The 144,179-nt window shown below is 48.0% G+C and overlaps 1 protein-coding gene and 1 pseudogene across 1 annotated transcript; both read right to left on the bottom strand.

Annotated features, from left to right (window-relative positions):
• Positions 1-40,199: 40,199 nt before the first annotated feature.
• LOC120839177 lies at positions 40,200-79,427 on the bottom strand (annotated as a pseudogene).
• A 13,045-nt stretch (positions 79,428-92,472) lies between these two features.
• Positions 92,473-95,187, bottom strand: LOC121835094. The gene is made up of 2 exons (XM_042289033.1): positions 93,412-95,187; positions 92,473-92,985 (listed from the first exon to the last, which is right to left on the bottom strand). The coding sequence occupies exons 1-2, from the start codon at positions 95,185-95,187 to the stop codon at positions 92,842-92,844; spliced, it is 1,920 nt and encodes a 639-aa protein (XP_042144967.1). The 3' UTR covers positions 92,473-92,841.
• Between the last annotated feature and the right edge of the window lie 48,992 nt (positions 95,188-144,179).

Raw genomic sequence — 144,179 nt, 5'->3', positions numbered from 1 at the left:
GCCACACTCCTGGCCATATCCTCCGGTATTGCCGACGCCGCATGAAAGACACTAATCGCTCCCTTCCTCGGAATCAATACCAGGGTAACAACGGAGACAACAGTTACTCCTACAATACTTACCGCAGTGATAACCTCGCTTCCCGGCCTTTCGCAACACCCTACGGTCTCCCTTCCTCCAACATTAACGCCGGACGAGCCCCTTACGACCGCCGCTCTCCAAGCCCTGTCACGCCAGCTGAAGCCCGTCGTCGTCGTTCACCCTCGCCTTATCCTGCTCGTCGCCGTTCCATTTCGCCCTTCAATGACAACGCAGTGGCTTCCACCTCCCACCAGTCAAACTGAACACCGCAGCCTGCATCGACAATGGAGATCAGGCTGCACCTGCACAATTTGTTTCAAATCCTCCGTTTGTAGGACCGACTAACATAACTGTGGAAATTGGACGGCAAACATTTCATGCTCTTATAGACACTGGCGCAGCCAAATCGTGTATTCCTGAACGCCTCCGACGACACTTGCGCAAAGTACTCACGCCCCCCTCCAGTGGACACTTGTTACGTATGGGTAATGGTGAATTGGTCCAGCCGCTCGGATACTGTTCCGCGTCATTGAAGGTAGACCGCAGTCGATATGTTATCCTGTTCACTGTACTCACAAGTTGCATCGCGGACGTCATCCTTGGATGGGATTTCTTATCTTCAACAGCCGCTTTCATTGAATGTGCGAATCGTCAAATTCATCTCAGTCCTTCAGAAGACGGTAATGAACATTTTGAAGCACCACTAGCCGCTCTTCACATTGAACATGATTTAATCCTACCGCCCCAGTCGGCAGTCGTTGCAACTCTCGTCGTCGCCAACCCAGTCGCAAGTACTGTCGCTCTCATCGAACCTCTCCACACCTGTCTAGAGAAAAAAGTTATTGTGATTCCTTATTCTCTCGCCACCATTGCCGACGATAAGTGTTACATATGGATAACCAACACTTCAACCCATCCTCAAATCCTCCCCCGAAAAACGCGCATTGCCACCCTCCAAGTGCATATTGAACAAAGCTTGGCTGCACTTTCCACGACTGCCGCTCATACCAGACCGATTGCGGAAAATAACGTCACCGAAAAACTGGAGAGGATGATCGCCTCAACCGTCGTCCAAGCCGAACGTCTCAAATTGCGCACTCTTCTTGCATCTTATAGCAGTGTCTTTGATTTCACTGACCAGGTATTAACCCGTACCACACTTGTGGAGCATCATATCGACACCGGTGACTCCCCGCCCCTCAGAAGCAGACCATACCGAACATCCGCTGCAGAACGAAGATTGATACAAACTCACATCACTGACATGCTGGACAAAGGTGTGATCGAACCTTCCTCCAGTCCCTGGTCGTCGCCCGTCGTTCTAGTAAGAAAGAAGGATGGTACCTGGCGCTTTTGTGTCGACTATCGCCGCCTTAACAAAGTGACTCGAAAAGACGTATACCCACTTCCCCGGATAGATGATACGCTTGATACGCTACAAGGCTCGTCATACTTCTCATCCACGGACCTCCGAAGTGGCTATTGGCAAGTTCCAGTTATTTCGGCTGATAGACCTAAAACAGCATTTATAACACCTGAAGGCCTTTACCACTTCAACGTTATGCCTTTCGGACTCTGTAATGCGCCTGCGACATTCGAGCGCATGATGGACGTTCTCCTTCGTGGCCTCTCTTGGAACATCTGCCTTTGTTACCTGGACGATATTGTTGTCTTTTCTTCAAACTTCGACGACCACCTATCTCGTCTCCGCACGGTCCTTGACTGCATTCGTGCTGCTGGGTTACAATTGAACTAAAAAAAAATGTATTTTTGCCGCCAAGAAAATCAAAGTGCTCGGTCACCTGGTCAGCGCAGATGGAATACGCCCAGACCCAGACAAAACACGAGCTGTGTCCGACTTCCCGGTCCCACAAAATGTCAAGAACTTGAGAACATTTCTGGGCTTATGCACGTACTTCAGAAAATTTATTTCCGGATTTTCTCATATCGCTGAGCCGCTCAATCAACTGCTACGCAGAGACGCATCTTTTGAATGGGGCCCACACCAGGAAACATCATTTGAAACACTCAAGACAGCATTAACGTCGGCTCCAGTCTTGGGCCACTTCGTCGAAGGTGCCGACACCGAGATACGCACCGATGCCAGTGGCCACGGTATAGGCGCCGTTCTCGCTCAAAGCCACAATGGCCAGCAACGTGTCATTGGCTATGCTAGCCAAACACTTAACAAAAGCGAACGCAACTTTTCGACTACTGAAAAAGAATGCTTAGCCGTCACCTGGGCTGTCTCCAAGTTTCGTTCCTATTTGTATGGATCCCCATTTCTTATCGTGACTGATAACCACGCGCTTTGCTGGTTGGCTAGCCTCAAGGACCCCTCGGGACGTCTAGGTCGTTGGTCCTTAAAGCTTCAAGACGACCTTTTCACAGTCGTCTACAAATCAGGGAAACGACACCTCGACGCTGACGGATTATCTCGATGTCCTCTTGCTGACGATACAACCATTTCTCTCCAGACACAAACCTCACATGCTACAGCAACTCTCGATAACATCGACATGGCTTCAGCGCAACTGTCTGACGATTCCTTGAAACCGCTGATACATTACTTACAAGGCGTCGCAACATCCTGCACTCAACGCACTAAACGACGCGCCCGTCTCTTTATTATTCAGAATAATGTCCTTTATAGACGCAACTACGAGCCCCAAGGACGACAATGGCTTCTTGTGGTTCCGCGACAATTACAGACACAAATTATTCAAGCGAATCACGACGACCCTACAGCCGGTCACCTCGGCTTTGCTAAAACGTATTTCAGAATACGCTCTAGATTCTTCTGGACTGGCATGCACCGTACCATAAATAAGTACGTTCGCGCATGCCATTCATGCCAGACCAAGAAAAGACCCACAACAGCACCTCCTGGGCCTCTCCGACCCCTTTCTCCACCGAACCACCCATTCGAGCGCATTGGAATTGACTTTCTGGGGCCCTGCCCCCAGTCACAAGCCCAAAACCGATGGATCATCGTAGCTGTCGACTACTTAACACGCTACACCGAAACCAAAGCGCTCCCGACCGCGCCACGGCCCTTCATGCAGCCGATTTCTTTCTTCATTCCATCCTTCTTCGACACGGCGCCCCTCAGTCCATCATCACAGACCGGGGAACGCCTTTTGTTGCAAACCTCCTCCATGAGGTTTGCCGCCTTGCAAACACTATTCATCACATCACGACCGCCTACCATCCCCAAACGAATGGCTTGGCAGAGCGATTTAATCATACTCTAGCCGATATGATGTCCATGTACAGTCGGGGACAAAAGACTCCAGGACACGCGAGCTGCGACTGAAACGCATTGCTCTGCCATCTACCGGTGGGTCGCCTGGTTTCGAGATCACAGAAAAGCGCATGCGCGTCCTACTGTGCGTGCCAACATGTGCGCTTTCCCGCTCTTCTGCGGCGCGGCGCCTAACTCGGAATCGGGCGCGGAGTACCGCCTCGGAGATAGCGCTTACTGACATGGCACCTATAAAGCAAGAAGTCACGGCAACTCAACTGAGCGATAAACTCAACTGGTTATAAAGCAAGGTGCGCTGACACAGCGAAATGCGGCGCAATGCCCCAGGCGGTATCTCGTGTTTCGAAATGTGTAGCAGACGCTCGTAAGCCGCCAGCGCTATCTCCGAGGTGGTACCACGCGCCCGATTCCGAGTTAGGCGCTGTGCCCCAGAAAAGTGGGAAAACACACATGTTTGCAGACAGAGTAGGACGCGCATGCGCTTTTGTGTGATCTCGAAACCAGGCGACCCGCTGGCAGATGGCAGAGCAATGCGTTTCAGCCGCAGCTCGCGTGTCCTGGAGACTTTTGTCCCCGACAGTACATTAGTGACGATCAGGACAACTGGGATTTTATTTGGCCCTACGTTACATACGCGTATAACACCAGCCGTCAAGCCACTAGTGGTTACTCCCCTTATTATCTCCTATATGCTCGCGAGCCGTTATCTACCATTGACACATTGTTGCCATATATAGAAGATTCTTCTCTCGACAATTACGCCCAAGACGTTCTCTACCGTGCTGAAGAAGTCAGGCAGCTCTCACGTATTCGCACGCTTGCATCACAACAACAACAAATCATTCGTCACGCCGAGCACCACCCTCCAGTTTCATACAATATCGGTGCAGAGGTTCTTGTTTGGACGCCGTCTCGCCAGCCCGGAAAATGTGAAAAGCTCCAAAAACAATTCCGAGGCCTTTTTCGTATTTCTCGCCAGCTGTCACCTACGAACTACGAAGTAACTGCGGTACTTCCGCCACGAGACAACCGCACAAAATCTACTGATATCGTCCACACCGCCCGCCTCAAACCCTACCACCGCCAAGCTCCCTAACCACAAGGGCCGGTGGACCGGCCCTCTTTGCAAGGGGAGGCACCTGTTAGGACGAAAGAAGCTGCATCTCGACCGGTGCCCGCAGACCTCGTGCAGCGCTAGAAGCTCGTGCTGTGCTCGGCCATTGCTCGAACCGTTATATTGGTGACACCACTGTAATCGCTCCTCGCTCATTGTATAAACCCCATCTATTCATCAACAGTCTTCCAATATATATATATATACAAAAAGTTATTTTTCCATCCAGTTTCACACACATTAGGGCCCTGGTAATGCGAGAAACGTAATTAAATCTGGATCAAGCGAATCCCTGACAGAGCTGACCTTACCGTCCAGCGGCCGGTGGCCGGTTAGTCGAGGAACTTACTCGGTATACCCCCTACTACATTGTCTTCTTCTTTATAATTAGCATATTTGGGTGTGCTGAACGCAGTGTTGTACACGTTCCTAAAAAAAGGAACGGAAGCTCGTTCCTCGTTCCTTCTGATTTTTGGAACGCGTTCTTGTTACAAGTTCCATTTGTGAAAAAGGAACTCGTTCCCGTTACAGTTTAAAAAATGGAACGTATCGTTACATATACGTTACATTTGTATTTTTCGCTAATTACCATATTTAGTTAAATCGAGCAGTTTTTTTTATCTATCCCATTAATAGTCAACATACGAGTTTGTATGTCGTGATGGGAGGGCACCAGGAGTACAAAACACGCGGAAGTAGGGTTTCATTTGTTGATATATTTATGTTAAAAATCTCAGCTATTAACCATGTGCATGTTTGTAGTGGACAATTCAGACGAGCCAAATGTACTTTTACCCAAGATTGCACGAGCGTTTTACAACAACCTCACACGCTTCAATTTAGCAGAGTCCCGTGTTAGAACTTAACAACAGTTGTTTCTCGATGTTGCTGTCCGCAAGACGAACAAGTGAAGGAGAGGCTAGGGCTTTTGGAAAGTCATTCTTGAGAGCTTCAAATACTTCGTTGTGAAGGTTGGATTTGTTGTTCAGTTTGAAGGTAGGGGACAAGAGAAGGAATACAGTTATTTTTAATGTATCTCTTAAGTAAATAATGTTCGGAATGCAAGGATGAGTCCGATATCTGGCAATCTGTGATCTTGTTGTAACTGTAGGTCTCATTTTTGACGTTAAAAAAATGGCTGTAGTCGGAATAAGATTTCTGGGTGTATGAGGATTCGTGGAACCAAAGAAAGTAGCTGAGTTTGAAACGCTCTTCTTTCTCTGTCTTTTCCTACGACTAAAAGTTTTGCTTTTTGTACCGCGCAGTTTCGGGCAGTCAAAAAAATATCAATGCCCACCAGCTCTCCTTCACCCGAAACTGTTAGCAAGCGAGGACCACACAAAATAATCCATAATATTAGTAGCCAAAAAGTTAAAAAGATCCTGCACGTCGTAACGATATTGTTTCTGTACTTTCATACTTTCCCGGTGAGAAATAAAATAAAGATTACCCCACTGGACGAAAAAAGGAACGCCGTTACTTCTTCCGTTCCAGTAAAAATGTAACGCGTTCCCGTTCCAGTTCCAGCGATGTAAAATGGAACGGCGGCGTTCCTTCGTTCCTCCTAAAAGGAACGCGTTCCAGGAACGGCGTTCCTTGGAACGCCGTTCCGTACAACACTGGCTGAACGCGACACTGTTAAAACGGCCGTGCAGTTGTCACTTGTTTTATATATATTCTTTTTTTTTTTATGAAAAGCTGCCTTTAAAAATACCAGCGTGGCGAAAATCACTTTGAGGGGAATTATCCTAAGCCATCAAATGTGATGCTTACCAACACGCTTTCAAAGTAAATCTAAAAGAAAAAAAAACAAAAAAAAAACATAGCCATGTCTTTATTATTCAAACAAACCCAGATAATGCTTGCCGTGTCGAGCGTACTTATTTTTTTATTTTAAATTCAGAGAAGACAACGCCGTGTGTGGCAATTTCAGATAAAGCTTCAGACAATTAGCAACAATGATTTTAGGTACCAACATTCTAGCGGCACACCACACTGCTTTGTAATAGTTACAAGAAAAGCAGAGGGGAATGTCTTTAGTCTGAGGTATTACATAATTAGTGACTTCAGTTTGACGAGTCATCTTCTGCCAGCTGGCCACCATTTGCCAGGGACAATGTTCACGCAACTCACGGTTCGACGAGAGGTTCATGAAAAAAAAAGGCTCGCTGAGGTGTTCTTGCACTTCATTTTAGTATAATTTATTTTTATCGGTAACCTTTTTTTTGTATTTTCATTATCCCGTAACATCATATTTCCTTGCGTTGTGAATCTGCCAAAAGATCTGGAATTGATTTTAAATTGAACTTAACATACATGGTTGGATTAAATAACAGATTTGACTTTTTGCGTGTACCGATAGGTGGGGACAACACCCTGTCCATGGGTGGACAGTGCTAAACAAAGTAATGAAATGATGCCATTTGTCTGTGTTTTCAAACAAAAATATTAGGCCAGAAATATGGCTCTTAGCCAAATCAGTGAGATGTTAGCGCTTTTTCTAAACATCCTTCTTTGAGGTGCGCAAATTGAGGTAACGCGTAGTTGGATTGCCAAGGCTTTACAAGCTATGCGTAAACTATGCAATTGACAGCTCGAAATTGTCATTTTGAGGGTGTTAGTAGCGCATTAATTTTCTCCTCAAACCGTCTGACACCCAACAATCTGAAAAAAGTATCCAAGTTGCCTACTAGTTTGCCTGAAGCCATGAAAAAAGAAAATACTATTCTACTACTAGGGACTACCCGTGTCAGATTTGAAGACCCTGAATAGATTTACTCATTGTTTGCTTTTTCGTTTTCGATCATTTAACAAGCCGCTATTCGTATACTATTATTTAAGCGGCAAATACATTTTATTTCTATATTTCGAGTAATCTCACGTTCCAATCAAACGTTTCTGTAAGCTAAGTATTATCATGTATTTTAGATATTAACAAAAAATTATCCAGTTCCCGTAAACGCCAATATTGTATTTTCTACCTGTCTTTTTCTTTTTATTTATAGACGCTTTTCTGTTCTTTTGTTAAAATTGGCGCATGCAAGAGCATAAGCAGAAATATTTCCGGGCGCTTCCCGACGCTCTATATGCTTCGAATACTGATCTCATCGAGAACACATGTGTGCGTTCATTTCCTTAGCCTACGCATCTCCGCGACACCTACGCTAACGCACAAAATGCCAAAAGAAAGCCTCAGTTAAAAGATTAGTTGATAATTCCAGATTGTGGAATTATCAGCTCTGGTTGTGGCTATGACGATGCTAACGATGCTAAGACTACGTAAGCCTTAGCATCGTTCATCTTTCCATTCCGGTTTTTCGCATAGAGTGGTCCTGCAAAATTCCCTCCCCTTACCTCAAAAGGTCTTGTTTTGTTAATTATATCGGCTGGTAGTGGAGCGAATTGCACCTGACTTGGTTTAGTACTGAACCTACGACACTTACGACATGTAGAGATTATCTTCTTTGTTAACTGCCGTGCTTGAGGTATCCAGAATCGTTGTCTCAAAAAGGTCATCCTACTAGTCACATCTTCATGAAGCAGCTGTTTATGAGCATTCAGGACAATCAGTTCTGTAAAATGCTTGTCATTCGGCAGTAAGGTAGGATGTTTCACGGTACTCGGAGCATGCAGTTCATGTAGCCTTCCTGTTACACTGAGTACACGATGTTCGTCCAGAAAAGGGTGAAGTTCAGCCAGGAGTGAGCTTGTTTTCACTTGATGGTCTCTGGTCAGTAAGCTGACTTCGCTTTCGAAGGCTTCGTTTCGAACTTGCCTTATCTAATATTGTTCCGCCGCGGCATAATCAGCAGCTTTCAAGTGCCGGTCTTTTCTTTCCCGATTTTCGCTCCTGCAACTGATAACAAACCTGAGTTGACGAATCCGTTTGTTGATGGCGCGCACCTGAATCCCTTAGCTGGCGTGAACTTTTAGCACCATCTTTAATCGCGCGACATCTCTCTGTAGTGTTAGCGGCAGCTCGGTAGATGTTGACAACTCTCGCGCTCACGTCATCTCTTGCTAATTTCAGCTGTCTGCTGAACGGAGCAATGTGGGAAATGGACCAGAGCGTGGTCGTATCCATACGCGCTAAAAACGAGACAGATATGGTGTTTGATATTTTTTTGTTATCATTCGCTCTAAAAACACGCACACCTCTATATGTATATATATGCAAATATGGATTTTAAATTCGCTCTACGCGACAAAGAAACCACTGGAAACACTTTACACAAAAGTGTACGACAGAAACAATATCAAGACACATCCGGGGGAAAAAAAAAGTTGGGAAATAACAGAGCAACGCGCGCGATACAATCCAAAAATATTGACAAGGTCGGGGTGTGAGATAAGAAGAGATATCGGATCCGGCTTCCGTACACTAGCGGATTATACAAAAAATCTCAAAACACACCGGTGGGAAACGCGAGCAATTGCGCTACAGCCCAAAAACTATTTACAAGGTCAGGACTTGGATGAGGAGACAGATCGCTCGCTTACGAAACGCTCTTATGGCCAAATGGAAACATCGTAATCCCGTCGCTGCAAATGTATCGCTTGTTGTCGAACGGATTCAGAGCAACCTTTTCGACCGACATGCTTTCGTTCTCGTTAAGTTTTCGAGCAATCAAGTGCTGCGTCACTCTATGCAAATTTTTCATCTCTAGACCATGCTTGTACAGCTTGTAGGTCAACTTGCGAGACTCACATCTCTTTACTTCCTTAGCTCCTACGCAACACGTGTTGCTGCTTGTTTTGAAGTTGTATAACTTTGGTTTTAAGCAACAAAAAGCCACTAAGTAGGTAGTCGGATATTCTTATTTTAACACGCCGAGCTTCATTTTGATTTCGGTTGAAAAGAGCTTGTGACTCTCTGGATGTCCGGATGTATCCAAGCATGCGTCTCGGAGTTGGAGCAGTTTGTCCTCTTCGTCTGATCCATGAATGTGTAGGACGAAGTAATCCGTGTCGCAATAAAGAGCCCTTGCTGAGGGGATCGCACGACAAAGCTGATTATATAAAAAAAGTCGTACATTACTATTTTTGATATCTCAATAATTGAGAACCCTGCGTAGAGTGGTTGTTTGAGTTTGATCACTCTCGGAGCAAACTGGAAAATTACGACCTGCGAGCTAAGTGCTCGAAATTTTGCCAGGATCGGCTTCTGAAGCATTTTCAGTATGTCGTCTTCCTTAAGACATAGTTTAATGTGTCCATGTTTACCTGCATTCTTGATCGTTTTGCCATATATGCTGCTCATGACCAGTTTGGAAAGGTTCTTCTGGAAGGAGTTGGTTGCTTGCTTTCTCAGCTGGTGGTTAAAATCAGTAAACTCCCTAAAGAACGCTCGCTTCGAGAATTTGAGGACTCGGGGAATTTCGGTGACCTCTAGTCATAATTGGATGTACATGTTTCAACATCCGATAGTGCAAAACGTATTTCGTTTTATCGTGAAGTGTGAGCAACAGGTTCTTAGTGGGCATCTCTGGGCATTTCAATCTTGTCAGTCAGACTTTTTTGATAGTCGGATAACCACTCGCAAGGAACGCTTTGTTTGACCTGGGGCAAGGGAAAGTCAGAATGAGTATCGTGCAAATCATGAGGATATCTGAGGTCTACTTTCAGAATGTAGCCCTTCGGAGCGTCATCTGGAACGTCATCAATATTAATGCAGGCAATCTCCTCTTTCGTCATACACTCAAAGTCCGGCACTGGCAGTGCTTCTCTCATTGTCGCCGCGTACAGACCGTTTACGTCCAAGTCTAAAATCTCTGACCTTTCGTGCTGCGGGTTAAACGTATCCGTTCTCTGAACATTTGCGACAGCATGGCGGGTCATGCTTTGGCTACTCCCTTAGCGAATACCCTGTTCTATCATGAGATAAGTGTCAGGATCGTCAATTGGCTGCAGTCTTACTTTCGACTGTTTAAGCGCACACGACAAGCTTAAGGGACGGTGACGATACAAAATGTAGAGCCTCAGTTTCGTTATCTCCAGCGTTCACCATCTAAAGTTTTGGAAAACATCGGCCAATAGGAGGCAGTCCGTCTTTAGGGAAAGGTCGCAAAGGTACCGAAAACGACCTGTGCATGTTCGTAGTCCTCTTCACACACCCCGCTCCCAGTCAACTTGTTAAAAAAGGCCTCTCGTGGCGGGAGGCTTTGACCCTCATAACTCTTAAAGCTTGTAATAAAACTATAAAAAAAAAACACTCCATTGCGGGCAAGGAGGTCGACGTGCTCGGGAAAGGACTGCCGAAGGCAACAAAAATGCTCTGTGCCCTTAGAGTAAACCGGGCCACGTGACCTCACAGTCACGTGGGAGGATGATAAAGGATGGAACCGAGGCGCGTGCCGAGTGTCATCTCGGCCTCTGACGTCAACCTCACGTGACCCACCCTCTGCCAAATGATTGACAGGTCCCGGAATTTGCGGTTTGAGGACTGGGCCGTGGGTGGGGCCACCCGACCTCTGACGTCATCATCAAGTTACTCTGCCGAATGATTGACAGGTCCCGAAATTTGGGGTCCGAGGACCGGGCCGTGGGAGGGGGCCATGGGCGTGTGAACGGGGCGAGGGAACGTGACGTCATGGCCACGTGGAGGATGATACAGGATGGAACCAAGGCACGTGCCGAGTACGTGCGCTCAATTCGTTTGCGTCTGTGTACGTGACAACAATTTGTTTACCTCTGGTTCCATGGTGTATCATATAACACTACTGGTTCTTTAACTGTTTAGCTCCATTTTATTTTTATTTTGTTTTACTTTAGCGCGCTCAGAGTTTCTTCAAAATTTCTCTACGTTACTTTAACAATAGTGTTTTGTTGTCTTCTTCTTTACGTCGCGCCGTTTAACATTGCAGTGGTTTCTTCTAAGGAACTCACTATGAATTGCTTGGATGGCCTAAAATACATTCCAACGGTTGGTACGACCTTTATGTTGTTGGTAGGAGACGCAATGATAGCGGCGACTGAATTTGTTTTTCACTGAAAACGTTCTGAGAAAAATAATTACATTTTCTACACGGTCAACAGCTAATTAAACAAAAATATAAGGAAAACAAATAGTTTGCTTATGTTTTGTGGAGGCTTAAGAACAGACAACCGTTTCGCTGGTGTCCACACCCGTTGTAACCCGCACTCGTCCTGAGCGCGCGCTCGCTTGACGCGCCTCACGAGCCATTTTTATTCTCTTCCTTTTCAATCCCCACAGCATTCCCCCTCTCGCGGTGTCTGTGGGGGGGGGGGGGGGGGGTGGGGGGGGGGTGGGGGAGGGAGAGAGTTTCTTAATCAGGTGGTTTTCGTTGGATTCCTCCCAGAGCAGACGCCATGATGGTGGAGTTTTTGGCAGGGGGCATAGTGATGCCGTGAGCCAGCCAGTGCACAGCCTCCGTCGATGATAGTGGTGCGTTGGGAGCTGTGCCTCGGCAAATGATGCCGGGGTGGCCAGGATATCCACCTGGATCTGGTGGGCTGCTTGGGCCGACTCGTCCAAAGTCCGGAACACCCACCCACGCAGGTAGGGATGAAACTGCGGGTGGCTTTGCCGGATAGCCTGTGACACCTTGTCTGAGTCGGACGCGCTAGGGTCAGCCCTGTCCTACAGAGTTTGTAGCGCCCGAACAAACTCGATTAGGGTCTCGTCGCGGTGCTGAGTGCGCGCCCTAAGCTCATCGAGCATTCACGCACCGTAATCGGGAGGCAGAAATTCATTTTTGAACTGCTCCGAAAAATCTTGTAGCGTCGAGAAAGGTGGTTGTTTCCGACGCCATGTCGGGGCACTTCCCGTGAGGGCGATCGGTAGTATGGGTGATAGAAGTTCAACATCAGAAATTTCAGACACCGCCTGGTATTCACTCAATTTGTCAAGAAAATCGGCAACCGATTGTCTATCCACGTAGCCTGAATATTTCGGAATCTCGGCATGTAAACACAATGTCCCCGTCCGGGCTGTTGGAACTGGGAGTGATAGCGGACGGCGTTGTTCCTGCAGGAGCCGCGACATCTCCGCCAGGAACAATGCCATTTGTTCTGGCAATGGGCCCAACGCGGTGAGAGGTGCAAGCGGCACTGGTGGGGAAGGGTCCTCAGCGGGCAACGAAACCTCCAAGTCTGCCGTGGGTATATCAGAGCCCGGTCGCGAGTCCTCCGCTCTATCACCAATCGCGGTAGCCCGAGCTGTGTTCGCTGCATTGGAGCCGCTATGGGATCGCGTAAGCGGGGGCGAAGTTGACATTCTAACGGTCACAATAACAACCTCGGCGGTGAAATAATCCAATGTCCGTATAGGCTCAACGACTGCGAAGGCCAGCCAAACGTACCTGACTGTACTGGAACCTGGGTTCGGGCCCCACGCTGTGGCGCTATTGTGGAGACTCAAGAACAGACAACCGTTTCCCAGGTGTCTATACCCGCTCTAATCCGCTCTCGTCCTAAGCGCGCGCTCGCTTGACGCGCCTCACGAGCAATCTTTATTCTCTTCCTTTTCAATCCCCACAGTTTTTGACAATACGAGGTGGAATGCACAAAGGTGTGGACGTTTTATCTCTCAGCTATAGTGCACCGTGCAGTAGACAGATCCTATCGGCGTGTTGAATGAACATGCCACCATCTTTCAGATTCGTTCGAGCAGCAGCAGATTTCGCATTACGCCTGAACACTGCATGTATTATTGACATTTATATATAACGTTCCTACAACTCCTACCAAAAAATAAATAAGAATGAAGTGTTAAAAAGGAGTACAGTAAAGCCATTTACACATTCCTGCCGACTCGTCTAGTCCCCATATTTTGAATATAAAATGAATTCCCTGCAGTACCACTGATACGTGTAGCTGGTGTCGAGCATGGGGCATCATAAAGATATGTTTTTTGAACTTTTTATGTAATAATTACCACTGGAAAGATAATGAGAACTAAAAAAAAGCACGTCTCTGAGAACCTATTGGACAATAACATTTATATATTAAACACACACACAAAAAAACTGTTTTCAAAGTAATGTCTATGAAACAAAGCTCCCAACTATTCCACAGGTGAAGGTGGCTCCACGAGCACCAATAAAGAATAACGATTGCGACGGTGGCCTTTATTTGAAATATTACCCTGAGCTTTCCCATATCTGAGACAATAACAAAAAGAAACGTGAACATCGAACTTGATGCAATCGCATTAAAGCATCCGCCTTTCTGCAGGGAATGCACGTGTCTACGTGCACCGAAATTAAGATAGTGGGAGAGGTGGGCCACACATTCTACGGATCCCCTTCATATCCCCTGCAGCCACGGAGCGCCGAAAAGGACCGGTCGATGTGCTATTCGATGAACTGGCTTCGAGATCAATAGCTGCTGAAGATGCCGCTGACTGGCCGTCCTGCAACCCAGCCCCGTTCCTTTCATGAATCACCATCCAGGATGCTATTTGCGGTGCTCGGATGGGGAACAATGCCAGTAGACATCGACATTTAATTAAATTAAGCTGCACGTAATAAAAGGCCAAGTCACCCCCGTAAATATGAGGCAGAAAAGAACAACTCGAGGGTTACCGCCTTAAAAAAAAGCGCAACAATATAACGTCACTGGAAGTAGCGCGACATGCGCTAACGTTCAGTGCGCAAGTGCACTCCAAGACACACGAAACGGCGAAACGTGCTAAGAGAGCTAATGAAAAAATAAATGTGCACATAATTTATTCTTATCAATTGTTCCAGGATTAGCCCCAAATTGTGGGATTTCCCTCGCTGCTACCCGTCTCGGAGAATGACACAGCACACCGGTTCAACAACACGTAAACATTTAATGAGCTCTATCGCCTGCGCCGCGATCCCAACCGCCCTCGCGCATCCGCTGCGACGGCCTTTTATCAGCGGCGGAGCGCCGCTCGCCTGGCCAGTTTCCATTGGCCCCCTCGTGGTCAAGATGACCACCTATGATTGTCGGAGGGGCAGCCTGGGCGAACCGCTTGAAATCGCCAGGTTGCCCACAACAAAGAGGCGGGTTTTAAGCCTCGGTCACACTTTACTTTGCCTTGTTGTAACCGACGTGCCAAATGGTTTGAGTGCCAGTGCTTTTTTTAATTTTTTATTACTTACTAAATAAGTTTCATCCTCTTATTCACCAACGTCTCAACCGAGGCTCGACCTATTCATAGCCAAAGACATAAGAATATAGATGAATTCCGAACTTCGTTTGCTACCGCCTAGCAATATTTGTCGGTGTAAATAGATGCATATAAAAATCAATAAATCAATAAACCTCGAGCGTTGTGGGCACGGCACGCATCGTTACATGTCTTTAAACACGTTTTCTTTTGCCTGTTTGCGGTTGCTTCTCGCCGTCAACGGATAATGCTTCAACGCTTCAAGCAATGCTACGTTATTTACCCCGCTCGAGGATGACAACCTTATCTGCACCGCCTGGTCACGGGAAACATATGAAGTGATGCATACAACATCACCGTACATTGGCGCGAAGATTGGTTCCATTTTGGGAGCACCGTCAAATGCAGCGCCACAGGAACCGATGTATGAGTGGCACGGACTTCTCGGCGCCAGTGGTGGGCACGGCACGCCTTGTGACATGTCTCCAAACCCGTTTTCCTTTGAGTATCTGCAGTTGCTTCTCGCCGTCAACGGATACAGCTTCAACGCTTCAATCACTGCTGAGTCATTAACCCCGCTCCAGGATGACAACCTGGTCACGGGAAACATGTGAAGTGATTCATTCAACATCAACGTACATTGGCGCGAAGATTGGTTCCATTCCTGGAGCATCGTCGACAGCAGCGGCAAAGGAACCGATATATGAGTGGCACGGACTTCGCGGCGCCAGTGGTGGGCACGGCACGCATCGTAACATGTCTTCAAACCCGTTTTTTTTTTTGCCTGTCTGCAGTTGCTTCTCGCCGTCAACGGATACAGCTTCAACGCTTCAAGCACTGCTGCGTCATTAACCCCGTTCGAGGATGACAACCTGGTCACGGGAAACATGTGAAGTGATTCATTCAACATCAACGTACATTGGCGCGAAGATTGGTTCCATTCCTGCAGCACCGTCGACAGCAGCGCCACAGGAACCGATATATGAGTGGCATGGACTTCTCGGCGCCAGTGGTGGGCACGGCACGCATGGTGACATGTCTTCAAACCCGTTTTCTTTTGCCTGTCTGCAGGTATGCCATGAAACGGCTTCTTTCCTTAGTGACAAACGTTGTCTTTTTGCCATGTCGTGCCCCCACAAGTTGTTTTTGCTGATGAAGTATTGTTTTCGTGCAATTCATGAGTTCATGAGGTGGTTGTTAGTCTTAAGTGGTGACGCTACAAATGAATAGACCTTTCTGAAGAAGAGAAATGTCTATAGAGAAAGGTGCGTCCGCAATACTTCCTCACGCAGCGGCGAAATCTCGAATTACGATGGGCGTCCGGGTGGGGAGTTATGCTACCATTTTTACCTCCTCCGCGACTCGTCTGCAGCGTAGCTCCTCTTCGGGACGCCAAACGTAGTTCGAACTTTTGCCACTTGGTGTCGTCGTAATGTACAAATCTTAAATTTACTTTTTGAGGGAAAAATAGCAGTCAAGGAGGAACATTTTTTTTTCTTACTTGGCTGCGTGCAAAACAAGGCGAAGCGCACAAAATATATAACAAAATTTAAGAAAAAACAGAAAAAAAACGTGAAAATGAGATTCTGATGTACAAAGGGAGGCCCCATAAACTCCAATACCACAGGAGAAAAAATATAAATAGATCTCCAGATGACAAATCTCCGCGGGTTTTGCACTCTCGCCTTGCCGAAACAAACGCCCACTGAATGAAAGCTGCCTCCAGCGCGCAGCGAGGAAAATTTATAGCTCCGCCAATAAATCAAGTCTCCGCTTCACCTCGATTGCCCATGCCCCCAAAGAAAGCAAAGTGGCAGATAAGGAAAGTGGTCTTGAGGAGCCGATTGCCAGTCTCGCTTTCCGGGAAGACCGAATTGCTTTGACGGCTCTCTCATCGAAAAACGGAACCCACCATTTAGGCTTAGTTTCTTTTTTTGTTTTTTCCTGCTCCTTTTAAGGCCGTTCCGCGATGTACAGTACTGTTTACTCCTACGGACTCTCACCGCAACAATGCACGCGTAAATCACATAGGGGTGTTCACCTGCATACCTCATAGAAACACGACTCTTTTGTGTGTTTTCGCCGTAAACGTTTTTTGATGCTGAGGCCAGGCGGATTTTTTCGGTAGCGCACCATTCACCTAGCTGTGTTTGGAGATTTGTGTTCGTCCTTTGTCCCTCTTGTTACTTTTCTCCTGGGATTATTTTCGTCGTTCTTGTCCAGCTCGCTTGCACTTTTGCGTTTAGTTGCATTATAATTATGTATTTGCCGCTTGTAACCAAGGTTGATAGAGCAGTGAATGACATGTGGGGCCTTGAGCTCCAGGCAGGTGCCTTGTTCTGCCTTATCACGAGCTTCTAGACTGTAGTCACATGACCCTAAATGGAGACACGATTGGCCTAAAACATGCATAGCGTCTACCCTGCTGTCAATATTGAGTGAACAGGACAGCTTTATGAAGTCCAGCTTTTAAACTTCCAAAGAAGCTGTCCTGAACGAACGTGACCCAAAACGTTGCTAGTTTGAGGATACTATGGATTACGCCGTATAACCAACATTATAATTTTAAATGAAAAAATAAGCGCGACTATTTTTTTGCGCACGATGTCCACAAAAAAATTGAGATACATAAATATAAATAGTTTTACCAATAAATTTAAAATTATGTGTACACTGGTAGGTTATGCGTTTTTAAATTTAAAACTTTTTTACGAAAACGTTCCACATAAATGACACCATGGACAGCACATCCTCCGACTTTCAACACACGATGAATCGCCGACGCTCGCAAACGGAAGGTTGCGATGCTGCGCGAACGGATTTTGAGAGAAGTTGCGTAGAGTGCTCCGGGCGCAACGGCTTCGCAGCCTTTCGAAGGGCACAGGACTCGGGACGACGATGTAGCGTCTTGCCTCTTCAGTAAGTTAACGGTTCGTGTTTCCGCGCTAAATTTAGCGCGGAAACATAAACAACATTAGTTTCACAGTTAGATCTAGCGGGAAAATTGACGCCACGGGACATAAGTACCACTTCAATATCCCGGTAAATTTAGCGGGGCGGTTACACCGATAGCGAAGGCTGACACCGCTTAACGCGGAAACGGGCGCCTAAGAGCTGCGATCTAAAATCCATTAATTGATTAACTCGCTTTCCGATCTTATGCACTTCGTCATAATGTCACATGTCAAACATACAACCAACTTTCTCTTGTATTTCAATCTTTAAAATGCGCAGTTGATTAATTGGTCTAAATATCTGGAATAACTTCACTTTAAGGATGTTAACAATAGGGAACCAATTACATGAGGCTAATGAAATACAGATCAATCAACTACTGTCTTGAGGAGTGCATATGGCGTTATGCTTGCACGACCGAAACAGGCACATATTGTTGCAACTAACGTCGGATAAATCTCTTTTGGCGTTAGTTGAAAAGGGAGTAAGGCAGAAAAGAAAGAAGTCTGCTAAGATGCCTCGGCACGTGGGTACGGGGCAAAAACCGAGAAAGAAAAAGAACGACGACGATGAACGTGAAGGTTGAACTTTTTGGCCTTGCAAGGTTTCAAGTGTCGGTGTATTATTCTCAGTGGTGTAAATAGTAAAGTGTTGCTCGTTGTGGGAAATAGAATGATTACTGTGACGACCCGCAGCGACTGCAAGGAAAATGTGGTGTCGAAACCCGGGATTCACATTGCTGCGGATACTCCAAAGCTGGAACGTGAGTGACTCTTCACGTACAATGGAAGTTCTCAAGAAAAAGCGCAAGGCCATCCGGTCACAGGCGGCTCGGCTGGTGAACGACGCGGAAGGGTTGCTAAGGGCCCCAGGATCGAACATAGTTGAGCTAGAGATGCTCATCGAGCGTCTGAAACTAGCTCATGGCTAACTCAACAACGCCGACTCCGCCATCGAACCGCTTGTTTCGGAACAAGACGGAGATGTGGAATTTGCGCAAGGCGTTGAGTACGCAGACACGATCGTCATATACTTAACCAAGCTGAAAAGCCAGTTAAGGCGCTCCACGGGATCGGGGCATACCGCCAGTGACAGTCAGTTGAACGAGAACGTAGACAGACTGGCAGCATAAACATCAAGGAAGGTCAGACTTCCAAAGCTGGAAGTGATCAAGTTCAAGGGGTAGCTGAAAAACTGGCTGCTTTTCTGGAACAGTTTGATGCCGCAATCCACCGGAACCCTGACTTGACACCATGCGACAAGTTTAACCACTTAAAGGCAGAACCAACAGGGGATGGAGCGGCGGCCACCAACGGACTGCAGCCCACAGCAGAGTGCTACGCGGACGCCATCGATCTCCTACAGTGGCAGTTCGGGAATCAAGAAGCGATAACCCAGGATCACATGAAGAGCCTCATGGACACACAACGTGTTCCACCTCAGCGCAACGCCCGAATTCTGCGGCGATTGTATGATGGTCTTCAGGCTCACATCCGGGTTCTTAAGGCACTGGGCGAGAGCGAAGAATCCTACTGTTCAATGCTTTACCCAGTGCTCCCCCGTGCGCTCCCTAGAGAAATGACCATCGAATACCACCGAAAGACGCTGCAGTGGGAAGCCGAGAGTGCCACCGCCAGTAGATCTGTACCAGCGTCACACACAAGTTTGGAACCTACCACAAATCGTACACATCTAAAAGTAATTCGGACTTTCCTAGAGTTTTCGCACATTGAGGTGGAGAGCCAAGAAAAGGCATCTAAAGAACAGCCAGAGGACGTTGGTGGCACGTCTACACCCCATTTCACCAAGCGCGAGGCGCAGAAGAAGTCTACAAAGCCCGACAAAGCCACGAACCTCTACTGCTACGGCTCTGCACGGTGTAAAGGAAGGCCTCGAATGTTTCTTCTGCAAGTCAAAAGAGCATGGAACACCCGACTGGCACTCAAGAATAAAGCTAACTGAAAAGAAACGCATGCTACAGAACGCCCGGAGATGCTTTCGGTGCACGAAAGGGGGGCACATGGCAAGAATGTGTCGATGTAGACCCTGCTGCAACAAATGCCGGGGCAGACATATATCCAGCATGTGCGACCCAGATTATACTCTGAGACGATCTATCAACAGATCGAACGCAAACCAAAAGAAAGACGAAGCACCAGTTATCCTGCATGTGAACGAGGAAAACAAGCCGACAGTACTCTTACAAACGGTTACCGCGTGGGCGGAAGGCAAAAACAGAAAAAAAACGAGCTTGAAATCTTTTTGACAGTGGCAGCCAGTGCTCCTTCATCACGGAAGAGCTATCCAGGAGTATCCGTTGAAAACTGCTCGGGACTAAGATCCTGAGTCTCGGAGTCTTAGGAGGCAAGAATAGGGAACGAACGTACCGCACAGTTCAAGTGATTCTGCGCAATCAACACAGTGGCAAGAAATACAAGATCGACGCCCTTGAGACACATTCCATCTCCGAGAAAGAACTCCATAGGCCTGAGAAGGACGTTATTAGAAAAATGGAAGAACTTGGGCTTACTTCGGGTGACGACCTGAACGGACTGGACTGTGGCGGAGTAGCGATACTACTGGGATCTGAACATTACTGGGAATGCATAACAGGAAGGATCCATCGACTGAGCAACAGCCTCACCGCAGTGGAAACCGCCTTTGGCTGGGCAATACATAAATCCACACAGTTGACGTCGGATACTGTAAGCTGTTCCCAGGTGATAGGGCTCATATCTGCTGCAGACGGACAAGAGCCATCAATCTTGAGGAGATTCTGGGAGCTTGAAAGTTTGGGAGTACTCGAAGAGGCGGACCAAGATCAGTCAGATAATGATATCATGCGACGCTTTGAAGCAAGCATCACCAAGACGAAGGGAAGGTACGAGGTTGGACTTTCTGGGAAAACAGACGTGCACCTAAAATGCAACCGAGATGTGAGATGGAAGCGCCTCGAAAGTCTACGAAGGAAGCTATGCAAAAACCCAGACCTCATGGAAAGGTACGACCAGGCTATCCGGTTGTACACAGATAACGGAATGTCCGAGAAAGTTGAACACATAAACGGTTCCGAAGAACGTGTTTATTATATGCCACACCAAGCTGTTCTACAAGAGGGTAGCAACATGAAAAAGTGAGGATCGTTTTCGCCGCCCCTTCGTACGTGCCGAATTCCAGATCATTGAACGACCACCTTGAAGGCGGTCCGAACCTGAATTCAGACCTGGTGGCCCTACTCCTCAGGTTTAGGCAACATCGGTAGCACTAATTGCAGACGTCGAAAAGGCCTTCCTTCAGACTGGTATACACGAGGAGGACCGCGACGCTTTGCGGTTTCTTTGGTATAAAGAGCCGCCTCACCCAGACCAACGTACCCCAAACGTCGAGGTCGGGTGTATGACAAGGGTAACCTTCGGTACCACATGCAATGCTTTCCTATTGGGTGCAACCCTACAGCACCATTACAAAGTTATAGAAAGCAAGTTTTTACAAACAGCAGAAAAACTGAAAAAATCAGTATATGTGGACGACCTCCTGACCGGCACAGGAAGTGAGGAGGCGGCCCAGAAGTTTCACACCGAGGCGATCGAAGTATTCGGGGCAGCTGGGATGAAGCTTTATAAGCGGGGCTCCAACAGCGCGGTCCTAAAGAAAATGCTGGAGGACAACGGATCCGAAGAGCGAGCTTTTAGACAGCTGATGGGAGTGGTGAAAGTTCTGGGTATAACGTGGGAGTCGAACTAAGACAAACTGTCTTTTACAACAGAACAGGTGGTGGAGTTTACAAGCCAACGCAGAAACACCAAGCGATTCGTGCTCCAGACCACGGCGCGACTTTGCGACCCACTAGGTTTCCTCTCTCCTTTCATGGTCCGAGCCAAGATTTTGTTTCAAGAGATCTGGAAGCGGAACCTGCGTTGGGATGATGCACTGCTGCATGAACCGATGGGAGACTGTGAGGGCAGGTGTGACGAGCTCACCAAATTGGGTCAGGTCAGTGTGTCCAGGTACTACTAGAGCGGACTGAGCGACACAATTCTACACAGAGCGTTTTATGTGTTCTCGGACGCCAGCTATTCCCGCCTAGGGATCGATTATTTTTCTGTTCAACTGACGACAGCGGAACCTAAAAGGCGACAATATTACTCGCTAAGTGCCGCGTCACCCCCCTGAAGGAAATTTCCTTCGCGAGACTGGAGCTCATGGCAAGCTTGATCGGATCGAGACTGCGGAAGTATGTCAAGAAATGCCTCGAAATCCAGGTGGACAAAGTTCATTTTTAGACGCACTAGATGATCACTTTGCACTGGATAAGAGGAGAGGAATCCAGATAGAAAATGTTTCTGAAAAACCCAGTACCGGAGATACAATAAAAACGCAGGGGACGCAAAGGGGCACCACTGCCCGGGTAGAGAAAACCCCGCAGATTTGATGACCCGAGGGCTGAAAGCTTATCGACTGCTTTCTTCTTCGCTTTCCTGGACCGGACCAAGTTGGTTACAGCTTCCAGCAACCGAATGGCTCGAAGAAACTGTTGGGGTGCTTTCCCACGACAAGCTCGAGGAGAAAGCTTCGAAAACTGCATTTGCTTTAGTACCTGCAAACACGTCCGTGGGGTTCATCGACATCTCGAAATTCAGTTCGGCTGTGAGACTACACCGAAGAACAGCCTGGGTGCTTTGGTTCGTCCATAACCTTCGAACACCAATAAAAAATACTGAATCGCTGAGCGCGGAGGAGATCCAAGCAGCACAAACCGTTTGTATAAAGAAGGCACAAAACTCGGCGTTTGCCTCCGCGATTTGTTGTGCCGCTGGAAAAAAAGGATGCGCCGCCTGGTTCAGCCTTGCGATATTTCCAAACATTCGTTGACCAAGAGGGGGTGCCCCGGATAGAAAGCCGTATCCGATCAGCAAACCTGACTCGTGATGAACGAGAACCCATCGTGCTGCCCAACGAACATCGGTATTCCACCTTGCTGACAATCGAAGCTCACCGGCAGATGAAGCGCGGGGGGCCACGAGACACTCTCATGCAGCTTCGCGAGAGGTACTGGACCATCCACAGAAGAAAATTATTGAAGAAGGTAGTGCATGTTTGCGTTACCTGCCGGAGGTTCAGTGCCACTCCTGCCAGTGCTTCAACGGGACCCTTACCGGGTACGAGAGCCACACAGGCAGACCTTTTTGAGGTGTTGGGCATAGACTGCGGGGCTGATATACGTGCGAGAAAATGGACTCACGCATCAGGCATATATTGCCTTGTTTACCTGTGCCGTCACGCGCGCTGTGCACTTAGAGCTTGTGCCGGACGTCTCGACAAAAAGCTTCTTGCTTGCGTTCCGAAGGTTCGTGTCAGGAAGGGGTTTGTGTCGCATCGTGTACTCGGTCAATGCGCTGACCTCGAAGAGGGCGTCCAAAGACTCGGCCGAACTCTGGAAGACCCTCCGACACACAGAGGCAGAGGTCGGCATTTTAGGTCGCCCTCACTCACCCTCACCCTCGCAGCCACACTCACCTAAACCCCTCACTCACCCTCACCCTCACAGCTACACTCACCTTCAGCCCCTCTCTCACCCTCACCCTCACAGTCACACTCACCTTCAGCCCTTCACTCACCCTCACTGAACCTCGGGGCCCTCACACACTCACCGTCCTCACGGCCCTCACGCCCCTCACCACCCTCACGCCCCTCACGGCCCTCATGGCCCTCACGCCCCTCACTAACTCATTGCCCTCACGCCAACCACCGCCCTCACGCCACTCACCGCCCTCATGGCCCTCACCGCCCTCACCGCCCTCACGGCCCTCACCGCCCTCACCGCCCTCACGGCCCTCACCGCCCTCACTGCCCTCACGGCCCTCACCGCCCTCACCGCCCTCACGGCCCTCACGCATTCATAGCCCTCACGCCACTCACCGCCTTCACCACCCTCACGGCCCTCACCGCCCTCACGGCCCTCACCGCCTTCACGGCCCTCACCGCCCTCACGGCCCTCACGCCACTCACGCCACTCACCGCCCTCACGCCCCTCACGCACTGATGACCCTCACGCCACTCAGGCAGTCAGGCCAGCTTCAGATGGGGCAATTTCGCCCAGAAACTTTACGTCGCAACACCAGCAGCACGGGTCGCCCGTGATCACACGCAGCAACCAAATGCTGCAATTTGCCATCGTCATCATAAAATTTTATTTTTCTCACACTATTTAGACACAATTACGCATTATAAACGTGTTTTTACGCATTTAAATCTCGTTAAGAATACTAATGCACCTTTCTGAAACAGTTTATTTCCAGAAAACGATCGATTTCAAACCAGAACCAAGTCTTTCGGTGTCATGATCACCGGCAAGAGGTATCACGTGGAAATGTTGCGTCCCTGATTGGATGCATTCGCTTCAAACGTATTCGAATTGCTCCGAGTTGCTTGCTTATTTCGAGCCGGACCCGATCTCAGCAATTCGTGTCGATCTAGGGAAAGCTAGAGAACAACCCGCCATTAACACTAAAATTGCTGAGAAAGATGCTCGATCTGAAGGGGCCTCACGCACTCATGGCCCTCACACCACCTCATGCACTCACCGCCTTCACGGCCCTCACGGCCCTCACGCCTCTCATGCCACTCACTGCCCTCACGCACTCATGGCCCTCACACCCCTCACGCACTCACCGCCCTCACACCACTCACGCACTCATGGCCCCACGCCACTCACCGCTCTCACGCACTCATGGCCCTCACGGCCCTCATGGCCCTCACGGCCCTCACGGCCCTCACCGCCCTCACGGCCCTCACGGCCCTCACCGCCCTCACGGCCCTCACCGCCCTCACAGCCCTCACGGCCCTCACTCACCCTCACACTCATGAATTTTCCTGGTTCAGAAACTCACTCACCCTCACCTCACCTGTGAAGATGAGGGTGAGTGAGGGTGAGTGAGGGCCCTCATGAGGGAGGTTTGCCGAGGTATGCACAGAGGTGGTAGATCACTTCGCCAACACGAATTTTGATTTGCGCTATATTGTTGATCGGGCGCCATGGTGCGGAGGCTCCTACGAGCGACTCGTCCGATCGGTAAAAGTTGGGCTGAGGAAAGTGATCGGTATGAAAAGTTTGGACTTGGAAGAATTACACACAGTTCTGTGCGAGATTGAAGCCGTGGTAAATTCACGGCCTCTCACATTTGTTTACAATGAGATCGACGGGGGTGAGTCGCTCACTCCTGCAAGCTTCCTCAAGGGACAGAGGCTGACGGCGCTTCCGGTAGCGGAGAAAAAAACTTCGCTTCGTCATTTTAGGGGCTCCGCCAGCTTTGGAGACGCAGGAAGGAGCTTCTTAACATAGTTTGGGAGACGTGGCAATCGGAGTATCTGAGAGCTCCGATGCGCCTATGAAAGAAAGCAAAGGGAATCCATACCCCTTGAGGTTGGACAGCTTGTCCTCCTTAGGAAGCAGCTCCCGCGTTTGCTGTGGAAGATAGGCAGGATTGAAGAAGTGTTTTTGGGTCGGGGTGGAACGATTCGTTCATGAGTTGCGCGTTGAAACAGGGGATTGTTGATGAAAGGACCAATACCATTCCTTTATCCAATAGAAGTAACTGAAATTTACAATAGGTTCTAACCCATTCGGTGGTGAGTATGTTGCAAATAACGTCGGATATACCTCTGTTGGCGTTAGACGAAAAGAGAGTAAGTAAGTAAGTGAGTAAGTGATTTATTTGCACTTAAATTGGTGCGCACAGGGCGGCGTGTGAGGCAAAGCAGATAGGCAAAAACCCTTACGCGTGTGCGTCTGCCAGCCTGCCGCCGTGTGCGGTGGGAGGGAGTTAAAGTTCTACCCAGCTTTAGAAGCGTTAAAATTATGATGGAGGTGATGATGGAGGTGGTGGTGATGACGATGATGTTGCTGATGACGATGGCGATGGTGATGATTATGATTCAAGAGGAAGAGGGGGTGAGGAAGTGAAGATCATGATGGCAGCAGACGCGAAGGCATTCGTCTAGCAAATACCTTGCAAAGTTCCCGGGATTCATCGTGTGATGTGGGCAGAGGGCTACAAGAAGCTAATGGTATGGTCAAAAAGTGTCTAATGGCAGCAGGCAGCAGGGATTCACTGTGACGAACAGTCCTGCCTCGAAGAAGTTCGGGCTGACCTGATCTTCTACCGAGACGTACGGCTGCCGATAGGCGAGTCCCCGAAGGAGATCCGTCGAGCACTCGGCACAGCTCGCGAACTCGAGGAATCCGTCGTCTCTGATCGAGGGGCCGCCAGCCAAGGGTTTTGAGCGGTGTGTGGTGCGGCACGTCGGTAGTGCCAGGGGACCAGGCGCAGATTTTGCGGGTTGCGCGGCGCTGCACACTCTCCAGTCTCTCGATTAGGTGTTGTTGAGGGGAAACCTACAGAGCAGTATTCCAATGAAGGCAGGACTAAGGATGTATATAGTGCCTGCAGGACCGCCGGCCCACCTAGCCTTGCGACGCGGGTGGTGAAGCCAAGCGTCCTGCGGGACTTCGCGATAACGCCGGCAATGTGCGCGGAAAAATCCAAGTTTTGGGAAAACGTGACACCCAAGATGGACAGGTGGTCTGATGCGGGTAATGGAGTGCCTTCTACAGTATATACAGGGCTTGTCGGTTTCTTGCAGTTTGAGAAACGTATCACGGAACTCTTTGATGCAGTCAGGCTTAGGTGTTGTCTCGAGATCCATCTCTCTATATCTTCTAGATAGCTTTGCAAGTGACGTGCGTCAGACAGGGACGAAATTGTCGTCGCGATCGATGTATCGTCTGCATATTGCACTAGAATACACTTGTCGTTGCGTGGCATGTCGTTCACCTACGTGAGAAAGAGCGTCGGAGCGAGGCCGGAGCCCTGGGGCACTCCTGATGAGATAACCCTCTCTGTAGAGCGTGCCCCGCTGTACACAACTTGTTGACTGCGATTCCGCAGAAACCTTGATATCCAGGTGAATAGGAAACCGTGTTTGCCTGCGTGTGTGAGCTTTTCAAGCAGAAGATTGATGTCGAGCGTATCGAACGCATTGCTTAGGTCAAGTTGGATTAGATCTGTCATGGTTCGATTATCCATGTGATCACTGATAAAATGGTTAATAGTCGCCAGTGCTGATTCGCAGCTGCGACCTCTTCGAAAGCAGTAGAGTGGAAAGTGGGGCTAGTTGGTAGTTATTCATCTTGGTTTTAAAAGCGCACAAAAGAGAGTCAGCACGAAAGCCGTGCTGACTGTCGGAGAGATAGCCGAAATCTTCAAGGTGGTTGAGAAGCTGGCCGTTAACTATCCTTTCAAATGTTCGACAGACAGTCGAGGTGATTGACACAGGACGGTAATGTTTTGGTTCATTCGTCGGCTTCCCTTTTCCCTTGTGTAGCGCAGTGACCAAAGCTCGTTGGCACGTTCCTGGCACAGTACCGCTGTCGAACAGCCCTTGCAGAATCTGGCAGGTGGTCGGCAGCATTAACGGACAGAGCCTTTTGAACCACGTCGGCGCGATACCGTCTGGACCACAGCTGTGAGAGGGCTTGATTTTGGAGAGCGCCTCCTGTAATGACTCGATTGTGAAGGACACAGTGTCAAGTTTTGACTGGGCGAGGCTTCCCACCCTTGTTGTCGAGGGCCGCGCTGCGGGGATGTCGGGGGCATCAGCGTAATGTTCGTTGAGCAAAATCAGTCCAGGGTGATTCGGGGGTGGGCTATTGTTGTTTATAGAGGAAAAGTGGTCGGCGAAAAGATTAGCGATATCTTGTGGGGAGTAGCCTCTTGCCGTGGACGACGAAACATGGTCGCTGGGATGAATGGCGTAGGGATCTAGTGTAGTTTCAGAAGGCTTTCGGATCTTTCTTAGCCCTTTCAGCCATATCGCGAATGTAGTTTTGGTGGGAGATGTAGATCGTAGACTTAAGTGTCCGTTGGTGATCTTTTGCCAGTTGTAGAGTGGCAGGACACTGGGATCGGCGTGCCCGTCGAAACAATGATCGCTTGATTCGCGCGGCCTTGATGATGTCGGCTGTGATCCACGGCGAGTGTTTTCGCTTTGATGAGCGGACGGAGCAAGGAACACATTCCTTCTGAATGGCGACCATGAAGTCACACCACAGGTCATAGTTGGATAACCAGTCTGATCCTGCGGAGGTCATACACCACGGTGCAGGGTGGGCCAATTGTACCATGTGATCAAAGTCAAGTTGCCGGAACCCCTACAACATACGAGCGTAATGCCCTGTGCGTGGCAGGGAGACTGTGTAGCGAAGTTCCACGGCTATGTGGTCACTGCCGTGGAGGCCTTCCGATACGTCAAAAGCTTCGAGGCTCGTCTGGTTGGAAACGAGCACCAAGTCAAGAAAGCTTGGTGTACCTTCGTGGGTCGTATACGTTGGCTGTTGGCATGCTTGGGCCAGGCCAGCGGCGCTCATAGTCTCAAAGAGGACGTCGTCGGAACGGTCGCGAGGGACTGGGTCCCCGTAAGAAAGCCACTCAATGTGCGCGTTGAAGTCACCGAAAAGAAGTACGTTTGCATAAGGTTTAGATGTGGCAGATTCCAGGGGTGCTTCTAGTAGTCTATATGCTTCTTCTCGTGAAGCGGGCGGGCAGTAAATGCAACCCACAAGGATGGTTATACGAGGGGAAAAAAACTCAACGAAAAGCGCTTCGAGGTCACAGCGGCGATTAACATGGATGTTCGGTGGAATCGCTATTAGCACTCCTCCACCTCTGCCACCTCTGTCCTTGCGAAACACGCTGTATGAGTCGAGAGGGAGTAACTCGCTGTCGGCGACACTCGCGTCAAGCCACGTCTCGGTTATCAGGATGGTTGAATACCGTGGGAGGGAGGAAGCAAGTGAAGGTCTAAAATCTTGTTTTTTACACTGCGGCAGTTATTATACCAGAAAATGGAAGATCTGTTAATGCCCGTTGGCTTTGAGTGCACAGATGCATCGGGCACACCGGTTGTGGCACTCGTGTCGATGCTAGAGGGGCTTGTGCATTATGATAGCTCAAAAAACGAGCCGTGAAAAGGGGGCAGTTGGCGTGAACCACAAAACCAGGAATCTGTTGAGGTTGTCAGTCGTTGGTACACAGGAAGGGGCATGAGCTCGCATTTCCGGTGTGCCCATCGTCCACAGCCGTCACATTGAAGAGCCGCCACGTTGGCAGATACTATTCTTTCACATCGGCAGCAGGTGCGCCTGGGACCAGGGTTGGACGCGATATCACCAGAGAGGCCAAGACACCAGATGGCAAGATTCCGGGTACTGCGGCAGGAGAGTAATGAGATAGTTGGGAGACGGCGTTCATGATGTATCTGGGCATCTTAGCAGAAAAGAAAGAAGTCTGCTAAGATGCCCCGGCACGTGGGTACGGGGAAAACCCGACAAAGAAAAAGAAGGACGATGATGAACGTGAACGATTGAACGCTTTGGCCTTGCAAGCTTTCAAATGTCGATGTAATATTTCTCAGAGGTGTAAATAGTAGAGTGTTGCTCGTTATGTGAAATGGAACGATTACTGTGACGACCCGCAGCGACTGAAACACATATATCATTATCAGGGGATATATTTTATTTCTATATGTCGCATATGGCAGTATTTGAACTTTTATACAGCGATAAATGGCTGTATTTGCAGGCGTACATGGCGAGATATGGCCGTATTTACGCACTCGTATGTCATATATCGCAGCATTAGCCAAATCTATGGCGATATCTGGCCGTATTGCTCCCATATATAGTGGTATATGACCGTATTTGACTCCTTATCTTATCATATATGGCAATATATAAAATATATCACGGCATGTCTGACATTTTTGTACCGGTAGAGTGTAAACCACAAAAACACTCGCCCACAATTATTAATTTGAGAGCAATATACCCAATAAGCTTAACAAACATTACAAAAAAGGACATTTTCTTTTTTATAAAGCCGACAAATTTTAATAATAGTCAATTTATATATGTTACACTGAATCCAGCAGCCTTTATATGTAAAGAAGAAAAAAATGGGTGAGCTTTTCTTCGCATACACTCAATGGCCGGTGAGCTATTCTCCGGCGAGTTTTTTTTTTTTTTCCGGTGCGAGTTTCTTGTGGATTCATCACGAATGATCACCCTCAGTAGGTTTTTTTCCAGAATTTAGTCCGTTGCAACTTAAGAAGGTAGGGCTAGGGTAAGATGGGCCAGAGAGGAGGTAGCCGACGGAACGCTAAAAAGAGAAGGAGGTTTCCCCCTCTCTCCTCCAGCGTTTCGTCTGCTTCCTCTTTTCCGGCCCGTCTTACCCTCGCCATACCTTCTCGAGTTGCAACGGACTATACCTATCCTACCCGCAGTGGCGACTGTCGGCTAAAGGTCATTCCCAAAGGGGACCATGGCAACTCTCCGAAAGGTCTGTTTTGTTGTGCACAGGCGACTGCAATTAAGGCTGACACTCATCTCGTTGCTAGCTTTCTCCGTGACGGATCTATTCGCGTGCTTTCGGGAGCCCGGCACAAGCCAGGACGCCACGGATGCGAATAGAGCGAGATTTGTTTCGACCTGTTGACGTACTTTGGCGCGTCTCTTGCTTCCTGATTTTTTTTTTGTTTGCTTTTACAGCGGAAGTTGTTTGACCTTTTCCCACCACTAGAAATGACCTCTGTTCTGGATGTTGCAGTGGGGGTTTGTTGTAGTTGCTGTAGTTGGCAACGTAAGGCGACCGTCGCTAATGTTGCTAAATCTTGGAACAAATCACCCGCCGCCCGCTGGAACCAAACCCGCGTCCGCTGCATGTTAAGTGGACGCGTTACCGCGTCTTTTTTTCTAATATTTTTTTGTATTGCCGGTTCGGACTTGTAAAAAGAGTGGCGAGTGCGCAGGCGAGCTGGTGGTAACGAATCATGTCTTTTACCACCTGAAACTGTGGTGAAGAAAATGAAAAAGTTCAGTCGAAGGAACAGACACAAAAAGAAACGCCACAAACTCAACTAGCTGATTGATTTCTCAAGCAACCTTTATTTACCCAAAAAGAGACTCTCACTAACCAAGCAGAGATCTCCTTTGGTAACAGCATTTTCAAATACAAAGACAATACACAATCACAAGAAACCACGCGGTAAAATCAGCAATAAAAAAATTATTACCCACCTTCTACGGAGAGATAATAAAAAGAACCACACGGTCAAACCCACAATAGAATTATCTTATCATCAAGGACGACGGGAGAGGGTTCCGGGTCCTGCATCTGGGGGATTTTCGAAGGAGGGCGACTGCTGCGCTTTGTTTCCTAAACCGGAAAAAGTTTCCCAAATACTAATACCGCGTCAAATATCTTTCTGTCTCTCTCTCTCTGGTTTTCGCTCTCTCTTTAGAAAAAAACTATTTATAATTCGCGGAACTTTTTGCCGCTGCTTCCAAGCTGCATCGAGGCTTGGCTTAGGCAGTTTCCGAGTTACCTTATACTTATTGTTTCTTTCGTGACTCTCTCGGACCTCTTGGTCTTTCGTGACCGTGTAGTGTATTTTTACTTGAAAAATGCTCTCATTAATGCGATTTCTGCATAAAAGTTAGGTGAGAGTGGTTATGTGAGTATCGATATATAGGTTGCTTGAGAAATAAACCAGTTTGCTGAGTTTCAGACGTTCCTTTCTTTGTCTGTTCCTACCACTCAAAGTTCTCCGCTTTCTTCACCACAGTTTCAGGTTTTAGATGAAACGATTTAATTTGTACAAAACAAAAGTATCGCACTATTAAGCTGACTTTGCCGAAATCCCCCAATGCGCGTTCTGGGACTCTAACATTGTTTCAAGGTCTCACGTACGCTCAGAGTTGACACCCAATCAGGCGCACATACTAAAATGGCGTATACACATTTTAGTCTGTAGACAGATTTTAAGAAATACGTTGGTAGGGATCGGGTATCCAAATCAGCATGCCTCAGAGCCATTATACGTTTCCATATGGTATACAGACCCAGGAGCATGAATAGATCGACAGGGAATTCTACATCTCTCTCCACATGAAGAAATGTAATGCCACATGAGGTTGAAAGCAAGCAGTTTTTAAGAGTTTGCTGGAGGACGTCCCAGCAGTTAAGAGAAAAATGCTCAAAAGTTTCAGGCTTTTTGCACAAAAGCAACCAAGACCTCACGTTACGTAATTTTCCACCTCATAGCCAAGTTTTAACATATTTTTGTAACAAAAAAAAAGTGTTTAATGGAACGGGCAATAATCACCTTTTTAACTATAGATCACGCATTACACTCCGGGTCTGCATGGAATATGGAACAATACCACAGTACAGGAGAAATATTGGTAGCAACCTTTACCTTCAAAGTCCTATGACGCAGTGAATGCCTATACGGAATCGCTTTGTCACGTGACATAGAGTTACCCGCTAAATATTACCCAGAAACTGAATAATTCTACAGGTCACGTGACGTCGATTTCTTTTCGCTAAATATAGCGGGGGGAATTGAATTGGCGTCCAGGTCACGAGACGTGAATTTTCCCTATAAATTTAGTGGGTAACACAATTGATGTAAAGGTCAGGTCCCCTAAAATTGGCGAGGAAACTGAATTAATGTTTTAGCCACAAGACGTAAATTTCCTCGCTACACTCTGCGACGAAACTAAGTTGACGTGTATGTGACGTCACGCCACGTGACGCCACGTGACACCACATTTCTGCCAAATTTAGCGGGGACACTGAATCGGTGTACAGCTCACGCGAGATCACGTCACGTGACATTAATTTCCCCTCTAAATTTAGCAAAGAAACTGCTTTCACGTAACGCCGAATTCTCCGATAATTTAGCGGGGAAATAAAATTATTCTTTTTGCCACAACATGTGACCTTTCCCGCTAAAAGTAGCGCCGCAACAGAGTTGACTACAGCTGACAGTTACGTGCACTTTGAGAAATGCCCATGGAGTTTGCTTTCCTGCAGAGCACAAGAGGAGCTGACCACCGTTGGCGAGGCGCAACTCGAAGGGCGTCAAAGAGAATATCGCACTACAGAACCCAGGAATCTTGGACCCAGTTACCATGCCTGTCCGTTTTCATATGGATGAGTATCGCATCAACGTGTTGTTATTTTATCTCTAGTTGTACGTGATGTGTACTATGCGGCACCGTTAGTGCGGACGCGACTTTGGTGTTTTTTTTTACATTTTTCGAAAGAATATTGGTGGACGTTAAAATTAATCACTTAGATTAGTACCCCAATTGAGCACTTTCAACCACTATCATAGTTCTAAAGATAGTCCTTCAATACACAGAAATAAAGAAATGGTGATGGAATGTTCGTTTTATCAATGTGTCAGAGTGCACGTTAAATACTCGAGGCTTGCAGTCCTTCTGCACCTGCTACATTCCTCATGTAGAGACAGACGCTCTTAAGGGCAGAATAATCTTCTGTTTTATAAACATACACGTAACGCAGAACGGAGTTGCTATTAACAAATAATGTTTGTTATCAAATGATTTTTATGGCGTATGTAACGTTTTGATATTACGTTTGCCTGAAACGGCCAAGTGTAACACAAAACCGACACATGAGAGCGTTACGCTCATAGGGAACCACATGAAAAAACTTGAGTCCTCAGCAAGATTAGAACTCACCACCCTGAGTTTGTGTGACACAAAGCCGACTCAGCTTTTTATGGGTTTCAATTGAAAACGAGCGTGTTGGCTAATAGATACAAAACTTGAAAGTATAAAACAGCGAGGACGAGGACATGAGCAGGACATCTTTCTTTTGGGGCTATGCTCGGAACGCGCAAACGGTAAGTTTCTGGTGGGGAGGGTCGCACGTTCGCACTTTTAGTTTTAGAACGTTTTATTTACATTTAAATGAAATGAGCCACCATCTCGCTTGACCCTCACAGTGTGTAGCAGAAATGTGAGGGAATTTTTGGTAGGTGGTGCCGTTTCCACGCCCTTCTCTTCTTCCCATGGAGGCTTATCAAGCATTCTGTGCTTGAGTTCAGTTTAAGGAACATTTATTGATGCCATCAGCCGGGAAAGAGGTGTAAGAATGCATCGGTGGCTAATAGTCAAGGCCTGGATGCGGCATACTATTTAAAACATATGTACACTAAATAAAAAAATTCAGCTTTGCCTCAAGGAGAAATTCCAGGAGATTCGCAGGATCTTTCGTTGTTGGTTCTCATTTCCAGGTGGATGAGTCCAGCCTTCAAAAGTGGCGATGTTGTGTGATCAGAATTTTGCCCTTTCGGCGTGATACTTGGGGCACACGCACACTTGATGGTATGTATCCGCCTTAGCGTTCATGGCGCACTGGGAACAAAGGCCAGATCCTTTGCTTTTTTTTACGATGCGAGCCTCGCGGGTGATAGGGCTGCTTCTGTGCGCATTCGGGTGAGCAGAACCTGCCCTCGTCGTCCAAATCCCCGTGAAGGAAGCAGGGGATGTGCCGGCTCAGGCAGGAGCTCTACAAGCTTCAACTGCTATTCATTTTTTATCCCAGCCCTTTCTTCGGCGGGGTCATATTCTTGTGACTGCCAATCGACGATGGATGCTCAATCTCGAGCGGTCACGCCATGTAGGTGATCTTGAAGTGGAAGCGTTTCATCCCCGGGCCCGCGGAAGGAAGGGGTAGCAAGGGCGTCGTGGGCCAGTTGATGGGCTTTTTCGTTGCCTGTGATCCCTGCATGACCAGGAACCGACTCGATTCTTATAATGACTCCCCGCGACCAAAGTCTCGTGGCGAGCTTCTTGAGGTCGGTGGCTTGAGCGCCGACCGTCTTTAATGCAAGGCGGCTGGCTGCCAGTTCTCCTCCCTTTGTCGACACCGTAGGGGCAATGCTTCAATTTCCTCAAGTCGAAGTGCTGGGTAAACCACGGCAGCCGACTTGAGGGTGACGGCGCCTTCAAGCGATGCAGTGTCTGTATAAGCAGCAACTACGGTCTTGCTTTGCTTCCAGCTCTCCACCATTTTGTTGTGTGCTTTTACCCTGCGGGCCAGTTGTTTGGTGTCCCCTTTCCTGCATGCCCCTAAAGGCTTGGTGCTTGTGATGGCCGTGAGGTCGTCCCACGGAGGGAGTTGTTTCTGCAGCTCTGGGAGGCCATCTACCGATTTCTTTAGGAGCCCCATGATGCCTCTTCCTTGCGGTGTCGTCTTAAGGCGTTCGTCGTGCGCGTTCCTTCTTGCTTCCACGACTTCGTGCAATTCGTTCAACTGCGCGTACTGCCTCAGTTTGACGAGGGGAGTGAAACGGGGCAGTCCAGTGAAAACTCTCATAGCGTGGTTGTTCAAAATTTCGAGACATTCCCATTGCCTTGCTGTGAGCCAATAGTGGCGTGCTCCGTAGCAGACCCGGGATACTACGCGAGCCTTGACCATCTTTTTGGCAATATCTTGTGAGGCTCCTTCGCGTGCATTGCAGATCCGTCGGATCGTGCTGAGCACCGAGTTCCACTGCGTGAGTGTGTCGCGGAGCCAAGCGTCTCCTTTGCCGTTCTCCTCGATGGTGATCCCCAGGATCTTAAACGAAGGGGATGGTTGATTTCGTTTACCCGCCAGAACCAGGTTGAGCTTCGCTGCATTGTCATCCTTTACGCGAATTCTCAGGCTGCGTACGACCGTGTAGTTCGTCTTGTCTGGTGCCGTCTGCATCCCTACACGGGCCAGGTAAGCCTCGATTTTATCTAGGCCAGATTGTGGCATATCTCCCTGCTTTTTGGGATCTTCCCCATAAGCCCAGATCGAAACATGGTACGCGTATACGGTGAATTCTGGGCCAGAGATCTTACTGAGTTCGTGTGGTAGCGCCATTATCGCCAGATTAAATAGCGTGGGCGAGAGGACCGAGCCTTGTGGGACACCCACGTAGTTCGCTCTTGGCGCGCTATCGTGCCTGCCGCAGCGTACCGAGAATGTACTGCCTTCCAGGAAATTCTTGATGAAGTTGAGGGTTCTGCCAGTGATGTTAAGCCGGCTGGCTTCCGTGATAATTGCCGAGTAGGAGACCAAATCGAACGATTTTTTCACGTCGGTGGCCAGGACGATCCGGATTTTAGATTTGTGCACGTTGCCAAAGACGCTGGACGATATCAGGGCCAGATTTGTTGGGTGCCCAGGCCAGGCCTGAACCCGGTCTAAGCTGAATGAAAGGCCCCCGCAGTCTCGAGATGCCAGTCAATTCGTGCCAATACCATCCGCTCCATGACGTTGCACGTGAATAATCTGAGACATCTTGGCCGATAATTGCTTAGTGATTCAGTGATTCCTTGTCCTTGCCGGGTTTCGGAATGGGGATGACCAAAGAGCGTTTCCAGTGCTCGGTCAGCTTGCCGGTGATCCAAATGAGGTTAATCCAATTTAGCAGTTGGAGCTTGGTGTTTTCGGGAAGGTTCTTGAGCGTAGTCATTGTGACTTTGTCTGAGACGGGACCTGAGCAGGATTTCCTTTTCTGGAGCACCCACTTGAGCTCACCCAGAGCGAAAGGCCGGTATACGCCTTCGTCCGGTGCTAGGACCTCTATGTTGTACGGATTTACGAGCCCCTGATCATCCATACATGGAGGTTGAGGAAAGAAAGGATCTCCGGTCATTTCAGCGAGCGGCTCCCCGGTCTTATTCATCTTTAGTGCCAGCATGCTGGTGCCCTTCTTGCTCTTTTCATTCCCGAGCATGGCTCCACTTACCGCCCAAAGCCGCTTCACCGAAGCCTTCTCGGTTAGCGAGGAACTGAAGTCTATCCACCTATTGGTGCCGAGCTGCTTAGCGTACTGCTCTGCTCTACCGTGGCTCCCGTGATTGCTCGCCGGGCTTGCGGGGTCTTGCGTCCATTGCAGTACCGCTGCATCGCTTGGAGTCGCTTGGCCCATATTCGCAGGAGGTGCAGGTCGGGAATTGGCGCATCTTTTTAAACTTTTGTATCGATGGTCGCTTCTTTCAAGGTGCTGTTGAGCAGACTCTCAAAGCTGGACCCGGCAAAGTTGTCCGCTTCTAGCGCTTGTCGAAAGAGGTCCCAGTGAACGGTTTTCACGACCCTTTTCTTGCTGCTGCCTTTAATCTTCCGAGTCCGTGAGAACTCAAAGTAGATTGGCCAATGGTCGCTGCCCCAGAGGTACCTGGCTCGCTTTCACTTTTGATGTTGAGTGTTAGTGTTCAAAGTCCACGTGAGGTCAGGGGTGATGCCTTTCTGCCTGACGTCCCCCATTCGCGTTTCGACTCCTGACATTTCATTAGTTGGATCCGGTGCGCCTGCATCTCACCCAGCAGCTGCTCCGCTCCCTTTGTGTTTGCGTCGTAACCCCATAGATGCTGCTGTAGATTAAAGTCACCACCATAAAGCTTTTGCTCCTTTGGGTAGAGGTTGTGTAAATGCGTTATCCACCCGTGATCGTAGCTGTGTTTTTTGCCTCTTATAGGTCGGTAGTAGCCTGTTGTGAAGATTACGTTCAATTTCCGCTGGACCGTGGTGCGAACTGCTTTTATTTCCTGGTTGCCATCGCAGTACTTTGTCAGGTTAACCCGGTGCTGTTCCCAGTCCTATTTGATATAGACCAAGGCTTTCCCCGGAGTGTCGGCGCTCTGTACCGGACCGTTATTGTAGATCCATGGGCTTGAGCAGTCGATGAAACCTTGTAGGTTGGCTTCCTGTACAATGAGGACGTCGGGCTTCTCATCGGGTTTGTTTTGGAATCTTGCCCTGAACTCCGCCACTCGACTGCGAAGCCCTCAGCGATTCCACTGAAACACCTTGATTATGCTTCTATGCCGCATATGTTGCTGGCGAGTGTCTTCCATTGGTTGAAGGAAGCTTTGCATTGTCTGTTTTCTTCTTGCAGCGTTTGGACCGTGGCTTTCAGCCTATCCAATTCTGATTTCAGGGAGGCGTAGGTGTTCTGCTCTGCTGGGGGTGCTGCCGGGTCGAGTGCCTTTCGGAGCCTGTTAGCCCAAAGTTGTGAGGCGCTCGGCAGGACCGGGATCCTGATTTTCCTGGAAGCAACCTCCCTATTTTGCTGCAGCTTGTGCTGTTCCTTATAGCTCTTGACTTGTTCTCTCATCCGCCTGTGGGTTTCTTGCCATGTGGGGCAGGCACGGTTTGTGCCTATGTCCCCAGCCTCCTGATGCCCTTGGCAGAACAGGGCGTTTAAAGTTGGGCATCCCACCTGGTTTTCGCTATGAATGCTGCTGCACGTTTCCCAGACCCTAGCAGTTGGGCAAATGTCCGGCGTATGCCCCAAGCGCTGGAAGTTAGCGCAGGTCACTGTTTTGGCACGTACGGGAACACTCGCATGTACCGCCTTCCGTAAAGGACAGATGGCGGTGGCTTGTCTCCGTCGAAGGTTGCTCTTGCCCAGACGTCGGGCGGCCACCACGCGCACCTTCTTCGATTCCAGTTCAAGTTTGAGTACCTCGTCTTGGGGATCTTCTTGCAGGGTGTGAATGTCGTAAATTACCCCCTTGCAATAGGTTGCGCCGTCAGTGCGAAAGACTTGAACGGGTATTTTATTGCCTTCGATGGTCGACCTCGGTGATCGTCTGTAGGACGGCCGCCAATGCCTCCAAGTTAGTCCTGACCGAGATGGTATTGGCATTTTCTATTAGGTACATGGTGTATGTCGTTGGTGCTTGTGTGATGTTTAGAGCACTTTGAGTCTTGGAATGAGCGGCTTGTTCGAAGTACGGGATCTTGTCAGGCGGATCTTATACTCGATTTGCCGACGCTTTTGGGGCTTGGCGACACCACCTGTTGTTGCTTGCACAATTGGGTTCTCCCGTGCCCGTTTGCCTTTTTTATTGTGTGTTAAGGTTATCCAAGGAGCTCTGTTGTCTTGCAGTAGGGCGCTCTTGCTACCACAGCTGCAGCTCTTGGCTGTGACGTCCTTTCCCCCGTCGTGTCGTGGGGCTGACTTGGCGGAGGAATATCTGATGTAGCGCCTCCAGGCGTGTGTGTAGGGACAGTCGACGCCTTCTGTTTGGCCTTTTTGGCTTTCGATTTCTTCTTCTGCTGTTTCTCGGCAACAGGAACGATGTTATGAGTCTCTCCTAAAATGTTTTTGAAAATGTCTACGAGGCTTCTCTTCGAAATGCCTGAAAGTAAATTTCGTAGAGCCTGCTCAACAGTCGGTGCTGAGTTATCTAATGAAGAAGTGGCTTGCTCACCGAAATGGAATACAGCGGGCAGCTCGATTACCCGTTTGTTTACTAGCAAAGGTTTCGCTCGGGTCGAACTTGCCGGTCCCGTCGTGACAGCGGCGGGTCCGGCGTTTGACCCGGCGAGGTTTCTCGTGTCCATGTCAATGGCTTCTCATTACTGGTCTTGAGGGCTCGAAGTCTTGGCCGCTTCTTCCTGGTTGTCCAGAGGACAATCCTCACAGCGTGTGGCAGAAATGCGAACAAATTTTCGGTAGCCGGTACCGTTCCCACGCCCTTCTCTTCTTCCCTTGGAGGCTTATTCTGTGCTCGGCAGTCTTGGCCAGCATGATCAAGCTTGCATAATCTTTTTTTAGAAATATGGGAGACAATTTGGGCTTCACGCTAATTAGAACGTTTTTCTTTCTTTTTTTTTTAACAAAACGTTAGCAGAATTTAATTAACAGGGAAATAGCCTCCGGTTCCCCTACCATCAAAATATGCGGAAATAAATGGCTTTTACTCGGGCGGTGCATCCGAAAAAATGAAATAATTTTGTTTGAGGCACCGGGCGCTTTGATAAGAAACAGTTGTTTATATTGTAGTTGGCCGGAAAAGGGTGGTTTTGTTTCTGTTTTCTAGCTTGCGTGGCCGTGCAGAGTAGCAGCGCGGTTGACTTCTGTTAAAAGCGACTGGCGTCCAAAAAAGCAAAACTGTGTCGTGTTTGGGGCGACACGATTGTACACAGCCATGATCGGCTTGTTGGTTGGAAAATGTCGTCATTATAATTACAAAAATGTGATTTACGCTCGCCGATCTTGATTCAAGTCACCTTCTTTGAGCGAATGATTTTATGTTAATTTTTTTTAGATGAATTGTGTGAGTTTGGCCTCTTTCACGTATGTGACGAGGCAATCGAGGGTGGCCTTGCAATGCTCAGGGGAACTAGTGAGCAGGACCCATTCTTCAAGGCTATTCTGTCGCATTTGGTGTAGTAATGCCTCAAGGGCTTTTCGTCTCGTCTCTTTAGTGCGGGGACAGTCCCAGAGGACGTGGGTCTCCAAGGCGGTATCCTCGCAGTATTCGCAGAGTCTCTCGTTGCTGGGTTGGGTCGAGGGTGCTGCTTGTGAGTCTTGAAGTCCTGTCTCGTACTTTATTGTTGCTAATCTGCTTTTCCTGAAAATGGCTGTGCGTTTGGGAACCATTGTTGTATGTGTGCGTAATTTTCTAAAGCGTGCTTTCTCCCAACAGATGTAGTTATCCGCTGGGAGGGGATGCGGGTGTTCTCCGAGAAGGCTCCCGAGCCGCTCGCGGCGTGCCTGGCGTTCGACAGCCTTGAGCGCCAAGGGGTAGACTTCTTCTTCTCCTTCCGGTTGAATTGGAGATCCAGTGTTCATTTTTTGCACGTCGTCGAAGTCAATGCCAAGGCCGGGTAATTGATGAGGAGGGAGGGAGACCCGTGCGGGCAGCGTCCGCGGCGTCGTTCCTGGGCATTTCCTGGTGTCCCGTGATACCTTTTAGTTACTCATCGTCCTTCGCTTCAGTATATGCGTGCAATTGCTTTAACGGTTTGCACCGTCCTACTTCTGCTTCAGGGATTACGATACTCCTTGAAAGCCTTCTTGGCGTCTGTGTAGATGTAGATTGTCTTGCGTGGGCTGAAAGCTGCGGTTTCGATGGCCAGCTGGATGGCCATTAATTCCCCTTGTTTTGCTCCCGCTCTTGGTTTCAGTGTTCTTGGGACCGTGAATTGGTCCCTGAATCTGTGTGCTGCGATGGCAACTTGAGACTCTACTTTTGATGCATCGGTGTAGTATATATCTGCCTCGGGGTCTTCAAGTAATTTTCGGAGGTCATAGTTTTGTTTCTTAGCTGTTGTTTTTCTTCTCTTCATAAGCTCTTTGCTTAGGTTTTGTGGTAAAGGCTTCGTGTCCACGACTGTCTCATCCTCGCACGGTGGCGGGGGGATCAAGATAGGTGTGTCCGGGCACTCAATGTCTAATTTCATCAGGATGTTCCTGCCAGCTGTAGTCGTCTGCAGCCTAAGTGCTTGGCTTTTTTAACTTCTTAAGCAATATCTCTAAGACACTTCATTCCGGCGATTGTTTCCAGTTCTTCTATCTTGGGGTGTTTCGGTGACCCGGTGGCGACTCTCATCGCCATACCAGCCGAGTGCAGCTGTAGCCTCCACCGTGGCAAGGAAAAACTAGCGCCACGACTCGCAAGTGGCAGAAAGTAGGGCGTGAGACTGAAAAAAGTAAATCAGTCAGTCAGTCAGATGGGCCAAAACTTTTTTTAAAACAGGGCGGGCATTTGTAGGAGGAGTGCCTCTGGTATCGTGAATAAAATAAAATCAAATCAAATATTGGGAGACCGCCAGATGGCGCTACCAATGTCGTTGGCGTGCGCAGGCGCGGCAGGCGCGGCAGGCGCCTTCCGGCCCTCCTCCTCCCCCTCTCTCTGCTATCTCTCTCTCCCTCCCGCTCCTTTTTTTATTATTATTATTTTATTTTTTTTCGGTTTGTTTTCTTCGTTTGCTCGATCGGTGTCGCGCTGGCCGCACTGGCCGCTGCGAGCGGCCAGCGCGGCACCGGTCGAGCAGACGAGCCGCGCGCGCTACACTTCGCAACAAATGCGCTTCGCGAGATATTAATTACCAGTGCAATAAAACAAAAACAGCACGTTCATTGAAATGTATATTTTATTGAACACCATTCAAATTAGTAGCAGTATTCCAAGCACGTATTTACAAACTCCGTCGGCAGTCCACCGCCCCTTGAGCGGAACCAAGAACTGTAGTAGGCAGTAAACGTTATCAAATATGTAAAAACCAAATTAACCACTTTAATGTACAAACTAACACAACAGCACTTATAATCGAATTATCTAAATCCGTCTATAAACAACTCCTACAAACAAAAATGCTGAATACCCGAACAAACTAATCAACTCCGATATAAAGCAGGCTTGCATTTTAATTTAATTAACGCAAGGTTGCAGGCGAGCTTCATGAGAATAAACGATAAATAAACCATAAACAAACTCGCTAATTGGCAACGCAAAGAAGAAAAAAAAAATCTTCTGGAGTGACTGATTGTGGGCACTTTTAGGTACTCTATCCTAGAAGCTGTCAAATTAACTAAAGACTCTGACAGCAACTCACTTGGAGGAACCAGTCCTTGCAGCAACGGATTCGTAACAAGAACGGTGAGGCACGTGTTTTTCCGCAAACGAATCTTCCTACATTTTGCAAACGCGGTTGCACCGGCGTGCTTGCTGCACAGACGACACGGACGCAGCTTGCTCACCGGCAGGCTTCCAAAGTCTTGGCGCTTTGCATACGCAATCCATTTCGATGCTGTAATGGAAAGATTGAGAGATCATATATTTCATTGCTTCCAGTTTCGAACGTTGACAAAAAAGTTTGATATAAAGGCTCACCCGCCGTTTGTTGGAAACTGGAAGAATATGCACTCCGAGTTCTTTTGAAGAACTGTTACTCCACTTGGCCGCGCAGTGACTCCGTAATACGCCGTCATGAGGCACGCAACCCACTCGGCAGAATCTCTGTCAAACTAGAGACGTCTCTAATCCCTCTAATCATTTTCTGAGCGCAGACGCGCAGCTCCGTACTCGGTGAAATCGACACTTTCGATTTCAACACTCGCGGAACGGTTTGAAAGCTTGGAGTGACGAGCTCAAGCAAAACGAGAAGACAAAAACGGTCGTTTGCCCTCACACTGAAGGTTGGTGATTGGTCGGAAGAGCCCAGAGTGCTTCGGTTTTGGTAGCGAAGATCCTAGTCACGACGCCAGCGCTCAAAAGTACAGCGGCGAAACAGTCTGGCGTGAGACTGTTGGCTAGACCAACGAATCTGCTCTTTGGGTGGACGTACAAGAGAGAAGCCAGCGACGCGGCGCCCCAATCGGCCCAACCGGAAACTCCGTTAGCTGCATTCGGCTGGCCATACAGTTAAGTACCTCTAGGCCCTTCCGTTGCTCACTGTTGAGGCGAAGGTAATAAATTCCGTGGTGGTTATTGATACTAACAGGACTCTGACTAGTTTTTTTAGTGTTTGTTCTTGCGCTCCCCACGACTTGCTCGTAACAAACTTGATTTTCCCCAGTGTAGCTTTCTAATGGTTCTTAATTCCACTATTTTTTTCACTTCAGCAGGCCGAAATTTTCATTAGTATTTCTCTCCGTTACTTTAACACCAGTGTTTTGTTGTCTTTTTCTTGACGTCGCGCTGCTTAACACTGTAGTGCTTTCTTCTAAGGGACTCGGTATAAATTGCTTGGATGGTTTGAAAGACATTTCAACGGTTCGTACGACCCATACGTCGTAGGTAGGGTACGCGGTGATGGCGGCGACTGAGTTTGTTTTTCACTGAAAACTTTCAAAGACGAAGAATAGCATTTTTCATAGAGTCAACAGCTTGTAAAACAAAAAAAATATTATAAAAACAAATATTTTGCCTATGCTTGTGTCAATCAGAGGTGGAATACATAAAGATGTGGACGTTTTATTTCTCAGCTATAGTGCCCCATGCAGTAGCCATATCCCATCGGCATGCTCAATGAACATGCCACCACCTTTCCGATTCATTCGAGCCGCAGCAAATTTCGTCTTACGCCCGAACACTTCATGTTTCTTTGACATTTCACATATTACGCACCTACAAATCCAACCGAAAAACAAAAATAAAGGAAAGTACCAAAATACAAAATGCAAAGTTAAAAATGAGTACATTAACGCCATTTACACAGTCCTGCAGACTCTTTCGGTCTACATATTTTGAACATAAAATTAATTCCCTGCATTACCACTCATGTGTTTAGCTGGTGTCGAACATGGAGCATCAAAAAGATATATTTTTTAAACATTTTTGTCAAAACTACCGCTGGAAAAATAAGAACTGAAAAAAGTACGTACCTCAAAACTATTGAACGATAATATTTATAGAAAAAAAAAAGGAAAAAACTGTTCTCGAAGTAATGCGTATTAAACAGACCTCCCAACTATTCCACAGGGGAAGGTGGCTCCACGAGCACCGAAAAAGAAAAACGATTGCGACGGTGGTCTCTATTTGAAATATAAACCTCAGCTTTCCCCTGTCTCAGACTCTAACAAAAAGAAACGTGAACATCGAACTTGACTCAAGCGCATTCAAGCATCCACACTTCTGCACGGAATGCACGTCTCTACGTGCACCGAATTGAAGAGAGTGGGAGAGGTGGGGCCACATATTCGACGGATACTTTTCATATCCCCTGCGGCCATGGAGCGACAAGGAGGACCGGTCGACGTGCTATTCGAAGAATTGGCTTCGAGGTCAATGGCTGCTGAAGATGCCGCTGACTTGCCGTCCAGCAGCCTCGCCCGGCTCCTTTCATACATTCTCAGCTAGGATACTATTCGTGGTGCTCGGATGGGGAGCAATGCCAGTGGGCGTCGACATTTAATTAAATTAAGCTACACGTAATAAAATGCTCAGTAACCCCCCGTAAATATAAGACAAAAAAGAAAGCTCGAGGGGTACCGCCTTAAAAGAAGCGCAACAATAATATTTCGCTGGGAGTGGTGAGACACGCGCTAACGTTCGATTCGTAGTTGCACTCGAAAACACACCAAATGGCCGATCGTGCTGCGAAAGCTTGGCATGAAAGAATAAATATGCACATAGTTGATTTTTATTAATTTTGGCAGGATTAGCCCGACATACAAGGTAGTCTTAAGCCTCAGTCACACTTTACATTGCCTTGTTTTAAGCGACTTGAAATTGTTCGTGTACCAGTGTTTTTTTTTTGTTTTACTAACTATTGAATAATTTTTATCCACTTATTCCCAAACGTCTCAGCCGAGGCTCGACCTACTCATAGCCAAAGAGAGAACAATATAGGTTTATTTCTAACTTCGTTTGCTGCCGCCTGGCAATAGTTGCCGGTGTAGATAGATGCATATATAAATCAGTTCATACTTTATTTTCGGCTACTTGTATGACGACTCTGACAGTTTCGCAATTTCGACAGTATCAGGCACTAGTTGGGACGACGAAGTTGCTCTCTTTTTAAGGTTAAGGGCACTTCCATCGCTTCGCTGGTGAAGCGCAATGCGATACATCAAGCAGTGGTGAAGAACAGTACGGCACTTCCAGCAGTCGACATCGTTAAGAAGAAATCAAGCAAGATATCTGACGAGACTTCGGAGGACCAGCTCTTGCTCAGAAATACTCAAGGTCAATATTAGGGACTGGTGGCAAAAATAAAGGCGTAAACAACCGTGTTCCCTTTGTCCCTTACTTTAGGACAGTAATGTTGGAATTAATCGCAGGAAGGTGACAGGTTACTTTTTCCTGTAACGGTCACTTACTTTATAGAGGGGTAACTTCAATTTTAATTATTGAACAATTTAGCCTCGAGCAATTGTAAATGTAATTTCTTACTTTTTTAGTAAAATGTACAAGTCTGTGCATGCTTGGAAGATAGATGTATGCAGAGAGTTGTATAATCAATGTGATAGCACCGTCATAAATGGAAGATAAGATAACTCGGACCGTGTCTGCTGATTGTCGTTTGCTTGAATTGATAGCAATTGCTCATTTGAGACAACAACCTAAGCGCTAAATTTTGATGGCCACCAATTACCATTCTGAAGAAAAAAAAAAGTATAATGTGCCGATATCGTCTTTGCGCTATCACTGTCGTCCGGTGTACGCAAGGCGTTCAAAATGCGGGCAGAGGAATGACGCAGGCAAGATGGTTGGCAAACAAAAAATTTTTGTTCGAGCCAATTCATCCGCGCTGCATTCTTTTTTTCCCCGTCTTGAGTCTGAAAGTACGGTACTATAATTCGCTTCAACTTCAGTCCAGACGCAGTTGACGCTACGAGCTGAAGACACCATCCAGACAGTGTGAAGGGTTCGAAATCATGGTGATTTTTTATGTTTCTCTAGAGGTTCTATCATCGTTGAACCAATTATAAACATAAAATCTCTAGTGGCTTGCGTTTTTGACGCCGCTTAAACGCTCCCAAAACGTCGTAGCTTTGGCTGCGTTTGAACTTATGCTGAAACAAAGTATGTACGAGCAACGCCGCCACTGGTAATTAGTGATATTATTCGGTTACGAATTAAAATTGCCCTAAAAGATTCTTTTGTATTTTTTTCCCTCTCTTTGCTCCGGCTCTAACTTGCAGTCAAACATACCCCTGTTTTAGCTGGCAGGTGTAAACATTAAAATGCGCGGCTATTTTTCGTTTCACGGTCATTTCTATCCCATACACCAAGACAGTGTTTCTAAAACAAGCCCGTTTTGCTCGGACCAGGTCTGGGCACAGCGCATGCGCAGAAACAAAATTCTGGAGGAGTGAAGCGTTTCCGCCTGCACTCTACCGACAGCAGCGCCACCGCAGTGGCATGACGTCAGTGAGTTGAGTTGGTCTATGAGATGCTACGATCCGCTAGAGCCTGCAAAATAGCTCCAAAAATGCACCGTTACGGCACTGGACGCCATTGCGCGTTTTCTCCTACCGGTTAAGCCTTGGCGGAGCGCAAATTCGTCTGCTCCTTTTGCAGGGGTAGTGTTGACGTCAGAACGCCGAACTATGATCGTCTGTAATTGAAGGAAAGTGAGTAGACGTCAAAGCAAACTGTCTTGAGGTCCACCCACTAGCATTTCCTCAAAGCAAATCAGAGATCGTCATTCTGACGTCAGGACAACCCATGCAAAAGAACTAGACGAGCTTGAGCTCCGTATAAGGCAGAAAGAAAAACAAACAACGCCAGATCATGGGGAATTTACGGTTCGTGGTTGGTTCTGCCGGGAATAGAACACGGCCAAGAACGACCAGCGCCATGAAGGTGCACTTCTGAAGCTATTCGAGTGACTCGATAGGGTCGTTGCGTCGACAACGGTCGGACCTCGAGCGAAACAGAGTATAGACGTTTTCCGTTTTGTTTCGTTCTTAGTCACGTGCTTTCCACATCTGGTATGCGGGACGAAAAAATAATAAGACATTTCAACCTGGAATATGCAAGAAAATATAGGTGAGACAAAACAAGAATGTGTGACAATCACACTTTTTTTTTTGTGAACACCTTCCAGCTACGAGGAGAGATCGAAACGATGTTTTAACGCGTACCAGAAGTCAGAGATGGGCAGTATTTCAAATACAAGTATTTGAAATGCGTATTTCAAATACTTTGTGCATTTTGCATTTGTATTTGATTACAAATTGGGTCATGGATTTGACGTGCGTATTTAAATACTGAAACGTGGGTATTTCAAATACAATTGTAATTAAATACAATTTTGTGGGCTAAAATACATCCTTCAAATTTATTTTCACTGTCCAGAGCAGGAAGAAAACTGCGCTCTGCACCGAATGGAGTGTCTCTCAATCAAGCACAAGCGTTTAGCGAGTTCGTGATTACGGTGCTAGTCCAGGGCAAGAATAGTGACTAATTCGGCGTTCACAGGCAGACTGGCTAAATAAGTGCCTGTGACAACTTGTGATGCTTCCAGTCTGATTCCCGTCCATATTTTTCCCTGGAACATTCTAAATGCGCGGGTCGACCAGATTTTCGTAACTGGTGCGAGTTGCAACAATAAAAAAATTCTAGCTAGTGCTGTGACTCTTGGTCGTCTCGGTTCTTTGTTGGTCTATACCAAAATGTAATCGACAAAAAAGCTGCTTGAAGCTTTGTACTTTTTTCACCTATTACGTACAAGCTTATTACATTTTTTGTGATTATATTTCTATTACGTTACTAGAGCCTCGCGCACTAACTCCCGAGTGTGATATGCAAAATTAAAATGAGATACCCAGAAACCCGTTGCAGGTGCCCCGAAGTCGCAGACGCAAATTTTGAGGAATGTATTCGGAAAAGTATTTGGAGGAGACCAAATACATTTCGTTGTATTTGTATCTTGTACTTAAATGCTTTTTTGGAAATGTAATTAGATTTGAAATTAATTTCATTTTTGACGAAGTATGTTGTATTTGTATTTCGATACATATTTGCATGTATTTTGCCCATCCCTGCCAGAAGTGACGGCATTCAAGATGGTTGCGCCCTTGTGGAAAAGGTGTAAATATCGAAAGTTAACAATAGCCCCGCGGGAGGAATAATCGGCACTCTTTGTGGCTCTGCCATAATGTTTACTACATTAAACCGAAGTTACTTGTTCAATACGACAGAGCAATGTGCAGCCGACCGCACGGTGGGGATAGGCTCAGGGCGTTTTCGAAATTAATCAATAGCGGGGATCTCGAGTTATGTCGTAACGAACGAACCCGGTCACGCACACACCAAAGTCGGCATTTTGTTTTTAATTGTTTTAGTTGTCGTTTGCCTTTTGCCTTTACCGCATGTGTCCCAACGTAGTGGTGTTTTCGAGACACGCTTGAAGAGTCCAAGATAATTTCGGTCTGTTCACCCCGAAGAGAAGTTCAAAAACGAATCAACTAGCCCTCTGTTCGAATTCACGTTCCTCTTTTTTAGGGGGGGAAGGAGGGGCAAAAAAAAAACGAGAAAAAATTGTCACGTCTTTTGCTTGTTTTTTCGCTCGTTTGCTTGTGCTTAATGGTTTACATTTGGAAATACTAAATAATTAGATTTCGAAATTTACCAGAGGCACATAGCGAAAAAAAAAACAAGAAAAATATACTCTACTGCAGCTTTTGACGACGCGCATGAAATTGTGATCGAAAACACCATCGGCCACACACGTATGTTGCTTTGTGCCGGCATTACGAGCATTCGCTTTTTGTTTACTCACTGCTGCGTGGTGTAATGTTTTGCCTCTGCGCAGTTTATCGCAGGCAAATTTGGCAACCGCATTCGCAATCGTACACGCCACATATCAATCAACCAAAATTCTCTTTAACCATCCATTGTTTTTGCAGTGCGCTAAAAAGAAAAATAATAAAAGCGAAATCGACAAAAAGAAAAGCTTACTGAAAATAAATAATTTTTGAACCCGGAAACCACTCTCATAGATTTTTTTTTTTATACGTTCTGCGTTTTTATGCTTTCGAAAGCCAGAAAGAGCTCTCCGTGGGATGATGGCGTGCGCTGCTATTTTGAGCTACTCGGGCGACGTATCGGCGACGGTTGTCTTTCACTGATATTTTTGAACGAATATTGTACCTTGGATTTTTGTGCTTGTGAATGCCTGCGTGCATGTCTGAATGTGAACAGGCCTGTGTATGCGTGTCCAGGCGTACGGTGTATAAGGGCGCACGTGCCTGTAGATGTATACCTGGTGTTCTGTTCTTTTTGGGCTTTGCAGATTGTTTAAAAAGAAGGCCGTCAACAGTTAAAAAAATGCGGTTTATGCCAGTAAGGTTTAAGGCCAGGGGGATATATCATAGCAGGATAAGCGCAACAGTAAGTCAACTAATAACTAACTAGTATTCAATATTTTTAATGAGTGAAGGAACCGTAGGTTCTAATCGCAACTTGCTTCGCGTCATCGAAAACAAAGAAATCAATCAATTTAAAAAAAAAAAAAAAAAACTTAGAGCGCGGGGGGAGCGCGGTGTTGCGTTAGGACGCGCCCTCGAGGTTTTTTGAACTCTCGGAATTCGTGTTTTCGCACCACCAACTTTGCGCCTGCTGCACGAGTAACTTTAGGGCAATGGCGCGCTTCTCACGATCTCCAGCTCTTTCTAAAATCGACTCATCTTTTACTTTTCTATGGCGCGTATTAAGTCTCTCATTAGGCACCTATGTTTATTATCACTAATTAAAATTAAAGTAAAGGCTACATTACACTACGTTCACGGACACGCGTGTGTGAACGTATGTACTCACGCCCATGTGCGTGAAACAGGGATGTGCGTGTAGGTACATTTTTGTGCACGCGTGCTGCTATGTATATGTGTGCAGGCATACTTAGGCACCCATACGAATGTTTTGTGATGTTGTGGCCAGTGTCCAGGCACGCTTTTACGTGTGCGTGTGTGTGAGTATACAGGCACGCGCTCATACGTATGCAAGTGTGCGAGCAATGTGTGTGCGTATATTCTTGAATTAGTTTTGTCAAATAAGATAGGAAGGAAACCTTACGGTGAGCCGTCCTATGCGGATCACGTAGCCTAGCTTGTTCCAAACTTTTGTTTGTAGTGGCCTATGATCGCATGACGTTTAGGTTTTGTCCCACCGAATAATGTTGTCCAATAAATAGTTAAAGTATAATAAAAACGTAAAACAAATTAAGTTTTTTTTTTGTAGTATCTGACGTCGGAAGCGGGCGTTCACGTTTCTAACTGAAAGGCTGAAATCACTAATGCCAGGCTGCACGACGTTTACTCGGAAGTAGTTCGGTTCTGCCCAGTTTGAATCACAAAAACAGCGATGATGATGTCGACTTTTAAATTCTGCTGATGCCCATGTGGTGGAAACAAAACATGCTGATTAGTTCTCACTTAGTCTTGGTGAAACACCCTGTAAAAGCTTCCGCGCGAACTCATGCGGTGATGCGAATGCATATAATCGCTAAGACACGAAATTATTTCAAGAATAACGAACCAAACAAATAGGCAGGTGTCTACCTTAATAAAGCACACTGCTCGAACCGAAAGCGCACTCAATCATGGAATCGGCTAGACCTTTCAAATTCATACATTCAACAACGTCAATTTCCTCGATACATTTTTCTCCGAAAATGGGAAGTGACAAGCCTGCATACAAAGCAGAGCTGTGAACAGTCGATTTTATTTTTTCTCGAATGCACGGTCACACTCACTCCAAGGTCAAACCAAATGGACAGAAAGAAACGATAGATGGAAAGGCCCTCGCGGGTCACGGGGCCTTAGTTTTCTAGTAGCGAAACTGTTTTTTTTTTTATTCGTTTGCTTATTTATTGTGTCAGAATAAATGGGGCAGTGGGAATAAATAGCGCGTGCCCTTGTAGCGATTGATGGTTTCATGCTAATTCCGGTCGACTGATAGGCGCCATGAGTAATGTATGCAGTCACCAAACGTTTCCTTTTGTAAACAGTGGAAGGACCCGACCCAAAGAGCGTAACAGAATAAAAAATGAACATACGCTTCTGCAACAATAATTCATGTGTAGTCACTTGTATGTGGTTCGCAGTTTTTCTAGTAGAGCTGCATGCTGACAAAGGCTATCCGAGTAAATAATTATATTTTAGTGGTAGTGCTAGTAGCAGTACTAGTAGTAGGGGTGGCGGTAGTAGTAGTAGCAGTAGTACCAATACTACTAGTTGTAGTCATAATACTAGTATTAGTATTAGTACTAGTACTACTAGCACTATTACTAGCAGTATCACTAGCAGTAGCTGTAGTACTAGTAATAGTAGTAGTAGTAGTCGCAGTAGTTTCACTAGTAGTGATACAGGTGGTGATGCTGGCAGCAGTAGAGGTGGTCGTTGTAGTAATGCTGACTGACACCAGGAAGTGCTATTATTTGTAACAGACCAGAATTATGTCACGTCATTTTTACATGTTAAAAATTAAATTGTTTGCCGAAATGTTGCGAGTACAGAAGGTCAAAAATGGGAGGTGTAAAACGGGTTCAGGGAACCAACTGGTTCGAGTTGAGATCACACTGACTGCGCTGAAACAACTGGAAGGACGTCGGACGAGCGGATGACAAGCAAGCATGTTAACCTGAGACCAAGGAAGAACAAATGAAAAATAATATTTACTAAAAAAGGCAAAAAAAACGTGGCTCCCCTATTGAAAAATCCACCAGCCCGGGTCTGGTGTGTTTCTGACCTTTACATCAGAGCGGAAATTCAGACACGGGTCTTGGCGTTTTCCGGTGTCCTGGCGTGTTCTATTGTCTTACGTGTTCTATTGTCTTGACGTGTTCTAGTGTCTTGACGTGTTCTAGTGTCTTGGCGTGTTCTGATGTGACCCGGCCGACCTAGTGTCTTCTGGGGTGACCTGGTCATGCATGCACAGTATAATTTAGATGCAGAAAGGACTGCTGATGACAACAGCTAGCAAATTGTTCGAAAAGATCGCTAATTTTTTTAAGGTTTAGGTGTTCATTCTGCTATGAAACAAAACTACAAAGACAAAGAGAATGGAACTTACACCTTTATTTTTTTCCCAACACGCACCATTCGCAGACATTCTCATGCAGACCTGGGCTGTCCATGGCTCTTTTCTTCCATGCCACTTTTGCCACCACATCTGGATGGCTAAGATGATGGCTTCGACAAGTTGGTATTGCATGATAAAACCTGCATTGCATAAAAAAAATACACGAGCAGTTATTCATAAAAACCCTTAAAATACTAAAATCACAACTACAACAGTAAACAAGGAGGTTATGTCGTGCCGAGCCTGATAATCAGTCAATTTATCACTCGGCCCGCCCTCCCACGTTCAATCTGATTTTGCCTACCTGTGGGCAACATAATACAGTCAAACCTGACTATATCAAACTCTCGAAAAACCGTCTACCACTTTGATATAGCGGGCAATTCACTATAGAAGTTTTAATGAATTTGACAACGAACAAGCACGCCACATTTAGAAAAGTTGTTGTTCACGCTCGAACGGGCATCTGTACATCATGAGGGACGCCGACTGCAGTTATTTAGAGGCCGCTTCTTCGTTTACCGGCTCACCCTCTCCCCCGAAAGAGATTTTTTTTTTTTTCCGGGGTGGTCGACGCGGCTGTTTAAAAGAAAAAAAACCAGCTTTCTCTACAAGCTGGCTCTCCCCTAAGGATATTCCCATCCTGGGGGAAAGCCAGCTTGCAGAGCTAAACAGCGCTCTTGGCAGATCGGTTCATGGGGAGACGCTGCAGTTTTCATTCGATGTAATTGCAGTTTTCGCTATGCATTTTTATTGCAGCTACCAGTCCATTTACAAATAGTTTAAATTAACCAGGCTCGATAATATCAGGTTTGACTGTAAATCGAACATCGTGGCCTCGCTCCCAGTGTGCAAAGAAAGCGCTGCACCCGAAGTGCATTTCTCCTGCTCTGTCCACATTCACCTTGTCTGACCTCTTAGTGCCTCTCACTATACATGTGTGCTACACAAGGCAAAATCAGCAATAGGTTCATAAAAATCTCAAATCATAGTAAATCATAGCTCACACTATACAAACATTATGTTCAGAGCTAAGCATAGCAGCCACAACAGATGCTGTGCCCTTTCAGGTTGATCAGAAACACCCACCTGGTGTGGTAGGGGCTGTTTTCCCACCACACCCTGCAGTCTTGCCCTGACACACCCTTGTCGAAGAGCTCCGCAGGCTCCTATAGTGATCGGCTGACCATTCTGAGAAAGCGGCCAGGAGTGGCAGCCTTTTCCACGGTGTGTGTAAATGCTGCCTCTCGCATTTTGATGCCAGGTCCAAGATGAATCTGCTGTGAGTAACATTGTCAAGCGATGCACAAAAAGTGGAGAAATACAGGCAACACAAATGGACTCTCCACTTTCGTCTGCAATCATGTTCCTGCTTTGTGTCACTGAAATGCTGAACTGTAGATCTATATAAAAATGAAATAAATGAAAGGGGCACTCTCTAGTATTCCAGGATGGCCTATTTATGTTCCTAACTCAACCTATGTGCTCTAAGCATCCCACAAGTCCAAAACGTACAATCATGTGTGGCTTACTTCACTATTAAAAAATGTGATCAAAAATAGCGAATGTGGTTGAGCCGAATCAAGGCGAATAGGGTGAAACGGCGAAAGACACTTCTCAGTCAATTGCAAGCGAGGGCCTCTTGTGCAGACGAGCAGGACTGGTCGGCTACTTGTCCGGACGTGAAGCTATCGCTTGTGATTGTCTAATGAGCCCCGTTCGTTCCTCACCTACATTCGGCCGGGTTCAGTGGCGCCATTTGTATGTCTGAGATTCACTATCTTTTATCACATTTTTATTAGTAAACTAAGCTGCACATGATTTAAACTTAAATGTTTGGGATGCTTAGAGCACATAGAATGTGTTACGGCCATAAATAGGCCGTCTTAGAAAGCTCCCGAGCGCCCCTTTAAGAGAAGTAATTTCAGCTTTCGAATAGGCATTGAGAAAGGAGGTTCATTATTGCTGTACACATCAAATACTAATAATGATATGAAAAAATTGTTTCATGAAAGCTTGGCTTTTCACATACGTGATATTTTAGGTACACTTAAATGAACCATTTGACAATTTTTAAATTCGACATCGCAAAGTATGAAGGAAGTATACTGCTGTGCACTTCTATGTTTTGTACAAATATTTGCAGTCTCGGGCAGCCGAGCAATGTGAAAAAAAAAAACCTTTGGCTTCACTTCATGACAAAGCATGAAAAAGAAATCACGAATGAATGTGCTATTATCATAGCTCACTACCTTCCCTTTCTGTGTTCAGAAATAGGCATCTATTGTCTCACCAGTCAGCTCCTCGTCAGCTGACAAAGAGGACGTGTCTTCCAGGGCACCTGCGAAGCTAAGCAATATTTGGTGTATTTAGTTTAGTTGCGAGTGTGTTTATAGGGTAGTAGAAAGCACTTCTTAAAGTAGCGATAGGATAGGCTTGCTTTTTGGATCTGCTTCATTGGTGGTGTTGCACGCTAAAGGCAAGGGGCACACCCATTGGGGTTGATCCTCCAGGTTTAGCACCCTGCTGTAAAGCATTTTTGCTCTAAATCTGGTGGTTTTATGAGGCAGCAGAAAGCATTTTTAAAGTAGCGATAGGATAGTTGGGTTACAGCAGGCTTTTTAGGTAGGGTCACGAGACCGAACCACCTGCACGTTTGAAAAGTTTGGCGGGCTAGTTGGTTATATGGGCAGAGACGTACCCAGGCTTTCTTGGTTTTGGTGGGACATTTGTCGTGGGGTCGCGCTGTGTGTCGGTAGGCAATGATGAATATGCGACGGAAGAAGGATGCGCAGCCTAAAGTAAAGGAGGACCCGATGTAGAATGTGACCGTTGGTGCTGCATGATAAAGACGGAGTTCAAAACTGTAGCAGAAGCCGAGGAGAGCAACTTTACCTGCCGGAGTTGCGAGAAGCTAGAACTTGGTTTTAGGAGAATAGGAAGGGAATGGGCGGATACACTTCAGGATTTGAAGCGGGAGGTACGGGTAGAGCGGGAGAAGCGGGTTCAGCTCGAGGCGCAGGTCGGAGATTTGATTATGAGGGCCGAAGCGGATGTGGAGGAGCTGACCAGGGAATGGGAAAGTAAGGTAGAGAGCGTGGCTGGATATCTGAGACGAGAACGGGAACAGAGAGCCAAGCTTGAGCGACAGGTATAGGAGCTTAGACAGGGGGAAGAGTGGAAGGCGGAGTTGGAGGAGCATAAAAAGAAGTGTGAGGAGATGGTGCAGCAACTGACCTTATTAGTTAATAAGAAAAAGGGTGATGTGGCAGAGAAGACGGCGGTGGGGGTGGCAGACAAAGGGGGCCAGGTAAAAAGTGACGAGGTGGATGACTGCGTAGGAAAGAAACCTGCAGAGCTGTATAGTACTGCAGTACAACAGGGCTTGAGAAAGGCAGCAGAAGTTGAGGCAGAGAAAGCACAGAAAGCTGGAAGGGGTGAAGACAGGCAGTCGGAGGTTAAGAGAGTGCTGGTGGTACGAGACTCAAACGTAACAAGGCTGCTCCACCTCACCAGGTGGAGCAGCCACTGCAGCACCTAGGAGAGCAAATTAAAGGTTAGAGAAACGAGTAACATCAAGGTCTTGATTTGTTTATACGCTTAGGACATACTGTAGCTGTAATAAAGAAAAAGATAGCCACTCAACATATTCAAAATGACGTGCAATGCAATATAAATAAAGCACAATATTCCTTCACAACGTCAATCTAGCCCTATGCTCAGGAGCTATGTTAGTCAAAACATTGAACCCCATTTCTTTGTTGTAGCAATAGCAGGAAGCATGCACATGCCCAAACAAAATGTACGCTACAGTTGCTAATAGGGTGAGATTTCAGCAATGCATGCCCTCAAAATGTTTCGTAATTTAACTCCACCAGTAAATCACTTTCACTTGATTTAGGATTTTGAGACCATTAGCAAATCGCTTTAAGTTGACTTATGACGATGCAAACCTGTAGAAGTAATGTCAGCTCTTTCTTGCGGTACTTTTAGGAAGGTGACACAAGGGCTGTGGTCACTACCCTTAAGGTGGTATTGTTGCTTATGATATTGCCACAGCCAGGCTGCTTTATGCACTAAATAAATGAACACTACCTTTTGAAATCACACCTTTAAGATAGTATTTATTCATGTGGGATACTGGCAACCTTACCAACTACTCGCCTGTCAGGTAAGCAATGACTGTATCGTGCTACGCTGCATAAAGAAGTCATGAAATGAAGTCTTCCTGTGCCGTCATCAACCATTTGTTGAGTTAAAAGTCTGGCTATAGTGGCATGACAGTGTTGTCCTTCCCTAAAAAAGAGACTTTTAGTCCCTCTGCTCCTGTGTGCAAAAAGGGTGAAACACTATTTTCTCAACGGTAGAGGGGCCTGAAGCAAGTGAATAAAAGTACTGAGCACAGCGTCTCCTGAACAATCAATTGACTTGCTTCACTAGATTGAGATTGCCACTATCTGCAGCTACATTATCAGCAGTTTAGATTGCAAATACATAATTAGATTTGGGCCCACCAGCACTGCCATCCTGTCAGTAAATTAATGTCTGCTTGTATACAGATCAAAAACAAATTAAGATTTGCAACGTAGAGTCAGAGGCGTCTTGGGCAACGACACTGCTTGTGTCTGTGCGAGGGGGGGGGGGGCAGGCAAACTCGGCGGAATCTCTATAATACAAATCTCTAAGTTCCACTCCACCCACTCCCCTCACTTTAAGCGACCCAAATATTAACCGGCAATGCAATTTGGCACTACGTGTTGCGCCATCTAGCGGCTGCAAAATAAAACACTGGGTAGGCCAGGACAGACCGGATCGCAAGGACTGCAGGCAGGTGCATTTAGAAACCAAGTGTGAATGTGGCATATTAGATCGGCGTCAGCCTTTTTGGGAACCGTTCTTCTTAAAAGTAAGTCCCGGCTTCACGTCTCCATGAACCCAGCGGGTTCCTGTAGCATCATGCCTACTCCTATAGGAGTAGGCGAGATGCCACAGGAACCCGCTGGGGTCCTATAGGGTTCCCCAAAAAATAAATGTCGCTACTGCTGCGTGAAAGACTGTCACAGTCGCGAAGGCGACTCAAGCGTCAAACTATACCGCTTCCCCTCGAGCCCTTGTGAAGCGACACGGCGACAGAAGTGGATCACTGCAGTGCGACGCATCAGGTAAGTAAATTCTACAGTAATTCTTGCTGTTGAAGTGAACGAAGATAGATGTGCAGGCTTGGAAAGTGGTCTGACGAACTTGTTTTGCAGACTGCTCAGCAAAAAAACAATTTTATACAAGTTGTTCTACGAGTCACGAGACACCACATAGGGAAATACAATAGGAACAATTGGGCCGATTGTTGCTTCGCTGTGACGTTCAGAATCAGGCGATCAGGCCTTCAAGAAGCGAGAGGCCCGTCCCGGCAGTCGTAGTTGTATGTGCGCATAGCCGTTTGGCACACGCGCGGTCGTAACCAAAACCTTCCAAACCTGCGAGTTCTCAAATAGTAAATTTTCGTAGCACATAAAGCTTTGTTTGTTTCGGCAAACAAAATTTAATGCTGAATCTGGTAACAAATGTGACGGCATGCAGAAAACGGGATGCGTAAGTTTTTCTTTAGCTCAAGTGAAGCGTAAATATCCTTCTCACATGTGCACTTTGTTGACTGTCACCTTTTCACACCAGGCTTGCATATCACAGTACAGCCATCGTAACGCGCATACTCTACTCTAGCATGCAGAGTATGTTTCTAATTACTCACAATTTCTAGCCGGGGGCGAGCGCGAGGAAACAGGAAGAGCGTGCCGCACCAGGCTGGGGCCGCGCAGGAACGATGGAGCCGTTCTGGCTGGTCTGGCTCATGGCGACTGCTGGAGCGTTCCGCCAGCAAAGTTCGGATCAGGACCGGCGGAACCAGCGAGCCCTGGCCACACCGACCTAGGCTATGACGATCCCGGAGTGGTTCCGCAGCGGGACTCGGGCTGTGATAGCCAGGCTGGAACAGCTTGCCTACGCAGCGCTGGCGTGGGGAGGACGATCCGCAGGCCTGCACACAGACTGCGACTGCGAGCTCTGAATGACGGGCGACAACCCGGCTTTCGAAGACGGACAACTGGGAAGTATACTAAACCGATTCACAATCTTCTCGTGGTATTGTGTCACTCCCTGGGAGACGAGCGAAGCACATGCCGAACGCGCGGCGATTATTACAGAGCGACCCCACAAGTGGTGAACACAACTCAAACTGGTGTCCAAATGACCACTCTAGAATATGCTTGCCATCTAGCAATGCTAGGTAACAAAGACATTCGAACTGATAGCCGCCCGGAAATTTTTCTTCTGTAAAGCTATACATTCAGGCTCGAATCGTTCACTGAAAATAAAGCTACAAGTGTCTCAGCAGACCTAGTAATGCGAAAACCCCAAATCATAATGCAGCAAGCACAAAAAGAAACAAAGAAATATCCTTAATCCTTACCTTTTCTCCCACGACCGTTTTTTCCTTCGCACTCAGCAGCTCGCTGGCGGGGCAAATTGCCCAGTGTGCACCGGCGCCGCCGACGATTCCTAGCACTTCTAGCAACATAAAAGTTTTCCTTTCGTTTTTATTTTTATTAACCCTTTAAAGTACCTTGAAGGGTTAAAAAATGTGTGTGTATTTTTAGGATACATTCAATATAAAAATAGTGTTTTTGGGACCCAAAGCAATACTCATGCAAAATGTTTAACGTATCCAACGAGGTAGAGGGGCTTAGAGCAATAAACCAGGGTTCCGGTCTGCACTCGAAAGTGACCCCCATAAGGCGGCTGCCATTGTACGCAAATTTGACCACACGTCACATGACCAAACCAAATACGTGACGTCACAGGAAAGATGGCAGCGCCCATGCAGCGGCTGGCCCCAGCTGGGCCGGAGCATGTCGGATGCTTTGTTGGTTGTCGTTCGTCTCGGCGAGTTGATTTCAGACGCGGAAGCCGTCATATGAGGCCGGTCGAAAGCGAGTTCAGAGTTCAGCGTGGTGTTTGACGTAGGTATAACGTGAAAATACGGAGAAACGGTGTGCATTTCGCTGGTGACCGACCGGGATATTGCCACGGAAGAGACAATCTGACCTACGTTGCTCGGACCTCGGATTGATTCGGATACCGCTAGGATAAAATTTAAGGCGACGTTTCTGTGCTCTCGTTGACCATCGGAATCTTCGAGGTTTGCAGTGAAGCGTGTGCAATATATTTGGATACACAGTTTAGCGACGGAAATTGCGTGAATCGTGCTTGGCGGTGTGCAATCGCGGTGCAGCTTCGATCAAATGACCGAGGGCTCACTTCGGTTGTGCGGCGCACCGGAAGGCTGCCTTGAAGCTGGTAGTTCCCGTGCCGTGCTGAATGATGCTGTGCTGCTTACAAATTGTTCCGGCGTAGAAGTGCACTTTCACGGAGCACAGGTGTGCGGCGCACCGAAGAGCTGCCTTCAAGCTGGTAGTTCCTGTGCCATGCTTTAGGTGATGCTGTGCTGCTTCCGAAATTGTTCCGGCGTAGACGTGCACTTTCACGGAGCACAGGTGTTGCAGTTGGTATTGATCCCGCTGGTCTGTTGCACGTTTCGTCAACACAAACGTTTCATCCACACTCGTTACACGAATTGCAAGCTGTCCGGACATTTCACCGAGCGTGTTACGTACCCAGCTCACGCCGCTTTGTGGCAACAGTCTGCAGTGGCTCATTACCAGAAAAGTGGTCCCACATCCATTTCAGTTCAGTTCGTCCACGGCAGTCGCCAAACCCCGAAGGAGAGGATTTATTCGGACAGAATGCCACTAAAGCAATGCAGCTTCTTCAGTGGTCAGGATAGATTCTCTTCTGCTAGTTTTGTTATACTGTCACGGATCCTTGTTCCAGTCCTATCTTCTATCAATATTCACTATTTTGGGACACTGCAGGTCATGCTCAGCTGTAATCGTATGTTCAGGTGGAGGTGCTGGGCACTTTACCCGTAGCCCTTCACTCTGTGTGAGCCCGGCGGCTCTTCAGCCGAGTTACCCGATAATGGGACACGGCTGGCGGACTATTCTGCGTCTTATACCCCTGTCGAGCCGTAGGCAAAGTCCCGACTCGAGCCTGGCAGAACAACCGCAAGACGACCCAGTAACACAAGGAGTAACCTCGGAAATACACCACGAAGCACCTGAAATCCGAGCCAGTTGCTGCTACCAGGAAAAACCACCGGAATTCGGTCTCCTGTCAGAAAATCCGAAGCTGACTAAGCCAACAATGACAAACCTGTAGCAGCAAACCGTGTCCCCTCCCACCATTGTTTGCATGCCCGTCGCAAATCACACTCCGACGCTTTTTCACACAAGCTATATGAAGACGTCAAGGACTGGATTGAACGATATGACAGTGTCGCCCGCCACATTGGGTGGACAGACAACCAGCTCCTGCAGAACCTATACTTCTCGTGGAAGCAACTGCCGGCGCTGGTCTGAGAACCATGGATCCTCCTTAACGTCATGGGAAGTTTGCAAGATCGAGCTGAAGCGCGCATCCCTCAGCCAACATCAACGAAAGAGAGCCGCATTCTTGATTCTGTCCAGGACACTGCCCCAATGAGAGCGCCACCGCACTCGTGGAGGATGTTTTGCGCTTGATCGAGCGCCCACGCCCACGCCGACCTTGATGCTACAGAAGACAAGAACCTAAGAATGCCATTCGCCTCACGTGAGGGACAACACCTTCGGCAGCCTTGTCCGCAACCCCCCAACAACAGTCGAAGTGTTCATATCACTGAGGCTTCCAACATGGAATGTGCACTGCATGCCCGAGCCTGCCACTATGAACAACTTCCCGGCGTCTCGACACTCGAGTTGTCCAGCTACTACTTCGACGCCAGCCTCCCAGGCATCCACGACATCACCCACGACGTTGTCTGGGAGGAGATCAGGAAGCTACTTCCTGCCATCAGTTGCCCGGCTTTTATTTTGATTGCCGAGATTGTATCGGAACAAGTTTGACAGGTATTTCAATCGAGACTTCTGCGAGCGAAGCGGCATCTGACAAACCAAGGGCAACTTACGCCACAATGGCACGACGATCGCCACCGGCTGCCCCTTAGTATTCAATGCCAATTCAATGAGACACTCTAACGCCGAAGCATTCCCGACATCGTGTGTAGGACTGTGCTCAACAAAGCACACCGAGGAAAACGTAGGTGATGCGAATGTGCGACCGAAAACCGCTTTGCTACCACTGCATGAAGCCGACCATGTCTACAAAAGCAGCCCGTACCAATGAATTGGTCGGCGAGGGTTCGTGCCAAACGACCCTCGATTACGTCTCGAGGAGCGACCACGGGAGATTAAGGATTACCTTCGGCGACCTTTGTCCCTGATGCCGAAGGTGCTGAATCGAAGATTCTGAATCCCTGATTACCCCAATGCTCCTCATGTCCATCACCTCAACAAGAGGTAAGCACGACAAAGCAGGTGAGCGGCAATGCAGTGACAGTGGATTTGGTGTCGGTTGTCGTCCAAGGACAATACCTAAAAATTTGCTGACACCAATTTTCTGTGTCCACTCCACGAAGCACACAATTTCCAACTTTGAGGGAGAATGCCCCTGAGTGACTTGAAGGAATAGAATGGTTGGTTGCTCTCAAAAGTGAACTGCAAGCATCACCAGACTTGGATAGCAAATAAAAATTGTTGCCAGGTTTCAAGTCAACGGTACAGCAAAAGGCACAGCCACGTAAGCAATACATGCCCGAGCTTGCTACATTGATGCCGAAAACTACCAGGAAAATTTTCGGATTAGAAGCCAGCGCTGCAGCTTCAGTGCATCAGACGTCAGTGGCCGCACATGATGTATGATTACAAGACAGCATCAGTCGGTCAAAGTTGCCACTCGACCAAACTGAACACCGACGTGCCAGGAGCGTCATCCGACAACAAGGTCCACAGGTACTACGACTAAACGCCTGACACGAGACTGTCGCAGAAAGAACTCGTTATGGAACCATTTACTAAGAATCAATAATTATGCAATCAAGTGGAAATAAACATATTTGATACACTAACCAGATAAACATATTTCCGCTTGCCTTCATGCCTTGAGAGTCTACACACCGAGAATTGTGTTCAATGCACGCTCTGGACCTTACGAGGACACTCGCTTCTCTGACCCTTCAATATTAATTAAGGGGTCATACCAGACTGGCAGACTTCTTGCAAGGGGCTGCACTCGTTCAACCTTTCCTGAACATGTGGTGCATCCGAAAACCAACTCCAGTGATGTGAAAATGTTATTTATTAATTTATTCCTTCCAGGGGCCTTCGTAGGCATTGCAGAGAGGATACTTAAAACTACACACATAATAGCATTAAAGCACACTGCTGTAACTTGTTAATTGGAAAAACAAACACACCTCTGAGCATCTAGTTTAATAGTATGTGTTGATGCATTGTTAAATAGCATGACACTTTCTATATGTATGACACAATAGACCCTTTGCAGAACCTTACCAAGCAACACAACCGTCACCATTTTTTTCGGCGCAAAGCACACGAATGGGCCCCAGTTCACGTCGAACGCCAATGCAGCATTAGAGTCCAATAGGTGCTGAGCCGAATTCACAGGGATGGCGGACATAACATCCTTGTCGAACAAATACCCAAAGTATGAAGGTAATTACAGTAGTAGCTACTGTAATTTGTTTCATCAGAATTTGGCAGACGGCAAAGGCTACGGTCTCGGTGAGTCAATACACACATGACAGCATATCACCAGAGTGCTCGTCTGCACAGATTTGTCACACACCTTCGCTCCGTCTCTCTGATTGGTTCGAGGGGGCTGTGGCGGTCGGCCTTTTCCAAGTTACGGTGATGCGAAGTATAGACAGCCCACACTTTTAAAAAGAGTCTATTGAAGAGACCGAAAGGAATGGTAGTCAACATTTTTCAACAAGACTGCTCTCCAGGTAAGGGATGAACACAAATATGAATCATCTTATCCAGGTAATTATAACAATTAAATAATTGACCGACTAATACAATGCACTCTTGATGGAAAAGAGTATAGCTGCAATAAATCCTACAAAACAGAAAAAAATGCGCAGTTAATCTATGCATGCACCGAAACAGTTGTTCTTATAGCAAGTCGAATAGCTTTGAAGCAGGTGCCTGCAACGATTTATTCTTCCCCATACTCAATAAAACGCCAACCTCGTAGCTGAAAATAAGGGTGCACTTCGCAGGAGCTTTCTCGCTAAAAGTTGCTATGGTGGTTCGGTGACGGAGGGCTGAAGCAACTTCCCTTAGGCCCTAACGCGACGTATACATTTCGCGTAGATTCTCAGATATTCCAGCGTGCAAACAAAGCTAAGAGAATGCGAAAATTTCAGGTTAAAAGCACTCAAATTTCTATCGATCCTCGGACACATCCCGGAATCCGAGCACCGGTACGGCGATGCAGAGCTGATGCTGTCTCACAGGCGTTAATATCCAGATGATCCAGAGAGATCTTGCGCAAAAACGGTATAAAGTCTCATTCCTTCATATTTTCACATTGTACCTGCGTCAGCGAGCACGAAGAAGCCCGAAGTCGTCGGAAAGCAGCTGCACATCACGGCTACCGCGCACCGAACAAACACGCATCCGCCAGCTCTGGGCGCTGCCATCTTACCTGTGACGTCACGGCTCTTGGGAGGTCACGTGACGAGTGGTCACATTTGCGTAAAATATGGCGGCAACCGGGGGGGTGCCACTTCCGAACTTCCGGTTTATCACTCTAAGCCCCTCTACCTCGTTGAACGCATCTTAGGAAATACATTTTCTGGTTTCGGTTTCGCGGTCTCGAATTTTCGCCGCGAGGGGTTTCCAGATGCTCCGTCGGCTCCGATGTGCATGGCGGCGCCCGAGATGCGTATCGTCCACGCCATGCTACCCACTTTGACCTGCTGTTAAAAAAGGTAAGCAGTACTTTGCTCTGAAATATGTAAATTTTGAATTTTTACAAGTTCTGGATTCCATAGCGCTGACGTATTTTACCCTGAAACGTATGAAAGTCGGGGAAAAAAAAGTACATAGTAGATATGCGAAGGCGCTTTCACATGCTCTGATTCTCGCCCGAAATCGGTGCCATTTCTAGTATATGTGCGATTAAAATCGCAGTCGCATTGTCGCAGCGGCTCTGCAACTGGTTTCCAACAAGTTTGTATTTTGCCGCAGAGCCGGTGCGATCGCTTTCTCGTCAATCAGCCGTTCATTAGCCAGCTTTCATCCGCGAAAATAAATGTAGGCACATAAAAGCTTCTGATTTAATGCTTCATTATTAGAAATTTCTGGTTACATATTGCATTCCTAAAACATGTGTGCTTATTAAGACGTTTTTGTTGTATTTTAGACAAAGTGAAACGCGTCGCGTCCGTGTCGGAAGCGCCGGCCGCTCCGACAGGAATCGCGTGGTTGTTGGAGCATGTGAAACCAAACATTGCGATCGCACTCGCTTCGTCAGCTGTCGCACCGATTTTTTTTTTTTCGCACAGTCGCTGCATGTGAAGCTGTCTTAAGAGGGAAGTCGCAGAGTAGCTCTGTGATTTCTTTGGTGTTCCCTTCCGTGCTTAGATTTCGCAGTGTTTCAGTAGTTTTAAGCCGATACATGTTTAGCCAGTTAAATAGGTTGGGCGATACTTTAGGGGCGGGCGTTCACTCTGAATTTTACATACCTGTGCACGAGGAATCGGCTGTAATTGTCGGGAGAAAGCTTCCTGTTTGGCGCGGTTTAGTACATCCCTGTTTACCTGGTTACTGGTGGAATTGGACGTGGTGCTCTTTTCTTTTAGGCTTCGTATTCTACTGGTGCCCGAAGGAAATTCCATCGGGATCTTTCTACCAGACACGGTGTCGCGATCGTCCCTGCGTGGTTTTGATTCCAGAAAGTGGAACAGTGTCCGATGCGGGACCTAGTGATAGTGAATTGAGTGACAGTGACGAGGAGAACTTGCCAACGAAGGGCCTAACAACAGAACTTCCAAACGATAACGAAACTGAAGGGAGAACGCCCGCCTGTCCAGTTCTGTCAACGTCAAGAAAGAAGCAAAAGTCACCGCCGCAAGTTTTTGACTGGGGAAAAGAAGACCGGTGTTTTGTGGAGCCTGCGGAACCCATGTTTACGGCCTCTGATGATGTCAAATGCCGAATGAAATATTTTCAAGTTTTCATTGATGACAAGCTGCTGACGATTGTTGACGAGACAAACCTGTATCCTTTCCATCAGGCTGTTGCATATAGGCAAACGTTTGTTATACTGTGCCAACACGCTTACGCAAAGTACAGATTATTCGAACTGAATCGTTGCATCGCCCCTTCAATTAAGCACCTTATAAAATCAAATGTGGTGTTTGAGCTCTATACATCTTATTTAATTTTACAAGAAAACATGTTTTCATTCAACACGAGACATATATCCGTAATGTGTGCTCACCAGAGGCACCCTGGTGTGCATGTCAGCTAGCCAGCTTAGTGTTCCTTGGTGTGGACATGAGACCCGTCTGGTGTGGCGTAGTGTGCACATCGAGCCATTCTAGTGTGCTGTGTTGTGCACATCAGACCAGCCTGTTTTGTTTTTATGTGCACATCAGACCACACTAGGATGATGTGGTGGGCACACCAAACCAGGCTAACGTGTTCTGCTGGGGACAACAGAACACGTTAGGCTGGTCTGATGTGTGCACCAGAACACACCAGGCCGGTCTGATGTTTACATCAGAAAACACTAGGACACACATAACCGGTCTGGTGGATTTTTCAAAAGGGTCATTAATAGTTAGTTGCCTTAGGGCCGGTTGCACCAACGCCGCTTAGCGCAAAGCAGAGCTTAGCCGGGAACCTAAGCTTAAGTTTCAGTTTCGTTCGGTTGCACCAAAATCGCTTATCCCTAAACCTAGCACTAAACTACGCTTATCGTGAGCGCTCAACATTGGGCGCTTTGCTTTTGGTTGTTTCTTAATCCTGGATTGAAAAGATGGCGGCTGGTTTGTGGCGGTCGACGCGGTGGATTAAATTGGTTGTACAAGGTGTTTTAGGCTACAACAACGTGAGAGTTTTGACAGAATGACCTTCCATTGTGAAAATTATGCAAAATATTGTCGCGTGAAGTGTTTATCTACGCCTGTTTCCAAGTTGGCTCTCCATTCTCAGTGCGTGTTAGCCCTAACCGAGGTACGTACGGAGCTTTGGGGCTCACGTCTGTCTTCCCGTTGGTTATTCTGTCAACGAGCTTATTCGTATGTACTTACTCTACTGATTTTTGCATAACTGTAACGTATTGTTATAAACCACCTTGTTTATTTCTGCTTGCAACGCATATCCTTCAATCCGATCAGCGCGTTGAATAGCGGCAGTACATGATCTCGGCGATCAGCTGATTGTCGACACTTCCGGTGTTTCCGTCAGATTGCGGCGCTTTTAAATAATGAAACAGCAAAAATTCAATTGCTTTCGTTTTCTGAGTTTCGAGACAATCTTCAGTGAATTTTCCTTGTCTCGCGAGTAGAATCTTGGCTTCAGAAAACTGTATCGTTCCATAACTGTAACTTTTTTGGTGATCGCATTTTTTTTTATATACTTTGCTTAATATCTTTCATTCGTGGCGACTACAAATCGTAAGGACTACAACGCGAGATTTGTTCAGCGCTGTATTGGGGCAGGCTGGGGCCGGTGATGCGAAGAGACGACCGTTCTCATCGGCATGATGTGATGTAGTAGTGGGAGTTTTCGTACTTCGAAGACTGCCTCCGTCTATTTGTATGAACTCCAGATCTGCCTATTATCACTCGCGAACGGGCTTGTGTTTCTCTATCAGCATGATTTAAAAAAAAAAACGGTTCTGGGCGACTTTTGCGTGTTCGAAAATTGTCAGCTTGTATGATCATCAAGGGATCTACCAGTAGTGTCGCTTTGATGTATTGGTAGTTGTACTGCTAGTCTTTCCCCGTCACTAAAACAAAATTTACGTAGTTCCATTACCAAAGGGTTTGACACAATCAAACCATTTTAATGTGTCATTTCTGTGGTTGACTGCACACCCCTTTCTATGCAGTTGTAACGAGTCGTGCGTTGGTTTATACGCTAACTTTTTATTTACATTATTTACACGTTGGTTCTATGGACTGTCGAAGTATGACATGGCTGCCGTGCTGATCACCCGAGCAGAAGTGTCCGAGCGCCCTTGGCGTCTTCTTCTTCATCCGCTGCCGAGGTTTATATGTGGTCGCCACACTACTCCCCCTTCAGTCTGTAGGACGTTTGTGGAAGAAAGAAATGCACATTGCGTCGCGGAGAGGTGCTGTGGGAATGACTGGAAAGTTGGGTGGACTCCATGTGGGCAGGCTTGAGTCTGTCAATCGATATGGTTTGTTGCTTGCCGTTGACCAACACTTCGAAATATTTGGGAGTCTTCTTCGTGACTAAGTACGGTCCATAATAAGGAGGTTGAAGGCTTCGGCGAAGAGTATCGTCTCTTACGAAAACGTGGCTTGTCCTGGTAAGATCCTTACTAATAAAACTGGCCGTGGCGATCGCCGTCGTGGGGATGTTGGTCGCAGTTTTGACATGGTGTCTTTGAGCCGATGAGCATAGTTGGTTGGGTCCGGAGGAACGGGTGGGTCCATAAATATGAAAAAATCTTGTGGAAGACGCAGGGACATTCCGTATACGAGCTCCGCAGGTGTGCATAAAAGTTCTTCCTTGAATGCCGTTCGCAGGCCCAGAAGTACTAGTGGGAGTGATTCTGTCCAATGAGGGTTATCTTGACGCGCCATGATTGACGCTTTCAGCTGGCGGTGAAATCTTTCAACGAGACCGTTAGCTTGTGGATGGTAAGCCGTCGTTCTTAGTAAACTGGTGCCAAGAAGAGAGGTGAATTCGCTGAAAAGTGCAAACTCAAACTGCCGACCGCGATCTGTGGTGAGAGTGGCCGGCACGCCAAACCGTGAAATCCAGGTTTGCATAAATCCTTGAGCGACTGCTTGAGCTGTAATACTGCTAATGGGGAGGGCCTCTGGCCATCTGGTGAAGCGGTCAATGGCGGTTAGTATATATTTGCTGCCTTGTGATTCTGGTAGTGGGCCGACTATGTCGAGGTGCACGTGCTCGAAACGGGTACTCGGAAGAGGAAAAACACCTGGTGCAGTGTGCGTGTGCCGGTGAACCTTCGCACGTTGGCAAGGAAGGCAGCTGCGAGCCCAGTTTCGAACGTCGACGTTGATGCTAGGCCACACGTAACGCGCGGTTAGTAGCTTCTGTGATGCACGGATACCGGGATGTGACAGCGCATAAAAGGAGTCAAAAACTCGTCGTTGTAAAGCGATTGGAACAAAGGGTCGAGGAGCACCAGCTGACATATCACACACCAAAGGGTGGGAGGGTTCAGGTATTGTGATCTCTCAAAGAACTAATGCACCTGGTGTAGTTCTGAGTCGGGTTAGTTCTGCGTCATTCTGTTGGTGAGCCAAAAGTGTAGCAGGAGGAAGGTTTGGATTATCTGATATTTGTGTGATAACGGCTCGAGACTAGGTGTCGGCAACAATGTTATCAGTCCCCTTTATGTGCCGAATGCCTGTGGTGAACTCAGAAATGAATGACATTTGTCGCAGTTCTCGAGGAGAGTGAGTTCCACTGTCTGGCTTGTGAGATTGTATGGCGCCTGCCAAGGGCTTGTGGTCCGTAAAAATATGAAATTGGCGAGCTTCCAGAAAATAACGGAAATGACGGATAGCGGAGTAAACAGCCAGGAGCTCACGACCGAAAGTGCTGTATCGGCGTTCTGTATTGGTTAATTTGCGAGAGAAGAAAGACAGCGGTTGCCATACATCCTTGTGGAACTGCTGGAGTACCGCTCCAAGGGCGATCTCGGAGGCGTCGGTTACAAGACATATCGGTGCCCCCGTTTTTGGATGATGAAGCAAGGTGGCACGGGTAATGTGTTCTTTGATGCTGCCGAACGCTTCATTTGCGGCATCTGTCCAGTATAACCGTGCTGTTTTTACCGTTGGTAATATTTCTTGAAGAGGCTGAAGAAGCTTCGCGCATCCAGGGGCAAAGCGGCGATAGAAATTCACAAGCCCGAGGTAACCCCGTAGATCACGCGCTGTTTGGGGCTGGGGATACTCTTGAATAGCCTTTACTTTTGAAGTGAGTGGACGAATGCCGTGACAATCGATTTGGTGGCCTAGGAATGAAACGCTGGACAGACCTAAGAGGGACTTTTCTGGGTTGATCATTAAGCCGTGCTCATTCAATTTTCGAAAGAGAAACCGTAAGTGGTCTTGGTGTTCTTGCTCGGTGCGACTTGCGACGAGAATCTCATCTATGTAGGCATATACGAACGGCATTCCTCTCAGGACTTCATCGAGAAATCGTTGAAATGTCTGCGCAGCGTTTCTCAGGCCAAAGGGCATTCGAAGAAATTCAAAGAGGCCGAACGGTGTTGTTATCCGTCTTTGGAATGTCCTCTGGAGCCATGGGAATTCGGTGGTAAGCACGGACAAGGTCGATGGTGGAAAAAATTACCGCTCGGTCGAGAATTGCGGTTGCGTCATGTATGTGGGGTACTGGGTATCGGTCGGGTGCGGTGGCTTGATTAAGAGCTCTATAGTCCCCGCAAGGACGCCAGTCACCTTGTGTTGATTTTGGCGCCATGTGGAGCGGTGATGCCCACGGGTTAGAGGAGGAACGTATGATGCCCAGCTCCAGCATGTGGTCAAAGGCCTGTTTGGCAGTACAATACTTGTCGGGAGGGAGCCTCCGGGGTTGAGCGTGAACTGGAGGGCCGGTTGTTTCAATATGGTGCTGGATGTTGTGCTGCACGTGGATGGTAAAGGTGCAGGGACGAACCAGGGATGGAAACTCGCGCAAAACTGCGGTGTATGGAGAGTCGGAAACAGAGAGGAGAGGATAAAGTCCTATCGATTGCAGTTTCGTCCGAAATCCAGATACTGCCAGATGCGTTGTGCCATCAAAAAGACGGCGGCCGCGCACATCGACTAGGAGGTTGAATTTCTGCAGAAAGTCTGCTCCGAGAATGGGGTATTGCGTGTCTGCAACGATGAATACCCAACGGAAGATGCGACGCAACCCGAGGTTGATGGTAATGGTTCGCAGTCCGTATGTAGGGATGGTGGTGCCGTTTGCGGCCTTTAGTTTCGAAGGTTGTCGGTTACGACGGTCCTGAAGGGATGGTGGTACCACTGAAACTTCAGCACCAGTGTCGACTAGAAAACGTGTTTTTGAGTCTTTATTGGTAAGGAAGAAGAGACATGGACGACTCTGTAAATGGCCAGCATCACTCGTCGTCCCTAGTAGCCGGCTGGATTGTTTCCCTTCTTCTGGCAGGTACATGTGCGTGCGTCAGCGCCGAAGGTGCGATGATACCAGCACTGTTGTCTGGAAGGGCTATAAGACCGACTAAATCGACGAGTCGTGTAGGGACTTGTCCGTCGGAGACGTGAACGCGAATATCGAAGGGCAGAGACCATCTCTGTGAGCTCGCCCACGCGACGTTGAATGCTGGTGCAAAAATCATCAGGGATGTTCTCTGGTTGTGTTACTTGGTTGACACCTGAAGGATTTGAAACGTTGATAATTCAATCGGCCAACTTCGCCAAGTCCTCTACTGTAGCACTGTCAGCTGATGCCAACATCATGCGTATATCATTTGGAAGACGTTGGAGGAATAGATGGCGGAATAATGTGTCGTCGATTGTGGCGTTAGTTTCATCCGGCGGAGAAGCTGTGACGGTGTTTTATCTCCTAGCTCCTCTGCAGTAAGCAGCCGCTGAAGTCTTCGTTGCTCCGAAAGGTGTGTACGACGGACGAGCTCGTCCTTAAGGACGTCGTACGGGGTCACTGGAGGAGGAGCGATGATGATATCGCGGACCTCAGCTGCGTCTGTGGATGATAGTGCGCTCACCACGTGATGAAATTTTGTGATCTGGTCGGTGATTCACCTTAATACGAACTGCGATTCCACCTGAGCAAACCATAATTGTGGATCTGCCGGCCAGAATGGTGGCAGTCGGATCGCTAGGGCTGCTACCTGCGGTGGATCGACAGGGGCAGGTGCATCTGTTGCCATCTCGGTGCGTCCGGTTGCGGTGTTCGTCGTCCGGGGCACCACTTGTAACGAGTCGCGCGTTGGTTTATACGCTAACTATTTATTTACATTATTTACACGTTGGTTCTATGGACTGTCGAAGTATGACATGGCTGCCGTGCTGATCACCAGAGCAGAAGTGGCCGAGCGCCCTTGGCGTCTTCTTCTTCATCCGCTGCCGAGGTTTATATGTGGTCGCCACACAGTCAACAGCGGTAGAACATGTCGATCTTAGTTGCGGTAGGTGCACTGTGCAGAAAAAGTTGGTCCACCAGCTCTTCATCGAAAGCATTCTGGTACGGTATCCAATTCACATGTATAAGAGCATTGTTTTTAACAAATGGGTTTTTAAGGCAGATGTTGAACGAGATCAGTTTGGTCTTTTCCTGTGAGATGAAGGCGTCGCTTGCTTACACGATATCATGACACTGGTTGCGGCACCTGAGACTATGGCCAAAGGGAGGAAAGACAGGGCTCGTGTTTGGATGCTAATGCTGGTGGTTAAGGCCCCCCCCCCCCTGTGACTATCACATGCATTAAAGTTTTGTTCAACATCCCTTCAACTATGCGCCCCCTTTTTGTATGCTTAAAATGTTGTGTGCAGTGGCACAGGCAGGGGGGTGGTTTGAAAGCTCAAGCATGCCCCCCTACCCCTCCCTGAAATCATCACTTTTTCTTTTTTCTTTTTTTGTTAGTAAAGCAAGACACATATTGAAGGACTACCACCCGAAGGTTCGGGACGGCTGTGCTTGTACCCTTCAATCGTACAGTACATTGACTACTATAGGCAAATAAGAAAAGAAGCCCCTCCCCCCCCTCCCCGAATATAATTCCTGCTGCACCAGTGGCTGTGTATATGCATACATGGTAGAGACATCCACCCCATGGAAGGGCAGTAGGATGTAGAGAAATGCTGTTTTCTTGATTTCAAGTTCAATCTGAAAACTGGACACTGCACTTTCCGGCATTGTGGCAACAGCAATTCTTCATAACATGGTGCTTGAACTGATCGAAGCAGTACTCCCTGTGGATCTGAAGCTGTGAGGCATTGGTGTGTTTTCCTAGCTGTGCCAACCGAACAGTCACCTTGCAGGCTATGATAAGAGCAGCACTAAGACCATTCTCATCAACACTGTGTTTACGACAAGCCTAAGTGCTCCTAGCCATGTCTTCAAAATGCTGAATGGGCATCATGAGCGACACCATCCTTTGAAACGTTTTTCGGTCAACCAGTGGATGCTCTGTATTGTAGAGAATCATTTTTACCTTTAGTTTTTATTAATTTCACAGCCAGCCTTTTTATGCGTAATACATTTTACTGCACTCATGTATAATGGGGCAGCTTCTACAATTATATTCTCCTACAATTCATTTGTGCAAGTAGACTGGTACATCACTTGCACTGATGTCACTGTCCCTAACCTCATTTTGTAATTGATCAGAAGTCCAAGTTGGGCTAGTCTCATATTTGCAAAGAGGAAGACGTGGACTTAACGCTGCCACGCTAGTTAGTCTAAAAGTGCCGCCTCCCCCTACGCTTAGATAAACATACATGCGCACAGATTGTTTCACCCTAGTTCTAGGTTATTCTTGATGGCGGTTAACAACAGCCCCCCTGTAACAGCTTGTAGGAGGTCGAAGCTACAATGGTCTACAATGCCGTCTAACGATGAGAAGTGCAGAAGTTTGAACTTGATTGTAGTAAAGTAATTTTTTATGCATTTTCAGCCCAATGAAAATCGTTTGTTGGTGCAGTACCCCACAGACAAGCAGAGCAACACAGAACATATCCTACTGGATGAAGTCGACAATTCTCTTTATGAAGGCGTCTACTCCTGTCAATATCTTCTAGTAATCATTGGTCAGTGTCTCCTCGGTTCTCTGGGTTTTTCTTCTGGATCCGTGTTCCTTTGATTACATGGAGTTTCGTATATCTGAATAGCATACTTGCCTAGAGCCACTTCTCAAATTTTGGCACCCACCCGCTTCTACGTAAACTGCTGCCACAAACAACTACGTACTCTGCATATTGATAAGTTTGCCACTGGAGATAGGAACTTTAAAGAGAAACAGGAAGCAACTAGGATGGAGCACTAGATTGTCAACATTGTAAGTGCTTACTTCAGTTTTTTTTGTGTTTCACTTATTGCTGGTGTTTTGCTTGTCTCTAGACTATCAGTTGTTTGTCTCGATCTCTTCCTGTAGCTGTTAATTATTCCCTAACCACATAGTAAAAATAATTTTGAGAATACCATAGGTGTTTTCTTTCTATTTTCAACAGTATTCAGCAACTGTCAGGAGAATCCATTGGTTTATTGAAACTAGGAAATATGTGAAAGCTGGGAAAGTGAAAATTGGGTTCATACTGAGTTTAGAAGCACATGACACATAGTGTTATCTAATAGGTGAAGGTATCAGTTGCAAACTGCATATAAAAGTTCAATGTGGTACAAGACAAAAATATAGTCACAGTATTTTACTCATACCTACAAGCCTCTAGTCAAAGTGACGAGTGTGGTGAATGTGCTAATCTAGAATACCGTCTTGAATGGTACAGTAATGAATTCAGCATTCATCGGTGTACCTAGAACCACACCGTACCAGAATCATATTTGCCTTGTGGTGCAGTGTAATGTGCCACAGCATATATGCCATGGCCCTCTCGGTACACATATTACCACATGCTGTACAGAATCCTAGAAGGTAACAATCGTTAGGTAATCATGTCCTTCAATATACGTATTCCATTTCATTATAAAAATGAAATATAATTTTTACCTCTGGAATGTGCTTTGTTGCAATGCACAAGTGTTGTGTGGTGAAGTAGGCATCATGAAAACACCCTACACTGGCCCACAGCTTTTCTTGGCAATGCAGTAGAGGGTACAGGCACGCTTTCCCTCTCCCATTTTGAGCGCTGAATAAAGCTGTGCGCGGGCTCTCCTCCTCTTCACTGCATTGCCAACAAAAGTTGTCGCCGAGTATAGGGTGTTTTCATGATGCCTACTTCACCACACAACACTTGCGCATTGCAACACAGCATGCCCCAGAGAAAAAAATTCAATTTAATTTTTATAATGAAATGGAATATATTGAAGGACATGATTACCTAACCTAAGGAGCCGACCTAGTGTTTGTGAGAGGTGGCCCCCTCTGGGCCACCTCAAACTACCTCCCTCATATACCTCTAATAAAGTTTTTCAGAGAGACAGACAGAGTACAGTATTTTAGTGTTTTGGCTGCACTCCGCATTTCAATAGATATGTGGGCTTAAATTATTTTTGGCTAATAACGCGGCACTAGCCCAAGAGTCATGCCTTGCTTATTCAAACTTTTGATCATCAAATTGCTTACGAAAGAGATTTGTATAATTAGCAAAAACACAAAATGTTCATGAAGGCTGATTTGGGCATCTTAATTATTTATTTTGGAAAATAATGTACTAGGTAAGAGGTCCGCAACCTGTGGCCCAGGGGCTAGCAGAATTATAACCACCCATCTAGTACACAGAAGATCGGAAGGTCAGGTTTGAAAGTTGCATGTAAAAACCACAAGTTAGCAGTCGTGCTGCCTATGGAAAGTTTGCTCTCTTCAGCAGTGACACAAACCATCTAATATCATAGCTGAGTGACTCAGCACTCTCTGAAGATTAAACAACCCATTTGATTTTGACGTTTATGATCATAATAAAGTCAAAGTAGATACGTTTGTATGTATAGAAAGATATAAATCCCATATGTAGTGGATATGACCATACAAGAATGCCTTGGTATAAATGCTATATGTATTCAGTTACCAAAGTTGGCTCATGAAATAAAGAAATCGAGAAATACGTATGGTCGGAGCCAGAATTGAGGCGCTAAAAATGATTCATGTTACACGACAGTGATTAAAAATTTATTAGCACTTCTGTTACCTTGCACCTAGAGTTGGTCACAGTGTCTTGTCAGCCCTTTTCGTATAAGGTTGCTGTTTCTACAGTCACTGCTGTGCAGGCAGTTGTGACTGTGTGGTAGTTGTGGCAGTGGTGCAAGAAAGAAAGGCTGCCCCTCTGTAATTTGTACGCGGCTCTCCTGAGCCGAAATAAATATCTATATATCTATCTACAAGCGGAGGAGTCATTGTTTTCGTGGTCTGAAGGGGTGTCTGGCGCCAATATCTATCAAAAACTTTGTGCACGGTATATCATAGAAATGTTTTGTTGCAAAGAAGTGTGTTTGAATGGGTACAGAAGTTATATGAAGGATCCACAAGTGTCAGCCATAACGGAGCTTATGCCCGTGTGTGTCGACGAATGATGACGACAATGAGCGTGCTTGTGAGCACACTCTGCCGGATAGACGAGTGGCAGTAGATGATATGATAAATAATTTGCGAATCAGCCAAGGCTTTCCCCATGTCATAATTCAAGACAGGTTTGGGTTTTGAAACATTTTCATCTAAATAAAATCTACGGGCATGAATAATTCTTAATCACCCTTGCATTTAAGACTTTTCCTTTTTTTTCTTCAGTTTATAATTGACAGATTTAATGCTCCCACCAGAGAGCATGGATGCTAGATTGTACTTTGCCATTTCTGAAGTGTGTTCTCTTTCAATGAGCTAAGTTTTTGTTTTAGGTCAGTGATTTTCAGAACCTGTAACCCCTTTCCTATAGATAGTTGCAACTGCCACAGTGAGAGAAAAGATCAGTATAGTCCTGTTAAGTGCCTGTAGAGGCTGGACATCATCATCATCATCATCATCATCATTTCTTTTCCTTGAGGGCCCCAGGGGGAATTATACAAGGGAGTGAACACAATAAAAACATCAACAAAAATAGTTAATAAAAAACACGCTGTAACCTATACTTGTATTTCAGAAAGAAAGAGGTTAACGGCTGCAGCAAACTTGTTAGTGTCAGTCATGTTTACAATGAGGTCAGGTAATGAGTTCCAATCGTCAATAGCAGATGGTAAAGTCGACATTTTATAAGAGACAGATGACGAAGTAATTGAGCGCAGTTTACATGAGTGGTCAAAACGAGGGAAAATACGGTAGGGAGGTGATAGTAGAGCATCTTTTAGATGGTTGTTGTGGTAAAAGATTTTGTGAAGAAGAGTGAGACGTGACACCCTTCGACGTAAAGAAAGTAAGTCAAGGTTAGCTGATTTGCGTAATCCTGATATGCTAGTGTATGGGGAGTAGTCAGAGTAAATAAAAGGAAGACCTCTGTTTTGAACGGATTCAAGGTTGTTAGTTAGATATGATTGCCATGGTGACCATATAGATGAAGCAAATTCAAGTTTAGATCTGACCAAGGTCGTATAAGCTAGTGGTTTTACTGAAGGTGTAGCTAGTCTGAGGTTACGGCGAAGAAATCCGAGAGTACGGTGAGCATCGGCAGTGACAGCATTTATGTGAGTAGTCCATGACAGATCAGAGGTCAGGTGAACGCCTAGGTGTTTATATGAGGAACAGGTAGCTACTGGGATAGTGGAAAGATGATAAGAAAAGGATGAAACATTTGAACTGCGGTTGAATGATAGAGATTTACATTTATTAAAGTTTAAAGTCATTTGCCATTTGTGGCACCACTGAGTTATAAGTGCGAGGTCATTCTGCAAAATTTGATTATCGTGGTTTGAATTAATAGGTTTATAAATTACACAGTCGTCGGCGAACAGACGTATTGAAGAGGAGATGTTGAGGTAGAGATCATGAATGTATGTTAAAAATAGAAGGGGGCCAAGAACGGTTCCCTGGGGGACGCCGGAGGTTACAGTGCAGGCGGTAGATTTGGTGTTGTTAATAGATGAATTCTGGGTGCGATTTGTGAGGAATTCGGAGATCCATCTGACGACTGAGGGATGGATATTAATATTCCTAAGTTTCAGTAAGACACGTTGATGAGGGACCCTGTCAAATGCCTTGGAGAAATCAATAAATATGGCGTCAGTTTCCTTATTAGAATCAAAGTTTGAGTAAACGTCAGTAAGAAAAGCTGTTAGTTGCGTTTCGCATGAGTATGACTTGCGAAAGCCGTGCTGATGCTTGAAAAGAAGGTTGTGGGAGTCTAGAAAGTTTATTACGTTAGAATAGAGTATATGCTCTAAGAGTTTAGACGACACACTGGTGAGCGAGATGGGGCGATAGTTGTTGATTAGTTGGCGATCACCTGCTTTGTAAACGGGGATGACGTTAGCGATTTTCCAATCGCATGGAATTTCAGAAAGTTGAAGAGACTGCGAGAAAATGTCGCAGAGGAAAGTTGAAGACACGTGTTTAGTATTTATTAATATTTTCGAGTTTATTTGGTCGTCGACGGAGCTAGAAGACACCTTCAGCTGATCAATGGCCTTTAGTACACCAGAGTGGTCGATCATGATAGGATTCATAGGAGGATGAAGGGGTTGGCACAAGTTGGGCATGCTTGACAAGTCTTCATTGGTAAAGATCGAGCTAAAAAATTTGTTAGTTTCAAGAGCACTATGTTCGTCAGAAAGTGGAAGGCCCTACTTGTCAACCAATTGTAATGGAAGAGAGAGTGCTGGGTTAATTACTTTCCAAAACTTTTTAGGTTTATTGGTTAAAATGTTGGGGAGGTCATGAGTATAAAATTTGGATTTGGCATCATGAATCGCGGATTTGTAGGCCCTAGCGCATTCGTGATAGGCGTTCCAATATGCGTTAGTGTTATGAGCCTTTGCCCTCGTATAAGCTCTTTTTTTCTGTTGGAGTGACGACGAACTGTTTTATCGTACCAAGGGTTTGTGTTATCGGATATAATTCGAGTGAGTGGAACGAAACGTTTGATTAGGGATGTTAGTCTATCTTTGAAAAGAACCCAGTTTTCATTGACCGTCCTTTCTGCGAAGTTAACTGAGAATTTGTGATAAAATTCTTCGAGGTTGGTGTTGATAGATGCGTAGTCGGCTCTCGCGTAATCGTGAATGAATTTGCAATAACGTGATTTCTTAGGAGTTGTGATGGAGAATGTTAGCTCAATGACGAGATGGTCGCTAATGCTGGGTAAGTATGTGACGTTGCTGAAGAGTGAAAGGTCATTGCTTAAACATAGGTCAAGTACGTTGCTGCAGCGATTGGTAATTCTAGTGGGTTGAGTGATAACATTAAATAGGCTAAAATCTAAACAAAGGTCAATAAACTCCTGAGAAAATGCACAGTTAGAACAAATAGTAGACCAGTCAATATTTGGATAATTGAAATCACCAAAAAGGGTAACTAAAGCGTTAGGATATATACATGCGAGTTCAGAAAGGCATTTATACAACTCAATAACAAAATCTCTTATTATCCGGCGGCCTGTAACACACACCCATTATTACGGAAGGCGTTGTGCAAAGATACACCCAAACAACTTCTAGGTCAGTGGTAAGCGCTATTAGCCGAGATGGTATATGGTCTTTATGGCCAAAAGTACGCCCCCTCCTTTTCTAGTTTTTCTATCAGACCTATACACTCGAAAGTTTAGGTGCGAAGGAAATAGCTCAAGGTTAGATATATCAGGGCTTAGCCACCTCTCTGTAAGTACAACAAAAGCGGCATTACACGTTTCAATTACTGAAATTATTTCGTCTCTCTTTGGTATTAGGCTTCTAATGTTAGTAAATAGGATAGAATGACTTGAAGATTTGTTAGTGATAACATGGTGCTTTGCCGGTCGACTCCTAGAGGGCGACGAGAAGAAGCGCTGGCGTGGCTGTGTGTCTTTTTCTTTAACGGCGCCAAGAGCGGCATCGAATACGTAGCACTTATCATTTATAAAAAGTTTATCATGACGAAGTCTGTAGGGGGTGCCTTTTGGCCTTGCGAAATCAAGAAGGTGACGGCGTGCGAGCCGTACGGAAATTGGGAAGTCTTCGCTGATGGCTACGCGAGTTCCTTTAAGCTTGTGGGCTGATGAAAGAACGCTATCTTTGTTTTTAAACGAAGAAAACTTTACAATTATTGGGCGACATTTCTGAGGGTCGAATGCTCATAGGCGATGCGCCCTTTCAATCCTAGATGATTCAACTTGCACGTTTAGTTTTTCGGAGCACAAGCTAGTGACCGAGCACTCTGACTGAGCCCACGTTTCCTTGTCTGCGTCGGTGATGCCAAAAAATAAAAGATTACAGCGACGGGATCTGCCCTCTGCATCATCGCAACGTGTTTTTAGCTGAGATAGTTCGTTTAAGGCTGCAGTAAGCTGGGGTTCAGTAGTTGCGGCGCTACTAGTATCCTTCTGCTTTAGTGCGTCGAGTTCACTCGCGAGTTTTTAAGTCGCTCTTCAAGTGTTGAAACTCTGTTCACTTTGTTTTTGTTTTTCTTTTAGAAGGTTTACTTCTTGTTGAAGTATAGTATGACTCTTTTTAGGTTTATCGACTGTTTCTTGTAAGAAAAGTAATTGTTCTTCTTGGGGTTTTGACATGGGACCAGGGTTCCGCTCAACATCACCAGACAACAACAGCAGCAGAACTCTAAAAGACTCAATACAAGCTTCGGGGCATGGAAGCATAACAAGGCAAACTTTGTCTGATTTAAAACAATGGCAAGGTTTTTGTTTACTAACCTGCGGGAGGACGAAAAACATAAGGAACTTCATGGCTGCAGAGCCTCCATGCCCACTGGCGCGCTGTCGCAAGGGGAGCTCTTTTATAGCTGCCGCTGTCGATGTCCCTGCTGATGACGTGGTGTGAACGAGGTTCTCGATGAACTTGATTCCAAGACAGGACGGTGCTGTCGACCAGTGATTGGCAGGTTGAAGATTGTCGTCCGGATGCCGGAAGAAAACCGCGCCGTCATCGTGACTCCAGTTAGTTGGGGACCCACGCGCCGACACGCTCAGGAACTGCGGGAGGACGAAAAACATAAGCAACTTCATGGCTGCAGAGCCTCCATGCCCATGCTTGAACCATTCTTGTAGCCTCGTTTTGGAAGGTGCTGAGACACATCCGTAGGGCATTGGAGGACCTCCAGAGGGCACTGAAATACTGAGGACTATCACGTGATCGTCGTCGTCCCAAAATCATAGTCAATCATTGGTCTCAGACAATGCTGTCTCGACAAAGATTTCTATCTGGTGACCCAACGTCCCTCCGGACAGCACTGATATGATTAAAACTACCACGGGATGGTCGTTGTCTTCAGGTTGTAGTCAATCATTGGTCTTAGATAGTGCTACTACAACAAAGTTTTCTATTTCGTGACCCAACTTGCCTCCAGACGGCACTGAAGTGCTGAGAACTACCACGGGATGGTCGTCATCCTCCGATCGTAGTCAGTCATTGGCCTTAGACGGTGCTATTGCGACAAAGTTTTCTATCTGGTGACCCAACTTGCCTCCAGAAGGCATTGAAGTGCTGAGAATTACCACAGGATGGTCGTCGTCCTCAGATTGTAGTTAGTCATTGGTCTTAGACGGTACTTTTACAACAAAGTTTTCTATCTGGTGACCCAACTTGCCTCCAGTAGGCACTGAAGTGCTGAGAACTACCACGGGATGGTTGTCATCCTCCGATTGTAGTCAGTCATTGGTCTTAGACGGTGCTATTACGACAAAGCTTTCTATTTCGTGACCCAACTTGCCTCCAGACGGCACTGAATTGCTGAGAACTACCACGGGATGGTTGTCATCCTCAGATTTTAGTCAGTCATTGGTCTTAGACGGTACTTTTACAACAAAGTTTTCTATTTCGTGACCCAACTTGCCTCCAGACGGCACTGAAGTGCTGAGAAGTACCACGGGATGGTCATCGTCCACAGATTGTAGGTTGATCCTTGAAATAAAAAGTGTAATCACTTAAAATATTCAAACGTATTTACTCATGAAAATGTAATCTTAACATTGTGCAAACATACAGATGCTTCAGCAACTAGATCATGTACAATTTACTGAAAAGACAGACATAAGGGTACTTTAATTCTTATTACGCATGCAACACTGATATTAAGTACATTAAGTTTCCCTAGGTGATATCTCACTGTGCTCAGGTGTTTCTGATATTTGGTGGCATAGCCTGAATTGCTCTTAACCATAATGAAACTTTACTGAATTTTTACGAGCTGCATTCTGTGCAAGACTTGATACTAACGGTAAAAATCAAATGAACAAAGCTAAGAGACAGCTAACCTGGGCCGTGAAAAAATAAATTTATTAAGCTGTTCAACGATAGCTGTTAAACAAAAAACTCTGTTGAAGAAAGTGTTCTGGGGTCGTTAGCTTATATTTCAATCTATTGGGTGACTATGACTGACCAAGCAATATGTTGTAAGCGAGACGTTCAGTGTTATCTAGAAAATAGCCTGATAAGTAGAGGTTCAGTTGTGTAGTTCGTATAACTAACTTCAAGAGTGTGCAATAAGACAAACCGTCAAAGGAGGCTTACATAATTGTGTATAAAAGTGTCTCTAACTGTTATAAACAATCGATTCTCTTTAATTACACACACACTAGGCAGGTACGTAATTCCATAGTTCAAAAAACGTATTTTTTATGAAATGGCAAGTTGAGTGAGTTGGCAATTCACAAATAAAGACAACAATGAGAAAGACAAGTATGAAAATAAAAAAAAAAAACATAGCATGATGCTTTCAATAAAGGGCGATCCTTTATGTATAAAGGCATAAGAATGAGCAACAACAAGAACTTTATTCTGACTAGTTCAAGCCACCTTTTGACATGACATACATTGGAGAATTTCAGGTTCATGATCCAAGAGCTTCAGTGACCGAGAAAACTCAAACTTTTCCCGATTGTGAATGTTTTAGCTTGTTTCCTGTACGCCAACAGCCTAGCCTCCACCTCTCACCCTTTTGCAATTTGCAATAAATGCAGTCAAGGTCGCAAAGAAGTTGCAGGAAAAGTCTGGTGTAATTTGTCTTATGTATTCTTTCGATTATACGCTAACCAAACGACTCGGGTTTGAGTTATTGATTTGGGGATCCCAAGGCTGCTCGAAACGCTCACCGTGGTTGCCGTTTTCAGGATATTGGCGTACTGGGTCATATATAAAGTTGACGAGCACTCTGTGCCTGCGGAGGGACATATCCAGTAAAAATTTCACTTTTTGTTATTTTGTGAACTCTACAGTGAAACTGAAGTCCGTTTGAGGCTGCAGCAGATGTTCAACGACGGTGCAGTGCCGTTCTGTCACCTTGCTGATAGCAACGAGTACGGTCGATGCAAGGACCTCGCGACAATCTCTCGACTTCTATTCGACGATTTCTAGGCATTTTCGCAGCTGCCGTGGCGAGTTCGTCACTGTTTTGAACTTCATCGGTCTCAGGCATGACTTGATTTTAGTAGTCATCTTACCTGCCAGCTTATTCTCGATTATGTTTTGTCTTCAGCGATGTAGCGAGTAGAACGTCCTTCTCGCGTTCAGTGAGATTCGGGGCCCCCGATGGCTCCTTTATCTCAAAATGTGAGCACGAAAACTACTGTTACTGTCAAGATGTTCTGTTATCAGCCGATATTAAACACACAATCAGAGATGTAAAAAGCATACGTGTTTATTTAAAGCTCTGACTCCTCTTTTTGAAAGTTAGGCGAAACAATTATTAAATTTGGAGACCTTTAATTCATTACTCACGAAGAAATATAGCGAAAAGCAGACGAAGAAATACAGCAGCAGTTTTTTTTTCTTTACATCACGTGATTCCTCTCCGCATGTCGTATTTGCCCCTCCAAGTGTTCCCTAGTTTGCTCTGTTTGTCCCTACATTCCCTAGGCAACTCCAGCGTTTAGCTAGGGGCGCATCTGTAAAGCCGGGTTAACGTTGGTGCAACCGGAATTTAAACCCGTGCTTATCCGAGCTCGGTTTAGGGAGCTAAGCCGACTTAGGAAAGAGCCGCTTTGGGTTAAGGTAAGCAACATTGGTGCAACCGGCCTTTAGACACTTTGCGTCTAAGTTCCTCTTTATTGTGTTTGCTTTTTTATTTCAGGTTTCAGTTATGTTTTGCAATGAATGCGATGCCGGGGGCCGTCGCCTGGTGTGCTGAATCCGCAATTCCTGTCTCACCATGCCTTGCATTGCACCGCCATATAGCTTGTATCTGGTGTTCCTTCAAATTTTATAGTCACTGAGGGCATTAAAACGTCGGGAAGGCCGTTCAGTTGTCCCGACTCCAGCGCGAGCTTCCAAACTTCGATGATGCTTGGGCGTTTCGTAAGCCCCGGGCGTGCACGCGAATACAAAGCACCACGTAAGGCAATGAGCGCAGGCTGCGAGCCGGGCGTCTGAAAACAAAAGCCTTGCCGATCTCATTCTGCGAGGGAACTATCCCTTGAGGGGCTGCCGGAGGGGATGCTGTTCCTTTGTCTTTAACTTGACGGTTCCGGAGGCGGAAGATGCTTTCGGTTTAACGGGCTTCCGCTAACTTCGACGTTAAAATTAAAAACCGTCCTCAATAAGCAGGCAAAATGAGCTTATTGTTTCTACCAAAGAAACGACAACACTGGAAACAAGGCATGTTTCAGTCGACAAACGAACTACAAATATCGCTCGCTAACTCTTATCTTTTACGATGGTAAACAAAAAAAATATTTTGTTTCGGCGTTTTTAAAGATGTCATAAACGAAAATGGTGAGAATAAGGGTAATCATAAAAAAGACTGATCTTTCGTTGGTGGTCGAAAGCCGCTGTTTGGCCAATGCCACCTAGAAGAAGACTAGAATTTCGCGGCATTATTAGTAATGTACGTAGATTACAGAGCGTTTCTAAAAGCTTCATCAAGGTCACGTGGCTTCTGGGCCGTCTTTCCAGTACGAGCTGAGGGAAGGTGACAAAAGCGTTCATCGCCTGCAAGCAGTTCCCTTATTCAGCCCGCTTTGCTCCTCGATCTGGTCGACAGCACAACGCACGCGCACTGGCAATCGATCGGCGCAGAAGGCATCCGACATTGAAATGCAAATGGTCTTCATTATTTGAGTTACTCCTTGTCTTAAATCTAAACTCTCTAATCATTACTGGATACCCTTCCCGCCTCAAGTGACCAGCACGCAGAATCTCAGCGAGAGAGCGCGGCAAAACGGCAGAAGCATGCATCTTGGAGTCGCCTGGAGCTCTGCGGGGCGTGTTGCGTTTGGCCGAGCAGGACTCCAGGCCACGGCGAGAAGACGACACCGGGATCAGGGCAGACGGACTTTTTAATCCGGGCAAGCTGGCCGACAGACGAAAACCGAAGAACAATACCGGCGGCGGCGCGACCGACTTTTATCGGCTGCTGCCATGAACAAATGAAGAAAAAGTGCGATGCCGAAGATATCGCTTTTGGCGCGGCGGCTATCAACAATCGCGCGTTCCTGCTGCGCTCATGCGTGACAACGCAACAACTTCTCCCCCACGGAAGACCAAGGGGGGGGGGGGGGGTGCGAATCTTTGGCTCGTATCCCCGGTAGAGTCCGTGGATCGTGTTTCCGGCCGGCGCACGATGCAGGAAAAGGTATGTTGTGACGCGGAGGCAGAGTCCAGGGGTCGGCGAAGACAGCGCACTGGAGAGGAGTCTTCTTCCTGCAGAGTCGGTCCGTGCTTTGAAGGCGTTGCGTTTTTCCGGCCGCCACACGATGCAGGTCCAGGTATGTCGGGGCGCTGAGCGAAGGGTCGACGATGGCACCGCACTGGAGAGGCGTCTGGTCCCCGTGGGAGTTGGTCCGTGCTTTCGAAGGTGTGGAGCCTGACGTCAAGATGCCTGGGCAACGGAAGAGAATTCGAACCCAGCAACTCCACAAACAGCGGCCAAGCGAAGGCAGGCCCGCCCTCTGGTACGCAGAGTGCTTTACATCGAGCAATGCTACAAGAACCTATGGCAACCAGAAAGGGGACCCCCATCGGCACTGGTAAAAATGTATTATAAAAAAAAAAAAACGATTTACCCTCTCCCCCATGCCATTCCTCTCCTAGACAGAGAAATCCCTGCTCAAGCTGTCTGCGTTAGTGTGCAGGGATCCTTTTTCTGTGCTTAACAGTGAACACGTACGGTTGCAGACTTAGACTCCAACCGAGCAATCTGCCATTTTTGTTCGACATCTGTTGGAGCCACGTTAGCGGTCGGTGGTCTGTGATGAAAACAAATGGCGACCCCGACAAGTAACATGAACGTTTTTCTACCGCCCACACAAGGCAAGCGCACTCTTTTCAATTGTGCTGTACGCCTGCTCTCGAGCGCTTAATTTCCTGCTCACGTACTGGATCGGGTGCTCTCCCCCGTCTGCGCTTTCTTGGCTCAGGACTACCTCAACCCCTTTTCGCTGGCGTCACACTCCACGAGGAAAGGTTTCGAGTGGTCCGGGCTTGCCAAAACGGGCTTACTCATCAAGGTGTTTTTAAGGGCGTCAAAAGATGCCCGTTTGTCTTTGTCCCACTTTACGCGATTAGGCGCGTTTTTCAACGCATCAGTAAGCGGACTAGCCAGCTCGGAAAACCCCTTGATGTAGTGTTGGTAATACCCAATTAAGCCCAAAAATGTACGAATCTGCGTTTTTGTTTCTGGACGCAGAAACTCCTTGATCGCCAGCACCTTTACTTCCAATGGGCTCCGGTGGCCTTGGCCTACTGTGTGTCCGAGGTAATCTACCTCTGAGCGACCAAACTTGCACTTCTGTGCTTTCAGAGTTAGTCCCGCCTGGCGAAGTCTCGAAAAGACTTCTCTTAGATGGTCCAAGTGTTCGGACCAGGTGTCAGAAAAGATTGCAATATCGTCTAAATAGGGTAGAGCAAAACTTTCTAACCCTGCAAGCCTGTGACCGTAATGCTCGCCCGTAGACAAGCTCCTCTGGGCTGAAGCCCGTTGACTCGTGTGCCATTGAACGAAGGGCAAAAAGCATGGCAGGCAACGTTGCGTGCCAGTACATCTTTTTCTCATAACACAAAGCCCGCAGAACGCGCTTCATTGCGGAGTGTACCTTCTCTACTCTGTTGCTCTGTGGGTGGTTGACCGAGCTGTGGTAAATCTTAATGCCGCACTTTTGGAGAAAAGCTGTGGTCAACGCGCTTGTAAACACGCTGCCAAGGTCTGACTGGATTTCGCTCGGAAATCCAACGCGCGCACAAATGGACAAAAGTGCATCCAGGACTTCCACGGACGTTGCATCGCGCAAGGGCACTGCTTCGGGGAATTTAGTGGCAGGGCATACCATTGTCAGCAGATATTTAAAGCTTTCTTTTGTTGCGGGTAGCGGACCCACAATGTCCACAATGACTCTGCGGAAAGGTTCGGTAATAATTGGGACCGCTGTCATGGGTGCCTTGCGTTTTTCATTAGGTCGACCCGTCCGCTGACAGACGTCACAGCTCCGAACGAAATGTTCGACATCTTTAAAGCAACCTGGCCAGTAGTACTGGCTTTGGAGCCTTGCTTTGGTCTTGTTGATACCTAGGTGGCCCGACCAACCCGCCCGGTGAGACAATTACAAAAGGTTTTCTCGGTACTTCAGAGGAACGACGATTTGGTCGACGTTCATCTCTTTCTTTCCACGGAACTCACGGTACAGTATTCCCTTCTTTTCAAAGAACCTTGAGCTGCTCGAATTAGGGTTTTGAATGCTCTCCCAACATTTTATTAATGTGGAGTCACTCTTTTGCTCTGCAATCAAGGTTGCCCTATCTATTGCAGCGAGCGCCTTAAAATCAGTGCTCGTCGGAGGGATGAACATCAATTCATCGTCCACTCTTTCCTCGTCACGGTCTGGCCCATTTAAAGCGTGACGCTCGTCATTTTCGACGGGATCGTGCAAGTCATCTGTTGCGCTGGCTTGTGAAGCTACAGCCTGCTCTACATTTTTTTCGCAGCTTTTCTTTGTCATCGATCTCGTGACAACCATGACCGGGTTCATGTCAAGCGTTATCCCTGACTTAAGCAGTTCCTTTGCGGTTCTGTTGGACAAAAGATACGGGCACCTCGGCAAGACGTTGTCCGAGACTGCGGCCTCGGTTTCCACCTCTCCAAAGGTGCCTTTCAGGATTACTTTCGCAACAGGTAGGCTGACAGTACCTCCTTCCAGAGCCTGCCTCAGGCACACGTATTCGCCTGTGAAGTCGTTCTCGTTCACGAAAGAGTGCACGACGTCGTACGTCGCGCCGGTGTACCGTAACACCTTGCAAGTTTTACCGTTTACGTCCATGTCGTGAAGGTATGGACCTAACAAGTCCTCGTCCTTCTCGAGAACGAGCTGCACTGGGGAGACCTTTGGGACACGACATCCAGCAGCCACGTGTCCTGGCTTTTGGCACCGGAAGCATACTATTGGTTTCCGTGCTTCGAACGACTTCTTCAGGCGTGTTTCGGGGGACTCGTCTTTAAGAACTGGCTTGTTCGCGTTCTTTTCCGACGTGTGGAATCTTTTGGTTCCCCCAGACGAAGCCCCCAGAGGCCGGTCAGTCTTCCCTAGGTCGCAACTTGATCCCCTCTTTGCACAGTACTCATCTGCATATTCTGCTGCCTTGCGTACTGTTCCCACGTCCGGTCGATCCTGAACCCATTCTCTGAGCTTTTCAGGCAATGTACGATAGAACTGCTCTAAGCAAAATTGCTCAAACATCTTCCTTTTGTCCTCATACGCCTGAGCTCCTTTGAGCCAGTTTTCCAGAAAACTAGCTAGCTTATATGCGAACTCTGAGTAGCTCTCTTGTAGGCCTTTCCTGGCTTCTCGAAATTTCAAACGGAAAGCTTCGGGTGACAGCTTATATTTTCTCAACAATGCACCCTTCACAGCCGTGTAATTTTCGCCTTCTTCTGGCAGTAACCTTGCCAGTACATCAGCTGCTTCGGCCGGCAACGCGCTTAGAAGCCTCTGAGGCCAAGACGACTCTTCGAAACCCATCCTGACACATGTGCGCTCGAAGTTGGTTAAGAAGAATCCCAATTCGCTTCCAACAGAAAAGGGCTGAAGAAAACTTTTCATGTCATAGTTAACTGCTTTCGCGACTCCAACAACGGTCATTTCCGAATTTGGCTTTAGCTGCTCGAGTTTCAGTTGTTTCAGTTGTTTGTCTCTTTCTTTCTCTAGGCGTCGTTCCTTTTCCTCATCGACAGCTTCGGCAACTTCGTCATCCCCGGCTCCGCAGCCCAAAATTGTTTTGACTATGTCTGGCCTTCGCATTGCCTTGCTTACATCCAAACCGAGCTCTTCAGCTACGGCTAAAGAGCTCGTAGGTACCCCCCCCCCCCCCCCCGCCTCTCACACCATTTTTACTTCTTTTTAATTTTGAACGAGGTAAGGACGTTCTTTTTTTTATTTTCACTGTAAACATTCACTACGTAAAATTGGCGTCCAGTTTATGGTTATTTGTCCGCCGAATCGAACGGTCCGAAAAGCCTGGTTTCGGTTATGATTCAGGTGGCCTGCGCCACCTCGAAAGTTGTAAATTGAGACCGCGCAGAAATCTCCGGTACATCCTAGATTGTGCTAGTTTCGAAACACATATTATTGAGATACTTGAGCCTGATTCACTGCAGCCAAAGGTTGTAAGACGCACGGACCGCTCGGTTTCCGTGCACTGCAAAAAAAAAAAAAGTAAAAAAAGATATGTGCGAAAAAAAAACGAAAAACAACTGCATCAGTCAAAAATGTGAACTGTATATTGTTTCTGCTGATAAACCAAGGAAGAAGAGGTGAGTAGGAATCAAAACGTTGGTTGCCCATTTAGGGTTGGCGGAATGTCCTCTATTTGTAAAGAAATTATAATATGGACTGTTCACGCCCAAATGTTTACACATATAAAAGAAAATACAAAAAAAAAACATTAATCGCGGACGTGGTTCGGGTGTTGGGTGGACATTATGTGGGAACGCGTTCTAATTATACAAACAGGAGTGCCAACCGAACCAAGACCATTTACACAAAGTGTTGGTGAGCACCGTGCGAACGTATAAAGAACTCGTATACGTAAGCCAATAAATGGATTGCAATTCATCTTCGAGTAAAGCTCTCGGTTTGTGGTGTATATGTACCTAATAAAATATTCAAGCAAAACACAGCAACATTGGCAGCGACTTTGACTTTTAAGGTTATATAATGCTTGAAATGCATGCTATGGAATTGGCGAGGGAATGCGTGTAAGACGTGACGTATATTTTCCCGCTAAATATAGCGGCGATACTGAATGATTGTATGGTCAGGTGACGTTTGTGTCTCCCGCTAAACTTAGCGGGGAAACTGGACTGGTGTCTAGGTCACAGGACGTGAATGTTCCTGCTAAATTTAGAGTGGAAACTTAGTTGACGTACAAATTACGTGGCGTTCATTTCCCCAAGGCGTATGGGTCACGCAACGTCACTTTCGCCGCTAAATTTAGCGGAAAATGCACGAACGGACGGACGGACGGACGGACACAATTTTGGGATGGGGAATAGTGTTAAAAAGCATTTCATGCTTTAAGAAGGAAAGATTCTGTTATTTTTATGCACTTGGAGGAAAACGGTCGCTAGATGCATCACCTAAATACGCCTTTACGAAATCTTTAATTTAATTCCTTTCATTGGTTTGTTATAGGAATTGTATTTCGCCCATTTCCGTTCAGATGCACCCTGTAGAAGATAATGTCTGCGTTTTGCTCCTCTGAAGTCAAAGCAAACACGCAGGGTTTGTCCCCGGGTGTTAGCTCTGGGACAAGGTTATTTGAACCGTTAAGGATGTGCACTTTTCTAGTGTGCAGTGTCGTCTACTCATTTGTTGAGCCGGCGTTGGAATGCGGTTTCAGGTGTACTGCTTCAATAAGATGCCCGTTACTTCCCCGAAAATGTTTGATATTAGAATACGAAATTTCTTGAGCCCGTAAAGAAATATCGGCATGTTATTTCATCTAAAGTGTTACAATGATGTTATGAGAACGAAACTATTTCCATTTTTTTTTCTCGAAAATTTGCGTTAGTTTGTTCTTAATGTGGCAAAGGCAAGGGGTATGATAATCGCTGCCCGGCTTCCAGGATGAACGTGTAACTTATCCCAATTGTTCGAAGGGTTTTAAAATACGGTTACACTCCGGTATTCATTATTTAAACTTTTGAAGTTTTTTTTTTTTTAACTTATGGCAGTGACAAGCTTGTGCTGTACCGCGGTTTCCGCAACCCCCTGTTTATTTCTTATTCTTTTTTTTTTGTTTCTGCCTTCTCAAATCCATGCTGAGCAAAGACTCTGCGCTCTCCTTCGCCTCTCGTGTGTCCTCGATGCGCGTTGAGAAATCTAGGGTACTCCGCTTCCGGACAGCCCTACCTCGTTTTCCTAATGGAACCCCGTTGATTGGGTTTCAAGTAGCAGACTGTTTTTGAACTGTTCGCCCAACGCTCACTTCTAATAAATCCGCTGTTCACAGTAGTTTTAGTAAATTGCGACTGTTCCCAACATGGTAGTGAGGTAAGGGTTTCAAAATGCATTTGCTGTCGATTGAAATCCAAGAAGTCATTAGTAAACATTCTTTAAATTGGGAAAGACGTGAGCAGCACTTGGAAGACGGCTTAGCAATACCTCTGAAATCACTGAACGAGCTAGCAATCTTCTGAAGATGCATTAGCGGAGTTTTCAAATCGCCAAAATTGGTAACTACCTGTTTTTGTTGCACGTTGTTCGTACTGCAAAGTGCAATCGTCGACCGTCCACGCACACTTCTTAACTTTCTAGCATCGATATCATCGAGTCAACATGAGTGGCGTTGGCTAAGCATCGCACAGGTTAGCAGGGCGCAGTGTTGGAACTACGGTGCCTAGAACGCGTCTCCGACTGGTGTGTTTACCGGGTCCAAAAAAGTGGTCCCTCGATTTCCGACTGATGACGTCATGTCTTTTTGGCTGGCAGAAAATTTGATACTGAAAAACTTTTTACCAAGCCTTCGGTCTGTTAAGCATCCCGATAGCTGTGGTATAAGTGGCAGACTCCTGTTCTGCTGCAGGTCGCTCTCCAATGCGGCAGTCCACGGACGCTAAAGCAGCCGGAATTGGGACGCCTGGAACGCCGTGACGACAGCGACACTCGGGTTCGCTCGTGCTTTAGCCAGCATTTCTACGGCCAACCGCCAGGATCGCGACAGGCAACAGCATGACACTCCGGCTTCTGTGACGTGTTTTGTTGACAGTTGGGGACCACTTTTGATGTATGGGCGGGATAGGACGCTAAACACACCAGTCGGAGACGCGCTCCAGGCACCATGGTTGGAACTAACGCGTTACAAGTAACGACGGTACTGCTAACGCGTTAGTTTTTTTACTACGTACTCGTTAGAATCCCAAATGAGTAACGAGTAAAGTAATGTCATTATTATTTTACGGTATCTGCTATGAAATTACGTTACCCGTTACTCGTTACTTTTGTATAAAAATGGCCGCATGACAGTTTAAAAGCAAAATAATTTTTATTCTGCGCACTACAAAAGGTGGCAAAGAAACCCCCAAAAAGCTATGTATAAACGGCGTCATTTCAAGCTCTCTCGGAAGACACTTTCAACATTCCCACGACCGGGCCCAGAAGACGCGAGATTATCGCTTTGCGGAATTCCTAAGCGTCCTTGCTGCAGTCGTTGTATCGAAGCTACTAATGTCACATTCGTGTGGGGCGAGCACTGCACCGAGAAAATGCTGCCCCCAAAGCCACGCCACTGTGTAGGCGCACCACACGACCCACTACCAAGCAAACGCGAAGCATCCCGCCGTGCGACGCGCTGGGTGTGGTCACTGCAAGGGCAAAACATGAATGGGTGGACGGTAAAAAATATCCGCAAGAGTGGGGCGGCGGCTCGCGCCATCTAGCGAGGAATGAAAGTAACAAATTGTCGTCCGAGTAGACGGTTCAAGTATGTATTGTTAGAAAGAAAATTCGCCCGCCAACTTAAAAACAAAAACACATGGACTATGAAACAGAGCGTTCACAGATATGCGGTTTTATTGTCGTACTGCTGACAAGCAATAGGAACACGTCCGGTGTGAAAATCAACAGAGGCGAGGGTACACAGCGGTTAAACGAAAAACAAGAAATTTAGTTAGGCGATAAAAAGCCGCGCACGGCGACAACACGACAAAACCATCAAAACCGACAAAACCATCAGAACACTTTCACGAACCTTCGAGCAGCGGGGCCGCGAAAAAAAACAAGACAACACTCAATCCCCGACACAACGCGAAACAACTCGCCGCTCGCGATACAAATTGCAGCCGGGAAACAAGTTCGCCGGTGCAAAGAAGACGAAAGTTCCGAAAAAGGAAGGTCCCCACTTCTGCAACCGCCTCTTCACCTTTGTCCGTGAAGGCGCCCGACGTTCGTCGATCGGGTTAGTTTCCGTTCGACGGGCTGCGGTTCCAATCTGCCGGCACCTTGAAGCAACTCCCTTAGGACTGATATAATAGTTTATTAGATATTTACAGCAAGAAGCATGTTGAGTCCCGCGCGGGGTCTGTCCCCCCGACAAAAGAGTCCCTGCTTTTATAACGTTCAGCCAAGGGGGAGAACGAGACGTCAGTCACGTAGGCCGCGTAGCCCGCATGCAGCTAGAGTATCCGGTGTCGCCGGAACGTGCTACACCGCCGTTCGGATGAGGCGCTCGCGGACCGGAGCTTGGCCGTCCCGACCGTAGTCCAAGGCCGAGGAAAGGACGGGGTGTGTCGTCGACCGCATCCCGTACGGTAGGCCAAGAGCGCAACGTGATGCCGCGCACGTAGCACCTCCGAAGACTACACCCGCGTTCCCCGGCGTGTGTGCGATTGAGGTCATCGCCGTCAGTCCTTGAGGTTTGCGCCGTTGCTCGGTGTTGCGTCGATCCCAGGTGTTCCGCCGCCGGGTGCTGCATCTTGAGCAGGCGGCTTCAGCACAGCGTGATGGCCTTGTCTCCTCCAACCACGCGCTCCATCTGTGTCAGGAGCTTTGTACATGCGCAGTTGAGCCCGACACCTCCCTTCTGACTGTGATGCACACCACATTGGGATGCATCACATCACCAAGAGGAGCTCAACGTCTTTGCGTCCGGGTGTAGACTGTACCCCCGCTCCCGCGAACACAAGTCATGATAGAGCCTTGAGTACTGCGAATTGCCCGCTCCGCCTGTGCCCTCGGGCCCCTACTGCGTTTCTTCATTGGCACCCACCAGCCTCGACAGTGCATCGGCGTTCGCGTTTTCGACTCCCCTTTTGTGCTCAATGGTCAGATTGAATCTCTGTAGCGCTAGAGCCCATCGAGTCAGCTTCGCGCTGTGCGGACTGCTCAGAGCCAGATACTTTAGTGGATTGTGGTCAGTCACCACGCGGACCTGTGCGCCAAAAAGCCAGACCTCCAATGTATCCAATGCCCAGATGATTGCGTAGGCCTCCTTTTCTATTGTGGCCCAGCGAGCCTGGGTCGGACCGAGCTTCTTACTTAAAAATGCAACCGGACACCCCTTGCCCTGGTCATTGAGCTGCGCAACACACGCTCCGACTGCATAATTGGAGGCATCGATGGCAAGGATGTACTCGCGATTGGGGTCAGGTGCGTAAAGCGATGCCGCGCGCTAGAGGCAGTCCTTTATGTTTTCAAATGCGCTCTGCGCCTCGGTATCCCAAGGCAGCTGTTGTGGTGTTCGCCTGTTGGTCAGATTAGTGAGAGGTAGCACTATGCGGGCGTACTCCGGAACGTACTGCCGGTAGTAATTGGCTAACCCCAAGAAACTCCTGAGCTCCCTTTTTGTCTGCGGTGCAGGTATTTCCTCAATCGCCTTGACCTTCGCTGGGTCTACATTGAGTTTTCCGGAGCCTACAACATGCCCCAGAAACTCAACCTCTGGTTTCGCGAAACGACACTTGGCTGCATTTACTCTAAAGGCTGAGGCCGCGACTGCAGTGAGCACCTTCTCAAGGTGCTGGAGGTGCTCCTCCCATGTCTTGGAGAATACCGCGAGATCGTCAATATACGCGCAAGCGTATTCCCTGTGGGCTGCCAGCATGCCATTGATAATTCTCTGGAACGTGGCGCTCGCATTCTTCAGTCCAAATGGCATTACCCTCCAGGCGTACTGCCCAACCGGTGTCACGAATGCCGTGAGAGCTTGTGCTTGCTCATCCAATGGTATTTGCCAATATCCCCTTAACATATCAATCAAGGTTATATACTTCGCCTTTGCCACCTGCAGCAGCAACTCGGAGGGTAGACTCATCGGGAATGCGTCTGGTTCGGTGATGCTGTTGAGCTTACGATAATCGCAGCACAGCCTCAACCCCCCATCCTTTTTGCTTACGCATACGATTGGATACGCGTGCGGGCTCTCAACAGGGTATATCAGGTCCCACGCCAACAGCTCATGTACTTGCCGTTTGACTTCCTTTCGGAAAGACATTGGTACCTTATACGGATGAACGGGCTGTCGCGCCGCTCCCTCCTTGATCTTTATTTTGTGCATGCCAACTGTGCACCTTCCTGGCCTGTCCCTGAAGACCTGGCCGTGCCTAGTGACCAGCGCGACAACCTCAGCACACTGTGACGGCTTCAAGGGACTCAACGCAGCGAGTGGTATTCGATGGTTTCGTTCACCCTGCGGTGGAAATGTTTGGATGTCCCCAAAATCACTGTCACCCTCGAAAATCAAACCCACGGCGCCAACCCGGGCGTGGTACGCGCGAAGCTTGTTTGCGTGTACTGATCGAGATGTTCCATCCTCCGTTTCAATCAAGTAACTGTGCGGCCGTAACTTGCGCACTACCTTAGCAGGTCCTTTCCATTTGGCCACTAATTTGCCCTCGCCCTCTCTCTCGAGCCATAAAACCTGCTGCCCCTCTCTAAACTGTTTGTCTGTCACCCGCAGATTATACCTGCTAGCGTACCTACATTGCTCCACCGTAGTACTGTCTTCGGCCCTTGCGTTAGCCTCAATTAACCTTTCGCGCAAGCGCGATAGGTATTCCTCTGCGGACACGCCCAGAGTGTCCGGGAAAGCCCAATCGCCAGACCATGTCTTTTGAAGAATCGAGAGTGGCCCCACTAATACCCTCCCGTACATCAGCTCAAATGGCAATTTACCCGTCGTTACGTTCGGGACCTCTCTGTAAGCCCAAAGCAGGAACGGTACAAACTTGTCCCACTCCCGTCCATGCTCCCTCACAATGTGAAAAAGCATCGACTTGAATGTTCCATTCCAACGTTCGACGAGTCCGTTACTTTGTGGGTGGTCCGGCGTGGAGAATCTCGGGCACGCCCCTAGCTTCGACAGCAGCTGCTGGGTCACCTTTGCAGTGAAATTTGTCCCCTGATCACTACACACCACCTCGGGGACTCCCAGACGCGCGAAGATTTCCAATAACGCATCACACGTGGCCTTTGCTGTCAGTGTCCTGAGGCACACTACTTCTGGCCATCTTGTGTTAACGTCTACTACGCACAATGCGTATCTGTGACCACGCGCCGATGGCGGGTCAATCGGACCGATGCAGTCCATGTTAACCACCTGAAAAGCGGTTTCCGGTCTGGCCAGTGGCGTGATTGGTACGCGGTCCAGCGTACGAGCTGGGGACCTCACCTGACACGAAGGACACGAACGGCAGTATTCTCTTACGTCCCGCGTTATACTTGGCCAGAAAAAGGAGCCCTTTATACGTTGCAGCGTTTTCCGCTCACCGAGGTGCCCCGCCCACGTAGAATCGTGTGCCATCTTCAGCACCTTTGAGCGGCGATCTGACGGTACCACGAGCTGACAGCACTGATGTCCTGCGATCGGTTCCTGATGGAACAGCAACTCGTCGGGTATTGTCATGCCATGCGTCCCCTCTCTAGCCTGTGCCCATGCCTCACGCAACGACTCATCTGCCAATTGCGCCTCGCGAAACTGTTACCGCGTCGTTCGCGTCTGCGCGCTACCGCCCTCCAAGCTCTCAGCCTCCACCGCGCAAGACAGCGTATTTTCAGTGCGTTCTAGTTCGTCTAAGCTTTCTTCCTCTTCCACTTCTTCACCACGCATTTATATGTCCTCCTGAACTTCGCATCTCACTCTCTACTTGAGCAGCTGGTCGTAGTCCTCGAGAGTGATCAAAACATCCACTCCCGTGACTAGCCTGTCGGTAAGCGCACACAAGACTCCTCGTTCTGACGGATTGAATGACACGAGCGGTACGCCCTCTGTCGACGTTAACGGAACGTAGGCCAGCTCTGCAATGACCTGTTCTCCAAACGCACCAGTCAACTTTATGGTCGACCCTGCACTCTCATATTTCTGACAAGCTGCCTTTCTAACAACTGTTATGTCCGCCCCTGAATCAACCCTTGCGCGTAATGTCCGACCTGCGTTAGTCAGTGTTACTCCTCTCGTACCGACGACCTTGCTCACTTTAGGTAGCCCTATTCGAGCTTGGGGAGCTTCCTCCTCATACTGCGGGAAGGATACCCGAGCAACGACAGACCTGTCTCTGCCCTTGACGAGGCGCACTTCCGTGGTTTCCCTCGCTAGGCACTGCTTAGCTATGTGCCCCGTTGCGTGGGACTTGAAGCACTGTATCCTTATGCGTGCGTCCCAGTTGCCTTTCTTTGCTTGCGACGACGCCACAGCCTCGCCTGCCGTCAAATTCGCAACCGGCGCACCCGTGCTAGACACCACAGCAGGCCTGTTCTTACGGCTTTCGTCGTAACTCTCTGCTAGCTTCACTACCTCGCTAGGCCTGAGGAAACCTGGTTTTTCATTCAAAATAACATGCGCCCGCGCTTCCGCAGTTAAACACTCCCTCAAACGGTCTGCTACTGTCAGCTGTTTAAATTCTCGCAGCGAGCTCACCTTGCAACTTTCCAGATAGTAATCAACGTAATTTTCTAACCTCACTGAGAATTGCTCTCAAGTTTCCTTCGCTCCCATAGTCGACCCAGAAAACAAACGCTTGTATTCAGCCGCGGAAAGCCGCAAACCATCCAAAATTTTGCTTTTCAGAGCAGCGTAATCTCTTCTCTCTTCCGAAGAGAGCCACGTGAGAAGACCCCGTGCCCGCTCACTAAGCCGCGGCAAGACCAGTCCGGCCCACCACTCGCGTGGCACCTCGTACGACTCAAGGGTGGCTTCTACATCTTCGAACCAGCTAGGCACGAGTGCCTCCTGGCTCGGCATTGGCGCAAGAACACCTTTTAATAGACCTGCAAATTTCAGCCGTCTATCCTCGTCCACTTTTGCGCCCACCGCGAAGCTGCTGTCAACCTCGTCAGGCTCTGCACTCCTTTGTGATTGCAGCCGCTGAACTTCCAGCTCCATTCGCTGCCTCTCTCGTTCTGCTTCAGCAATTTTTAACTGTAACTGCAGCAGCATAATCTGCTGCTCCGACGCCGCCTCTGATGTGGTATTTGCTCCTCCCGTCTGATCTGTAAGTGACAACTCATCTCCCGCCCCATCCGCCATTTCCCGGTTTCCTTAGCGATATCACTCCTCAAAACCCAAGGCTTTGGCATAACATGCGCCCAACAGGAACCAAGGGGGTACTCGCCTAGCTACCGAAGCGCTGCGCTGCGTGGCCCTCGGTGCCCCGGCTGGTCGGATTAGCTTGGAGTGTCCGATGGCTCTCCACGTTTCAGCTTGAGGTCGCCGCCTTCACCAGTCCCGGTCGTCCCTCGTCACAGCGGAGTTCTTCAGCTCAGCCTAAGCAGATCCTGTCGACTGCGCCACTTCTGCAACCGCCTCTTCACCTTTGTCCGTGAAGGCGCCCGACGTTCGTCGATCGGGTTAGTTTCCCTTTGACGGGCTGCGGTTCGAATCTGCCGGCACCTTGAAGCAACTCGCTTAGGACTGATATAATAGTTTATTACATATTTACAGCAAGAAGCATGTTGAGTCCCGCTCGGGTTCTGTCCCCCCGTCAAAAGAGTCCCCTGCTTTAATAACGTTCAGCCAAGGGCGAGAACGAGACGTCAGTCACGTAGGCCGCGTAGCCCGCATGCAGCTAGAGTATCCGGTGTCGCCGGAACGTGCCACACCGCCGTTCGGATGAGGCGCTCGCGGACCGGAGCTTGGCTGTCCCGACCGTAGTCCAAGGCCGAGGAAACGACGGGGTGTGTCGTCGACCGCATCCCGTACGGTAGGCCAAGGGCGCTACGTGATGCCGCGCACGTAGCACCTCCGAAGACTACACCCGCGTTCCCCGGCGTGTGTGCGGTTGAGGTCATCGCCGTCAGTCCTTGAGGTTTGCGCCGTTGCTCGGTGTTGCGTCGATCCCAGGTGTTCCGCCGCCGGGTGCTGCATCTTGAGCAGGCGGCTTCAGCACAGCGTGATGGCCTTGTCTCCTCCAACCACGCGCTCCATCTGTGTCAGGAGCTTTGTACATGCGCAGTTGAGCCCGACATCCCCACTGCGGGACCCAAAGTCCAGGGAAAAGTTCAAACGAAGCCCGAAGACTCACCGACATCTTCAATCCGACGAACGACAAAGGCTTCACGTGCCTGGCGTAGTGGACTGTTTGCTCGGCGGCCGACGCAACGGAGCACCGCACGCGCACACACGCACTTCCCGAAAAGGGAAAAACCGACGCCCGTCGTCACGGCTGGAATCGTAGCCAGAGCAGAGGGCTTGAGGGAAAGAAGATAGCAGCGCCGACATCACGTTCTCTTGAGCTGCGGGCCGCCATGTTTCGCGAGACGAGGAAGACCGACGACGTGGCGAGAGAGAGAGAGGATGTGCCGAAGGAAGCGGAGAGCGTTAACTCAAGGTCGCAGTGCGAGGACCTGCATGGTCTCCTTCCGACGGTGCAGCTGGTGCAGCAACGCACCAGTGCCGCGCGCCGCATGAAGTCCCTGGCAAACGTAGTGCAGCCGCACCGACACGACCAGGCGAACGTGACGCGTCCGTCGGTGCAGCGCGGTGCGGTACGGCGCGGCCCGTGCGAATGTGACATTAGACCACCGTCGCCGCGCCCTGAAGAAGCAACCGTCTCGCTGGAAAGAGACATCCGCTGAGAAGGCAGCAGTCTGCCGCTGCTCGAAGGATTCTGCCTAATCGTCCCTAGCTACCCCAGCTGGTCAAATCCTTTTCTTCAAAATAAATAAGTTCTCGTTCTGTCAACAACAGAAAGGATAAACTCTAAGTTTGGAAGCGTTGACGTACCCACGCTTTGAACCAAAACAAGTGACAAGGTTATTCAAGGATTGAAAGGCGTCTGTCACCAAAAGGACGCCATCATGTTTTAGAATCCCTGCCACCGTGGTACAAAGGTACGGTCTCTCGCTGTTCAGAAGGTCGCCCCCCACTCCCGTTCAGAAGGTCGCCTCCCACTAAATCCTCTGGGCATCCTTTCTCCCATAGCGCCTCAAGAATTAGACGAAAGACTGCGTAACCACCACGGACGGCTCCTTCTTTGTATCGCAGTTAGCCCCCAACTCCCTGGCATTCAAAGACCGAATTATCTTCTGCTGGACGCTGCATTCGCATTGTCCTTCTCGCAGTTCTGGTTGTGTGTGGAGGCCACTGTATCATTCTTCTAACGAAAAAAAATCGTAGCACTAATACTGATGGTTTTGTTTGCTTCGCGCTTGCTTTGCTGCTGCCGGCATAAAAAAAAAGCTTTTTGCACGTGAAAAAAAAAAGGTTTTTGGACGTGAAAGATTGGACGTCTGCCCAGTCATAACAGAGGGGAGAGCTGTCAGCGTCGCAGGTAGAGATCTGCACTGGTACGGGGCAGACCGCGGGCCAAGGGCCGGCCCGGCCCTCGGGTCGGGCTCGGGCTTCACGGCTACATTCATGAAGTGCCCGGGCCTGGTACGGGCCTTGCATTCAAGTCTGCAAGTGGTGCCAAAGCGGGCGGAAGCGACCATTACTTTTTTTTTTTTCTTTAGCGGCGTGTTCTTCGGAAGCGTACGTGTTCGGGGGTTGGGAGAGGAACCACAGTGGGGGGGATAAACAGATGCTGAAGCATTTGTGTGTGGGTGTATGTTTTTGTGTTTCGGTGTGCAGCGAATGCTTTTCCAGAGTATACCTCGCGGCGCGGCGTTCCTTTTCGTGCCCGGCGGCGCGCCGGGAACGCTTCGCACCACAAACACGCACATACACGCGCCTACACAATGTGTACCCTCGCCGGCGTAAACCATCTTTACGCACGAGTGCTTGCATCCCCAATAGATGTAAAGAGGTTCCTCTGAGGGGTACTTTTGCTGAACAATTTCTCGCAGACCACCGCATAAGACGACCAGATTGCAGTTTTTTTTTTCTTTTTTTTACGGTTGTGCGCAGCGAGAGTGGCTAATTTAGAACTTTTCCAGTCTTTTGTCCAAACCCGTCGCGATGATTCCCTTCCTTTCCAACTGTGACACGTGGTTTTCTTTACGTCTGCTTGTCATTTTTGTTTTTCCATCCTTGCCGCGCGTGTTTTGTCGCAGAAAAGGAAGCTCGGGTGATTTGTCTTAACAAGCTGCCTAGGCCTGCAGATTGGTCAAACTAATATTAGCAGCGAAAAAAAAATGATTGCAGTATTTCCTATTAGGTACCGTAATCAACTTATGTGTAGCAGCTGCAAGCGAGCTGCCATGCCGCGCAATTTGTGAGCTATTCATACTGAGCTAAAATAAAATGCAGCTGGCCCGTGAAAATTAGCTTCAAGCCGGGCCGGGCCGGCTGTCGGAAATGAATAGCGGGCCGCGGGCAAGTGCGGGCCCAAATAGACAACGGGCCGGCCTAGGCCGGGCTCCTAAATATCGTCCCGTGCAGGGTGCAGACATTTAGTTGCAGGCATCGCGGGTTGGTGGTGTCAGTCGCGTCGTCATGCTTCATCTTACGTTCATCCGGGCTCCCCAGACTGTTTTCTTTTCAGCAACTTCTGGACATGGATTGAAAGCAACGGTAGCCTATCGAAAGAAGCTCTGTTCGAAGCCACTGCATCGCAAGGTAGTTCGCGTCTAATCTCAAAATTCAAGGTTTGTAATATGTATATACCGATGTTATTAGATCACCTCAGTTGTGGAACTCCCGCGGAGGGGGCTACCCCCCTCACTCACTCCAATCCGCCAGCCGTCGTTCGAAGCGCCATCTATATTTTCGTTTCATAACTATGCGTTCCAAAGAGCCCAGCTGTAGCGCCAAATGGCGATCACAATGCCGCCATTTATCCTGCAGCGGTCACTCGAGGAACTGCACATAACATCTATTTTGGATTCAATCGGCAATTTCGGAGCCGAAACAGATACAGTGGAAAGGGTTACAGGGATGCAACCCCCCGTCTTCCCAGCGGACGCGCCGCGAATTTACCCTAAGATGAGCCTAAGTCGGGACGCTCTACCTGAAATCACCGCTGAGGCATGGTTGTATGAAAACAATATTAATTGTGCCGCGAAACCTTGCAAACTCAAGATTTTAGAAAACATCACGCGCCCCTCATTTTTTTACTAAACTCCATTAAACGTTACTACAAAAAGGGTTTTTTTTTTTTTCGTTGGTTTTTACGTTTCCAGTAACGTTGAAACGTACGTATCCTGATTCATTTACCAAAGCAGCCGCCTGGCGGCGCGTCCAGCGACGCTGGGCGAGTCGTGGCTGAGTGAGGGGGGGGGGGGGGGGGTACTGTTCGTACATTCGGCGTCTGTGGGCAGTTCCGTAACTGAGCTAACCTAATAACGTTGGTATATCCCAGGCTGAAAGTTGGAATAACGAAGAAACCGGGTTAGAACAAGGTTAGAATTTACAAATAAACCAGACTTATTTTTTAGATCTCATTGTCTTTTTGCATAACAAGTTACATCACAAAGTGCCAGCAACATAACGGGATGTGATGGTTTGTGCTACATGCGCCAAAGGCTGGACGGTTACTAGAAAACTACCTACCTGTTGTATCAATGCATACAAATATCACGAAGTTTATAAAAAAAATGGCAAAATCACTCCGACGCAGTCGTAGCATACCGCCATAATATCTGCCCTAAACGTGCTTATACAAGGAAACAATATCACCTGCATATTTCACGAAATAAATAATAACAAAATATGACAATAAGGAGGACACGAGGACTGCACTTTTGTAATATCAAACTTCGTGCTGAGGATCAAAAAACTACGTCAAACACCCGGGTGTACAAATAAAAAGTATAGCATAATTGTTTTTACGTAGGCAAATTTTTTTTTTTCCGTACGAAGTTTTGATTTGTCCTACAAGAGATGACCATCAGACAAACAATTCTAGGATTGTTATAGAGAAGTTTGTATGGCCTTTTTTGGCCAACATAGGCATGACTATGACACACAGGGTAGCGTATCGAAAGAAGCTGCTTGAAGCCATATTGCATCGCAGAGTACTTCGCGTCTAACCTTAAAAATCAAGGCTTGGAATCTGTAAATATACCGGGTTGGAATACCGAATAAACCAGGTTGGAAGAAGGTAGGAATTGAATCAGTGTAGCGATGTGGGCGAGTTGGTTCATGCTTAGAAATAATGGAACAGCGCGCAAACGCCAAGGACGGGAGGAAAAGGAGTGCACAGGACGAGCGCTGAACTGACAACTGAATATTTATTGAAAAGGACCCAACGAAAAGGACCCCTCCTTCTTTATTCCATACGCTTCTAAAATTTCCCTGGCTGTTTTATCTGCTCCCCTCCCCATGATTGTGATCTTATTGAAATCAGGATGACATTTGCATGTTCCGCAGTGCAGGGGCAAATGCCCTCCTGCTGTTGAACTAAGCGACCAGTCATGTTCGCGTGCCCTTTCATTTATGCAACGGCCCGTTTGCCCGATGTAAACTCTTCCACAGCTTAACGGGATCCTGTACACCACTCCAATCGCACAATCCACGTACTTCTTTCTGTGGTTTACAGTGCATTGGTTCCCACCCCCCCTCCTCTCGGCTACTTTAGAACAAAGGTGTGCCAGCTTACGAGGCGCCGAAAACACGACAGGGACATCAAACCTCCCCACCACCTTTTTCAGGTTGTGGGAAATTCTGTGCTGATACGGGATAACCTGAGGCCTCTTGCTAGGTCTATCCAGCCGCTGATGAGGTCCCCCCTTAATCTTTCTTAACAGCGTTTCCGCTACCGCCAGCAAAACAGAAGAAGGGTATCCCCCTGCTGCAAGCCGCACTGTCTGCTGTTCAAAGCTCTCTGCCATAGAATGGGGACAGGACTTATCAAGGGCAGCCTGCATACACGAAGACGCTATGCTTCGTTTGACGAGCTTTGAGTGGGCGGAGTCGAAGGGCAGAAGTCCCTTTTTCGTACGAGGATGGTAGGCCCAACATACGTGACTTCCTGTGAACTGTAGTTTTAAATCTAAATACTGGAGGCAGAACCCATCTTGGAGTTCATGAGTAAACCTCAGTCCCCCAGAGTTTTTTGCAAAAACTTCCATCACCTTTTTGACAACCTGATCCTCGAGGACCCCCCCAGACGATTTAGTGAGCACGAGGTAATCGTCCACATATCTGAACACTTTCCCAACGCTGTTTCCGTCCAAATTTTCTACAATAGCTCGATCGCACATGGCCAAATAAATGTCGCAGAGAATGGGCGCTACACTTGAGCCTATACATATTCCTTCGTTCTGCAAATAGTAACCACCGTCAAACAGGACAAACGTCGATTGTAAATAAATGCAAATGTCATCCTGATTTCAATAAGATCACAATCATGGGGAGGGGAGCAGATAAAACAGCCAGGGAAATTTTAGAAGCGTATGGAATAAAGAAGGAGGGGGAACAGAACTGCGTGAGTCAAACTTCTGTGTACTTACATAAGAAGGAGATTACTTTCATGGACACGTGTTGATGCGAGTGTGTTTTTTGTGGGTGTTTTCTTCGTTGGGTCCTTTTCAATAAATATTCAGTTGTCAGTTCAGCGCTCGTCCTGTGTACTCCTTTTTTTCCGTCCTTGGCGTTTGCGCGCTGTTCCATTATTTCTAAGGTTGGAATTGATAAATAAACCAAAGTTCTTTTTCTTAAAATCCCATTGTTTTTTTTTTTTTTTTTGCATATCCATTAACTTACATCAAAAAGGGCATTACGGGATACGGTGGTTTGCGCTACATCTGCCAAAAACTAAACGTTTACGATATCCCGCCTCACCTTTTTAATCAGTACCTACAATTATCACGAAGTTTATAAAAAAAAAAAAAAATGTCGAAATCATTGCGGGGTGGTTGTACCTCACCGCCATAAGTTTTTCCCCAAAGCTGGGGTCGCGGAGCTTGTACATCATACAAAAGGCTGTCTGCAAACAGATACAAGCTCGAGACACCACGAGATCTGAGCTTCGAATGCCGCACGGCAACGAGTTCAATGAGACCCTTGGCACGTGGCATTTGAACCATGAATATCCTGGTGACTGATATCTCCAGACTGTCTTTTGTATAACGTATAAGTAGTGTGACCCCGGCTTAAAGGTACTTCTAGTAGAAGCAAACACTACGATGCGACCTGCAAAAAATTGCGTAATCAATGTTTAAAATATTAAAAGAAGGATAACACGGACTTCACTATATAGTATCAAACCTCGTGCTCAGGCTCAAAAAGCTAAGCCAAACAACGTGCGAAAATTTGAACAAATTGTAGCATGATTATCTTTATTTAGAGAAATCCAAAATTTGAGTTTGAGTTTTTTTAGTTTTATACGTACTACAGAATTGCAATCAAATATATCATAAGGCGCGCTTGTTGCGCTATCTGCAACATGTCCAGATAAATATCTCAAGTTAAATAATTAAATAAGTATTACAAATTGTCTATCTACGTCCCCAGAGCAGCTGTTCACTATTCTACCAAAATACACAACAATTTGTAAGTATAAGTTGCAGTAACTCGACGTAACAAGACTTTTCTGTTAACTCTTCTGCCTCGCGCCATGCTGTAGAATGTAGATCACTTGGTTGGGAGCGCCTCCCCGCTCCATCTCCTTTTCCGATTACGCCCTCTCCGCAGGAATGCGACGGCCGGAGAAGCGTTCGCGCGCTTCGGGATCTGTTTGTCGCTCGCATCTGATAATCCTGACCCTGAATTGAAAGGTATGAATTATAAAAGGACGTCACTGAACGCGCCGGCATACAACGAGCCCTGGCACGAGCCTCTCGCTTGGAAGTCTGTCATGGCCACTCGTAAGTTTATGGAACGAGAGCTGTTGTAATTCCAGAATCTCCAGAACCATTATTTCGAAAATTGCACGCCGTGCTATTCCTCTTAATCGCTTAGGCTAAACGCCACTATACTCTGTTTCATACTTAGTGTGCAACGCTGTCAAAGCTACTGGCGCGAGCATAGGGCTTGATCTCGTTGATCTTTGGCATGCGTTCTCGCGCAAACAAAACCACAAAAGAAGCCACGCGCTCGCGCCAGTAGCTTTGACAGTATAGCACGCTATGTATGATACAGAGTATAAGCTGGGTCGTCGAAATAGGAGTAAGGCTTCTGAAACGCTAGTTTCTTTACCTGCGGAGGGACGCTGGCTCTACAAATAAACACAGTTCGCGAAAAGCTCGTGGTACGCTGTTATTTGCTGCTCCTCTCGTCCCGTACGAGAGACGTAGCGTCCTCGCTAAGCCTTAATGAGCTCGATTTGCTCGATTCGGGGCCGCCATAGTGAGACGCAGGCGACGGAGCACATTTGCGCCCCTGCATCAGGGGCGAAAAATTCTCCCTTTCTAGAAGAACATGGGTTACAAGACCTCCCATTAGGAATGACTATAGATTAGTAATGCAAAACTATCAATAGTACTATCGATAATATCGATAGTCGCGAGAAATCTGGCTATCGATAGTTAAAAGAACTATCAATGCTACTATCGATAGTCGACTATCTAAAAACTATCGATAGTACTATCCATAGTCGACTATCGAAAAACTATAGATAGTCTACTATCGTAAACCTATCCATAGTACTTTCGACGGTTTACTATCGATAGCTTTGCGACACTAGCAGTTTGCGTCGCTCCCTCTTCTCTTTTTCTCGCTTTATTTTTTCAAATGGGACACCAACTAGCCCAAGCACTTACCATCCCAACTTTGGTTCAGCTTTCAGTGATGACGAAGACGGGAGTTTGGGCGAAGAGAGAAGAAAGGGAGGCGAGGCGGCGATGCGGCAATGTGTTCGCTCTAGTGGTGCGAAACCATCGATTGTACTATCAATAGTATGGATAGTTGCTAGAAATGTGACTATCGATAGTAAAAAAACTATCGATAGTATTATCGATCGTCGAAAATCGAAAAACTATCGAGAGTACTATTGAAGTCGACTATCGAAAAACTATCGATAGTACTATCGATAGTCGACTATTCAAAAATTATTGGTAGTACTATCGAAGTCAACTATCGAAAAACTATCGATAGTAATATAGACAGTCGACTATCGATAGTTCTTCGACGCTATCGATAGTTTTGGAAAAACTATCGATCGTATTGATAGTTAATTTATCAATAGTTTTGCATCGCTACTATATGTACCCTTTTTCCTATGAGTGTTGGTCGCGACACGTCCGGCATGCTCTACTCGCAGGGCGTTATGCTTCAAATTAATTATATAAAATGTGCCAAATTTTTTTCGTTCTAATAACTTCTTTCTGCTAATAGCGTCGTGCCTTTTCGACAAAACGCGCTTACTAACTTCGGACTTGTACGCTAAGCTCGGTGAAAAGCGTCTGTGCTCTTTTGTTGAGATGTTGTGGCGGTGTTTTGCACTACTGCTGGCGGGTGGTATTCAACCAAATCCTGGCCCTATGTCAAAAGCACAGAAGGAGCAGCTTAGGGAAGTTCTTACCATTGTTCAACATTGGATATATATCAAGCGGCAATGCAGCACACTATTAAAAACCTTGAGGTCAACGAATAAAACGCTGGTTTGGTGATAAAATTGCTAGACCATAGAGCGAGGCGCATCATGACACTGTCGCGTGACATCTTCGAGCTAAAGTTGACGATTTAGACGAGCAGTTTCGTAAAACAAAAAACCTAATCTTTTTCGGAATCAATGCAAACTGGTGAACGCAAAACGGGTGTTTTCTGAGAAGTTGATAAAGAAATTTTGTGAATCTCCTTGAATGCTTGGAAAAATAGGTAGCAATCCCAGTGCAAACCGTGTGATTTGTCTTCAAATGACAAGAGGAGGCCGATAATAACAACTGTTGTTAAAGAAAAAAAAAAAAAAATTCGGAATTTTTTTTTTTAGGCGGGTACAAGCTAAAGGACAATCGAATTGCGTGTAGACACTAATTTCTCGGAGATGGTTAGGACCAAACGTTGAAATCTGCTCCAATTTTCTGTAACTGTGAAGAAAACTGGTGGCTAAGTACGCTTGCATTTTGATAACTTTTTTGTTAACAACGAAGTGTATGTTTGAAACTGAGATGTTTGATTCGCTAACTCACTTATTACAATCGGAAATGCCGAAGCATGACGTATTAATTTTTCGACAGCCCCAAATCGCTTTGCCTAGATACCCGGTGTGCGTCACTTCGAAGATTGTTAACCCTCATGTACCCACTGCTCCTTTCTGTCTAACAGAAATAATATCCTTAAAATTATTTCCTACCAAAATTGGGAGCGTGCAATCAACACGTGACAATACCTCATCTTAGAAAGTCTTGCTCTGCTGGCATTGTTGCCCTCATTGAAACGTGGTTAAATGACGAAGTGATTGACTATCGGCTATGTATATTGTGTATGTGTAGAGCATATATTTAATTTTTTTTCCTCACGAAATACAACAACGTAAGCGTGCCGAGTTAATGTTCCTGTTAAGAAAAGAGACACTGCCACGTATATTATTAGACGCTATTCTTGAAGGCCTATGGCTGTACTCAGTAAACAAATTTCTGAATATGGTTTTCCGAGTCGTTTACAAACCACCGGACTTTAGAGAGGGTTTTTGTTTTCTGCATTTCCCCATGATGTACCCTATCTTCACGGTCTCCTGCCTGCTCGTTTATTATCTTAGGCGATTTTAACCATCCGTCTTTCGACTGGACACATAATCGTCCTTATAACTCTGCTGAACGTAAAACTTTTGACGCTTGCCTGGACTTCAACCTCACGCAGCTTGTGAAAGTGCCCACAAGGTTCACCGCCTCTTCTTCAAACATTCTCGACAGAATGCTCACTTCTCGACCCCACCGGTTTGATCCAATTACAACATTACCAGGCTTATCTGACCAAGATGTTTTGAGTACTGAATTTACATTATCAGTTTTTATAAAAGTTATTGTTTGGATACCAATTAAAATATATGACCTGACAAATTATTATGTAATTAGCAGTGAGTTAGCCTATTTGTCTGATTGAATTTTATACCTGGCTTTGATTACTGCACTGTTCAAGAAAACTGGCAGCTCTCTAATATAAAATTAGTGCTCTGGTAACTAAATATATTACTCTCTTTCTCATCAACACGTATTATTCTCCCCGTGGTACCCGTTACACTGCAAGGCCTCTTGAATAAAAAAACAAAAAAAACGACTCTTTACATGTGGTATAAGCCTCGACAGTTGCTAAAATTGGCACGCATACAATGCGTGTGAAGCTAAATACGAGAGTGTGATTGACTTAACTAAAATATCCTTCTACCACACTATTCTTGCTAATATGCTGCGCACAAATCCCATAACATTTTGGTTTATGATTATTCCTAAACCATTAAATATTGAATGAGGATGGCTAGTTGGGCTAGTTGGTTTTGCATCATGGTGTAATACGCCAAAACAACAGGGACAGACAAAACGAAGGTAGAACTAGACAGGACGCGGCGTAACTTTCAACTGAATTGTTTATTTAGAAGACAGAATTTAGGAAAAATATAATATAAAAGCAGGCACACGTGGCAGAACAACAGATAAGGTCCAAAAACACACCCCCCTCAAATGCCAGTGTCATTGGTTCTTCAAATAGTAGAATTCTTTATCAGTCAATGACAAAGAGGGAGCGCTTATGCAAGTATTGTCGTGGTGGGACCTAATCAGGAAAGCTTCATGAATTTCTCTTGCCGTTTTTGTTTTATAATGGCCCATGACACAGGTGTCATGCATCATGATGTGCAGCCCCAAAGATGGGGCTGCACTTTTCAGAGTTGGGCCCGCAATCGCAACGGTCACAATGAACCGCTAAGTGGCCAGACGGGGACTGTCTGATCGCCAACGCATGCTCTCTGACCCTATCATTAATGCATCTCCCCGTCTGGCCAACGTACACCTTACCACATGACAAGGGGATTTTATACGTGACACTGGTAGCGCACTCGCGGAACTTGGTGACATGTCGTTTTTTGCATGACTCTCGTGTCACATCCGATTCGTCTCCTAATCGGCTTATCCTCTTACAGAGCGAAGAAAGTTTGTTCGGTGCTGAAAAAACGACTGGTACGTCAAAGCGATGGGCCACCTTCTTCAGATTGTGGGACATCTTATGTATGTACGGTAGGACAACAGGCCTACCTACTCTCTTAGGAGCCCTTTCGCACACTGCGCTGTTGTCTTTTCTCAACTTTTTTGCTAAGGTCTCTGAAACATCCCGAAGAACATGACGGGGGTACCCTGCCGCTTCAAGTCTGCTGAGTTGAGAATGAAAACTGTTGTTCATCCTGTGGGGGCATGATTTCTTTAGCGCAGCCCTTAGGCAAGATGAAGCAATGCCCCTCTTCACTAACTTGGAATGCGCCGAGCTGAATGGAAGCATTCCTTTCTTGGAACGGGGCTCATACGCCCAGCAGGTGTGCTCCGCTCCGAAATATATCCCAAGATCCAAAAACTGCAGCCGACCACAGACCGACGTCTCGTGGGTGAATTTTAAGCCGAAAGCGCAGCTTGCGAACAATTTTAAGAAACCGGTGATTGCTTGATCACATGGTCACGGGAAAAGGATTTGCAGGATAGTCCGTTCAGAGAGGTGGAAGCAAGTAAGCAGACTTCGGGACGCTTTGTGGTTGCTCTGCCACGAGTCCACGTCCACCGAAAGAGAGGCCTGCAGAAAGTATGGAGAGCACCTTCGACTTGCTTCCAAGGTCACAGAATTCCTTTGGGATAGGCTCCGATCGTCGCTGCCGAAAAAGAAGAGAAGATTTGTTTCGCCGGACTGTGTCACCTTCCTGGGAGATGCTTCTGCACCGCCAGATGTCACCCGTATCTTGGAAAAAGGACCCAAGTACAGCCTGGCGCCCAGGATGAAGCCTGTGGACAAGCTTGGATTGGTGCGAACTCTGGCGGATAAGGCGGTACGGGAGGATAGGGACAGGTGCATATCTGAAGGTGTAGATGTTATTATGCGCACGTGAGGACTTGGTCAAGCAGGCTTCAATTTGAGGCATGTTGTTTCACACTTCAAGGAAAATAACCTCCGTCTACTAGTAGCTGACAAGGAGGGCGGCTTTGTGGTAGCGGAAGAAAAGCTGTTCAAAGACAAGTCACGTGAGGCCATAGAAAAACACTTCAAACCTGTTAAGGATGTTTCACTGAACAGGGTAAAATCACAAACCAGAGCCTTATGTCAGAAGTTGGATCTGTCCAGCTTAGAAAAGAAAGTGCAATCGTCAAAAAATGTTAACTTGGAAGTTTTTTTCACAGCAAAAACCCACAAGAGTGGGTGTCCGTTCAGGGCTATAGTTACGGAGAGGGATTCGTGGCAGGTGGAAGTGGGGGGTTTTCTACGTAAACACTTGTCTGCGTTGGAGCTAGGGGATCCTTTCCTGGTCAGGAATTCTGAAGAAATTTTAGAGTTCCTACAGGGAGGAGTCCTTAAGGGGACAACAGGCTTCTCAATTGACGTGGAGGACCTTTTTTTTTTTTTATTCGGTCCCCCATGAACACCTTTTTGAGGCTGTTAGACTTTGTATTGAGGAAAATGGAAAAGTCCCATTTCGCAATGCGTGTGGTCTCACAGTCGAAGGTTTTTTGGAGCTGCTGAACCACTACCTCAACTCCACTGTCGTTTCCTTCGAGGGAGAGCTGTTTGTGCAGAAACGTGGTATCTGCATCGGTTCCGCTGTAGCACCGGTACTGTGTGACATTTTTCTTGCAAATTGCGACAAGCGTATCTCTGAAAAAATTCAGCAAAAGGAACATGTAACAATTTTTCGTTACGTAGACGATTATTTGGTGTGTGTTTCCCGCCCTGTAATTGCGGATGATCAAGCAATCACCGGTTTCTTAAAATTGTTTGCAAGCTGCGCTTTCGGCTTAAAATTCACCCACGAGACGTCGGTCTGTGGTCGGCTGCAGTTTTTGGATCTTGGGATATATTTCGGAGCGGAGCACACCTGCTGGGCGTATGAGCCCCGTTCCAAGAAAGGAATGCTTCCATTCAGCTCGGCGCATTCCAAGTTAGTGAAGAGGGGCATTGCTTCATCTTGCCTAAGGGCTGCGCTAAAGAAATCATGCCCCCACAGGATGAACAACAGTTTTCATTCTCAACTCAGCAGACTTGAAGCGGCAGGGTACCCCCGTCATGTTCTTCGGGATGTTTCAGAGACCTTAGCAAAAAAGATGAGAAAAGACAACAGCGCAGTGTGCGAAAGGGCTCCTAAGAGAGTAGGTAGGCCTGTTGTCCTACCGTACATACATAAGATGTCCCACAATCTGAAGGTGGCCCATCGCTTTGACGTACCAGTCGTTTTTTCAGCACCGAACAAACTTTCTTCGCTCTGTAAGAGGATAAGCCGATTAGGAGACGAATCGGATGTGACACGAGAGTCATGCAAAAAACGACATGTCACCAAGTTCCGCGAGTGCGCTACCAGTGTCACGTATAAAATCCCCTTGTCATGTGGTAAGGTGTACGTTGGCCAGACGGGGAGATCCATTAATGATAGGGTCAGAGAGCATGCGTTGGCGATCAGACAGTCCCCGTCTGGCCACTTAGCGGTTCATTGTGACCGTTGCGATTGCGGGCCCAACTCTGAAAAGTGCAGCCCCATCTTTGGTGACACCTGTGTCATGGGCCATTATAAAACAAAAACGGCAAGAGAAATTCATGAAGCTTTCCTGATTAGGTCCCACCACGACAATACTTGCATAAGCAAGCTCTTTGTCATTGACTGATAAAGAATTCTACTATTTGAAGAACCAATGACACTGGCATTTGAGGGGGGGGTGTTTTTGGACCTTATCTGTTGTTCTGCTACGTGTGCCTGCTTTTATATTATATTTTTCCTAAATTCTGTCTTCTAAATAAACAATTCAGTTGAAAGTTACGCCGCGTCCTGTCTAGTTCTACCTTCGTTTTGTCCGTCCCTGTTGTTTTGGCGTATTACACCATCATTAAATAGTAATAATTTACCTGATACAACAGGACGTCTATTGTCCTATTTCGAAAGCGCTACTTTTTATTTATTTCACGTTAGGTGGAGTTGTGTCCCACGAGGGGACTGATCTTCGTGCCACATTTTCGTCATATGAGCACCATCAAATGGAGAACAGTGTGATAAAATCTTCCGGGGTGTTAAACCTAATAGAACAGTTGAGAGTTTCTTCTTTAGGTGGCAATGATAACATTATTTCTAAGGCGACTGTAAATACTATGTTCATTTCCAGTGTCACTTTGTCAGTTAAATTTCACAATCACTGCTTCCCATTTACTTTCCGGTGACTGGAAAGTCCGTTTTATAATATCAACCCTTATAGTTTACATTATTACAAAATGCTTGAACATATACATTCAAAGTTCATCCGGTTTTTAGGGAAAAAGTCTCATTTTCAGTCACCAGCATGAATTTGCAAGGGGTATTCATGTGAAGCTAAAGTCATGTGAAGCTAAAGTCATGTGAAGCTGAAGTCGCAGGCCGCGTACATGACGTCCACATTTACATCGACTCTGGTAAGCAGTTGAACGCTGTGTTTTTAGTCTTTTCAAGGCAATTTGATCGCGTACAACATCAGCACCGGTTGCAAAAACTAGTTCATTTAAAATTTAATGACTGCGCTGTTCTTTTGATGAGTGTATCGCATTTCGACATAACCGAATACACAGTCGTGAACTTTTATAATTCATCGAGAATTCCCGTTTTGTCAGATGTTCCACGAAGCTCAGTCCTTTAATTTCTACTTTTTTTTTTTGTTCTATAAAAACTATCTGAATACCTGTATTTCATCTCTCAATCGTATATTTGCGGATATTTGCGTTTTATGTCAAGACAATTCCAGCACAACCGATTACATCTCTTTACACGACGACCTTCCTAAAATATCTGACCGGTGTTCATCTGGCCTCATGAAACTAAACCCAGCTAAGCGCAAATTTATTTCAATTAGTAAACAAGATCACTTTTTAATCACTTCTACTCTATAAACTAACTGTATTAAATTTGTTTATTTTTTTTATAAATACCTGGATCTTCATGCCGATTCTTATCTGTGACGGAAATATCATATTCATTCACTGTTATCACTGTGCGATTCCCCATTAATTCTGTCTAAATTGTAGAATGATCCAGTACGATTGCACGCGCACTTATGACATCAAGTGCGCGTGCAATTGTACTGAATTTTTATACAACCGCGTTCGCAGCCGCTTTGCGAACGCGGATCCGCTACCAGTGTGAATGAACGGTAACAGCTGTCCGTGTAAACGACGGTTCCGCGTTTACATAGTAAAGTGCTGGTCCGGGTCTTCACTCCCTTCCGGGAACCTTTCACGACCCACTTTTTAAGGTTTTATATTTCAGGACTGAGGGTAGTATACCGACGTGGCCGGCGCGGAAAAACCGCTCGGTGGCGCTGCGGGTGCGCTCACAACTCTTAAAGATTTAGTGCCGCTGCAAGTTTAAAGGGAGCCTTAATCTATAATCCATTAAGCTAATTATTGCCGGCCTTGAAGGTTGGCACGCTTGTGGGATCTATCCCTCGTTAATTGATTCGTACCTGCACGAACGTGGTCTGCAGACGCTAATGCGCGCGGTGACAGACACACGATTTCGTTTAAATAATTGATCGTCGAAGTGCGGCATCAGGTAGGGAACGCTAACCTTTACAAGTTTGTCACGCACCAACGCACTTCTTTGTTTTTTACACAATAAAATAAATGAAACAAAAGCAAGTTTTTTGTGCGTTTTTTAGGGACAAGAAAGAAGATATCAAAATGTATGCATGGCTCGTTTGTGACGTCATCCCATCGTACGGGTGGTCGTTCCTACTGGTTCCAATATTTAAAACATTGACTGTCCGAATTCTGTGCTGCAAAAAGATACGCGTTCGAAGCAAGGCCATCGAAATGGCTACTGATGAAGCATCAGAGCAAGCGAAGTGCATAAAGTGAATTTTTTTTAAGTTAGTTTTGAATAGGAATAAAACTTGCATTAAAACATATGTAACGCGAAAAGATTTTTTTTCCTTTAATCTTTATATTTTTGTTTTTGATCACACCACTCCAACACGAGAGTGACGTAATGAGGATGATCGTGTCGTTTAAAGACAAGTAACCCTGCGCACCGGAGAAGCGGAGTGACCCGTGTTCCCAAGCGGCAAAGCAATGGTGCACATAAAGCGCTCAAGCTCGTTCCACTCGATCATAAATAGTGTGCTTTTCTATAACTACACCTTTTGCGTGAAACGCGCTTGGTCTCGTCAGGGGGTCTAGAAATTTGTGAAGCCGAGAAGTGAAGCCGCCGATTAACTCGATGCTGATTAGTGAGACAGGAGATGACGTCACGCTTCCTAGATCGATGCTAATTGGCTGGTTCAGCTATGACGTCATGCGCGAGGCCACGTTCATTCGACGCTGACGGGGCGGTGATTGCGCAATTGCGCAATTACTCACAAGCGCATGTTCACGACTCTTCTCGCCTGTGTACTGGCGATCAGCGACTGGACCGATCGCGCACAGCGAATGTGCCGCGATTCTGCGCTTATTTGTTTAGCCCATAGCCGCAAACCCACAAGGACAACGAGCGCAATGACGAAGCGCTTTAGACGCAGCTTGTTTAGCGCCTAACATCGCAAATGATTGCTCTTGTCTCCCCTGTTTGGGTGACGTAACTGTTGCAGGAAGACACCGGGAAAAGATGACTCGAGAGATAATTGAAGCGTTCATTATCTCTTCGAAGGCGGAAAGGTGAATCAGTGAGCCATGGGCGGCGTTATCTGAGTGGGGGGTAGGGTATCTGAATTTGAACATGTGTGGTGAAGTTTTGAGGCGAAATATCTGCACATCTGGTCGCCTGGTGGGCGTGTGTTTTTAATCTGTATGTGTGTAATCCGTTTAACAAGTTTCTTTGGTTCACTTTCCTTTAAATACACTTCAGTTGCGAGTCAGGCGTTGTCCTGTCGTATTCTTTACCCGTTCTTCGTCTCTGTTTACCTGAGGCTGTTTTTCACCATGTTTAACTGTTGCGAACTGGCCCAAATCACCACCCTACCCCATCTTTAGCTTTTCATTATCCCTCACGTACACCTTACGCTTCTCTTATCCCTCCAAACTTTTTTTCTCGTCTAGCTTTGGATCGTCTTCCACCATCTTTGATCTAATTGGACAACTTCTTGGTATATTGTAACGAATGACAAATAATAAGGCGGCAAATAACTGGGGAAACTGAACGTTTTAATGCATGCGAACTTGCGCGCAAAACCAAATAGACGAAGTTTAGCCTCGCAGGCGTCGATGTCGGCGAGACTGAGGGATCGAAAGCTGGGGCGAGACTGACTCCGGCTTGCCACGCGGAGCCCCTTAGGTAGACGCGTGGGCTTCTCGAACAATTGGCGTAGAAAGTTCGGCGCGTAGAACATACTAACCTCGAATAGGCAACAGGGTTCTCGAATTTACCACAACGCGATATCAATGAAATCCCAAACGGGTGTATCCGTGGCCAGGCATCGAACCTCGGCTGTTTGGGTAACCGTTAGGCCTTGGGCGTGCACCGTAGTTGGGCAGCTGCACGCGCGGAATTACTTCCCACTTCAAAAAGTGTATCCCCCCGACGCTCATAAAACTAAGCGAAACAAAGCAAATAAAAAGAACTGTAAACTCAACAGTCCTTTAGAACAGATGAGTTTCACGGTCCTATCGAGCGTGGAATCGCTTGAGTCGAACCACGTGAGCCACCTCGGGTCGCGATCGGCGTCGCGATGATGCGTGCCTTCCGTTGGGCACCACTTCGTAGTTGAGATCTTCCAGGCGTCGAAGGACCTTGTATGGTCTAAAGTAGCTATTTAAAAGCTTCTCGCTGAGGCCACGTCGCAGTATCGGTGTCCACACCCACACCCGCGATTTCCGAGCTGGAAGTGAACTTCCAGACGACGAAGCTTGTCACGGCCAGCGTCGACATTTTGCTGGTCTTCGATCCGGAGTCAGGTGCACTAACGGACTTATTCTGCTCGTTGCGCAACCTCTTGGGGGTCCTCACTTCCGTCGCCAGCTGGCGCGTGAGGTTGCATGGCGCCAAGCATTGTGGTCACCTTGCGACCATACACCAAGTGGAATGGTGTAACACCAGTGGTCTCCTGGACCGCTCTGTTGTAGGCGAATGTTACATACGGCAGGACCCCGTCGTCCTACGTCTTGTGCTCCACGTTAACGTACATCGACATCATCTGGGCGATGATCTTGTTTAGGCTTTCTGTCGGCCTATTTGTTTGAGGATCGCACACTTTGGTTCGTCGGCAGTTGGTGTGGCTGAGACGAAGGATCTCTCGCTATAGCTGTGCAATGAACGATGACCCTCGATCTGTATTCAGAACTTCGAGAGCTTCGTGGATGATGACGATGGACGCGATAAAAAAAACTTGGTGACTTCTAAAGCCGTTCCTGAAGGAAGGGCTTTCGTTTCGGCGTACTGCGTGAGATAAACGCAGGGAACGATTATGCAGCGGTTTCCCGGCGTTCATGGCGCAAAAGGACAACGTAAATTTCTTCCGATATGAAACGACGTGGATAATGGAGCAATCGCATGCAGAAGTCCTGACGCTTTCGTCGATGGTTTCTTGCGTCGCTGAGACTCCTGGCACGATAGAGTGTAGATATGAACGGTCTTCGGTAGCCTCGGTCAGCAGTACTTTTTCCGAATCCTGGCGAGCGTACTCCTGTAGCTAAGGTGCCCAGCCGTTGGGTCGTCATGGCAGGCTTGGAAGATTTCTGCCAGAAGACTAGTAGGAATTTTCAGTAGCCATTCGGTGTTGCTCTTTCCGAAGTTCTTTTTTCAGAGAACACCTCGTTGAATGTCGAAGCTTGACAAGTCTTGGAATAAAATGGGAGAAGGGTGTCCTTCCTTGACCTTCCAGGTGCTCAAGCACGGCACAAAGTTTGCAGTCATGATGTTAAAGTAATGCGATGTCGGCTACCTGGACTGCGTCAAGAAAACCTACGTCATCCTCGTCCTCGGTTCTAGCAGGTGGTGACTCGACGGAGGCTCTCGACAGACAGTCGGCGTCACTCTATTTGTGAACGCTTTTGTACGTAATTGTCATGTCAAATTATTGCAGTCAGAGACTCTGGCGGGCGAGGCATCTAGAGGGTTTCCCTGGCTTCGCGAGCCAGCACAGCGAGTGGTGATCTGTGACCACGCAGAATGGACTACCATACACGTACGGGCGAAACGTCATTATCACCTAAACGACAACAAGGCAATCTTTTTTTTTTGTCATCGAGGAGTTGCACAACGCCTTGGACAGTGTCTAAGACGTTGTGCAGTTGTCGCCGCCGGCGTAACTGCGCGTTGCATGCAACTAGCGCTGCATGCAACTCAAGTGCTGCATGCAACCAGCGCGTTGCATGCAACATGCGAGTTACATGAAACATGCAAGCATTATGGGTAGTTTCCCATAATGACGTCATGAGTGTTACCCTCGTGAGGGTTACGAGGGTTACTCTCACGAGGGTTACGAGGGTCACGAGCGTTACCCTCACGAGGGTTACGAGGGATAGTAACCCTCAAGAGGGTTACCCTCACGAGGGTCACAAGGGTTATGAGAGTTACCCTCAGGTAACCCCCCGCCCCTGAGGTAACGTGACCCCCCCCCCCCCCCCAAAGGTCACGTTACTTCAGGGAGTCATCTATCCGTCAGTACCCTTCCATCCTTCTCCTCAAAAGCTGCGCTCTAATCCAGCGTTACAGTGAGTTGGGAACGGCTTTCATTTTTTTGTGTGATGCTTGGGCAGTGTTAGTGTGGCTCAAAAGAGAAAGAGAGCGACGTCTCGAGAGCGCCCGGTATGCACCCCCGTTAATTGCCTAAAAAGGTCGCTCAAATGCACTTGCTCGCGATTGTGTCACCGGCGTCGTGTGCACATATCTTTAAACAGGGTACATAGAATTATTCTGAAATTAAGCTTGAGCAAGTTCTTTACACACATTTTTGTTCACTCTCGTTCTCAACCCCTTGGTAGGCGTATCCAATAAAAAAATAAAGCGCTGGCTGAACAACACCAAGTGCTGGACGGAGAACGATTCGTGCAACTCCGCTCAGGAAACAAGTACTTAAATGCCAGCATTGATTCGGGTGCAGACATTACAGTGGTTCGAAGGTCCATGGCCACCATTTTGGACGATAATCAAAAGGGAAAGGTTCGGTTGAAAGGCGCTTTCGGGCACGAGGTGGAGGCCGATCTCATGTATGTCCCGTTTCGACTTGGTAGCAATGCACTTGACACTGGAGTGGATACACTACCGCTCTGTGCTGTAACCGAGCAGCTTGCCGGAGAAGTTGACGCACTACTCACACCTGAGGATTTAATAGCTTTAAGAGGAGTAGAACAGGAAATGCCCTTGGAAGGTCAGGTAGATCTTCCTGGTGAAGCTACAGTCTTGAAGGAAGGTCCTGTGATAGAGGCATGTGTGGTGAGCACGCAGTCGGAGGGACAAAACGAGACTGTAGAGTCTGAGGACGAGCGAAGTGACGTACACGAAATAGAATCTGAAAGTTGCCTTCAGTTTCGAACAGAGCAGAAGAACGACGAGTCGCTGAAGCCACTGTGGCTACATGCGAAAAAAGGGACTCATGGAATGCAAGTGATTGATTGAATGCTGTTCCATAAGGAAAAAATAAATGGCAGAACTGTGAAGCAGTTAGTTTTACCGGAAAACAGGCGGAAGACAGTGTTAGAAGTAGCCCATGACAAACCAGTTGGCGGGCATTTTGCGGGAAAGAAAACGCAACAGCGAATTAAGAATTCGTTTTACTGGCCGAACATGCAGGAGCAGATAAGTAAATACTGCAAAGAGTGCCATTACTGCCAGGTGAACGCGAGACCTAGAACCAGAGACCGTGTGCCTATTTACGATTTTCTTTTTATTACGATTTTATTTTCATTGGAAATGAAAAAAAAAGGGGAGCGGGGGGGGGGGGGGGGCGTGTCATGCATGTGGCATGCATGAGGTAGCAGATTCAGCGCCGTCGCCGACGGGTTATAAGTTTTTGTGATTGTTATATTTTTGTTACCCGTGGTGTGCGCTGATTGGCGCGTCGAGGAAAGGCGACGTGACGACGGAAGGAAGAATTGACGAGACGGGCAGTTCTGGGCTGGAGCTGATTCAAGCAACACTTGGAGCTCGAATAAAGCGCTTACCCCCCCAAAGGCTGGCTCCCTGCCTTCCCGGGTCCCACGGCGCCCAAACCACAAGCCGTGACTGAGGCAAAGCAGGAATGGGTGAGGGATAAGCTTACGTGCTAAATGTATTCCATTGGCGTGGTGACGGAAAACCTATGTTTTCGCCCATACCGGAAGTGGCGATATTCAAGACGGCGGCGACAGTATGCAAAATGTCTATAAGTCGTTTCACTGCTTACAAACATGAATCGCTCGTTGACTTCCAAGCGACTTCTGGTGGCTTCGACTTTTCAAGCCTTTCGAGCTCGGTGATGTCGCTAGTGCTAGAAAGCATAAATTCTACACGGACAACAAGGTTGGAGAATATTCGAAAATTTTTAACAGATCTCGCGCTTCCTAGATCGTTTAGCGTTCAGCTGACGAATAGACCGATCTCACCTGCTAGCTTCGTTATGCCGCCGCTGCATGCATGGATCATGGGAACTGTAGTCGCTACTAAAGTCACTGGATCCTGGAAAAGTAGCGCCACGCTCCCCGTATGGTCGCCATGTTTGTCCGTAAAATGACCAATTTCTCCCTAACCCCTCCGTTCTTGGTGAGCTGATCTAATTTCGCTGGTGACGGGTATACCTTTATGGAGACGGTTTTTTTTGTAAACCGAGTTTTTGCTGTCCGCACACCGGCGAAACAAGCGTACATCTTTGTGCCACCACTACATGCTGTGTCGGCGCTTGGAGGCATTGGAAGATATGTTTACTGTTTTAAAATACGCAAGAAGAACAATATAATTGAAAGAGATTCTTGGAGATGGGCATCTTTGATAAGTTGATTGCATGCACAGTGCCAAAGACGCTTAGATTGACGTGGGACGCTTCCAGTACGATGATGCTCCATGGTGATCTTGGAGCGACTGGTTTATAACGACCCTCTGGAAGCTTCGAAGATTGGAATGGACCAAGATGGATATTTCCTTTTCATCTGCAACCCCGGACCGGTCGTCTCTGGCCGGGTTGCTTCAGGTGCGTCATGCACCGAGTGTCTACCCCCCCCCCCAAGCCAACGAAGGCTCTGACCAGCCCTCACCTTCACCTTCACACTCACCTTCACCAACACAGCCACACTCACCTAAGCCCCTCACTCACCCTCCCCCTCACGGCTACACTCACCTTCAGCCCCTCACTCACCCTCACCCTCACAGTCACACTCACCGCCCTCACGGCCCTCACGCCCCTCACTCACTCATGGCCCTCACGCCACCCACCGCCCTCACGCCACTCACCGCCCTCACGGCCCTCACCGCCCTCACGGCCCTCACGCACTCGTAGCCCTCACGCCGCTCACGGCCCTCACGGCCCTCACGCCACCCACCGCCCTTACGCCACTCACCGCCCTCACGCCACTCACCGCCCTCACGCCACTCACCGCCCTCACGCCCCTCACCGCCCTTGCGACCCTCACAGCCCTCACGCCCCTCACGCACTGATGGCCCTCACGCCACTCAGGCCAGCTTCAGATGGAGCGATTTCGCCCCGAAATTTTACGTCGCAACACCAGCAACGGCCCGCCCGCGATCACACGCAGCAACCAATTGCTGCAATTTGCCATCGTCATCATAAACTTTTATTTTCCTTGCACTATTTAGACACAATACCGCGTTATAAACGTGTTTTTATGCATTTAAATCTTTTTAAGAATACTAATGCACCTTTCTGAAACAGTTTATTTCCAAAAAACGATCGATTTCAAACCAGAACCAAGTCTTTCAATGTCATCATCACCGGCAGGAGGTATCACGTGAAAATTTTGCGTCCCTGATTGGATGCAGCCGATTCAAACGTATTCAAATCGCTCCGAGTTGCTTGCTTATTTCGAGCCAAACCCGATCTCAGCAATTCGTGTCGATCTAGGGAAAGCTAGAGAACAACCCGCCATTAACACCAAAATTGATGAGAAAGATGCTCGATCTGAAGGGGGCCCACGCACTCATGGCCCTCACACCACCTCATGCACTCACCGCGCTCACGGCCCTCACGGCCCTCACGCCTCTCATGCCACTCACTGCCCTCACGCACTCATGGCCCTGACTCCCATCACGCCCTCACCGCCCTCACACCACTCACGCACTCACGGCCCTCACGCCACTCACCGCCCGCACGCCCCTCACGCACTCATGGCCCTCATACCCCTTACCGCCCTCACCGCCCTCATGGCCCTCATGACCCTCACGGCCCTCACCGCCCTCACGGCCCTCACGGCCCTCACCGCCCTCATGGCCCTCACCGCCCTCACCGCCATCACGGCCCTCACCGCCCTCACAGCCCTCACGGCCCTCACTCACCCTCACACTCATGAATTTTCCTGGTTCAGAAACTCACTCATCCTCACCTCACCTGTGAAGATGAGGGTGAGTGAGGGTGAGTGAGGGCCCTCATGAGTGAGGTTTGCCGAGGTATGGCTCTGACCTTCTGACCTTCGATGTCTCCTGCCCGCCGGGCGCGTCTGTGGATTTCATCTCTGACGCGGCTACGTACATTGTCGGCACCGCCGAATTTTCTCTGTACAGCATCTCAATTGTCCGTCACCTCGTCGACGGCCATGAGCCGCACGTCAACGCCGGCTCCCTGAGCATCGGTGGAGCCCTCGTTCCAGTCGTCCCCGTTGGACCGCAAGTCACAGCCATAACATGCCTCCTCTTGCCGGTCTACGTCAAGAGTAAAGCCTTTGCCGCTGCCCTCGCACCTTGCGGAAAGGTCCTGCATGGACATCCGCTTTGGAGTGTAACAAGACCACCCTAACCTAAGGACGGACACTCGCTACATACGCATGGAGATGAAAGAGGTGAAGCCTTTCCCGAACTTCCACCGCGTCTCCGGCCATCGGGCAACCTTTGAATACCGCGGTCTCCGACGCGTATGCCGACGGTGCCAGCGGGAGGGACACATCAAGGTGGCCTGCAATGTGCGCAACTGTACCCGCTGGGCCGCTTTCGGCCACTACTCCGTCGGATGCGCGGCCGGTTGCGGACGTTGCGGAGTGGCCCACGCAACGGTGGACTGCACCCAACGTCGCACCTACTCATCCGTGGCTGGCCAAAGCCTGAACGAGTTCCCGGCCCTGGCATCGACCCCTCGGAATGGACCCCCTGCCACCTCTGCACCTGCAGCGTCGAACGCACCCACCCCGACACCCGCCGTCGGCCCTACCGTGTCTACCGTACCCTCCCCGCCCGAGTTCACCGAGGAAACCTCGCCTGAGCTCGATGCGACGACTTCGCAGTCCACGCCGGCTACCGCCATGGCCACGGGTGAAGATTCGAACGCGCCAGCATTCATGCTTTCGAACGCGTCGGCAACCACATTTTTGAACAACGCTAAGACCAGCGTTCCACTCCCCACGAGTGGAACGCTGGTCCGCTGGTGCACCGGCGCTCCGAGGAAGCGCCGGTGCAAGTCGAGTCCCCGACTGCGCAAGAATTTCAGTCCAGCTGGAGCCTCTACTGGAGCGACCTCACGGAGGGCTCGTACGAGGCACGTCTCGTCCTCAACGAGACCGCCGGGGATGCCGACAAAGGAGTGGAAACTTGCTCAAGACCGCGTTACCGAGAACGACGCCGCAACGCAAGCCTGGAACCACGGAGACTTCGCAGCCGCAGTCGCAGCCAACGCAGTGGTGCTGAGGAGGGGAAGCGTCTTCTTTCCAGCAGCGACGAGTTCGCGACCCCAAAAGGCATCCCGCCCACCACAGCTCGCCTCTAGCGCTTGCGGAAGGACTTTTTGTAGTAATCTTGATTAGCGATAGATGGCGCCAGTCGCCATCTTCTTGTGTTATTTTGTTTGTTTAAAAGATGGCGCCATGTTTCCTTTTATTTCTTATTACTGGCGCCACCTGCGTTTTTCTTTCAATAAAACTGGGGCTCACGAGTTTTCGTGAGCAGTCGTTACCAGCCCACGCCCGGGATCGAACGTGTCTTTCTTTCGTCTGGCTCTTCTGGAACATCCTGTCTCTGATGGCCACGCCGGCCCGGAGTCCAGCGACGATGGGGACAGCCGGGTCCTCCGAACCGTAAGCCGCTCGCCGGCGCGTCGGCCATCACGTCTTTCTTTGTAGTTTGGTTATAGCGCGGGCAATTAATACTCGGCACTCGTTCCACCCAGCGTTCCACCTTCTGCGCTGTCTCGGGACTGGGCCCCCGAGCACGCAGGAGGCTGTAGTCAGTATTCGTACCCAGCGTCCAAGTCAAGTCTTCTCTCTTTGTAAAATACTAAATGGCGACGAGGTAAACGTTTTTTTGTTTTCTTTTCTCTTCGCTCTCGGGCGATGGTACGACTCCGCGTCCCGGTGCATTGGTCTGGAGCACCGGCGCGTTCCATTTTTTTTGTTCCGTTCGATTTGGGCCTCGTCGGAACGCGCGGTTAGCTCGGCGGCGATGTAGCCGAGGTCTGTCTATTTTTCTTGTGCACGAACAGCTTTACCGGGAGTGGGGCCCCGGTGAGCATTAATTTTTTTTATGAACTTTGTTCGTTGCATTGCTTTTTCTGCAAACGTAACCGTACTTTGTTGTTTGAGTATGCTTCGTCGGTGACGTGTCACCGTGTCCCTCGTATTCGAACGTTGGGTTGGGCCCCTAACGTTCGATTTCCATTTCCTTTTGAAGCTTTTGAGCCAACGTGCTACAATTCATGGTTTTCGCGTGTTCCAACCACATTGTTGGTTCCGCATGTCTTAAACATAGTCCTTCTTGTAAAAACAACTTGTTCGCTGTCATAGTCACATCAATGTATCGGTGTCCCACATCTTGTTTCATAGATTCACACCGCTGTAGGGGTGTGCGGCCAAAAGCTCTAAGTTATGAAAACAAACAACAGCTCACGCTGTTAGAGTTTTGAGGCCGCAACCCGTGTTTTCGGGGACACACCCTCATGTCGCAAACGAGTTCCGCCGTGGGTGTAGTGGGTCTGACGCCCCCGCCTGCATTTTTGGCTGTCCCTGGGGCGCCGTATCAAGCTTGGTCAGCATGGAAAAAGTCATTTTTAGCATTCCTTGGTGCTACTGGATTAGATACTGTCTCTGCCACTCGTAAGAAGCAGATTCTCTTCACGATGCTTGGGGTCGAGGGACAACGAATTGTCGATTCTTTTCGTCTTGACGAGATGCCGGTTCCCGAAGGAACCGATGAGTTTTCAGCGTTTCTCACTACTCTCGAGAAACATTTTGAATTCTCCGGGTCTGTTATGCTGGAACGTAAGAAGCTGTTCGACAGGGTTCAGCAACCGGGTGAATCGGTGACAGAATTTCTCACGGCGTTACGCCGACAAGGTTCTCTTTGCGCGTTCGGGGACGCACTCGACGCGATCCTTTGCGACGTTTTCCTGAGAGGATTGACTTCGAAGAGAGTACATGAGCGTATGCTCCGCGACTCCGTGGATGGGCAGTTGCCCACATTAGACAGGGCTTTCCAGCTCTCGCGGCAGTATGAGCACCTCGCTGCAGCGTCGCGCGAGTATCACCAGGGGAACCCTGGAACTTCAACCCTCTGCGATGCCGGCAGAGGCCCGGCAGACGTACGGAGAGTCCTGGCGCAAGCGGCCGTTCGAGCGCCGCAGACCCAGGAGGGCGGTCCCTGGCCACCATCCTCCTCGAGCCCTGGCCAAGATGGCCACCCTGGCCTCCCGCCCGGGCCTGACCATGGCCCTTACCCGTTGCTGCTCGACCCCAGTTCGTGGACACCGAGGTCTTCCGGCCACGTGCCCAGATACCCGGCGCGCATGAGCCACCCCACGAGTCGGGACCCTCCTCCGTCTCGGAGGGCCGAGAGAGCCAACGACGAGCCGCCGACGTGCTGGTTCTGCGGCAGGCGGAGCCACCCCCGTGAGCTGTGCCCTGCACGGCAGGCTTCGTGCTTCCTCTGCGGGAAGCCAGGCCACTTCGCGGTGGTCTGCCGCAGCCCGGCGCAGCCGTCGGCTTCGTTCGTTCGTGACCAGCGGCAAGCGGCGTTCCCGGTGCGCGGCCATGGAGCGCAGGGGATCAGGCGCTACCAGCGCCGAGCGTCCCGAGGCGGCGCGGCAGTGGGCGCTGTCCAGCCGGAGACGTGGCCTGACGCCACCCTGAATCCCGACGACGTGGTGCCTGTCCAGGCTACAGGCCACACTACCGGCGACAGAGATCGCCGCTGCTCCTTCACAGCCGACATCCAGGTGAATGGACACCCTTTAAGACTCCTTGTAGATACCGGGTCGTACGTTTCCATTGTAAATGAAGCCACCTTTAACCAACTAAACAAGGATGGCAAGATACGGCTCTACAAGCCACGGAAGACTCTCGTACACTATCTACAAGAACCGAACCCTGTGCTTGGATGTTTCCTTGGCTACGTGCATTTCAAAGATCGGCATACTTCACTAGAATTCTACGTAACCCGAAATGGACGTTCGCTGTTGGGAACAGATGCAGTCAAGGACCTCAGTATGACACTGTCGGGGGCTAACTATCAGTGCTCTACTGTACATCCAGCTGACGGAGGAGCCCCTCCTCGAGGCCTAGGGACGGCTGGCAGCCAACAACGACGGCCATTCACGGTGTCGTCGCACCAGCCGGGCCAGCATCGCCATCCTGATGGTCTGGGCAGCCGGTTCCCTCCAGCCACTTTCCCCACCTGCCTGTCCTCACGGTCCTCTGACTGCTGCGAGGAGACTATGCCAAAGGTCATCGAGAGGTCGGACTGCGAGGAGACCGTTCCAAAGGTCGTCGAAAAATGTGACTCCAGGTCGACCCCTGTTCCACAACGTCATCGTGATACACAAGGTAACATCCACACAAGTGTACATATCAAAGACACATCCAAGTTGCCGCCAGGCTTTGAAGATTTTGAACACCTATTTAGTCCTGGACTGGGTCTGGTTAGGAACCACACTCACAAAGTAAAGTTAAGACACAACGTGTCCCCTGTACAAGCGAGGCTGCGTCGACTCCCGATGACCCTCAGAGACCAGGTTTCCGAGGAGATTTTCAAGTTAGAGCGAGAGGGAGTCATTGAGCGTGTGGATGCGTCAGAATGGGTGTCGCCCATCGTTGTCGTTAAGAAGCAAGACGGCAACATCCGGATGTGTATCGACCTTCGGGCACCAAACCAGGCCGTGGTCATTGACTCATTTCCTCTTCCACACATCGATGAGCTCTTAAACTCCTTGGGAGGTTCCTCCTACTTTTCCAAACTTGACTTGGCGTCCGCGTATCATCAAGTTCGCCTCGACCCGGTGAGCCGCGACCTCACCGCTTTCATTACCCATGAGGGGTTGTTCCGATTCAAGAGGGTTTGCTTCGGGTTGGCTTCGGCACCCGCTGCATTTCAACAAATCATGTCCAAAATCCTGAAGGATTGTCCAGGTGTTCAGTTTTACCTCGACGATGTCATTGTGTATGGGTCATCCCTACAGGAACATGATGCCAATCTCCGTCGAGTTTTGTCACGTATTTCCCAGGCGGGAATGAAGCTAAACCGTAAAGGTGTTTTTCAGGTCCAAGAGCTCTCATTTTTGGGACACCATCTCTCCATGAAAGGACTAGCACCCCTCTCATCCAAGGTAGATGCCGTCCTGAATTTCGAGACCCCTTCTGATCCTCACAAACTAAAGGCGTTTTTAGGACTCGTTGAATATTATAGCAAGTTCATTCCTCAGTGCTCCACTCTTGTGGAACCCATGCGTCGTCTCCTGAGAAAAGGAGTCCATTTCAACTGGTCTCCAGAAGTCGAGGCCAGTTTCCAGAAAGTTAAGACTCCCTTGAAAAAAGCTCCAATTTTGTCCATGTTCAACCCAACGTTGCCCATTGTAGTAGCTACTGACGCGTCTCAGTACGGTCTGGGAGCTGTCTTGCAACAGCAGTACGGAAACCAGCTCCGTCCAGTAGCTTTTGCGTCTCGCTCGTTGACAGATACCGAGCGCAGATACTCCACTGGAGAAAAGGAAGCCTTGGCGTGCCTCTGGGCGTGCGAGAAGTGGCACGTTTACCTGTGGGGCCGTTCCTTTGTGATCCGCACAGACCACCAGGCGTTGGTTACTCTTCTTTCTAACAAAGGATCCGGGATTCGTCCGCTTAGAATCACCCGGTGGACATCAAGACTCCTCAACTACAACTTCAAGATGGAATTCCAGAGAGGCGCCACCAACGTTGTTGCTGACGCCTTTTCCAGACTGCCAGTGCCAGACACTGAAGAAGGTATGAAGTTTGATGAAGAGGTTGTCTCCATGGTAACGGTCCCCTTGTCGAAGGGAGAGTTCCAAGAGGCGACAGCCAATGACATCTTGTTACCGTCTGTCATCCGGTATACAACGTCGACCTGGCCAGAAGACATCTCCCCGGATCTGCGGCCCTACTTCCATGTGAGAGAGCAGCTCTCCATTTTCCACGGCATGTTATACAAGGCTGAGAAGCTCGTCGTCCCTGCGCAGCTTCGGGACAACATCATACATATTGCACACGAGGTCCACCAGGGGATCTCCAGAACCACAAGTGTCATCAGGGAACACTACTGGTGGCCCCTGATGAACCAGGAGATCAAGATGAAGGTGGAGAACTGCGCAGTATGCCAGTCTACCGACAGGCCCGTGAAGACTGCACCTGCACCGTTGCAGCCTGTCAAGTTTCCTGAGCAGCCCTAGGAGAAGCTGGGACTGGACATTGTGGGTCCAGTCGAACGTGCTCCACCAAGTCAAAAGTTCTTTATAGTACTCCTGGACTATCACTCCAAGTGGCCCGAGGTCCAAGCAACGTCTTCAGTCACATCTACAACGGTGATAACCTTCTTGAAGAACGTTTTTTCCCGAGAAGGTCTCCCCTGCGAGATAGTCACCGACAACGGTGTCCAGTTTGTTTCAAGAGAATTCCAGGAATTCCTGCGCCAGCAAGGAATCAAGCACCGGAGAACGGCACTGTACCACCCCCAGAGCAATGGACAGGTTGAGCGATTCAACCGGGTACTGAAGTCCTGCCTCCAGCTGGCTGTGGTGCAGGGTCGCCCTCTTCCGGACGCTGTCCGAGACCACCTTGAAGCTTACCGTCGGACGGTGCATCCCGCGACAGGTTTCGCACCATCTCTTTTACTGCATGGACGTATTCACCGATCCAGGCTTGACGTACAAGACATGCCGACGAGAGAAGCCCCTGCCAATTTCTCGGAGCAGCGTGCTCAACTTCCAGAGAGGGTACAGGTGTACCAAGACAAAATGAAAAATTATTCTGATAGACGCAGGGCTGTGAGACGGCCACAGTTCCAGTCTGGTCAAGCCGTCAGAGTTTTCAAGCCTATACACCAGGACAAATTACACAGCAAATATACAGAACCACAGAGGATACAGACACAAATAGGACCTGCAACATATAGAATGGAAGATGGCAGGAGATGGAACGCAGCCAAGCTGACCAAGACTTCACAACCACCTCCTGACCAATCTTCAGTATCTGACTGGGACGATGACGACAACCTGTCGGCAGGCACAACTCGTGTGCCTTCTCAGGTCTTCTACCCAAGGATGGTTGCACCTTTTCCAATCGTGGTTGGACCTCCGACACATGGCTGTTCGGGGAGTCTGACAGCATCTCGTCTGGCAGCGGCTGGCCCACCTGTGGAACCTGGTCTTCCTGCTGCACCGGCGCCTGCAGCGCTGGGTTCCCCTGTGGAGCCGGATCTTGCAGCTGCAACAACTTTTCCTGCTGTTGGCCCTGGTCCATCCGTGGATACAGGCCAGGCAGCAGATCCTGGCCACCCTGATGAGCCCGGGGTTACTGCTACTTCCGCTCGCCCTGGTCCATCCTTGGACCCAGGGCAGTCTACAGACCCTGGCCGCCCTGCCGTGCCCGGGTCCTCTTCTGTCGCTGGCCCCTCTGAGAGGCCTGTTGGACAACTTCCAGCTCCTCCCCTGGCTACGGAGCAGGCAGGGACACGAAACGACTTCGACTCGCCCGTGACGAGCACCCCGTTGGGGTCTCGCCCAAGTACGCCGTCTTCGATGCCCCCACTCGAAGACCCCGCAGACGAGACCCCAGGTGATCTTCAGGTAACCCCAGGTGAACTTCAGGTCCCACCTGCAGCGCCTGAACCACAGGATCCAAGTGGTCGACCCCGCCGGAAGAAGCGACTTCCAGCTAGATTCAAAGATTATGTAATGTCTATGCTAGATAGTAGCTATGAATCGGACTAAAGTGAATAGACATACAAGTTAAACTCACCACATTTGATTTTGGAACTTTGGTAAAATATGTGTCGTTCATGAGTATATTTTTTAAGTGCACAAGTGTCTTGAAATGTGAAACTGTTTTTTGTTGCTTGTTGGCAGCCCATGGTTGACACTGTTTGGCAGCCTCAAAGGCAGCAGCCAAAGTGACTTATGCTTATAGTTCTGATGCATCATCATATCTTCATAGTAAAAATCCTTGGCCAAGGTACTTAAAAGACATGTCCATGACAAATGCAAGACACAAAACAACACTACTAACAAACTAATCAATACACTACAAGGGTGTCATGGACATGAACTTTTGCATCACTCATAAATGCTATTGATAAAATATGCTTTGAATTTCGTCTTGTCGTCGGCTTCCGACGAAACGTGCTAGTTGGGCCAGTCCCAAAATGAACTCTGGTGTCCGTGCAGACAGTTTTGCGACGTTTCGTTCTCCTTATCGAAGGGGGAAAAGTATCGTGTTGATGTTGAACTTTCCACTGAGTATTTGGACAGTTAAGTATAATGTGGCAGAGTTTTAAAATATTATTGTTATTCAGTATTTGATCATTGTTACAAGTATGCATGTCTTCCAGTACTTCCCTCCGTTTTTCTTAATTTTTTAAGGAGGGAAGAATGTAGTAATCTTGATTAGCGATAGATGGCGCCAGTCGCCATCTTCTTGTGTTATTTTGTTTGTTTAAAAGATGGCGCCATGTTTCCTTTTATTTCTTATTACTGGCGCCACCTGCGTTTTTCTTTCAATAAAACTGGGGCTCACGAGTTTTCGTGAGCAGTCGTTACCAGCCCACGCCCGGGATCGAACGTGTCTTTCTTTCGTCTGGCTCTTCTGGAACATCCTGTCTCTGATGGCCACGCCGGCCCGGAGTCCAGCGACGATGGGGACAGCCGGGTCCTCCGAACCGTAAGCCGCTCGCCGGCGCGTCGGCCATCACGTCTTTCTTTGTAGTTTGGTTATAGCGCGGGCAATTAATACTCGGCACTCGTTCCACCCAGCGTTCCACCTTCTGCGCTGTCTCGGGACTGGGCCCCCGAGCACGCAGGAGGCTGTAGTCAGTATTCGTACCCAGCGTCCAAGTCAAGTCTTCTCTCTTTGTAAAATACTAAACTTATCTTCGCCCACTGGCAGCCACAGCAGCCAGCCATCGTCCGAAACACCCTCGGATGAACGAAGAGCCGGTGACTCATTTTCCTCCTCTTCGCACGGCTACGGGACCTCACCCTAAATGTCCAGGGGTTCCGTAGTGCGACCAAGCAGGTTGAGGTTCTCCAGCTTGCCCGGACCGTCGGTTGCGACCTCTTCTTTCTCCAGGAGGCGAATTTCGTTAGGCAACTCGAAGTCACCCTCTTCAAGCAACGTTATGCAGTGGATTGTTTTTTCTCTTTGGCTACTACCCGGAGCTCGGGGGTAGGAGTAATTATTTTTAATCGCGCGCTCATGCGGCAAAGCTCGTGCTGCTTTGAGCCCGATGCCGAATCATTACATTCGATATTTTCGTGGACGCCGCACGTTTGCGCACCGTGTGCATTTACGCCCCGGCAGAAGCCTCGCACTCCACGGAATTCTACAGGAACTTGGATTTTCACCTCCTCGACGAGTGCCACCGCCGGGCACTTGGCGATTTCAACTGCGTCGTCGACTCCCGGCGCGACGTCAGGGGACCAAGGTACGGCCGCAGTACGTGGAATGCCCGTGAATTAAGACGGTTAATTGGACATTTCGACTTGGTGGACTGCTGGACCCTTCATCACGGCACCACTTTCGAGCACACCTGGCAACGTGGTAGGTGAAGCAGCTGCCTGGACAGGGTTTACGTCACCGAGACCCTGGCCTCAGCCGTTCAAGCTTGTGGGGCTGTCGACTTCCCACCCACCATCGGTCACGTCTCAGGCCACCTGCCAGTGCTCGCGGAGCTCTGTCTGGCTCCCTCGACCGAGCACCAACGCTTCTGGCGTTTGCACTCCTGCGTCCTGTGGGACTCGACGAGCCGCGACCACCTGAAATAACTTTTGCGCCGGTCTCTTGTTGAGGTGACGCGAGATCCAGCGAACTGGGACCACCTCCTGGAAACCTGGCGGGTGGCGCGTGTGGCGGAGGGCCGTGCCCTGCACCAGCTACAAGTTGAAAAGCTCCGTGACACCTCGTTGCGAATCCGCATCAAACGTCGCGGGGGCGCTGGGACTCCCCCTATGAGGGGTTACCCGTCGCAATCGGGAAGTTCATGATGATGATGATGTACGCACTTTGCAATCTGATTTAAATAATATTACTCTTTGGTGCAAAAAATGGCGTATGGAACTAAACCCTAACAAATGCAAACTAATGCGAGTTTCCCGGCAAGGCGCACGCCCTTCAGAATATACACTAACCGACATTCAACTTGAATCTGTAAACTCATATCGTTATCTGGGTGTTACTATATTGTCAACATTAACCCGGAAGCCTCATATTGATATAATAATCGCCAACGCTATCCTCATCTTAGGATACCGACGACGAAACTTCAGAACGGCCCCAGTTAACCTAAAACTTCTTCATAACACTCTTGTACGGTCAAAATTGGAATACGCAGCCTTTATTTGGGATCCTAACCACGCCTTCCTGCATAAAGCTCTCGAACTAATTCAAAATAACGCCGTTCGTTTTATTTTGTCTAATTATAATCGAACAGCTAGCATATCATAAATGTTACCCTCTTTGTCATTGCGCAGAAAGTTTTTTCGACTTTGCCTGTTTCATAATGTGTACCATCATCAGTCGCTGCGAGACCATTTCTTTACATTGCCTAACTATTACTCTTCCCGTCTAGACCATCAGAATAAAGTTGGATTAACACGTTGCCAAGCAAACACTTTTTTTTACTCATTTATCCCGCATACATCAAGCGACTGGAACCACATTCCAGCAGATATCGCAACTGTACCTGATTATTTTCTTTTTCGACAATTTTTGTCTACAATTCTGTTTGGTGAGCCAACATGAGTCATTTTATTTTGTGTATTTTGTCCGTAACTTATATTGCTTACAGCTTTTGCCAATGGATGTTTGTTTTTGATATTTGAATTTCTTGCCGAATGTCTTTTTGTTTTGTTTTGTCAGTTTGTTTTATTTTTGTTTGCTTTGCCCCTCCCTTATACAATGCTTCGGCGCTTGAGGGTATGTATAATAAATAAATTAATATAAAATAAACTCCTCGGCCGGTACCAACGCCTACTGCGGGGGTCGACGACAGCAGCGGCAGTTCTCCTGCAGGGGAGGGGTGGACCCTCTTTCTACCACGAAGTGCTTCGCTACACACACCGCACACAGGCCAGGAAACGCCGAGTCCCGCCCTTTCAGCTCCTCCATTGATGCCTCCGCCTGGCCGACCTCCTGCTGTCCCAAGCTTCAGCTCCCACTTCGAGGCCCTGGCGACTTCGGGGTAAACGAAAGACCGCGCGACCCTGGCCACGCACCCTTTCTGCATGACCTCCCCCAAGTTTCACCCACCACTGGCGCTAAGCTGTTCAAGCCCCCCAATGAAGAGGAGGTTCACAACGCCCTCCTGAAAATGACTGGATCTGTGCCGGGCCTGCATGGATTCCAGACCGAGTTTTACCGCACATTCCGGGATGTGACAGGGGAGCATGTCTGTGCAGTCCTCCGCACCTTCTTCACGCAGCTGCGCCTGCCGGAGTCCTTTCCGGCAAGGGAGCATAACCCAGTTGCCCAAGGAGGGAGGAGACCCCAGCCACCAAGGGGCGTGGCGACCCATCACTTTGCTCAACGCAATTTACTAGCTGCTGACTTCGCTGCTTACACAGCGGCTGCACGACATCCTCCCGGACATTGTAACAACGCGCCAGACGTGTTCGGTCGTGGGCCGGGGCGTCCACACACTGTCATCACTCGCAAGAGACGTGCTTCACTACACGAACTCCCGCTGGGCCAGGCGTTTGATCGCCTCCCTGGACCAGGCGAAAGCGTTCAACCGGGTTGAGCACCCTTACCTCTTCGCCACGCTCGACGCCTTCGGGTTTTCCCCGGAGGGTGTCCGCCTTTTCGAGGTCCTGTACGCCGGCATGAAGAGTGATCTGTTCGTGAACGGCAGCGTGAGGCCAGCTTCCCCGCCACGCGAGGCGTACGTCATGGCTGCCCACTTTCGCCGCTCGTGTTCGTCCTGTCGCTCGAGCCGTTCCTCACCAACATCGACCGGTACTCCCTGGTGCGTGGTCTCCCTCTCCCCGGCAGCGGAAGGGTGAAGGCGACTCCGTACGCCGACGACATAACACTCTACCTAAGCGACGCTGACGACCTCGGCGCGGCGCTTGAGGTCTTCACGACGTACGGCTCGCTCTCGGGCGGACGCCTCAACGAGTAAAAGAGCAAAGCGTTTTGGGTCAACCGCCTTCAAGACCCAGCCTCCCCGCTCCCGGTGACTGCCGTGGTGAAGATCTAAGGCGTAACGTACAACACGATGGGAATCTTACCCGAGATGTGGACCCGCCTTGCGCGCGACATCACGGCGAGTGTGGATCGCGACCGAGACTACGCTCTCCCCATGGCCGAACGCCGGTGCCTAACCCACTCAGTGTTCTGCGGGCGTCTCTGGTGCCCAGCGCAGGTGGCACCACCGCAAAGCTTCATCAGACAAGTGCAAAGCTCTCTGCTCAGATTCTTCTGGATGTAGAAGACTGAGCTCGTCCCCCACCAAGTGCTCTCCCTCCCGCGCGAAAAGTGGAGGAAAGGGCTTCCCCTGGCGTGGATGACACGTCCGCGCTGCTTCAGATGAAGACAATGCTCATGATCCTACACGAAGCTGAGAACCCGGCCAGGTTACTCGCTCTCTACTTCATGGGGCGCTCCCGCCGAGACCTGGGTGTCGACCTTACCGGCCCGTCGGATGCCAGTGCTGAGGCACCGCCCCCGGCTTACTGGAAAGCGCTTTAATTGCACCGCCGCCTCGTGGAGTTGGCGCTGCACTTGGACATCACGACAAAACCAGCGTCACGCCTCGCCCAAACCCCGTTGGAATTACAGCTCACTCCCGTGCAGATCGGAATCTCAGAATGGTTCCCATGAGTCCGCCTCACCTCCTCCAACCTTCCAGGAGGCCTGCGAGACTTCGAGTGGCAGCGCGGCTGGGGAGTGCTTCCCACACGAGACCGCCTACTTCGGTGGGGCTTGTGTCGCACCGATCAGTGCCCGAACTGCGACGACCGAGAGATGAACGTGCCTGTTTTGCCGGAGTGTGTGGTGACGCTCGCATTCTGGAGGGTGGATCGGGCTAGTTTCCAGGGGGTTGGGTGTGGCACTGAACCTTCTACGCGGACGTTGTCCTTCGGGGCTCTTCGCGTGCCTTCTGCTGGCCGCGAGCGAGTACGTCCTGTGGCGAAACCGGTGTTGCGCCGTGGGACAGGGACGGAGGTTGCGCGCGCTCTGGCAACTTTTGTTCAGGCACTGCAGCGGCGGGAGCTCGTGTCGCACCTCGAGGAGCTACTGTTACTTCTCGGAGAGTAGGAGTTCCTGCGGCGCTGGTCCAGCCGATACCTCCACGTGCACAACTGTCGTATCGAACTGCTATTTCAATACGTCGATCATGTCTAGGTCGCGTTAGGCCGAGTATGGGGGAACGGGACGTCGGTGTCTCTTTACGCGAGTGATCGCGCGGACGGGCGCTTTGCGAAACAGCGGACGCGCGCCCGCGCCGAGGGGTTGGCTAGCTTGGCTTGTAGATTGTAGAGCCTGTATACACTGTACATAACGCGTCTTCAGTTTGTGGTTTTGTTCTAGTCATGACACCACTGTTGTGAATAAACTTTTCTAACCAGATTAGCCAATCACTCTGCGAGGTTTTGGTCGTCTGCGTTAGTATGTGTTTGCGTCCGGCTAGCAAATAAGAAAGGCGACCCTTACAAAAAAAAAAAAATGAAACGAGTTTCAATTGAAAGTCCTTCAACTGAATAGAAACTCAATTGAAACTCATTGATCATTTTTGTAAGGTTAATTGCACTACTTTCCCAGGATCGAGTGACTGTAGCCGCGACAACCCCGTTGAAGGTCTGCGCGAGCCGAGCACGAGGCGGCACGGGCTATCTCGTGCACTGGCGTCTGTTCCCTATGAACTACAGTCATGGCGGCCTCAATCACGCGTTCAACGCTTCGCGAGATCGGTCCATTGGCGGCTAAATGTTTGATGGACGTTTCAGGCTACGGAGCTAACGTTGGCTTTCTTCATTACTCTTATAAACCGCAAATTGGCTGGAACGTCAAAGAATGGAATGCCGCCTGGTGGCGTTTGCCAAGAAAAGAGTCTGTTCAGTGTTTCTGTTACCTACTGTGAAAAAATGAAGAAACGCGGTTCTTTTGTTTCTTGTCTATAATTATGATGTCAACAATGAGGTATCAACTCGCCTTAACTTTCCAAATGTTAGTCTTCTCAAAAATGTTTCCTTTAATAGCATGCACACAATAGCACTCTAGACTCGGACATAATAACACCCCAAAGCTATATATATATAACTTAAGAACTGTTAGGTGCGCGATCTTTGGCGTATTAGCCCGAAACCTACGTTTATCTTTCGGTCGTTATCTCCGCTGCAATTTTCCCCGAAGTTCTCCAGATCAAATATAGAGGACTGTCGTTAATTTCAAATCTTAAACATTAAAGCCAAAAAAAAAAAATATCTAGAAATTTTTGCGCAGAAACAAATAAAAACGATCTCCCGCTCTCGCATGCGTCCTGATTAAAGCTATTAAATAAATGACTCAGTCTAAAAGAAATTGAACCCTTCCAAATAAAGTACATAAGAGGTTAATGTTTTTTATTGAATCATATTACGATATTTAAATAATCATTTATATTACAAAAATAATTTTGGGAAATCGATTATCTAAACTACAATGATTGAAATGCTGCCGGGAAAATAAATAAACAAACAAATCACCATTCAAATTATTTTTATTTCGTTGTGTGCTTTTACTCAAGCGAGAACTGTAAGGATTGATTACCAAATACCCGAAAAAATGTCGCAGTACGTAAAAGAAACAAAAAGAAAATGCTTCATTGCAATTACGTAATAAATAAATCCCAACTAGTAAAGAGATAAAAATCCAGGCATCAATACTGTTTTCCTAAATGCTGCTGCATATTTTTGCACATAATATTTGCACTTTTTATTGCTCATAAAACACAAACGGAGAAAAGAGAGATCGTGCAGTGTGGGCCGCCATAAATATGAGTCCGAAGGCCGCTCCGCGTGACCCGCGCTAGTACCAGCGCCCCCTGTCGAATTCAGCGTAAGAATAAAGGCACTTTAGGGACGACACATATTCCCTCCAACGATAGTTGAGCCAATCTGCACTTCCCGATTGTCTGCTGGTAATGAACGAACGGCGAAATCGCGAAACAGTTATACTTCATCTCACCTTAGCACGGACTAACTGCGAAGGCTGTGCAAGCGCGAGCGGATAGCTTCGACTGCCTTGACTGGAGCACTCGCTGCACGAGCGCTCGTGCAGTCGCCGAGGCTTCTTCCAAAGCAACTAGCTCGGGCTTTCAGCACGCGCGGCTAACAATAGTCCATTCTAAGGTGAGACGAAGTATAGCCAATGACCGAGAGTCTTTTTGGCTAGCAGTGTACGGTGGCGAAAATTGATTATATCAAATTCCTTTGTGAGGGTAACGTTTTTAATATTTGCTCCACGTGCGTTTTGGCAGAGCAAAGGGCTGCAAGGTGCGTTGTCACGCGTAATAAATTACCGCGGTGCAAGGGAAAGCAATATCTCTCGTTTTTTAAGGTCCGAAAAGCGACGCATGACACAACATAATTCAAAAACTTTCTCGCAGTAGGTGGAGCATCGCTCCTACTTATTATCATGGAATAATCGGTCCACCACAGGTGGTGCAGGCCACGGTCGCCGCATGCAGACCACACAGCAGTGACGGGCGCCAGAATGAGCACGGAAGGCTACATGTATTGACCCTAGCAAGCATTCAAGCTTCGCAAAAATCACACAGGGGGCATTGCTAGTACCGCGGACAACGCGGGGCAAGGTTTTCACTCATATTGATCACAATGTTACTAAATACCATGTAAGCCGATGCTGGCAACTCAGGCGGAGCGCGGACGAAGAGTGATCGCAGCACCCCTGGCGAGCACGGAGTGTCCGCGAGCAGAGAAATTCTCCACAGTGCATTGATTTTGCCGACTACCGTGGTAGGTGACCAATGAAAAAAAAAAAAAATTGTCCCTGTTATTTGCTTCTTTTACTCTTAAAAAATTGGTGCACCCTTATGAGTGAAGGAAATTCTCTTCGCGTGGGAAATATGTTAGAGCTTTCTGGGTGCAATCTTAGGGCTCTCGTTAAGAAAACACTTTGTCAAAACTCATGTAAGCCAAGCAAAACACAAATGTATCTTCGCGCCATTTTTTGGAGAAGGGCAGTATACACAAATATGAGAACATAGCTGCGTTTTAAATCTGCTGTTCTCATCAATGAATTTGTTTTGCTGCTGCAATTCCCATGTCTTCTGAATGTATTGCTTATAACCATTTTGTCGAATAGGCGAGCTGGCTAATCCCTTTAAGATCGTCTCCGGAGGAAGAAGGAAAAGGCAATTTAGAACCACGTACGTTACTACGACGTCAGTATGCTCTCAAAGAAGTTGACTGTGCACCTGCGAATTTCACGCTATTGCTGAAATGAATAAAACCGGAGTTACAGAAAAACCTGACTTCTCGCGCGTGCAAAAGAAGAAAGAGGAGAGCGTTGTAGCGCAAATAAAGTTGACACGGTGCACAAATTCAGATTGTTAGTTCCGGTACGACTAGCGTCTTCTGCGTCTTTTATAAAAGCCGGCACCCGTTGGACCGTTTGCAACTCCTTCCATTTTTTCATATTCCACCCTCTTTTTTATGTCTGAGGTTATGCTACGCCGGCGCGGTCTCTCTTCCTCCTGCTTTTAAGCTGTGCATTTTGTTGCTTTTTTATCTCTTTTTTGTTTATTTTTTGTTGCGATCATCGCGTATTTTTCTTCTCCTTGTTCGGCTAGTTTTTACTCTCTTTCCTTTGCTTCGGCGCTTACTACCGCCGGTTCGTCTTCTCGTCTGCTACGCTATGCTCGGACTTAGCGCCGTCTCCAACTTGTTGTTTTTGTTTTCTAGCACTGTCGCCTGCGATAACCTCCTTTTTCCGGCTTCGATTGAATTTCTAATCCGAAATATTTATAGATGTTTTTTGATAGCTATTAAATATATCAAAAAGTGTAAGCCCGTTATATATTTCTTTTCGGATTTCATTTGTATACGCGGGCATATCTGCTATGAGCCATCGTTCGTTGCCCGACCGGCCGTCTTCGGGCTTACACCAGCGCATACTTGGATATGCCTACCACAAAAACAAGTTTTTTTGGGATTTGATGGAAAATTCTTTTTCCGTTTCCCAAAGACCGAACAAATGGGAGTAGTTAAGTTACTGCAGCATTCAAATTAAACTGGAGGAGCTATGCAAGTCTGGCTTTAAAATCCCCACTGACGCCTCCACAGACGATTGTGACAACTCCACAAATATCGCGGGGAACCTCATGAACGACAGACCAGATGCACAACTGAACACTCAGTCCTATGTAGCCGGGTGGGCAGCCACTCAGATCTGTCATCATATTTGCAAAGTCCAACCGCAACCAGAAACATGGAAACCTCGAAAGACATTCTTTTGAAGAACGAGAACTATTCGCATGCGAAAATGACACCACCCTCCGACGTAGTTCGTCACGTAGCCGGTAACATGAGCCGAGCCTTCGACAGACATTTTACCGATGTATTTCACCACAGAAGAGAATAGTTGAAGGAGGACTTCAGGCCGCTGATCGGCACTCGAAACAAAGGCACGGTGTGCAAAACTTGCCTGGACAAGTACGTCAACAAGTACTCGAATGTATTTTTGAACTGCTTCGTCAAGCAAGCATATTAAAAACCTGCCAAGGTCACTGGGAAAAGAAATGCAAAAGGAAAAAAGGTCACACACTGCTTGCACGTACCAAATTGCAGCGTGCGACTTTTATTTACCGGGCAGTGCGAGGTAGACTGCATTATTCCTTTCCCCTGTTTTGTTTTTAGGTCCTACCAACGCCGCGAAAGCAAATAAACAAACGTGTAGCAAGCAGCTGAAAAAATAAAAGTGAAGCTCTTTTCTTTTTTGATTATTTTCGTCGGGTTGCTTCCGTTTTGTTTGTTACTGACTCAACACCGACGGCGAAAACCACCTGCGCTACGATCGTCGTCGTTGAAGGAGCGTCTTTGCTGGTGATTCGTATCTTCGTATCGTCTGGTAACTTCTTTGTTTTATTCGTCGCTGTTTGCCACTGTTCCCCATTTCTTTTATTTTCGTCTTGGATGAGGTCCGCATCTTTTTTGCAAAGTTCGGAAAGTGTATTCAAGGTCATTTTTCTCGTTACATTTTGTTTTTGTTATGCTGCAGCGGCTGGTGCGCTTTCTCTGGTAATCTTAAAGGCTAGCCCACATGGCGCGCTTTTCTCCGCGTCTGCGTCGCATCTGCGCCTGCGCTTTGACGTCACTTCCAGCGCCGGGACGAAACGCAGCGTTTTTTGGCGCATTCCGGCGTATCTGGAGGAGCCAGATATTTTGCGTCCAGGCGTCGCGTCTCGCGCTGCGTCCAGATGGCAACAACCAATGAACGGCCGTGTTCACTACTTGCAATGAGCGTTGGAATTTTCGCCACTGTACGACTATAGTTTTCGCCACGGACCTTGCGACAAAGGCGATCATAATAAGAATAATAATTTTTATTTGCACAGATTGCGATACCCCCTCGGCAGCGTGCAAGGCTAGGCAAAAAGGTTGAGAACCTTACGCAGGTGCACCTGCTAGCCCACCGCCAAGTAGGGAAAGAGATACGGGAGAAAAAAAATGAATACAAACACTCAAAACAGAAAGATACACACACAAAAAGGGTAACAGCCCTGTGCCATTCCAAAGCAGAGCGCACGCACGCACGCACACCCGCGCGCGCGGAGTTTACAAAATTTGCACGCTCGCGGCCTTAAATAAAAACGGCTTTTAGCCGCCGCCCACACTCGCAGCAGGGCGAACATAGGTAGTTAGTAGTTACGCCCTTCCCTCCGCGGATATCAGTTTACCACACCTTTTACGCAAGTCCAGGGACTATTCCCCGCTCCGCGGGAGAGGCTGACGCTCCTTCAGCGGAACAGAGAGGACCTAGCAAAGTACAAAAGCGTCCTGCACTCTGGCAGGCGAAATGTAAAGAATACAAGGACACCGAGAGACAAAGATAGAAAATTAATGCTACCGGCAACAACCGCAACAACGCAACCTCTGTCGCCTCTGTAGCGGCCAGCGGCCAGCTGTCAATGTTTTGGCGCGGGCTCGGGCGATGGTGATGCCGTATCGAAACGTGGATGAGGCGTACGCACTAAAAAGGATGAAAATGAGTGAAATTGAGCTTCATTGCCATTGCTGTAATAAAAATGAGTCCTTACTATTACTAAAATTAGATATTACGGCATGTAGGCATCATTTAGCGCGCGATTTCTATTTAAAATTTGCTTTTGTTTCTTAAGCGCGTCTGGCTACGTTGGGCGGACGCTTCGGAAACGCAGACACGAAGCGCGCTGCGTGTGGTTTGACTGGGCGCACGCGTCTGGCTGAGCGCGCGCGCCAACCCGAGACGCGCGTCTAGACGCACTGAAAAACGCGCCATGTGGGCTAGCCTTAACACGTTGTTTGCGCACGTTTTAATGATCCCCTACTTTAGGTAAGAAATTGTAATAACGCAGTTTGTAACGGGTCAAGAGTAGCCTCTTACGACAAAGTTCGAGTATCTAAACGACTTTTTTTTTTTCGCTTCCCAGACGCGCTTCAAACGCGTGTGATCCCCTGAGTGGCGTTTGAGACTGCTAAATAAACTAATCTATCTTTGTTTCTCTGTGCCTTGTTATTTGATTGTGGTTGCAGTTGCGATCAGCGGATTCCGCTTTCCAAGCAGAGTGACCGTAATGAATTGTTTCAGCGATTGGGGTGACAAAACGGGGCTCGCTAAGGTCGAGGACGTCGCGGAGCCTATACGCCTCGCAAGTGAGCTCATTTTCGTCTTCTGCGCATGAGAAAGGAAGTAGCGGTGATGTCAGAACTCCGAGCCCTGATTGGCTGATCGCGACCCAATATCTGAGCGTCGTCTGCTCTTTTGCAACGTCGTCTGCTCGCACATCGTCTGCGTCTATCTTACCTCTCCTGCGACTTTCGGAAGTGCAGGTCTTTACGAGCGAGCTCGACTTCGCCTTTCAGAGAGGGCAGCCGAAATAACTCGAGCGGTACGTTGTTTTGTATAACAACAAGCAGACGCGCATCAAGGACGGAAGTCAGAGGACTCACTGGATAGGTGTCAAGAGGCGCCGAGGTTTGTTTGCTAAGAACCGAGAGTGAGCGTGTTAGTGTCCGCAAGTTCCCTCCCAAATACTTTTTCCCTCCTTTCCTGTGCGGCGAGACCCCTCATTCTTTAACGGCATCGGCGGGTTGGCGCAGTTAACGTCGTCTGCTTTCCGTCTGCTAGCCAAAGCCATGGCTGCTTTACCTTTCCTGCGTCTGTCGGAGATTCACCGCTTTTTCACCGGCGAGAGTCACCGTTGCCTCGGGAAGCAAGGAGATAACAAGAGGAAGAAATTGACCTCTTAATCTAAAAGTGAGGTCAGCGATCAAAGTATAATACGGGAAGGGTTCACAAGGGTCGCGCGGGCATATTCCATTCAGCACGCCAGCCGGTCGTGGGCAGACGGTCACCGAGTCGCGGAGTGCCTGCTATGCTAGGCCTAACTGCAAAGCTCGCTTGGTCGCGTTCGGTGGAATCGTGGACGTTGGAGCTTTTCCCGGGTGTTTGTAGATCCAGCGCTCTTGTTCGTCGTGGTCTATTTCAAGTCCTTTTTACTTTTTTCTTGCTTCTTGAAGTCGGGACGCGTGAGAAGCGCACGTAAAGATTAAACGTCCGTGGGTCGCCGCGACCGCGACTCTGTCGGCCATGCTGATTTGATCGTAAGAAGTGCGTAAGACAGCTTCGGAGCTGTCGTAGGATTTCGTCGTAACCTGCGCAAAACTTACGAGAATTTCGTTTCGTGAATACGAATTTGTTCTTAAGTTTTGTCTTACGCACATTTTTGGCGTAAGATCGTTTCGTGAATATAGCCTCTGCACTTCCGAAAGTCGCAGGAAAGGTAAGACAGACGCAGACGACGTTGCGAGCAGACGACGTTGCAAAGGAGCAGACGACGCTCAGATAGGGGGTCGCGATCAGCCAATCAGGGCTCGGCGTTCTGACGTCACCGCTACCCCCTCGCAAGAAGCAGACGAACTTGCCCTCCGCATAGGACCGAAGCGCTCTTTCCCTGCTGACTACAGCGCCATTGCAGCGCCTGGCGGGACGCCCGAATGCGAGTGACTCGTTGTTTTTCGTCCCGCTTCGCCGCCATAGGTGGTCGGATACGCTAGTCAATAATATTAATTAAGATAGAGAATATATAAAAGCGCGAAAAGCATAAATCTTTCGTTATTGATTTCAGTAACAACCTCCGATATTGTTCTAGTCAGTCCTAAAAATTCTACTTCTTCCCTCAAAAGCCGTACGAGACTCGAACGGCGCCAAGTCCGGAACACGTTAGCGCTCCGACAAAACTAAGTTTCTTGTCCGTCGAAAGGTCAGTTTTGCTAAATACGTCGGAAAAACGAAATGGAATGGGTGCCAGAACAAAAACAGCATGACTACCAATCGCGGGAAAGTGAGTTGGCAGTGCCTGCGTGACGGAATATTTGATTTACGTGCACGTCTGTCGCTTCCTTCCCTTGAACTGTTCGACGGGGCCTCGGTCGCGGAGTTGGTTCCCTTTGACATGGATACTTCAACTACAATCACTGACAGGATCAGAACGGCAGGGAGGAGCTTCAGTTACTCCAGCACTAGCTTCCAACATTCGATGGGGCATCTATCTCGCGAGCATCGAGCGTGCACCTGCAGCCAAATCGCAGCGAAGGGCAACAAAGATGTGCTGGAGGTCGGCCGTTCAGAAGGGATGCCTCGCCGCTCAGCAGTCCTGTAGCTAAAAGGAGGGGCTTATATGGGGGTAGCGAGTGCGGCTTTGTCTTGTCGTGTGTTTTCTTAATCGCTGTTCCCGTTTTTTTAGCTGTTTATCGCCATGATCTACGACCCCATAATATACACACACAAGGAATGCACACCCTGAGCCAGCCAGCCCCCTCCTAAAAAAGAAAAAAATTGCCTGCCGACGCTACTGCTCGTCAGGGACAATACTGTGGACTGCACTTGATTGTGCATCACGGTGCAATGCGCCAAGCAAGTTCGCTGCGTTCATCACCGAGCAAGACCACGTGGAAACAGAAGTGGGATGTGGCTTGATGACTCATCCACCCTTCCAAGCTTCGACAACAGCGCCATCTTCAACGGGGCATATAGCCATGCACGGTCTTCAAGGCTTCAGAGGGCACGGCGGGACCACCACGGACGCATCAATGAACCCCTTCTTATTACTCGCACAGGTTCGTAGAAACTATGGAAAATGTTTTCGTAGTAATAATAGAAATATTATTGTCCTGCCGTGCCTGGCAAAGTGTTTTTCGCTGATTGATGAAGCTCTAAGTGTTCTGATTCTACTTGCCGGTGACGTTGAGCGAAATCCCGGTCCTGAGGTTAAGCAACTTCTTCAGGAAATGCGTTCAGCTCTACAGGCTTCAATCGACAAAGTTTCTTTGCAACAGTCCACAATGGAAGAAACAATAAAAACTAGG

Source organism: Ixodes scapularis, unplaced genomic scaffold (genome assembly GCF_016920785.2).
Source record: "Ixodes scapularis isolate PalLabHiFi unplaced genomic scaffold, ASM1692078v2 PGA_scaffold11__112_contigs__length_91849675, whole genome shotgun sequence".
NCBI classification, from domain to species: domain Eukaryota; kingdom Metazoa; phylum Arthropoda; class Arachnida; order Ixodida; family Ixodidae; genus Ixodes; species Ixodes scapularis.
The sequence above is the reverse complement of the archived record's forward strand: the minus strand, read 5'-3'. Positions and strand labels throughout refer to the sequence as shown.

Bases quoted from the DNA above. Each gene is read 5' to 3' on its own strand.
- LOC121835094 (XM_042289033.1), bottom strand. From the start codon at position 95,187: ATGGACTGCATCGGTCCGATTGACCCGCCATCGGCGCGTGGTCACAGA. The intron at 92,986-93,411 runs AATTACTACCGG...TATCTGGCTCTG, and splicing joins GGAGTTTCTTGGGGTTAGCC to AGCAGTCCGCACAGCGCGAA.